The 144179-nt window shown below is 44.5% G+C and overlaps 6 protein-coding genes and 3 pseudogenes across 6 annotated transcripts; 8 read left to right on the forward strand and 1 right to left on the reverse strand.

Annotated features, from left to right (window-relative positions):
- Positions 1 to 10896: 10896 nt before the first annotated feature.
- On the reverse strand, positions 10897 to 11877 carry LOC146341395 (olfactory receptor 10A7-like). Its single transcript, XM_084807419.1, has one exon. The coding sequence runs from the start codon at positions 11875 to 11877 to the stop codon at positions 10897 to 10899; it is 981 nt and encodes a 326-aa protein (XP_084663545.1).
- A 759-nt stretch (positions 11878 to 12636) lies between these two features.
- LOC146341396 (olfactory receptor 10A4-like) lies at positions 12637 to 44159 on the forward strand (annotated as a pseudogene).
- Positions 44160 to 51509: 7350 nt separating this feature from the next.
- LOC146341397 (olfactory receptor 2AP1-like) lies at positions 51510 to 52511 on the forward strand. Its single transcript, XM_084807421.1, has one exon. The coding sequence runs from the start codon at positions 51510 to 51512 to the stop codon at positions 52509 to 52511; it is 1002 nt and encodes a 333-aa protein (XP_084663547.1).
- An 8482-nt stretch (positions 52512 to 60993) lies between these two features.
- On the forward strand, positions 60994 to 61929 carry LOC146341398 (olfactory receptor 2AP1-like). The gene has a single exon (XM_084807422.1). The coding sequence runs from the start codon at positions 60994 to 60996 to the stop codon at positions 61927 to 61929; it is 936 nt and encodes a 311-aa protein (XP_084663548.1).
- Positions 61930 to 68374: 6445 nt separating this feature from the next.
- Positions 68375 to 69346, forward strand: LOC146341399 (olfactory receptor 10A7-like). The gene has a single exon (XM_084808339.1). The coding sequence runs from the start codon at positions 68402 to 68404 to the stop codon at positions 69344 to 69346; it is 945 nt and encodes a 314-aa protein (XP_084664465.1). The 5' UTR covers positions 68375 to 68401.
- Positions 69347 to 74613: 5267 nt separating this feature from the next.
- LOC146341400 (olfactory receptor 10A4-like) lies at positions 74614 to 75627 on the forward strand. The gene has a single exon (XM_084807423.1). It carries the CDS (start codon positions 74614 to 74616, stop codon positions 75625 to 75627), a length of 1014 nt encoding a protein of 337 aa, XP_084663549.1.
- Positions 75628 to 86536: 10909 nt separating this feature from the next.
- LOC146341401 (olfactory receptor 6B1-like) lies at positions 86537 to 87461 on the forward strand (annotated as a pseudogene).
- Positions 87462 to 93472: 6011 nt separating this feature from the next.
- Positions 93473 to 94471, forward strand: LOC146341402 (olfactory receptor 6Z7-like). Its single transcript, XM_084807424.1, has one exon. It carries the CDS (start codon positions 93500 to 93502, stop codon positions 94469 to 94471), a length of 972 nt encoding a protein of 323 aa, XP_084663550.1. The 5' UTR covers positions 93473 to 93499.
- A 5430-nt stretch (positions 94472 to 99901) lies between these two features.
- LOC146341403 (olfactory receptor 14C36-like) lies at positions 99902 to 100857 on the forward strand (annotated as a pseudogene).
- Positions 100858 to 144179: the final 43322 nt, after the last annotated feature.

Consider the following 144179-nt stretch of genomic DNA (forward strand, 5'->3'; position numbering starts at 1 on the left):
TTTCTAAGAGAACTGTTACGAAGTTTATAGACTATCTATGTCACTAGGAGAACACAAAACATGTTTTAACTGAGCAATGAAACAATGAATAATGATTAGTATTCTGACCTGTGTCTGGAATTTCTAACTGGGGTCTCCTTAAAATTATTGGAGCTTGAGCAGGAGTCCATTTGCAGCATTTTCGGAAGCAAAAGTGGGGATAGGGGAGAATCACAACTTACCAGATGTGCTGTTCCCAAATCAATATACAAACTGGAACATGGTCATCCTTCGGTATCCACACTTCTCAGAATTTAGTGATGCAGTTCTCTAAACAAATAACATGTATGTTAGGCAAATGCATGCATTTTATTTATTAATTAAAAGAAGTCACGAATGGATACAGAAAGGGCATGAAATGAATGTAAGATTGGAAGAATGAGAAACTGAGAGAAACCAGAACTGATAGCTTCATCCATCCGTAAGCAAAAGATCCTGTTTGAAATGCATCTGATAGTGTTTTGTACTTTTATGAACTGAGGAGTTAATCAACAGCACTTGTTGACTGTGATTGTTGCGAGTTCAGAATGCAAATTCCTAAAACTCACACGCACATGCACACACCAATCTTTATCTCTTTCTTGGATTCTGTATTCTCCATAAGATGGCTCAGCCCTCTGAGTTCTTGAGCTTCCTGTATAATGTATGAAATATGAAATATGTCATGCATGACATTATTATACCTGTTCTGTTATTTATCCTGCAAACCATCAAGGAACATGTCCCCAGATATTACATGCTAGATTTGTAAACTTTCCTGATGTTTAATAGAATGTCTCAGGAGAAAACCTCCAGCAGATGTTGGAATATCAATATGAACTTTTCTCTCTACATAATCTTATGGACCAAAAAAATGGTGGATGAAATCAAGGCATTGTGATCAGTCCATGGAAATCCTTGGTCTAACATTTTGGTGTGTCTAATCCTCAACCTTTCTTTTCTTTTCTTTAAAGAAATTTTTGACATATGTCCTTCTCTTAACCAGTGGTTTTTCTTTGAAAATATGGGTCAGGGCCACATTTGCTTTGCAGAATGTTCACCGGCCCTCCTCAGAAAATTTAATTTGGGTGGCCTCACTTGGAGACATTAGGCTACCAGAAACAGGCCTTTTCTGTGGCTGTGCCTCAGCTATGGAACTCCCTCCAAACAATGATCTTCCAAGTGCTTTCTTTACTATCTGTGACTTGCCAGTGAGGTCTGTGCTTTTTGGGTGTTAGATTTAGGGCACAATCCTATGGGTTGCACCTCAGGTACATATAAGCCCCAAACTCGGAGGTTCATGAGTATCCTATGCAGAGAGGGAGGCATCTTGCATCCCCTGCACTGCATTTTAGCTAGATGGGTGATTTTGCTTGCTAGAGGAGGCTTCAGGGAGGGGGAGAAAGGGGGACTGGGGCAGCAATAGGAATAAAATGTAAGCCAGGCACCCTGGCCTCCTCCCCTCCCCACCCCCAGGAACACCTCCCCCCCATGTCCACACTCCATTCACCAAGTGCAGAGAAGCAGCCTGAGCGGTTCTCACCACACTGGCTATGAGCAGGAGGTGGAGAGGACTGGGGCCCCCTGGCTCCACACTTGGAGCCCTTTCTTCGATTGCAGAGCTGGGAAACCAAAAAAACCCTACATCCGCCAGATGCTGTCTAGGGAACATGGGGTTGCTCCCTTAATGTATATGATTGGATTCACACCAAGACACTTCTGTTGAGTTCTCTATGAAACCAACATGAACCTAAATTCCACGGATTTCATTCAGGCATAAGTGCAACTAATTTAGTCTGGATCCAACCCCAAATCATGCTGAGAGCAAATCCATTGAAATAAATGGGACAAGTCATGACTTTACTTCCACTGATTTCAATGGGTCCACTTGAAATAAGTTTAAATCTGGTTCCAGCCAAAGTATTTTGTTTTAATAGAGTGCTAATTTTGGTTTATTAATTGGGTTTTGTACAGTTGGAATTATTTATCTGCTGTTTAACTTCTTTTATTTGTATGTAATGGCAGGCTCCATCTTTGAGTGTCATTTATGGCAAAATGGCAGCATAAACGTTATTCCTTTCAGGGAGTGCTTTATTCCAAAAGTAGGGATGCTGGAGAAATTCAAGATGGATTAAAATGAGCTCGAATTTCAAAGAATCTGACCTGCAGAAACTACTGTGGAATGCCCCCCTTAGGCCATGCAACGTCCATTGATTTTCAGATTTATTTATTTTTTTACTTTCCCAAAATTTAGGCATATAAATCCATACAAAAATATGCTGAGGAAATGTTGAATGGAATGGAGGACAATACACTAAATGTTACATACTAAGGTAAATTGTGTAGATACATATGTACATATTTACATAATGGTTTATGTATTTTTCTGCATGACAACAACAACAAAAAATTGCATCTGTCTGTGGGTGGATGACAGAACGAAAGGTGCCTGACCATCCATGAAACACAGATGGGACAGTTTTTACACAGTCCGTACATCTCCATTCAAAAGACTTAGTCACACTTTGAGTACCATCCAGCTTCAGCTACTGGGTGCAGTATAGAATTCTATACTGGGTGCAGTATAGAAATGCACAGTATAGAGTCCACCTGTGTGCAATTGAAGTGACACATGATCACAGATTAGATACACCTGTTTCTAGTAGGGATGTCAGAGAATTTCTCCAAGAATCTCCGAGAGGCCGAATGCCAACGCATTCGGCCCCCCGAAATTGGTTGGGAAATTCTCCGCCCTGCCCGCCCCCCCCCCCCCCGGGATGGGACTTATCTTGCGCGAATGTCCCTCGCGGCGGTGCGTCCCAGCAGCGGTTCGGCGGCGGCCGGTCTTCTGACCGGCTGCCGCCGCCACCATTTCCAAGTAAAGTAAAAAAAAAGAAAAAGTGATAGGCTACGTAAATCTTTACGTAGCCTATCGCGGCTGACTTTGAAAAAAAAAAAAGCGTGTACACAAATGGTGGACAACACTTGTGGCTGTAAAGCGCTGTTTTTTACCTAAATAAAGCCATAAAGGGTTGCAATTAGGTTAAACTCAGGGCTCTACGGCCGCAAGTGGCATCCACTACACCATTTGAGGCTGTATTTCTCCCAGCAATATGGTACTGGGAGATTGCCACCAGAGGCATATTTAGTTGTAACATAAAAGAGGACCTTTTTGGTGGACGCTCCCAGGCTGTGGCACTCTTTCCCAAGGGAGCCTAGCCTTGCTCTTTCTCTGCTTCCTTCTGAAGCAGGCAAGGGCCATTTTATTCAAGATGGCCTTTGCCTTGAAAGTGCATCTATTGGTTGGGTGCTGTTTTTTATTCTGTAATTATTATATTTCTATTGTATTTAAATGTGTTTTATTGGTTTGATCTATTTGAAATAGTTTTGTAAGCTGCCTTGCCATTTTTGGTAGAAAGGTGGGACATAAATAAAATAAATACATAAATGCCAAGGTGGTGTAATATTTAGAGTCCCAAACTAAGAGCAAGGTGGCTTGAATTAAATCCTTGCTCACTATGAATCAGAGTGGAGGATTTGGATCTGAGGCCTTTCAATCTAACCTACCTCACAGGATTCTTATGTAAATGAAATGGCGGGGGGAACATATCTATAACCTGGCCTGATATCAGGTTTGAGGGGACTGCACATCACCATGCTGGTAGGCTCCCCTTCAAAAGACATCCTGGTGGCCCACTGGGAGGCTTAGAAGGGGGTGAGCAATGGTGGGTAGAGATGTACACGAGTTTCATTTCTGTTCACAACCATGAACACAAGCATGAGAACCTGACTGCTGAAAATGTTCAGAAATTACCAAATATGTGCTCATGCTCAATTTTCACAACTTTCCCCATTTGATTTGCGCACATTTCCAAACGTGTGACCATTCCTAAATCAGCCTCGCTCTAGTCTATGGGAGAAATTGGAACAACTTTGGAAATTTGCACAAATGTGGGTATTTTTGTGCAACGTTCACATTTGATGGCTGTTTATTCTGCATAATTTTCCCATTCACACAAAATACACAGCGATTGCAAATGCGAATTAAATTGGGTGCAATAAGAGAGGTAAGCTGGTGTTTGGGGAATCTCGACGAGCGCGAACTGCATTTGTTCACCCATCCCTAGGTACAGGCAACATATCACCACCAGCTTTATGGGAATAGTCCTGTATTTCTGCAATTCTAAGAGTCAACATGGTGTAATGGTTACAGCATCAGACAAGGACTAGAGAAACCGAGGTTCAAATCTCTGCTCCGCCAGAAAGCTCACTGGTCTATCTTGGGCCAATCACCCATGCTTTCAGCCTAACCTACCTCACATGCTTGCCATGAGATTAAAAGGTGCTGGGGGGTGGGGGAGGCATGTATACTGCCTTAAACTCCTTAGAGGAAAGGCTAGATCTAAACATAATAAATATATAACCCTGGGCCCTTCAAAACAGCCTGAGAGTTGGAATGACTGTGGTAATTAATCACTTTGATTGGATGCAAAGTTTATCATCAATATCACATGTTTCTACTTGAGTTGTACGTAGGTACTAGAATCCTACCTATTCTGAAGTATAAGTCATAGCCATACCTGGGTTGAATAAATGTAAGTATGATTGTTTGAACCAATGAAAAAAATGTTAACTTCATGTAAACATGTAAATTGCAGCAGGATGCCTAGAACACAAATCTCTTTGCCCCTGAGGAAAGTCTGAGGAGGTGTTTCCTGTGTGTGGATGTGTGTGTGTGCACCAATTCTGAGGGAGAATAGAAGAGCTGAGAGAGGAAAGAGAGTGGGGTACTACGGGGAGAGTCAATGAAAATTACCAATTAGAAAATCACAGAGGAGGAAAGAACAGCACAGCATTACAGACTGAGAGTTAGGGATGCCCGTTGCCAGGAACTCTGGCTCCTTTGGGGCTTGTCGGACTTCCACAGCATACCTGATTGGCTTGCTTTCGTGAGCCGAGCTGTGTGGTTTCCCTGAATTCTAGGGACTTTGTCTCAGCCATAATTTTGTGGTCTCAGCCATAATTTTGTAAATAAAGATTTGAGCAAACTGCACAAATTTGCATACCTCGTGCAAATCACGACCATACATTGTGAGATTTGCTCAAATTATGCAATTTATGGGCATAGTTTGCACAAATGTCTTTTTATGCAAAAAATAATATTATATGGAATTTCTTCTGGATGGCCTGACTCATTGCATAGTGAGTTGGGCTGGCTGGTGGAAGATGGAATGGAGTTTGGGGGTCTCGCTGATGAAAGCTCATTGAGCTCCACTCCCCAAACCAGATAAAGAATAAGCTGCAGCTGAACCCTGACAAGATCTAGGGACGTTTTTTGTGGGAGACAGGAGGAATTTGGGGGATGTTGACCTGGTGTTGAATGGGGTATGGCTACCCTTGAAAGACCAGGTCCTCAGCCTCGGGGTCATTTTAGACTCCCAGCTGTCCATGGAGGCTCAGGTGTCAGCTGTGAGCCAGACAGCTCTGTACCAACTCCATCTGATACAGCAGCTGCACCCCTACTTTCCCGACCATCTGCTCCCATTGGTAGTACATAGGGATGTCAGAGAATTCCGCCATGGATTCCAGTGAGGCCGGATTGTTTGGAATCCCCCCCCCCGGAATCTGTAGCGGAACGGCCTCCTGCCCCCACCACCCCATGGAATCCCCACGGGACGGTGCTTACCTGGGGCGGGTGTGGCAGCGGCTCCGGTGGCAGCGGCTCCGGGGGCAGCTCCAGCTGGTCTCCCAGTTGGCCGCTGCCAAGCTGCTGAGGCTGTAAATGGTGGCTATCATAGTGGCCGCCATTTACGTCCTTGCAGGCAGCCGTGATAGGCTATGTAAGTATTTATGTAGCCTATCATGGCAAAGAGCAGGGATGCAAATGGCGGCCACTATGCCATTTGTGCCCCTGCTCTTTGCCATGATAGGCTACGTAAGTATTTACGTAGGCTATCACAGTAAAACTAGCCACGCAAATGGCATAGCAGCCACCAGTTGCATCCCTGCTCTTTGCCGTGATAGGCTACGTAAGACTTTTAGGGATGTACGAAAGTCACTCACCTTTTGACGAAATGTGATTCGAGGTGGGGGGGGAGGTGCTCCGTCCCTCCCCCTGAAATTCTGGCCGGGGGGGAGGTGCTTCATCCCTCTCCCCCCGAATCCTGGCTGACCGGGTCTGCAAACAGCGACGGCCATAGCCGCCGCCATTTGCGTCCCTACAATCAGCCGTGATAGGCTACGTAAATGTTTACGTAGCCTATCACGGCTGAGTAAAACAAAAAACAAAAAATGCATGTACGTAAATGGCGGCGCCCATGGGCGCCGCCATTTGCATTCCTTATTTTGGCATGTCTAGTCTACATAACTAGACTAGACTTATTTTGGGACGTCTAGACTACGTAGACGCTATGCTGTTTGCGTTCCCCTTATTTTCGCCGTAGTCTATGTAAATGTTTACGTTGACTAGACGTGCCAAAATAAGGAACGCAAATGGCGGCGCCCATGGGCACCGCCATTTACATACACATGTTTTTTGTTTTCTGTTTTACTCAGCCATGATAGGCTATGTAAACATTTACGTAGCCTATCACGGTATTTTTTTAAAAATCTAGCCGTGATAGGCTATGTAAATCTTTACGTAGCCTATCACGTTTGTTTGTTTGTTTGTTTGTTTTACTGGAAATGGTGGCGGCGGCAGATGGTCAGAAGACCAGCCGCTGCCGCCGCTGCCGCCGCTGCCGAACCACTGCCGAACCGTCGCCGGAGCCTCCGCCGCCAGGAAGATTCGCCCAAGGTAAGTCCCATCCGGGGCGGGGGGCAGACCGTTTCGCCACCAATTTCAGGGGGCCGAATGCGCTGGCAATTGGCCTCCCTGAGATTTGTGGTGAAATTCTCTGACATCCTAGTAAGAATTTACGTAGCCTATCATGGCCTGCAAGGACACAAATGGCAGCTGCTATGACGGCCGCCATTTGAAGCCAGAAGCTGCGGCCAGAACTCCAGCTGCGGCCGGCCCTGGCTGATGGCTCCACGGCACAGAGCCACCGCGGAGTGGAGCCGGCCAGGGAGGATTTCAGGGGGAGGGACGGAGCACCTCCCCGCCACCGTGGATGCCCCGGCATGGAATAAGGTAAGTGTCTCGTACATCCCTAGTAGTACATGCCCTGGTCTCCTCTCGTATAGACTACTGTAATACGCTCCACGTGGGGTCACCCTTGAAGACGGTTTGGAAGCTGCAGCTGGTGTAGAACTAGGGGTGCACGAAAGCCACTTACCTGGTCTCGCAGCTTGCTTTGCGGTGGGGGGGAGGCGCTTCGCTGCTCCCCCCGAAGTTCAGGATGGGGGGGAGGCTTCCCACCTCGCCTGGCCGAAATTCAGGCCAGGGGGGAGGCTTTCCGCCTCGCCCGGCCGAAATTCAGGCCGGGGAGGAGGCGCCTCGCCTCACCCGGCCGCAAAATAAAAAGTTAAAAAAAAAAAAACCGCCCCCGTGATAGGCTACGTGACAATTTACGTAGCCTATCATGGCTAGATCTGCAAAGTCAGCCATAATAGGCTACATAAATCGTCACGTAGCCTATCACGGGTGATTTTTTTTTAAAAAAAGCGCGTACGGCTAATGGCGGCCCCCATAGGGAGCCACCATTCACGTTCCTTATTTGGTCGCTGTAGTCTACGTAAATCTTTACATAGACTACGGTGAAAATAAGGGCAATGCAAATAGCGTTGCCCTTATTTTCGCCGTAGTCTACGTAATCTTTACGTAGACTACAGCGACCAAATAAGGAACGCGAATGGCGGCTCCCTATGGGGGCCGCCATTAGCCGTACGGGCTTTTTGTTTTTTTTAAGTCACCCGTGATAGGCTACGTGACGATTTACGTAGCCTATCACGGCTGACTTTGGAAATCTAGCTGTGATAGGCTACGTTAATCGTCACGTAGCCTATCACGGGGGCGTTTTTTTTTTTTTTTAACTTTTATTGGAATGGCGGCGGCGGCAGCCAGTCGAAAGACCGGCTACCGCCCCCGCCCCTGACGAAGACCTGCCGAACCGCCGCCGGGACCCGCCGCCGGGAGGGACATTCGGGAAAGGTAAGTCCCATCCCGGGGGGGGGGGTGCGGGGGTCAGGGGTGTATGGAGAATTTCTCCCTGAAACTACTTTGGGGGGCCGAATACATTGGCACTCGGCCCCCCGAAGTTTCGGGGAGAAATTCTCCCCCATCCCTATGTAGAACACGGCGGCTCACCTGATTAAAGGCAGCTGCCAGGGTGATCACATCACTCTGGTGCTGAAGGAGTTACACTGGCTACCAGTTGCTTTCTGGGACAAATTCAAGAAGTTAGTTTTGACCTTCAAAACCCTATATGGTTCCGTCCCAGTCTATCTTAAGGAGCACCTCCAGCAACACCAGACAGGCCTTTTAACAAGATCAGCCTCAGATGGCCTTCTCTCTTTCCCATCAGCCAGGACAGTTAGGCTGGTGAGGATGAGGGAGAGGGCCTTCTCTGTGGTGGCCCCACTCTGTGGAACACCCTCCCAAGGGAACTCTGCCATGCCCCCTCTTTAATGAGCTCCCGCCACACATTAAAAACATGGTTGTTCAGGCAAGCATTTGGGGTGGGTTAGGGTATTTTTAGAAATATGATTTTTTAGAGTAGAATTGTATTGTTTTAAAACTGTATTGCTGTACATTGCCCAGAGTGGCCAGGCGATCAGCCAGATGGGCGATTAAGAAATTCAATAAATAAATAAAATAAATAAATAAACTTCCTCTGACATCCCTACTGAGAGAAAACGAGGCTAGGCCTGCAGCTGCAAACAGGACTGAGATGAGAGACCCTAATTGCTCACTTCAAGATAACTGATTAACTGGACTCCATCACATCATATTTTTGTTTTGTTTAGAGACATACCTTAGTTATCTGACTTGTTCCCATTGCTTCCTTCCCTTTTTTCTCCTCCTCATACATTTTTGTTAGCCTATACGTTTGATGTCCTTTCAATTTTTTATTCAATTCTCAAGTTTTATAGTAGTATTTTTGGTGTGTATATAAAAGAACAGAACAGAACAGAACGAAAGAAAGAAAGAAAGAAAGAAAGAAAGAAAGAAAGAAAGGGAAAGTACAACTACACTACTTGTATTTATAATGGGTTTCTTTTTTTGGCGGGGGGGGGGGACTAGTAGCTTTTCCAGGGAGAACAATCTTATGAAAGCCTTACTAAACACACTAGGACATCTTTATGTGCAGAGCAGTGATAGTACAACTATGAGCAGTTTTTTTAAAATTTAAAAGTAAGATGTCTACTCAAGATCCAACAAAAAAACCCTTAATTTCTATTGTCTTTCAATGTACAATGTATTACTTGTGCATAGTGCCTGCATAAAATTCAGCTGTACAGTGTACATACATTGTGCCTATCTACATATTACATGTCAACAACTGCATCTGTGTACTAAGCTCATGGCATCTGGCCCCATCACTTCCTGGCATATACAAGGGGAAGAAATGGAAGCAGTGACAGATTTTACTTTCTTGGGCTCCAAGATCACTGCAGGCGGTGACTGTAGCCATGAAATTAAAAGACGCTCCTTGGGAGGAAAGCTATGGCAAACCTAGACAGCATAGTAAGAAGCAGAGACATCACCTTGCCGACAAATGTTCGTATAATCAAAGCTATGGTTTTGCCAGTAGTAATATATAGCTGCGAGAGCTGGACTATAAGGAAGGCTGAGCGCCAAAGAATTGATGCTTTCGAACTGTGGTGCAGGAGAAGCCCCTTATGCGTTCCCTGGACTGCAAGGAGGTCAAATCAGTCCATCCTAAAGGAAATCAACCCTGAGTGCTCATTGGAAGGACAGATACTGAAGGTGAAGCTCAAATATTTTGGCCACCTAATGCAAAGAGAAAACTCCCTGGAAAAGACCCTGATGCTGGGAAAGATTGAAGGCAAAAGGAGAAGGGGATGGCAGAAGATGAGATGGCTAGATAGCATCACCGATGCAATGAATATGAACTTGAGCACACTCCAGGAGAGAGCGGAGGACAGGAAGGCCTGGTGTGCTATGGTCCATGGGGTCACGAAGAGTCGGACACGACTTAATGACTGAACAACAACAACAACACAGAAACTATCTATGTATACATGCACACAGATAGCATGTGGACTGAATGTTACATGTGAGCCCCACTGATATAATCTAAATTTTATGCTCTTCCATCTAGAGAAGGGGTAGGAATCTTTGAGGGTCCGCGGTCCATTTTCCACATGTCAAGAATGCACGTGGGCCTGCCGAAACTGCAAAACTCACTACCACCATGCTACTGAATTGCCACCAAACTTCATTGGCATGGTGACAACAATATCAGGACACATCTTCCTTTTTTAAAAAAGCTCATGAGGAGCACACCTTGTTTTACTGCAAAGTCCCACTTCCAGAAGACTTGTGAGAGAGTGATTTTGCATTGAAGCAAGGCAATGCACACCCTATCTGCCTTCTTTCAAAATGAAGATGCCTATTTGGTGTTGCTGCTGACACACCACTGGCAATTTCAGGCAGCAAAAAGGATGGGAGTCTGCATTCAGCTCCAAGCCCAGGTGTTGCTCACCCTTGATCGAGAGGGAGATAGCAGTTGGAGCTGCAGATGGACTCTGAGCATCCCAGATGGGAAAGATTCCAGCCCACTGAAGCAACTCCTCCGTTGCTCAGCACGGTTCTGTCTGGTCTCTGGCAGTATAGGTCTTCACTTGTGACTGAACTTGATCAAAGTGCTTATGTCGAGATGAAATAGAAATATTGTACATGCTTTTTCATGTAAAAATAATCACAAAAAAAGAGGATCTGATCACCTCCTTCCTGGTCTTGATTCCTTCCTTCTACTTAACTTTAACACTAAGAAAATTAACTAGCATATTCTGAAATATTCTGAAAATTGGTATTCTGTTTTTCAACTTACTCAAGGCCCTCTTCACCTCCTTGTTTCTCAGGCTGTATATGAGGGGATTAACTAAAGGTGGAAGGATTGTGTATAAAAGAGAAAACACTTTGTTCATTGAGGAGGACTGTGGTAACAGATAAACTGACATTAAAGAGCCATAATATGTAGAAACAACAATGAGATGAGAAGAGCAGGTGGAGAAGGCCTTTTGTCTTCCAGCTGTGGATGGGATGCTTAGGATGGCCTTTATAATATATATATAGGATGTGAAGGTAAGGAGAAATGGAGGCATGGTGTAAATAAATAACAATACTAAATTAACTTTTCCCACCTCATCTGTGTCACTGCAGGAGAGTTTTTGAAGTGGGACAGAATCACAGAAGAAATGATCAATTTTGTTAGGACCACAGTATGTTAGCTGCAGCATTTCTACTGTTATTATGGAAATGCCTATGAAGCCATTGGTCCAGGACACGGCTGCTAACTGGATACATTTCCTGGTGCTCATCATTGTTGCATAATGCAGTGGCTTACATATTGCTAAATACCTGTCATAGGACATCGCAGACAGCAAATAACATTCTGCACCTAAACAGTAGCCAAAGAAAAATAATTGCAAGCAGCTGCTGAATGACATGATCATTCCATCCATCAAAAGAGTAGTCAACAATATGGGCAATAGGGTTGAGCTGTAGCAGATTTCCAAGCAAGACAGGTTAACAAGGAAGAAGTACATGGGTGTGTGAAGATGGTGATCCATGGCCACAACCACCACAATAAGAAGATTTCCTGCCATTGTTGCAATGTAGATTACAAGGAATCCAAGAAAAAGAGGGATCTGCAGATTCTTTAGATTTCGGAATCCGAGGAGGATGAACTGAGTGACATGAGTTTGATTTTCTCTGTCTTGCTCTTCCATTCAGTTGGTTTCCTCTTTCTCATGACTTCATTAATAAAGATGATCAAAGAGCTACAGGTGAATAAAAGAACCAATAATATTAATAAATTGTGAACATTGGGAAACCAAATACAGTTAGAATCAAAGTAATTTGTTGCATATTCCATATCCGGAGAATTTTGCCACATTTTCACAGCATATCCATTACAAATCTATTATTTGATTGATGATTGCTCAGGGGGGCAGTGCAGTCCACACTGTCAAGAATTTGTTGATGACTACAAATCAGCAGTTGTATTTTTGCATCAAAAGAAATATTATCACCTAAGGTCATCACATGAAGCTGCTATAAAAGGCATTACTGTGGTGAATGGTTAAAAAATTGATGACCCTAGCCATGTCTTGAACAAAGTTAAATGATCAATGCATCTAAGCTCCACCATTGCTGCCACTTGCTTGCTTGATAGGCAGAGAGCCAGTGAGCAATTAGGCAATGGCATGTATTCCTCCTTCTCCCAACCACCTTTGTCTGGATCAGATGCAAAGTCTGGGATTATAATTCAGCTATCTGAAAAAAAGGTATTCAGTCTCTGGGGTATTGTTTTCAACATTTGTGAATGTTTTTCCTCGATTCAGTTAATGGCTTCAATCAGAGATGTTCTTCTCCATATGCAAGTTGAATGACAATCAGGGAATGATAAGCTTCCCCTTTCTACTTTCTACTGCCAATCACTGCTTACATCAAGGGTAGATACATCCGGGTTCCAGGTGAGTGCCGCAATGTCAGCAGGGGTCCACAGACAAGACCCCTCTGTGATTGCTACTTCTCTTTACCATTACGACCCCATTATTCATCTGCCTCCCATTCTGGGCCTGACAATGCAGTTGGTGAGAAGGAAGAGAGAGTGTGTGTGTACATGTGCGTGTGTGCACGCGTGTGTATGGAAACATGCTCAGGAAGTGCCACACTGTCACATTTGACTTCAAAAGAGGAAAGTCTCTAAAATGGGGGAACTGGTGAAATGGAAGTTCCAAAGGCAGAGTCAAGATGATTAAATCCCTTCAAACTGCTTGGAGATTACTCAAAGCTACAGTAATAGAAGCCCAGCTAAAATGTATACCACAGGTTAGGAAAGGTAGGACCAAGTCCAAGAGGTCACCAGCACAGTTAACAAGCAGTGTTAAGGGAGCTGGAGCTATTAGAAAAAGAGAGAGCTTCCATCAAAAAATGGAAGTCTTGCCAGCTGAGGAAAATGAAGTGCAGCACAAGCTTGCACAAAGGTGATGCAAGAAGACAATACGAGATGCAAAAAAGCATTTTGAAGAGCCTGTCGCTAACAACTTCAAGGCCAATGATAAAGAATTCTTTAAGTATATCAGAAGCCGAAAACCAGCTAGGGAGGCAGTTTGAACACTGGATGACAATGGAGTTAGAGGAGTACTGAAGGAGGACAAGGAGCTTGCAGAGAAGCTGAATTTATTTATTTATTTATTTATTGCATTTATACCCCGCCTTTCTCCCTCTCGCAAGGAACTCAAGGCGGCTTACATTATCCTCCTCCTCACCGTTGTATCCTCACAACAACAACCCTGCGAGGTAGGTTGGGCTGAGAGTCTGTGACTGGCCCAGAGTCACCCAGTGAGCTTCCATGGCCAAGTGGGGACTAGAACCCGGATCTCCCGGCTCCCAGTCCGTCACTCTCACCACTACACTACACTGGCTCTCAGAATTCTTTTCATCCATCTTCACTGCAGAAGATATAGGACAGATACCTTTGCCTGAACTGACGTTTTCAGGAAGGGAGTCTGATGAACTGAGGCAAATAGTAGTGACAAAAGATGAAGTTTTAAACCTTATTCATAAATTGAAGGCAAAGAAATCACTGGTCCCAGATGGAATCCATCCTAGACTTCTGAAAGAATCAAATATGAAATTGCTGATCTTCTATCCAAACTATGGAACATGATGTCCCTAAGATCAGCCTCTATACCAGAGGACTGGAAGATGGAAGAATGTAACACCGATATTCAAAAAGGATCCAGGAAGGGTGGAGGGGGTGATCTCGGAAATCACAGGCCAGTTAGCTTAATGTCAGTTCTGGGTAAACTGTTTGAAGGCATTATTAAAGATAATAACAGTAAGCATAAAGAAGGACAAGCCCTGCTGAAAAAGAATCAAGATGGGTTCCACAAATGTTAGTCCTGTCTCACTAAAATTTTAGAGTTCTTTGAGACTGTCAATAAACATGTAGACAGGGTAATCCAGTAGACACTGTTTACTTGGACTTCCAAAAGGCTTTTGACAAAGCCCGCACCAAAGACTCCTGAGCAAACTTAGCAATGGAATAAGAGGACAGGTCCTCTTATGGATCAGTAACTGGTTAAAGAACAGAAAGCAGAAAGTTGGGATAAATGGTAAACTCTCCTAATGAAGGGAAGTAAATAGTGGAGTCCCACAGGGATCTGTATTAGGACCAGTGCTTTTCAACCTGTTTAGAAATGATTGTGAATTAGGAGTGAACAGTGAACTGGCCAAGTTTGCAGAGGACACCAGATTATTTAGGGTGGGAAAAACAAAAAGGGATTGTGAAGAGCTCTAAAAGGATCTCTCTAAACTGGGAGAATGGGCATCTAAATGGCAAATGAGGTTCAACGTAAGCAAGTGTAAGGTGATTCACGTTAATGAAAAAAAAAAAACCCAACCCAACTTCAAGTATAACCTGATGGGATCTGAGCTAGTGATGACCGACCAGGAAGGACATCTTGAGGTTGTGGTGGACAGCTCAATCAAGATGTCAACCCAGTGTGCGGCTGCTGTAAAAAAAGAAAACTGCATGTTAGGCATAATTAGGAAAGGCATTGAAAATAAAATTGCCAATATGATACTGCCCAAATACAAATCTCTGGTGCGACCACACTTGGAATACTGTGTACAGTTCTGGTCGCCACACCTAAAAAAAGATATAGTATTGCTGGAAAAGGTGCAGAAGAGGGCAACTAAAATGATCAAGGCACTGGAACATCTCCCCTATGAGAGAAGGTTACAACAGCTGGGATTGTTTGGAAAAAAGGAGAGGAGGGTAAGACATGATAGAGGTGTACAAAATTATCCATGGTGTGGAGAATTTGAATAGGTAGACATTTCTCTCTCTCTCCCTCAAAATGCTAGAACCTGGAGGCATCCTATGAAGCTGATTGGTGGGACATTCAGGACAGATAAAAGTTCTTCACACAGTGCATAGTTAAACTATGGAAGTAGCTACCACAGGATGTAATGATGGCCACCAGTTTGGATAGCTTCAAATGGAGGTTGGACAAATTCCTGGAGGAACAGGCTGTCAATGGCTACTAGTCCTGATGGCTATGTGCTACCTCCAGTACCAGAGGCAGTGAGCCTATGAAAAGCCATTTCTGGGGAACATGAGTGGGAGGGTGTTGTTGTGCTCATGCTGGGCTTTGGGTTCCAGGTCAACAGCTGGTTGGCCACTGTGTGAACAGAAAGCTGGACTAGATGGACACTTGGTCTGATCCAGCATGGCTCTTCTCATGTTCAGTGTTCTTTGGAGTAGATGCCTCTGCCTACTTGCCCACTGGCTGTCACCCTGTCAAGCAAGCAAGTAGTAGCAAGGACAATAAAGAGGATGATAGTGACAATAATAAAGATGATCAAAGAGCTACAGGTGCATAAGACAACCAGTAATATCAATAAATTGTAAATGTTGGGAAACCAAAAACAGTTAGAATTGAATTAATACGTTGCCTATTCCATACCCAGGGTATTTCACCACATTTTCACAGCATATCCATTACAAATCTATAATTCTATTGATGACTGCTCAGGGGGTCGGGGGCGGCCACACCTTCAAGAATATGTGGATAGGTAACAATAAGCATTGTATATTTCATGACATCAAGAGAAGCATTATCACCTGCTAATGTTTTCACAAGCTCCTGTGAAAGGCATCAGTGTGGTGGATGGTTAATGAAAACTGACTCCCCTAGCCATGTCTCGAACAAAGTGAAATGATCAAAGCATCTAAGCTACAGCGTTGCTACTACTTGCTTGCTTGATAGGCAGAGAGCCAGTGAGCAATTAGGCAGAGGCATCTATTCCTCCTTCTCACCACCACTGTTGCCTGGGAGAGATGCAAGATCAGGGGTTATAATTCAGCTGTCTGGAAAAAAAAATCTAGTCTCTGGGGTATTGTTTTGAATAATTTGTGAACCATTTGACTTGATGCAGTTAATGGATTCAATCAGAGATCTTCTTAGGAATATAGGAATCTGCCTTATACTGAGTGAGACCATTGGTCCATCTAGCCCAGTATTGTCAACACTGAGTGGCAATGGCTCTCGAGGTGTTCAGGCAGGATTCTTTCTTTTCCTTACTGGGAGAAGGCAGGGATAAAACCTGGGACCTTCTGAATGTAAAGCATGTGCTCTGTCACACTGAGGTATGTCTAGGGAATGACAAGCTTCACTCCTGACATCAAGGGTGGGCACAGCTGGTCTCCTGCTGAGGGCCCAAATGCTAGGGAGGGCCCACTGACAAGAGCCATCTGGGGTGGCTCCTTCTCTTCACCACTGTGACTTCCTCATTCCCCTGCCTCTCACTCTGGACCAGGTGGTGAGAAGGAAGAGTAGGCCACTGCCTACTTGCCCATTGGCTCTCTGCCTGTCAAGCAAGGAAGTAGTAGCCATGATGATGATAAAGAGGATGGCGGTGACAAAGGTGCTGAACAGGTAGACTAACTGAGTGTGTGGCCCATTGACAGTGCCTTGGCCAAGGGCCCTCAAAAACCTGGAGCTGGTATTGCTGCCATTGTACATGTGATCCCTGGCATCATCTCTGGCAGTATGAAGGAACTGTCAAAGAGGCATAGAATGAGCCCAGCACCCAAAAGTTAGCTGATCAAAAGTTAACTTTCATTCTGCCTATGGACAATGCAGCCATCCTGTTTTTATAACCCTATCATGGTTTATTTGCTGCCTGAAAATGATCTACCAGACCCAGAGGTTTAGGATGCTCAAGACATGGGGAGGGGTAGAGCAAGATAACCTGCACTAATTCATTCATGTTGGACACAGATATGCCATGGAGTGGTCCTGTAAAGTAACAATTTATTTCTAAGAGAACAGGCAGCATAGACTTTCTATGACACCGAAGAGCACATGGGACATGTCTTAACTGGACAATGAAATGATGAATACAGATTAGCATTATGATCTCTGTGAGGAATTTCTTTTGAAGGGGTCCCCTTAAAATAAGTGAAGCTTGAGCAGGAGTCCATTTGCAGCATTTTCAGAAGCAGAAGTAGGGATCAGGGAGAATAACAGCTTACCAGATGTGCTCTTCCCAGATCAGTACGAACTGGGACAGAGTTATCCTTCAGTATTCACCCTTCTCAGAATTTAGCAATGTAGTTCTTTGAACAACAACAACAACAAAGCATATACAAAAACAGGTACACCAGACAAAGGTGTGCACAAAAATACATATAACCATGAAAAATAAATATACCACATGTAATATAAGAAGAATTGCCTTAAAATATGAATATATTAGGTAAAACTGTGTACCATAAAATATGTATATTAGGAGAAACACACATGTACATGCATGCATTTTTTAAATTTATTTTCAAAGAAGTCACAGATGATGGATACAGAAAGAGCATGGAATGAACCTAAGATTGGAAGAATGAGGAAGTGAGAGAAACCAGAATTGATAGATTCATCCATCCATAAGCAGACGATCCTGTTCAAATGCATCTGATAGTGTTTTGTACCTTTATGAGACGGGGAGCTAGTCGACTGCACGCACGTGTGTTGACTCTGATTACTGCCAGTTCAGAATGCAAATTCCCCCCAAATTACTTCTTTACCTCTTTCATAGATTCTGTGTTCTCCATAAAATGGCTCAGCCCTCTGTTTTCTTGAGCTCTCTGTATAATATTTGAAATATGTCATGCTTGTTATTTATCTTGCAAACAATCAAAGGAACATGTCCCTAGACATTACTAGATGTGAGAATCATAAATCTCCCTGAGGTTTAATAGGATGTCTCTGGAGAAAACCTCCAGCAGATGTCAGAATATCAATATGAACTTTTTTCTCTACATGATCCTAGGACCGATGTTCCATAAAATTGGATGATGAAATCAAGGCATGGTAAAAATAGCCTCAAGAGAGCAGGACTGCTAGACTGAAGAGGACTGTAGTTTAAAAAGTAATGGATATAAAGTATCTACTAATGAACCTATGATGAAGATCAGGAGAAGGTTCATAAGTGTTAGCATACACTCCTGGTTAGTATCCCAGAAAAAGATATTAGGAAAAAAAGAACCTAATTAATTTCCAAATGGAATTGGTTAAATTTATGAAGGACTTTCATTTTTAATTTTGTTCCTTCCTAATATTTTTTTTCTTATGCTAGGGCATAAGAAGTTGCTATAATTGGCCCAGATGTAAGTTTAGAAGCACTATATCACCTGGATGGCTTCTCCTCATCCCTTCATGTTTGCTTGTACTTCTCAGATGTCTCTACATTCAATGTCTGGATATCAGCAGGGGCAGGGAGCTGTGTGACCATAGTGGGTCTGTCTCTGAGGTCATATGGGTTCTCAGTCCTGCCCCCTGACATCCACTCATTGAATATAGACATCTGAGAAGAGGAAGCCAACAAGCACAGGAGCAGTTCTCTATGCATGTAGGTTCTACAGGAGCTGGAACCCAGAAGGCACAGGATTCCTTTATCCAAGACTGTCCACTGTAAGGTCCGTAACAGAGCATTCTCAGAGGCTGACTTATTATCCCACTGATCTATGAAAAATGCCCTTTCAGATATCAGATATGTGCCCACTTGTTATTTTGTGTAGGGACTGACCTGTTTGTGTCCTACATGGAATTCAGAATGACATTGCTGACAGATAATGGCATATATCACTTTTGAAGATAAACAAGTGAATGAACCTTTGTTTGCTGTGGGTGATGTTATTTGGTCCAGTAATAGTGTTGTCTGAGAAAATATGTGGAAAGAGTTGGCATTTGGGTTCTTTGCATAATAATTCTTATACTTTAAAGAGACACAAAAAAGAAAAAAATCCCAAGGTGTAGCCAGGTATTGAACAGACAGTGGTGGTTTAGAGGAGAAAAGTTGTTCAAAGAACATTTGCTGGTTAAACATTTAGATTACTTAATCATAGAGCCATATGGTGGCTATCAGTTGGTTACCAGGGAAAGACAGAGCCTTCTCTGTAGTGGCCCCCCATCTGGAATGCCCTTCCCAGGAAGGTCATTTTATATGCTGTATTACATTTGTATACACTGCATTACATTTCATTGTATTCATCGAGATAGCAGGTTAAGACCTTCCTCTTCATGCAGACATTTAATGTGTTGCTTTATTAATTTTACTGCTGTGTCCTTTTTAGAATGTTTTTAAAAATCTAATAATATTAAATATTGTACTTTGACAATGTTATTGTCATATTATTATATTTATTTATTTATGTTTGGTTAGGCAGTAAAAATCTATTAATAATCATAACACGGGCAACATCTTCTCATGTAAAGCACTTTGGTGGGGGTGGGGTGGAATGCTCTGTGTCCAGACCTTTGGGGCATGGATCTATTCCATTTGTAGAATGTTCAGAACTGACTAGAAGGCAATCATGACCAGTTTCCCCATCACCATGATCAAGGAAGCATTATGCAACTCCTCCTATAGATTACCCCCCAAATTAGGATGTGTGGATCAACAAAATGTGAGCTTGCAAATTTCTCAGAATTCCATCTCAAAACTTGTTCCAACTCGACTCCATATCAGATTTTGAGCTTTGTTGTTGTTGTGTTTTTACATAAAAATCCATGTGCATTTTCATGCATATTTTTCCAAATGTACATTTCAATTATGCACATCCTTAAATTACAATAATTGTTCTCCCATTTATTAAAGTGTTTTCGTGCAGATTTTTCAAAAGTATACATTTTTGCATGTGGATTTTTCAAACATTTGCATGCTGTCAAATACATCTTTGCTGGTCCACGAATCACACTGAAAGCATAGAAATGTACAGATTTTGACCACAGACTGAGTCCAAGTCCATGTTTGGTCCAGAAGGTGCCAACTGGGTAAATCCTGATCAAAAATGAATTTCTCATACATCCCTACCCAAAATAGGCCAGGCAGAAGTAACTAAACCATAGAACTGAAGCAAGGGGTATCTTCTGGCTGTCTCGTCTCCCACCCATGTCCACTGTGGGGTTCTGAGTTGGCCTCATCAGAATATGGAAAGGTACTGAGCAAGTACTCAGACTAAATCAGATTCCCAGGGCTAATGCTTTCTCCATTACAAATGCATTCACTGGCTTTTCATCACCTGAAAACAATCAGCATGAGTATGGAAATATCTCTAATGTATGCATTCACTGGCAATATGACATTATCTATGACAATACCTCTAATGTATGTATTCACTGGCTTTTCATCACCTGAAAAAAAAAACAAAACAGCATGACTATGACAATATTTCTAATGTATGCATATCTTTTTTAAATAGGACTTAATTATTCTCATTTACATGATGTTGGGAAACAAAACAAAGACTACAACATTCATCCTTCTGTGATTTGGGGAATGGAATCACTTCCCTTCCTGACATTTCTACCAATTTACATTGTGACCATAAGTGGAAACATCCTCACTGTTGCACTAGTTGTCTTTGATCAGCATCTTCATACCCTCCTGTACTTCTGCCTAGGGAACATTTCCTTCTTGGAGGCTTGTTACAGGTCTAATATATTCCCTAGGATGCTTTCAGCTATTCTGGCTGGGGACAGAACAATTTCATTCAGCAGCTGCTTCACACAATGACCTCTTTGGTTCCTTGGAAGCTGCAGAATGTTGTTTGCTCTGTGTGATGTTGTATGACAGATAGCTAGCCATTTGTAAACCATTGCACTATGCAATAATCATGAAAACCTAGACTTGCATCCAGTTAGCAGCTGCAGCTTGGATCAATGGGAGACACACACACATGTTGATGTTACAGTTAACATTTTGTGGTCCCAATGAAATGGATCATTGTTTTGTGACTACTTCCCACTTCTTAAACTCTCTTGCAGAGACACTAGTTTGATGAAAATTATGAGTTTTGTTGTTGCTGCCATATTCGCATTCCCTTCTCCTGACTCTTGTCATTATATTATATATCATTGCTGCTATCATAAAAATCCCTTCTATCCCCGAAAGGCAAAAGGCCTTTTCCATCTGCTCATCTCACTTGGCTGTAGTTTCCACCTTCTATGGGTCTCTAATGATTGTGTATATGTTACCAAAGACTGAAGTCAAGAAAGAGATGCAAAATAATAGTAATAATAATAATAATAATAATAATAATAATAATAATCCTTTTTATGCATAACTTTGCCCCCTCTAGCCAACCCCTTTATATACAGCCTGAGAAATAAGGAGGTCAAAGAGGCCCTGAGAAATAATATTCTTAGGCTTATGCCATACAAATCAAGTCCTGTAAAGATTGTTAATGTCATTAATATGTAGTAAAATTGACATGTGTGGTTGTTTTTTACAGCATTTTCACTTGAGCTGCTAGTTATAAAATATTGACTGGTGATATGCAGGAATACTGAATAGATTTCATTTCATATGTTTTTGTTTAAATCCTCCTTTTGGGGAGGGGGGCACATTTAGCCCCCAAATAGTCTCAACATACTTTGCCTTGACATTTTATTCATAATTAAATCCAACACTACTGTGCCCCATTACTTAAGTTGAGTCACCAGAAAAAAAACTTTTTTGCCATTACACACCTCAACATTCTACCTACAGTAATTAAAGAGGACGTCTGTCTGCCAGCACATTGCCCCATGAGCATGAGGCCTAGAAACCTGAAACTTGGCATGCATAATAAGACAACCCTGAAGGTGTGCATCTCATGGTTATTTGTTCTTTTTTCCAAAAATATATATTAATTAATCTAAATTAATTTAAATATATCCATGTTTGAAGTCTGCATTAGCATCTTCAGTCACTAGGTGGCAAACTTCCCTAACAAGCCCATAGCTTTGCAGATTATACAATTTGGAGGTAACAGAGTTCTATGGCTGCCTCTCCTCTTCCTGTGAAGCAGCTTCCCTGCAGGGGGCTATATGGATGTACCATGGCTAGAGGTGCCAGGAGGCATAGCTGGCTTCACTCAGACAGAGAGCAAGCGCAATATGCCAAATTCTAACAACCGCACAAATTTGCTTCAAAGCTTCACAGTATCACATGGGCTATTCCAGCCCATTCATCAGTTGATTATACAAATGACACACATCGAGCTAATATCTAAAGTTCCATCCACGATCTATGTAGTGAAGTCTACAATTGTGCCAAGTTTCAAATCAATCTGATAAACACTGTGACGGGTATAGCAAGAGTAAATTGACACATTAACCCCTTTTACTAGGTACTCCTAAAACCGGCTACCACTGAATGACAGTGGGTGTCTTAACTCTGGTTTGCCTCTATGTACCCTGCACTGGCCCCACCCCAGGAAGATCCATTCCAGTCAGATGAGGCATGGGACAACCTAGAAGTTGACATGGTGGATTTCAACCAGCAAGACAGCAGCAACTATACCACATCCATTTCACCATGCTGGGTACAAATTAGTCTTCCCCAAAACAACCAGAATTTTTGCATCTGAGTTGGCAGGTCACTCTGCTCTGTGTGCTTCTTATTAAGATCAAACTCCTGGGAAACTCTTATCTTCATAGCCAAAGTCTATTTCCCCTTGATGATGGAAGTTCTATTAATAATGTTGGATTTTAATAACTCATGTGTAACTTTGCCATTCTAGTAATTAGGCTGGGGGTGAGGATAAATTAAAACCACAACATAAATATTGGTGATTTCCTCTGCATAAATAGAATGTCCAGTGATGTCCTACACATTGCAAAACATGCTATCAGAGATCATCAGACAGGTCAACCTTAGGCACAGGTAAGTCGTATCATGGGGCTTCAAAATAAAACGGAAGCAAATTAGGAGACCAGAAAAATCTTTGATGTTTGTATTTTGTTCCCCAAAAAGAAATAAATAAATACACAAAATAGTTACTTGTTGAGACATCTCATTGGGCAGATAATTAATTATATCTCTGTCCTTCTTTATAATACTGTTCTTTTTAAAGAAATATTTATAAAAGATGTGCCTTAAAATGTAGATACTTGTTCACCAATGATGAGAGATGTTTGGCTGTTTAAGGTACATTAGTATCAGGAAAGACATACATTCTAAGTGTGGTGGAAGTGTTTTTGACCTGAAAATAAATGCTTCAGGGCCAAAACAAACATTACTTTGTTTCTAGTTGTTATGCTTCCCCCCGCTCATTTCTAGAGTAGGTTCAGGGCCCAATGTGGATGTGAAGAGTCCCCTTGAATACTAGGGTCCTAATCTGGATCCCCCCGCCCCAAGTAAAAATGACATTAAAATGAATAAAAGTATCTGCTAGACACACATTTAAGTAATGTCTGTTTTGGTCCTCACAACAACAAAGAATGCGTGTGTGTGTGTGCATGAGAGAGAGAGAGAGAGAGAGAGTGAGTGATTCTTGGTTCACCTTGAAGTTGGGTCAGGGGGGAACTCTCATCAATGTTGTAGCCAAAATTCACCACACACTATCAATGCTTCAACAGGTGGCTCCCATTATTTTAACTGAGCAAAATGATGTGCCACAACCCAGTTTAATGGGCCACCACTTTATTTTATTTTTTATCCCCAAGCCCATATCAGAGTAATGCTGCATCACCATATTCTAGGGTGTTCCTCAGTTGTTGCTGTTTTTTAAATGTTGTTCTCACCAGTGTACAATCATTTTGCCTCCTTAAACTTATGACTTTCATTTATTATAATAGCATTATATTATTATTATTATTATTATTATTATTATTATTATTATTATTATTATTATTATTATTATTAACTTCTATACTGCCCCTAGCCAAAGCTCTCTGGGCGGTTGCTTCTTAAAGTACTTAAAGGTGTTGCCTCTCTTCCTTCCTCCCCTTCCCCCCTGCTTGTTGAAGACATCATAGTTCTTGGGGGGGGGGGTTTGTGTGTGTCTGTTATTCTTTTACATTGCCCACTGGTTTCCCCTTGCATCATTTCAGGAAATACAAGGCTTGTAGGCCAGAGGCACCACATACTAATTTGGGACTCTGGCACTCTCTCCATTCATTCATCCCACTGCAATGAGAAACCAGGTCCAATAGTCCTCCCTACATACACACATGATGGGGAAAGTGGGACTGCAACAGCTTAGCATGTCAGAACCAGAGAGAAACAATGAGCAAGCAAATGATCTATTTAAACAAGTCGCCTTAGCACTGGCCTTCCAATATACCTTCTCTAACCACTGTGGAGCCCTACCTCTGCATCACCAGAGTTGGGGAAGTGGTTAGTTATCTTATCCATACCCACATTATCTCCATAACAAACACTTTACTTTGGCCATGGATGAAATTAATATAATATTACCATATATTTGTAAGCTCTAATTTACATTTATCTTGACTGTATTCCATAATATTTCAAGTTCAGACACTTTTCATATTCATCATGTTCAAACACCAGACAAAGATTACAGAATTCATCCTCCTGGGATTTGAAGAGTTCTATGAATTGCAGATGCTTCTTTTCCTGACTTTTCTAGTGGCTTACGTTGTGGCCATCACTGGAAACAGTCTCATTGTTGCACTAGCTGTCTTTGATCAGCATCTTCATACCCCCCTGTACTTCTTCCTGGGGAACCTTTCCTTCTTGGAGGTAGGAGTGCACGAAAGCCACTTACCTGGTCTCGTAGCTTGCTTCACGGTGGGGGGGAGGTGCTTCGCTGCTCCCCCTGAAGTTCAGGCCGGGGGGGGGGAGGCTTCCCTCCTCGCCCGGCCAAAATTCAGGCTGGGGGGGAGGCTTCCCGCCTCGCCCGGCCGAAATTCAGGCCGGGGAGGAGGCGCCTCGCCTTGCCCGGCCGCAAAATAAAAAGTTTAAAAAAAAAAACGCCCCCGTGATAGGCTACGTGACGATTAACGTAGACTATCACGGCTAGATCTGCAAAGTCAGCCATGATAGGCTACGTTAATCGTCACATAGCCTATCATGGGTGACTTAAAAAAAAAAAGTGCGTACGCAAATGGCGGCCCCCATAGGGAGCCGCCATTCGCGTTCCTTATTTGGTCGCTGTAGTCTACGTAAAGATTTACATAGACTATGGCAAAAATAAGGGCAACGCAAATAGCGTAGCCCCATGGGGGCCGCCATTAGCCGTACGCGCTTTTTTTTTTTTTAAGTCACCCGTGATAGGCTACGTGACGATTTACGTAGCCTATTATGGCTGACTTTGCAAATCTAGCCGTGATAGGCTACGTTAATCATCCTGTAGCCTATCACGGGGGCGTTTTTTTTTTTTTTACTTTTATTGGAATGGCGGCAGCGGCAGCCGGTCGAAAGACTGGCTGCCGCCTCTGCCCCTGTCGAAGACCTGACAAACCGCCGCCGGGACCCGCCGCCGGGAGGGACATTCGCGAAAGGTAAGTCCCGTCCCGGGGGGGGGGGTGGGGGGGGTGCGGAGAATTTCTCCCCGAAACTACTTTGGGGGCCGAACATGTTGGCACTCGGCCCCCCGAAGTTTCGGGGATAAATTCTCCCCCATCCCTACTTGGAGGCCTGCTACAGCTCCAATATATTTCCAAGGATTCTTTCAGCTCTCCTGACTAGTGACAGAAGGATTTCTTTCAGCAGCTGTCTCACACAATGTTTATCTCACTCTATGTTTCCTTGCGAGCTGCAGAATGTTGTTTGCTCTGTGTGATGTCTTATGACAGGTATCTAGCAATCTGTAAACCACTGCATTATTTAACAATCATGAAAACCTGGACTTGTATCCAATTAGCATCTGTTTCTTGGATCAATGGATTTGTAGCTTTGATTATATTCCATGCTTTCATGTTACAATTAACGTTTTGTGGCCTCAGTGAAATAGATGAATACTTTTGTGACTATTTCCCACTCCTAAAGCATTCTTGCAGTGATACCCGCTTGGTGGATATTACGAGTTTTATTGTGGCCTTCATATTCACAGTAGGGATGTACGAACGTCAGTTACCGTTTTGCGGAATCGTTCGCGAAGGGCGGGGAAGTGCTCCATCCCTCCCCCTGGAATCCTCGACGGGGGGGAGGTGCTCCATCCCTCCCCCCAGAAATCCTTACTGGCCGGCTCTGCTCCACAGGGATTCTGCAGAGCCACTGGCCGGATCCGCCAGCAGCCGGACATCTGGCCACTGGCTAGCAGGGACGCAAATGGCAGCGGCTGTAGCTGCCGCTGTTTGCGTCCCTGTATTCAGTCGTGATAGGCTGCATAAAGACTTACGTAGCCTATGACGTCTGGGTTAAAAAAAAACAAAACGCATACGCAAATGGTGGCGGCTATGGCCGCCGCCATTTTCATTCCTTATTTTTGGCCGTCTTAGTCTATGTAAATATTTACATAGACTGAGACGGCAAAAATAAGGGGGAACGCAAATAGCGTAGCAAGCGTCCAGCCAGGCAGCCGTGATAGGCTACGTAAGAATTTACATAGCCTATCACGGCTAACCCCCCACTCCCCCAAAAAAACAGTGTACGCAAATGGCAGTGGCTACGGCGGCTGCCATTTGCATTCCCTATTTTTCACCGATTTATCTTATGTAAATATTAGGGTTGGCGGAGAATTTCTCCCTGAAACTTCGGGGGGCCGAGCGCCAATGTGTTCGGCCCCCCGAACAAGTTTCGTGGAGAAATTCTCCGCACCCCCCCGCACCCCGCACCCCCCCCCGGGACGGGACTTACCTTTGCCGAATGTCCCTCCCAGCGGCGGCTCCAGCCGGCGGTTCGGCGGGTCTTCGTCCGGGGTGGGAGTGGCAGCCGGTCTTTCGACCGGCTGCCGCCGCCGCATCCATTCCTTCGACCGGCTGCCGCCGCCGCATCCATTCCAATAAAAGAAAAAAAAAAGGCCCCCGTGATAGGCTACGTGACGATTAACGTAGCCTATCATGGCTAGATTTGCAAAGTCAGCTGTGATAGGCTACGTAAATCGTCACATAGCCTATCATGGGGGCGTTTTCGTTTTTTTTTAAACTTTTTAGTTCGCGGCCGGGCGAGGCGAGGTGCCTCCTCCCCAGCCTGAATTTCAGCCGGGCGAGGCGGGAAGCCTCCCCCCCCAGCCTGAACTTCGCGGGGGGAGCAGCGAAGCGCCTCCCCCCCACCGCGAAAAGCTTCGAGGACAGGTAAGTGGGTTTCGTGCACCCCTAGTAAATATTTACGTAAGATAAAATGGCAAAAAAGGGGAACACAAATAGCGTAGGGGAACGCAAATAGCCTAGGCAACTAGCCTAAGTAAATAAAAAATATTTACGTAGGCTAGAATGGCAAAAAATAAAGGAACGCAAATAGCGCCCACTGCGCTATTTACATCCCCTTCTTTTTCGCCGTTTTATCCTATGTAAATATTTACATAAGATAAATCGGCGAAAAATAGGGAACGTAAATGGCGGCCTCTATGGCTGCTGCCATTTGCGTACACTGGGGTTTGGGGGGGGTTAGCCATGATAGTCTACGTAAATTCTTACGTAAGCCTATCACGGCTGCAAGGACGGCAATGGCGGTGGCAGCAGCCTGACCGTGGCCTGCCAGGAGACCAGCCACCGCCGCTGCCGAATCCGCTGCATCTGCCCCAGGTAAATGCCCTCCTGGGGGGATTCCGTGGGGGGGCGGGGGGGCAGGAGGCCATTCCGCGACAGATTCCGGGGGGCCGGATTCTTTAGAATCCTTTAGAATTTAGATTCTTTAGAATCTGCCCCCACTGGAATCCGTGGCGGAATTCTCTGCCATCCCTAGAAGACTTCCACATGAAGAACAGTTCTTGGGAATTCTGTCAAGGAAGTGTCCTGTTCTCCACATGGAAACTGAAATATATAGTAATGTGAGAGAATTGCAGAGAACCGCTCTGCTCAGCGGCTGCTCCCTGGAGCCGCCAGCCAGGGCCATCTGCAGCTGGAGTTCCGGCCATGGCCAGCTGCTGCAGCTGCAAATGGCGGCCACTGTAGAGGCCGCCATTTGCGTCCTACCAGGCTGCCGTGATAGGCTATGTAGGTATTTACGTAGCCTATCACAGCAAAGATCAGGGGCGCAAACGGCGGCCGCTATGCCATTTGCGCCCCTGCTCTTTGCCATGATAGGCTACGTAAATACTTACGTAGCCTATCACGGCAGCCTCGCAGGATGTAAATGGCAGCCGCTACACAATGTGTAAGGTTAGCCACAGTAACTGTTTTGTCACACCTTCTGGGGTTTCACTTATGACATCACAGCTGGGAATGTTACCTTGTTTAATAGTTTAATATGTTTTTAGGTGTTTAAATTATTTATGGTTTTATACTGTTTACATTGATTTTATCTGTATGCTGCCCTGAGATCTTAATGATATAGGGCGGGATAGAAATGTGATAGATAGATAGATAGATAGATAGATAGATAGATAGATAGATAGATAGATAGATAGATGTCACATGCTGTCAGCAACACTGGGGCACAAAGCAGTATTTGCATGTTCACACCATAGGAGAAAAGACAGAAGTATGGGTAAACAAGAGCCAACATTTATTAATTTATTCACAACAAGATATGCCCTCACCTGGCGCCAGCTTGTGTGGCTAAAAGGGGGGGGCATTGCGGGCGGGTGGGGTGACATGACGCAGGGGCCTTTGATTGGTGCACCCCAGTGGCACCACCATGCAAGGAGGGGCAGGCTGAGTTGCCTTAAACTCAGCCCCCTTCTCAAACTCAGCTCTCTGGCTCAACGCAGCTAGAGAGAACTACAGCCCTCCTTTCTCCTCGGTTCATGAAGAGGGACTTTGGCCTGCTGGAGAACGGCTTCGTCCTCGTTCCAGCCGCCTGGACCCAGCGTGCTTCTGCGCGCCAAAATCTTTGCTTGGTGATATTGTTCGCCTCCCTACCTCCTTCGCCGGCTCCTTTCCTCTCACCCGCCCGTCCGTTCGCTCTCCTTGTGTACTCGCTTTCCTGCCCGCTCGCCCGCCCGCCTGCTCGCTCGCTCACCCTGCCCGCACGTCCGCCCGCTTGCCTGACGGGCCCGCCAGCTGCCGGGCCGGCTCACGGCCCACCTGCCGGCCGGCCTGTCTACCCGGCCGCTGGCCTTGCCGGCCTCTTCCTCCTCGCCTTGCCGGCCTCCCTGAGGTGTTGCTCCCAGCGGGTGGCGTCAGCGGGCGGGTGAGCGCGGCGCCAGTGTTTGCTGGTGGCAGCGCTCCAAGCGACGGTCTGACTGCCCCCCCCACTGGTCAGCCGAGCCTGCCTGTTGGAGGGGCGCCTGGCTGCTGAGCCGAGTCGGGGCGTGTATATCACAGCCCGATTGGTCGGCTCCCATGGGCTTGGGATGTCTCCCCCTCCCACCCACACACAAACAAACAAACAAATAAAATAGGAGGAGCTGCGGCTCAGTGGTAGAGCACATGCTTGGCATGCGGAAGGCCCCAGGTTTAATCCCCAGCGTCTCCAGGTAGGGCTACGAAAGAATCCTGCCTGAAACTTTGAAGATCTGCTGCTGCCAGTCAGTGTCAACAATTCTGTGCTAGATGGACCCAGGGTCTGACTCAGTATAAGGCAGCTTCCTATGTTTGTATGAAAAGAAAGCTTTAATTAAATAAATAATAATATTAATATTAATAATAATAATAATTAAATTACAATTATTAAATATTTAATTAATAAAATTGCGTAACAGCGGCGACTGCCTGTTTGGTGCCTCCCGTGACAGGGTGCCCTCGGCTGTGGGCGCCCACGCTCAAACGCAGCTCCATCACCTTTGGCCCCTGGCTGCGCCTCTTGAAAATCTGATTTTCTACCTAAACGGTAGTGCAGCGCTCCCATCTTCATCCCCAGGCCTCTCTGTCTCGGTCTGGATCTCATACCCACAGATCTTAAGACTGTGGGGTGGCTGCCTATTGTCTGGGGTGCCCAGTGGCTTTATTAACTCTTTGATGGTGTCGAGAGCTCCTTAGAGGGCTCTCTCAGTCTAATCCAGTAGCCAAGTCCAGGCACAGACAAAGGGATTCTTTTCAAAGATTTATTCTTCCTTTGCAACTTAACAACTCTACAGGTATCAACTAGATCTGAGCAGCAGCATCCCTATGCCCTAAGTTGGATCAGTTGGTCCCGGTTTGAAAAGCAATTACTGGCAGACCCCTGAATATAAGGACTAGGGAGAATCCCTCCCCCTTTTCCCTTGGATCCTCGGGGCGCAGCCGTTGAGTGCGCGCCTTCGCTAAGTCTGCTATCTGTGCTCGGTCACTCCCTTGACTGCTAACTAAACCTAGGAATGTGGGGGGGAGGAAAATCCGTCAGCTGTTGGTCTTGGGAAAGAGGAGCGCGCTCCTCTCCCAGGAGTGACTGCTCTTCCTCAGCATTAGAACTACTCTGGGATTCTATGGGCTCAGTGTCCACCCTGACAGATAGCTTGCTTAATTCACCTCCTGCATCATGCCTCCTAAGAAGGGCCAGGGTGGTAAGAAAGGGAATGGGAGGGCCCCGCCCCCCCCTCCCCAAAGTCCGCTGCCAAGGCCCGATTCTGACTCTGATGTGGACGCAGACCCGGTACTGGCATCAATTTTTTCTCGTTTGGAAGCTGCTGGGCGTTCCTCGGGGATCCCTCCTCCTCCCCTGGCCAGGCACAAAAAATCCTCAGTGGTCCAGCACAAGCGAACATGACAGAAGACCCAACGCTCGTTGCTCCTTTCTATTTCAGATCGCCTGGACGCTATTGAGGCATCCACCTCCTCTTCATCGGCTCTTCCAGAAGGCTCACCGCCTTCAGCGGAGCTCCTCCCTTCTGCTGCCTCATCTTTCCTGGGCGCACAAGCAACAACCTTGGTTTTTTCCAGCTGGGGATCAGAGTGTGCCCACGATTGGTACAGCTTGTCTCTGGGTTCAGGGCACCCGGACGCCATTGAGGCCTCCATCTCACCTTCGCAGGTTCACCATGGCAGCACCCCACCACTGTAGGCAGTCCACCTTCCTGCGGCATCTCCGTCAGCAGTGATCCAAGCAACATCCTCCTCCTTGGGGTTTTGCCCAGGCAACACAGCACACCTGAAGGCGGTCCGCCCTCATGAGGCATCTCCATCAGGAGCAATGCAAGTGGTATCGCCTCCCTTGCTCCCGGGGACCCAGACACGGCTGCCCTGAATATGGGTGAGATGACTGCACCTCACCCCAGTTGTTCAGTCGGGTGACCCTTAGGGCTGTGGGGTTGCTGCCTTAGCTTACCTACCTGGGGGCGGCTGTCCCTCCCAATGTCATCTCCCTATATGACGCTCGGGCCTCCTGCAGCTCCGTCAGTCACACCCCAGTAACCCCAGCTGCTTAATGCATCATCTTACAGGGTTTTTTCCTGGATTAAGTAGGATCCCTCGCCTGCCCCCGCCCGTTTTGGACATCCACGTAAGGGGCATATCAGATCCCTACGCTAATCTGGCGAGTTGTATTGTCACCAGGGCTACTCCTTCACATAATGTCTTTCGCCTGAGGAGGTGTGCAAATGGCTTGTTTAGGCCTCTTGCAGGAGGGCCGCCATTGCCCTTCTCTGCGTAAGGACCTGTTTGACCAGGACCTTTCACTCCAATTTTGACTCCTTCCCAGCTGGGGTCGGCAACAGATCTGGCAGTGGCCACATTCACCAGGTGGTCTCCCGCACTGGCCCTCAGCCTATGGCGGGTCCACTGCTTCAGCGCTGCTATCTGTGCTGGGAGTAAAGCCCCAATGGGTACATGCTCCCAGGACACGTGCAGTTTTCATCGTGAATGCTCCCTTGTAGCAGTCAGAACTAGGGGTGCATGAATGTCCCTTACCTGTCCTCGAAGCTTTTCGCGGTGGGGGGGAGGCGCTTCGCTGCTCCCCCCGCAAAGTTCAGGCCGGGGGGGGAGGCTTCCCACCTCACCCAGCCGAAATTCAGGCCGGGGGGGAGGCTTCCCGCCTTGCCCGGCCAAAATTCAGGCCGGGGGGGAGGCTTCCCGCCTTGCCCGGCCAAAATTCAGGCCGGGGAGGAGGCGCCTCGCCTCGCCCGGCCGCAAACTAAAAAGTAAAAACAAAACAAAACAAACGCCCCCGTGATAGGCTACGTGACAATTGACATAGCCTATCACGGCTGACTTTGCAAATCTAGCCGTGATAGGCTACGTTAATCGTCACGTAGCCTATCACGGGGGCGTTTTTTTTTTTTCTTTTCTTGGAATGGCGGCGGTGGCAGCCGGTCGAAAGACCAGCTGCCGCTCCCGCCCCGGACGAAGACCCGCCAAACCACTGGCTGGACCCGCCGCCGGGAGGGACATTCACCAAAGGTAAGTCCCGTCCCAGGGGGGGGGTTGCGGGGGGCAGGGGGGGCGGAGAATTTCTCCCCAAAACTTGTTCGGGGGGCTGAACACGTTGGTGCTCGGCCCCCCGAAGTTTCGGGGAGAAATTCTCCACCATCCCTAGTCAGCACTCATGCACCTCTTGTCCAATGCTCGGGGAGGGTAGGGTCCCCTTGGTAAAGCCGAAGCAATAGGAAGCTCTGGATGGCCAATGCCTAGTAAGGTTGGCGCTGATACTCCGGCTTTAAGACACTACCCAACTGGGGGAACGCGTCTTAACTTGGAACACGGTTTATGCTAGGTTCTAAGGTCCCCTAGTATTTTTTTCTTTAGGTCAACATAGACCATCCCTACCTCGTAAGCAACATTTCTCCTCGCTAGGTATCGACAGGTTCAGGAAAGGTTAAAAATGCAGTACTGGCAGAAGGGGTTTAGCCCCCCCTTTTTTCCACACCCCGTTAGCTATTCTAGGGATCTCCATTCTCGAAATGGTGCCCAGGAAATCCTCTAGGGAGTTTATCCTGATTTGTAACCTCTCTTTCCTGAGGGGCAGTCAATTATCACGAGATCCCTGATCATCTCTGCTCAGTGTGTCACACCTCTTCGATGAGGCAGCTGTCTTTGTCTGGGATCCCAGCCACGGGTCCCTGATGGGCATGTGCTACATGGAGTCCAAAGATGGTGGTCATTGTTCTGACCTAACGCAAGTATTGCTTCCCCTTTTCTGTTACTTCAGTGCCCCTTAGCTCACAAAGGCTGAGGGCCTGTCTCCCACAGCAACATTCGGTGAAGCCAATCCGATACCCTTAGGTGTTATTCTCACCTCCCTCAGGACAATTTTCAGGTCCGTTAGGCACAGCTCCAAGTAGTTATACATCAGGCATGGCTACAACTTAGTAGGGCTTTAATGGCACCTCCTTTCGGAAGCGTGAGCCTCTCCTCAAAGCCGGACTGCGGACTCAAATGGTTCCGCCCCTACCCCAAGGGGTTTCAGATTTTTAGGGCAGGTCCAATCGTGCAGTGGGTAAAGGCCTGTAGAGTGGAGGCTGCCGCCCCCGCCAAGCACATTGAGGGATAACCTTATAGCCAAGTCAGTAACCCCCCCCTTCCTTATGACCACGTTATTCATTCTCCGTCCTCCCAAAATTGGAGGGTCATGTCATGTGTCAGTGTGTTCGCGCTCCAGAGTCAGTATTACAACATCTGGTTCTGGGTCCACCATGTGCCGGGTTAGGCAAACCCAATTGTCGATGCTTTGTCATGAAATTAGGTCAACATCTTCTGGGACTTAGCCCCGTGGGTGCTCCATTCCCAGATCCCATCCTTGCAGTACTATGGGAGATGGGATACTGAAGCCAGGCATGCCAGCCTGCATTCCATGGCTCTCCATACAGGAGCCGCCTGCGACAGAGCAGGGTGTGTGTGCTGGGCATTAGGCAAAACCTCAGCGATAGGATTCATGGCCCTTATCTATAGATCATTGGCCACAATTTCACGCCTCCGTAAGGAACAACAGACTATTTGGGACCATAAGTCACAAGCTGGCCATTTGGCCTTCCAGCCCACAAAGGTGGGTTTCACTGACTCCATGTCAGAATTTAGGTTTCGGCGTGCAAGATAGTGTTGGGCACAGATGTTTGCCTGCATTAGTAAATTAACCACCCTCTCTCTCCGGATACCCCTTTCGGGCTCCGGGGGTAATGGCCCTCCATTGGAGCTTTCCAATAAGACGTTTCCCTGTTTCACGTAGCAGCCCTAACAGAATGCAGGGTTGGTCTGGGCTCACAAGGCCGACTTGTCCCAGAGGGCCTTGATTTGCTGCAAGGTACAGGTCTGGCCCAAAGTAATCCATTTACATATTTGGTGATCAAATTGATCGGCATGGCAAGGGCACGGCAGTGGCCCACGGCCAAACGCAAGTCAACGGATTATGCTCTGGTGGCACCTTATGGGTTTTATGGCATGCCACGGGTCTGAGGAGGGGCCTCCGTTTTTATCACTTCAATGGTTTGCTGTTGACTTAAGGGCAATTGTGTAGTTTCCCTTAATGTGCTTATTCCTTAGTCCAGCAGACTCGTACGCCGGTACGGGTGCTCTTACATGGGAACGTTTTGATGTCTGGAGCTGCATGAAGAGCTCATATGTCTTCTTCAGGATTCAGCTTCTGTCATCCTGTCACATTAAGATCCAATGGCTCCATAAGATGTGGCATACGGTGGGAGTCCCCTCCTCACTCTGTCCCACCAAGTTTGTCAGTCTTCCTCCGCAGGTCCAGGTGCTGCACATTGGAGGGAATGACTTCGGCTGTAAGCCAGGTGAGGCCTTGGTTGAGATACAGGTGGTCTGGCATACCTGGCCGGAAGTAGCCTATTGCAGCCCTCACTGCTCCCATGGATCAATGGGAAGGAATGGAATGACGTTGCAAAGGCAGGGCATGTTGGAAAGTGCACAGAGAAATGGCTTATTGCCAGGTGAATGAGGTGATGGATGCACCACCCGCCAGGGAATTCTGTGGACATGGAGGGAGCGTTACAGGTAGGACGGTGTCTGCCTGTCTCATTTAGTGAATAACATATGTCTGTCTGATCTGCAAAGGGGCCTGCGGGAAGTTCTTCTGCGCAGGTGGGGGGAGTGTCACAAGTTCTAGGCTTGTGTCTCCTGTGGCGGCTAGGATGGGCAAAACAGGAAAGTAGGGATAGTGTGCATGCAGAGGCACCTTATGGTGACAGGTGACGCCTGAGGGCCCCCCGAACGGGTTGTGCGGCTCGGCGGGGGGATAAGGGTTGCCTGGGAGACCAACCCTACTCACTCACCCAGGTGTTTCGCAGCACCGGGTTGGGGGTGACACCGGAAGGTCTACCTCCCCCAGAAGGGGCAGTCCGGAGGGATGGCGAGATCACCGCCACCCCTCAGGCTGGGTATGTTTTCGCCCAAGAAGTGCCAGCTAGCCGCTGACACAGTTAGATGCCCGTCCTAGTTACCCCCTTTGCAGCTATTTCAATAAATGTGGCCCAATTTTCAACCCAAGCTTGTTGTCTGCGTCTTCTTTAACCCATCTCCGCTCGCAATGCCTCTAACAGGTGTTGGGTTTGTTAACTAGCTGCCTGGCAATTCCACTTACCTGCAGATAGTGCAAGTTAACCCAGCTCCTGAGTTCAGGTTCCTTTCCCAGTTGCCACATATTTCCAGGTGCAGAGGGAGGTCTGCATCACTGTCCCCACAACCCCACAGCACTATGTACAGGTCAGTCTCAGAGGGAAACCAAGGGAAGTATCAAAGGGAAACCAAGTCAAGAACGAGTCCCTGGGAGTCCTTCTAAAGGTGTCTCCAAGGACTCACCAAACCCATGCTTATGATGACTTACCTGGCACAACCAAACTGACGTGTGTTAACTATGACCCCCTCCCCAATGTCTGGTATCCCCTCCAAACACATGCCAAAGTTTTGTTCCAGTTTTGTGCCACAAACCCTGAGCTGTGTGCCACCGCCCATAAGTGTGCAATACTACATCAAATGCCAAAATGCTCAACTGCAGATGACATTGTAGCATAGACAAACCCCACCAAGCTTGGCTAACCTTTTTCCCATAAATAACCAGAAATCCTTACAGTGTGACCCTAGGAAGAGTGGGCAAGTACCAATGAAGATTAAAGAGTGATATGTGAGGTCACAGTGGGCTTACTAGCCACCCTTTGCTCCATCCCCATGCAAACATAACCCATATATCACACAGAGAGTACCCCATTCATACAAATGCTGCCTCCAGTCAGGGGCAGGTGGAGTATGAATGTGCTGGACAGCAAGAGTGATATCTGGTAAGTTACCTAGTGAACTACCTGCAATATGCTCCCATTGTTTAACTCCAGCCTTGACACCTGTCTTTAAGACAGTAATTAACATGCAAGGTCATCTTTTGTTAAAAGAATAAGAGACAGTAAGTAGGGCATTTGTTTCTGGCAAGCACAGCCATCATCTCCAAGAACCCTCTTTTATTATACGGGATGGAAGGCCAACTCAGTCTTTATCCTGTAGCAAATAGCACCATCTTTCTCCAGTGCCTTTGAGCAGTGTCTGACTGATCAGAGTTGTGATGTCACTGCCTTTCTCTGAAATATATAAGAAGCCTCAGGTTGGGGCAGTCCCAAGTCTCCCTCTTCCCAGGGGTGTGGGGCCATGCTGCTGAAATCACTAGGTGTCTCACCCCTCCAGGGGTATGGTGCAACACTTAGGGATGTCAGAGAATTCCGCAACGGATCTCGGTGAGGCCGAATGCCAGTGCATTCGGCCCCTTGAAATCCATCGCAGAAAAAAGCCCCTGCCCCCCCCCCATGAAAGGCACACGGGACGAAGTCCCCGCTGTCCCCACCCCACGAAAGGCGCATGAAATGGAGCACTTACCTGCTCCCATCTGCGCTGCTTTGCGAATGGCGGCCGTCCTGCGGCCACCATTCGCTTCTTCCTCTTCATAGCCGTGATAGGCTACGTAAATACTTACGTAGCCTATCACAGCTAATGCAGGGACACCATTTGCGTCCCTGTGGAGGCTGTGATAGGCTACGTAAGTATTTACATAGCCTATCACGACGGGGGGGGGAACCCAGCGAACGCAAATGGCGGCGGTTACTGCCATTTGAGTACCCTGGGTTTTTTTTCCCCCTGCCGTGATAGGCTATGTAAATATTTCCATAGCCTATCACTGCTCAATACAGGGACGCAATGGCGGCGGCTACGACAGCCGCTATTTGCATCCCTGCAGGGCTGCCCACTGGCTGGATCTCTGGCTGTGGGCGGCCAGAGCCAGCCGGCGGCTCCGCAACTTGGCAGCGGAGCGGAGCTGGCCAGGCAGGATTCTGGGGGGAGGGACGGAGCGCCTCCCCCCTGTCGAGGATTCTGGGGGGAGGGATGGAGCACCTCCCCCCCCCACGGATTGCCTGGCGCAGAGCCAGGTTGGTGTTTCTTACATCCCTAGCAACACTGCTTCTGAAATTACTCAAAATCTCCCCTCCCAGAGGAAAGGCTCATGCTGAAATTGCTGAAATCACTAAGCTCCTTGCTTGCCAGAGCAAGGTGCTAACAGTGGGTTACCCCTAGTCAAGGCTTTCTGCTTTCCTTCCTCTTCACCTGAGACCAGGAATTGCAGTGCACACTTGTTCCTGTTTGCAGGAAAGGGCTTCGGCCCAAGGAAAGGTATATTGCTTGTAGAGGTTCTTAGTTCAAATTGTAGCCTCCACCACCACCCCTGCCCCTGTGTGTGTGTGTGTGTTGTAACCATTCAGATGTTAAAACCTTTCTCCATATCTTTTTAGGGAACTTTTACAGTTTTATCATTTAAAACTTTTTGTGGTCTCTTTTCTTGTTGGATTATCCATTCCATGTCTAAAGGCCAAACCCCACACTGCCTAAAGGTATTTACAAGAGACCCAGAGGGTTTAAAGGCTAAAGGTATTTACAAGAGACCCAGAGGGTTTAAAGGCTGTTTGGTGAAGGCACCAAGGGAAAATAAAACATTCTGTCTGGTAGCAGCAGAAAGGTAATTGAAACGGAAGGGCAAACAGGAGTGGGGAACTCTATTTGGTCTCCCTTCTGCCAGGGTGCAGCCTGTCCCCTGATAAACTCCTGGGAATCATTCTTGTTCTCTTAGATAACCACACAGCTGGGAACTAGAAAAGACCATCATGCTTAAGTAGTCTAACCATATGTAAAATATAACACCAGTTTAATTTCTCAATGTGTTTTGGTATGTTTAGTTTCCCAGTCAAATGACAGATGGATGAGTTCAATAAATTGTCCTATGAAGATAAATATCTGTTTCTCTTGTGTAAGTAGACTTTTACTGGGAATCAAAAGCCAATGCATGACACCCCCACCCACCCATGTTCTCACATTCGATACCTTAATTCTACTTTTTATAAGAAACTATTTCCCAAGGTGATGATCACACCGCTCTTTCTGCCTCTTAATGACAAAAGTCCCTGAAGACTCATATCAGTATGCTTACAATCTACTTGCTCTTGAGGATGGAAGTTCTAGTAATACTGTAGGGTTTAAATAACTTATATGTAACTCTGCAGTTCTGGTAATTGGTGGTGGTGGGAGGGGGAGGAGTAAGTTCTGCACAGAAGGCCTAATGAGATACTTCCATCTTAATGAAGTGCACAGGAAAACATGCTAACACCGGATGTCAGAATAGGTACATATTTTAGGCATATATAAGGAATGTTATTGACTAGTAAAATAAAACTGATGGAGATGATGAGAAGGAAATGGTCTTACACTCCCCCCCTTGTCTCACTAATAATAATAATAATAATAACAACAACAACAACAACAACAACAATCATATGAAATGGAGCCATGACACGTGTTCCTACTGAATAACCTTACTAAAAAGGTAACTTTTTATTGTTTCCCTTCCTTGCTTTATACTAGTTGTCTACCTGGTCAGTTTCCATCTTGGAAGCAGTATTATGTTATAAAATAAGGAGTAATCATTAAAATGAAGCAAATTACTGTCCTGTGAAATTACATTTCTGTGTTAGATGTTCATCAGTTTGAAATAGTTTATTGAGTTTTGAGGGTGTCTAGAGATGAAGGATGAGACAGACATTTTATGTGTAACAAGTGTGCAACAAAATGTTGCAGTATAGAGTATTAATGTTCAAGATTATCACCTAGGGTAAACAACACAGTGCCTGGGAGCACCAGTGTGTCCCCAGACACCTTCATTGGTGCCCACCAAGACATCATACTCCTCCCAATTAATATTTTAAAATATTTGGCAACCATTTTATGGTTGTACCCAGGACAGTTTCTCAAATTTCCAAATGTGTCCATGGGCCTTACCCCTGTTCAAGCCAATCCATTCTACCACCACCACCCAATAACAGTCAGTCAGCATTCTCTGACTATTGATCAAGATCAATCTTCACTGGACTGTTTTGGGGTTTTCCTGTTTTAAGTGTGTTTATTTATTTTTTTTTAATACTCCTGAAAAAGTTAGGGTTACCCCAAGCCTGCTGATACCTCCCTCTTATGTGTGGGTGGTACCATTTCAGCTACATAAGGACCAGTACTTGGAAAATGGAGATTGCTTTGGTATGTATGATGAAAGTAGCTCAAACACACATCTAAGTATCCTAGGCAGTTTTCTCAAACAGTTTTTTTTCTGTGTCTGAATTCAAATGACTTCTAACCATTTACAGCACAATCCTATGCATACTCAGAAGAAGTAAGTCCCATTGAGTCCAATGAGGCTTACTCCCAGGTAGGTGGGTATAGGATTTTAGTGTTAAGATGTTACATCTGATTCACCCATAGAATATCAACCTTGCTGCACAAAGTACTGATAAAGCCTTGTTTATACTTTGAATATACAATTGCAGTGTTAATGTTTTTATATTTTATAGAAGCCACCTTGAACTGTTAATATAAAAGCAGGGTACTATGGACATTAAAATTAAACTAAATGAAATTTTGGTTGAGTGTGTTTTAAAAATATGAGCTTGAACAGAAATCATAATTATTAAAATAATAGAAGATGAAGAACATTATCTTGAGAGAAGGACAGAAGAGTTATATCTGCTTGATCTAACAGATAGGGGAGTGAGTGTGTATGTGACTGCATTCTGTTGATACAGAACATTGCAATCCTAAACACAGTTACTAGGGATTAAGCTCCATTGAGACTATGGCAAATAGCCGTGGCAGAAAAATTGACATACCAATTGAAACAAACCAAAGGCAAAGTCAAAACATCTGACTTTTATAAAATAGGGCAGGATTTTATTTCATATAGTGATCAGGGACAAACACAGCAGTATTTTTCTAAGCCTTTCCTCGGACTATGGAAAGGAGACAAAGGGCACAATCCTATGGGGACAGACGGCTGCCTCCAAACCTGGAAGCAACCACCTATCCAATGCAGGGCAGGAGAAGCGCAGAAGGGGTCATCCCCTTTGTGCTTCTCCTGCCCTGCATTTGAGGCTAGACAGCCAATTTCAGCTGTCTAGCCATGGGAAGGTGGAGCTGGGGAGGAGGCTTCCAGACAACACATAGGATGTGTCATACCGGCATTTCCACCTTCCCTGCCCCAGAATGCCCCATTTTGGCCGCCCCGCTCTCCTCTTCTGAGTGTGGAGCATAAGGCCCATTCTGCGCTGCCTACGAGGCAGCATGGGGGGGGGGAGTCAGTTCTCCAGGAACTGACCTTGGAGCACGGGCTCCATGGTCGGTTTCCGGAAGCCCACATATCCTATGGCTATCTAGCCAATGACTAGCAGATGGAGGATTGCTCCCTAACTATAATTTGATATAGTGAAGAAAATCTTCAAGAAGCCTATGGATTCCACCTATATCTTGGTCTGTAAAGGAAAGGGGGAAAATATACATATATGTTAAATGTACCACCCTCTGTCAATAATTAGATTTAAATTCAATTTATTTCCTTTTATCTATTCTTTCCTTTCCTTTCTTTTTTTCTTTTTGTTGGTTTGTTCAATCTTGATCTGGGAAAACTAGTAAAATCTTAAAAAAAAAAATCCATTGAGCACAATGGAACTAACTTCAGAGTAAACATATTTAGCACGTGCAATGTTAAATAAGACTATGGCTATAAGAGCTAACCTATCTATGATTAAACCGGGTGAAGATCCAAAAAAAAAAAGATCTGTAAGTACTGATGGTTGTAAAAACCTAGATTAATATCTCTAAAAAAGATGAGGGGGCAAAGAAACTCATTATTTCCAAGGGAAATAGTGATTAAGAGATCAGTCCTATGTCCGCTAGACAGCGTCTGGGGGAGATAGGATTTTTCAGTTTCCCAGCTCCAAAACTGGGAATTTTTCAGTTTCCCAGCTCCAAAACTGGGAATTTTTCAGTTTCCCAGCTCCAAAACTGGGAATTTTTCAGTTTCCCAGCTCCAAAACTGGGAATTTTTCAGTTTCCCAGCTCTGAGCTCACAGAGAGTGCTACAAGCTCATGGCTGGGAAACCGTGCTCCCGCCCCCTCAGAGCTCCCATGGAGAGAACTGTGCCACCACGTCCATGCTTGTAACATGGAGCATAGAGGGGTCAAAACAGGGCATTTCTGGGGGTGGGGATGGGAGGCCTCCAGCCCCGTTCCTGCTCCCTCCCTGAAGCTGCACATAGATGTGAAAAAGTCTCCTCCATGATGCTTCCACTCTGCATTGGATAGGTGATCGCCTCCAACTTCAGGGGAGGTAGGTTGGAGTTGCCCATCTGTCTCTATAGGATTGCTCCCTAAATGTATGTAATATATTTTCTTGTTTTTAATGCAGTACTTCAGCGGAGGTTGGAAGCACCTGTCTGTGCCCTAAACTTATGATTTTTTTTCTTATTTTTAATGCAGTACTTCACTTGTGGCCAGGAAAATCCCCTCCCTTTTCATCCCCCTCCCCCTTGTCTGGGATGGTAATATTTGCCATAAATGCAGATTTTTAAAAATTCAATATCCAAACCACTATGTACGCTGCTTTTTTTGTGTTTTTTTGAGGTTAGCCATGATAGGCTATGTAAATTCTTACGTAGCCTATCATGGCTGCAAGGATGGCAATGGCAGCGGCAGCAGCCCTGCCGCGGCTGACCAGGAGACCAGCCTCCAGAGCCACCGCCGCTGCTGGAACCGCCGCCGGAACCGCCGCCACCACCGAATCCGCTGCATCCGCCCCAGGTAAGTGCCGTCCCGGCGGGATTCTGTGGGGGGGTGGGGGGGCAGGAGGCCATTCCGCCAAGGTTTCCGGGGGGCCGGATTCTCCGTGGCGGAATTCTCCACCATCCCTAATATATATATTCTTTGCTTTACAGTGAACATTGGTAGAGAGAGTAGTAGTTAAAAAAAATGTGATAGAGTAGTGGTTAAAAAGTATGAACTGGGGAATTTTGAGTTTGAATCTTGGTTCAGCCATGTGTTCATTGCATTCTATTTATAATTTACTTATTTACAATATTTATATGTTGTTCGACATCCAATAAAATTCCCAAGTGGTGAACAGAAAAAAGAGGAAAAAAGAATCAAAATACAGAATTAAGCCTTTAAAATCAAATTATGCCAATAAGACTCTAGCTGGCTAGTCAGGGAAGGCTTGGATATATAGGATGGATGGATAGATAGATAGATAGATAGATAGATGATAGATGATAGATAGATAGATAGATAGATAGATAGATAGATAGATTCAGCCTTACATGTTTATTGGAAGGTTTACTGAAATAATGTATATGAAGTAGTTCAAAAATCTAAATTGCTCTATGAATGATGATGATGGTGATGACCACATTATCAGTGGTCTTGTGAAATCTATTTGTGGTTTCTTCAAAATTCCATATATGTTCTATTCAAGAAGGACCCACCAAATTGAAATTTTACATCTGAGATGTGCTGACCTCTTCCTAAGACATTTTTTGCAAATGTTTATCAAAATATCCCATTTTCCACTTGTTGAAACATATTGGAAGCTTCATCTGAGCAAGAACTTCCAAACCCACTCACTCCAAAGTGTAGCTAGGTGAATGCAAAACAGAAATGTCATCAGGTAGGGTGCTTTCTGTGATGTATGTATTATCATGCTTGTATAATCACAGGACCAGACATTTCTGGAAAGCCATCATATTGTGAACTCCTATCCACTTAGGAAAGTTTTGTGCAAATCTCCTCCTCACACAGTTTAAGCTGAAAAACACCTTCAGAGTATATCACAATGGGAAAGGAAGAATGAAGAAATTTGTTAACCACTTAAACAAGTGACCCATGACTAGGGAATGTGGGAGGGTAGTCTTAGGACAGCAGCAGTTTAACACTAATGAGTATACATATTTTCTCAGTGACAAGCAAGTTAATGTTGGCCAAATAATCAAAAGAGTTGAATCCAGAATCATTGTGGCTATTAACTATTTATTTCATATAGTTATGAAATATAACTATATATTTATATATTAACTATATATTAACTATATATTAACTATTTACATTGTTAATGTATGTTATGCTATTTCAGAATTGAACTGCTTCCATATATATGTGATGCTGGGAAACCAGACAGAGGTTACAGAATGTATTCTCCTGGGATTCAGAGAATTCTTTGAAGTACAGTCATTTCTCTTCTGGGCGTTTCTAATTATTTACTTTGTGACAATGACTGGAAACATCCTAATTGTTGTGCTTGTTGTCCTTGATTGGCACCTTCATACCCCCATGTACTTCTTCCTAGGGAACCTTTCCTTCTTGGAGACGTGCTAGAGCTCTAATATATTTCCAAAGATGCTTTCAGCTCTTTTGACTGGGGACAGAAGGATTTATTTCCATTGCTGCTTCTTTCAATGGTATGTCTTTGGATCCTCGGAAGCTACAGAGTGCTGTTTACTCTGTGTGATGTCATATGATAGGTATCTAGCAATTTGTAAACCATTGCATTATGGAATAATCATGAAAACCTGGACTTGCATCCACTTAGCAGCTGCATCTTGGATCAATGGATTTGCTGTATTTTTATATTACCCAGTTTGATGTTACAGATACTTTTTTGTGGCCCCAATGAAATAAATCATTACGTTTGTGACTATTACCCTCTCCTAAAACTTTCCTGCAGTGACATCAGCTTGCTGGAAATTTTAGGTTACATGGTAACGATCATATTCACTTTTCCTCATTTTCTTCTCACCCTGACATCTTATGTATACATAATTGCTACCATCTTGAAAATTCCCTTGACCACTGGGAGGCAAAAGGCCATTTCCACATGCTCCTCTCACTTGGTTGTGGTTTCCATTTTCTATGGCTCTCTAATGATTGTATATATGTTACCGGAGACTGGAGGACAGTGTGACTAGGGGTGGATGAAAGTCACTTACCTGTCATCGAAGCTTGTTCGTGGTGGGGGGGAGGTGCTTCGTTGCTCCCCCGCGAAGTTCAGGCCGGGGGGGGAGGCTTCCCGCCTCGCCTGGCCGAAATTCAGGCCGGGGGGGGAGGCTTCCCGCCTCACCCGGCCGAAATTCAGGCCGGGGAGGAGGCTTCCCGCCTCGCCCGGCCGCGAACTCCAAAGTTACAAAAAAAAACCAACGCCCCCGTGATAGGCTACGTGACGAATGACGATTAACGTAGCCTATCACGGCTAGATCTGCAAAGTCAGCCGTGATAGGCTACGTTAATCGTCACGTAGCCTATCACGGGTGACTTAAAAAAAAAAAAAAGCGCGTATGCTAATGGCGGCCCCCATAGGGAGCCGCCATTCGCGTTCCTTATTTGGTCGCTGTAGTCTACGTAAATCTTTATGTAGACTACGGCGAAAATAAGGGCAACGCTATTTGCATTGCCCTTATTTTTGCCGTAGTCTACGTAAACATTTACGTAGACTACAGCGACCAAATAAGGAATGGGAATGGCGGCTCCCTATGGGGGCCGCCATTATCCGTACATGCTTTTTTTTTTTTAAAGTCACCCGTGATAGGCTACGTGACGATTTACGTAGCCTATCACGGCTGACTTTTCAGATCTAGCCGTGATAGGCTACGTTAATCGTCACGTAGCCTATCACGGGGGCGTTTTTGTTTTTTTTTCTTTTCTTGGAATGGCAGCGGCTAAAACACCGGCTGCCGCTCCCGCCCCGCACGAACACCCGCCGAACCACCGGCTGGACCCGCCGCCGGGAGGGACATTCGGCAAAGGTAAGTCCCATCCTGGGGGGGGGGGTGCGGGGGGTGGGGGGTGTCGAGAATTTCTCCCCGAAACTTGTTCGGGGGGCTGAACACGATGGTGCACGGTCCCCCGAAGTTTCGGGGACAAATTCTCAGCCATCCCTAAGTGTGACATGGACAAATATTCATCTTTATTGTACACAGTGCTCCCTCCTTTAACCAACCTTTTTATATACAGCCTGAGAAATAAAGAGGTCAAAAATGCCCTGAGAAATAATATTGCTAGCCTTCTGAAGCACAAACAAACCCCATACAACTAATTAATATGGTTAATAAGTTCTGTTAATGGGGTTCCATCTTAACTAGCACAGCATCTACAAATAATAATAATAATAATAATAATAATAATAATAATAATAATAATAATAATAGCAGCAGCAGCAGCAGCAACAACAACCAGTAAAAAGAATTCAGTATAGAGGATTGGAATATTTTGCTACAGAATAAGAAAGTCTTAAGAGAGCCAATGAACTACTGTTTTATATCCCACTGCTTTGTTGTTCAGTCGTTCAGTCATGTCCGACTCTTCGTGACCCCATGGACCATAGCACGCCAGGCCTTCCTGTCCTGCGCTCTCTCCCGGAGCGTGCTCAAGTTCATATTCATTGCATCCGTGATGCTATCTAGCCATCTCATCCTCTGCCGACCCCTTCTCCTTTTGCCTTCAGTCTTTCCCAGCATCAGGGTCTTTTCCAGGGAGTTTTCTCTTCGCATTAGGTGGCCAAAATATTGGAGCTTCAGCTTCAGTATCTGTCCTTCCAATGAGCACTCAGGGTTGATTTCCTTTAGGATGGACTGATTTGACCTCCTTGCAGTCCAGGGGACTCGTAAGAGTCTTCTCCAGCACCACAGTTCGAAAGCATCAATTCTTCGGCGCTCAGCCTTCCTTATAGTCCAGCTCTCACAGCCATACATTACTACTGGGAAAACCATAGCTTTGATTAGACGGACCTTTGTCGGCAAGGTGATGTCTCTGCTTCTTACTATGCTGTCTCGGTGTGCCATAGCTTTCCTCCCAAGGAGCAAGCGTCTTTTAATTTCATGGCTACAGTCACCGTCTGCGGTGATCTTGGAGCCCAAGAAAGTAAAATCTGTCACTGCTTCCATTTCTTCCCCTTCTATATGCCAGGAAGTGATGGGGCCAGATGCCATGATCTTCGTTTTTTTAATGTTGAGTTTCAAACCAGCTTTTGCACTCTCCTCTTTCACCCTCAACAAGAGGCTCTTAAGATCCTCTTCGCTTTCTGCCATTAGGGTGGTATCGTCTGCATATCGGAGGTTGTTGATAATTCTCCCAATCTTAATTCCGACCTCTGATTCATCCAACCCGGCATTTCTCATGATGTACTCTGCATATAAGTTAAATAAGCAGGGTGACAATATGCAGCCTTGTCGTACTCCTTTCCCAATTTTGAACAAATCGGTTGTTCCATGTCTGGTTCTTACTGTTGCTTCTTGACCCTCGTACAGGTTTCTCAGGAGACAGGTAAGGTGGTCTGGTACTCCCATCACTTTAAGAATTTGCCAGAGTTTGTTGTGATCCACACAATCAAAGGCTTTAGCGTAGTCAATGAAGCAGAAATAGACGTTTTTCTGGAATTCTCTTGCTTTCTCCATGATGCAGCGAATGTTGGCGATTTGATCTCTAGTTCCTCTGCCTCTTCGAAACCCAGCTTGTACTTCCGGTAGTTCTCGGTTCGCATACTGCTGAAGCCTAGCTTGTAGGATTTTGAGCATCACCTTGCTGGCATGTGAAATGAGTGCAATGGTGCGGTAGTTTGAACACTCTTTGGCATTGCCCTTCTTTGGAATTGGAATGTAAACTGACCTTTTCCAGTCTTGTGGCCACTGTTGAGTGTTCCAGATTTGTTGGCATATTGAATGCAGCACTTTAACAGCATCATCTTTTAGGATTTTAAATAGCTCAGCTGGAATACTGTCATCTCTGCTAGCTTTGTTGTTACTAATGCTTCCTAAGGCCCACTTGACTTCACTCTCTAGGATGTCTGGCTTAAGTTCAGTGACCGCACTATCATGGCTATCAGGGACATTCAGATCTTTCCTGTATAGTTCTTCTGTGTATTCTTGCCATCTCTTCTTAATCTCATCTGCTTCTGTTAGGTCCCTGCCTTCTTTGTCCTTGATCATGCCCGTCTTTGCACAAAACGTTCCCTTGAGATCTCCAATTTTCTTGAAGAGATCTCTAGTCTTTCCCATTCTGTTGTTTTCCTCGATTTCTTTGCATTGTTCATTTAAGAAGGCCTTCTTGTCTCTCCTTGCTATTCTCTGGAACTCTGCATTCAGTTGGGTATATCTTCCCCTTTCTCCCTTGCTTTTCGCTTCCCTTCTTCTAATCCCACTGTTAGTCTGTGGAAATTAAGGGGGTGCACAGAGTACTCACAGATAGTTGGCCATTCAAGTTCTGATGAGACACAGACCAGCTTAGCTTCAGCACCTTGCTGTGTCAGAAACATTCTGGCCATGTTGTGGGACTGTGAGTAATCCAGTCTGAGTATAAGACATGGACTGTACATGTGGAGGATTTCAGTGGGCTTAATAGGGCCCTGCCCCTCCACACCCCTTATCCCACCTATAAACATGCACACGAATAATCAATAGCAGATGAGGGCCATTGCCATGAATGTCAAGTTACTCATGCTGTAGTACACAAATAATGTATACGGCCGCAGATGGAGAGCTGGGTGTGAATTGGTTTTCAAGCTCTTTCTATGTGTATGGCCAGGTACTCACATAGGTAGTTGGGGTGTAGATAATGGAAAGTAGGGCTGTGCTGGAATCCTGCAGAAGCAGGTACTGTCCCTGTACTCACACTGGAGCTATGTTTACAGTAATTATTTGTGCACACCCTAAGAAATTATTCCCAGAATCCATCCTTGTCTTTAAACAGTGAAGGAATGTCTTTTTTGTCAAGCTGTTCAATGTGGAATTGGTAATGGTTATGTATTTGGTTCACGTTAATCTCTAAAACCCATTAAAGTGACATGTTATAAGTGTATAGATACCTTCTGTAAGAAACTGGAACAGTTTGTTAAATAAATTGCAGTGTATCACCATGTGTGTGTTTTTTTCCCTTATCTTTTGATACATGAAGCATCTCTAACTAATCCCATCTCACTTCCTGCTTATGCCTTCATCCTAAAACATAAGATGAACCATGCTAGATCAGACCAGAAGCCTACCATGTCCAGCACTGTATTCCCACAGTGGCCAATCAGATGCCTCTGGGAAGCCCACAAGTGGGACATGAATGCAATAGCACCCCCCCCTCATTTTCCCCAGCAACTAGCATACAGGGTCATACTACCTCTGACAGTGGAGGTAATATACTGTATGGCCATCATGAGCAGGTGACATTGATAGCCTTATATCCTCCATGAATTTGCCTAGTCCCCCTTTAAAGACATCCAAGTTGGGCACCATCACCACACCTTGTGGTAGTGAATTCCATAGTTTAACTATGCCCTGTGTGAAGAAGTACTTCTTTTTATCTGTCCTGAACCACCCACCATTCAGCTTCACTGGATGACCCTGGTGTTGTTGTGCCAAAAATCATTTCCACATTTCTCCCACAACTTCAGCGGAGTTGGCAGAATGTCACTTGGTACACCATCTGAGCTGAAGCAACTACCTCTTCCCAAACCTAAGATTCCTACAGTTTTTTAACCCAGTAGGTGTGGCAGCCACAAAAATAAACCATTGTTGTTCATTTTCAGAGCTCAGCAATAAAGTTGGTGTAACTAAGCAGACATCTAATTGGGTTTACCAAGTGATTCCCTGGAATGTTGGAGTGAGAAGATGTGTTAGGCCTCTCAAAGGACTGAGGAATGTCATATGCTCTGTGGGCTTGGAAAGATGCATGATGTTGTTACATTTCATTTGTTGTACTGAACTCCTCTTACTCCCTATCGAATACATTATCGTTTGTTTTTTTTAAATATATTCTATCCCTGGTGGCTAAACAGTTCACCTTTGTTTATCTCTTATTAAAACCAACATCCTGGAAAGCTCACATTTTCATACTTCTAGCCAATCTATCCTTTGAAGATGACAGCAGTTCTCTGAATACTGAATAGTGTATGATTTAAAGGTGTTTCTAACTTGGCTGTTCCGATAATTAGGCAGTAGAATTGAACTTCTGGTGCTTTATTATGCTTAAATACAAAGCCAGAACAGAGAATTTCATATTAATAAAATGTACAGTGCAAAACCATCCTACACAAGGCATCATAATTCACAATTGACACACGTTCTTAGCCATTCATGTCCTAGTACTGAGAGACACAATACACTGAATCAGATGAGGCGAAGAAAATGATCTGAGAATTGTTTCATCTGTCATCATAAAATATCTCAACAGTGAATATCAGCAATTGAACGGTAACTATTTATTTCTATATAAACTTTCTTTGTCAATACTGTCTGCCTTGTCAGTTCCTCAGAAAAAACGAATTGAAACAAAAAGACTAGCCTATAAAATAAAGACTCCTCACAAAATAAACATCCAGAGCTCTAGACATGTTAGTCTGTTACAGGAAAAACAAACAGCTTGTGGCACCTTGATGACTAGCATTTAATATGGCAGAAGCTTTCATGGGCTACAGTCTGTTTCTTCAATGCATTTGAAAAAAAAATTTCATGGCTAAACTCCAGTGAAATAAGTGAGCATGTTTGAAGTGTATTTGTGATATTTGCTTGTATCTGGAGGAACAGAAACACTTACCTTCCTGTGTACAGTTATTAATGAAATATAATTTGGAATGTCAATTATGCTGAGTGTTGAACTTGAGTCACGTGTGTTTAAGAAAGATGAGTTTAAAATGTAATGACAGTAACTAGACAAATTGCAGACATTAAAAAATTATCATAAGAAAAAATAAAGACATTAATAATTTATCGTAAGAAAAGATGTTAACAGATTGCGGTCTTCTTCGGGCACTATTTACTATATTGTTCCTAGTATGCCACACCAGAGAAGAAATTCATCTCAAGTCTTATTAAAGATATGTCAAATACAACGACCAAGCCAGAATCATGTTTCAGAATCACCATTGGAGGAAACTTCTCAGAATCCCTCTCATAGTGCTGTACTGGGATGATGCCCTTGCTCGTCTATGAAGCTCAATGGGTTCCCTTGGACAAGTCATTCTCACAGTCTAATCTGTCTCCCAGGGTTGTTGTGAGGATAAAGTGGGAGAATGCAGAGCCTAGCCCTTTGAGCTTTCTCAGAGCTAGCCTAGCCCTTTAAGACCTAAGTTTGCCATGTCCATTATCCTATCAAGTGGTAAGGAGAACTTTTTCACAAATACACATGTGTAAGAAAAAGTGGTAGAATGGATGGTAAAACAGCTGTCTGCAGCCAACTTTCAGTTATTGTGTTTTGGATGAAGGATGGAGTGAAAATGTGATTGACTAATAAATTAATCCAACAGATTAATAGAGCATAATTTGTTCTAGTATCATGACCTTCCATGTAATGGGTATAACCTATCATGATTAAACTTAGGAAAAACAATCCAGATCAGTGTTCTTCATTTAAAGATGTACAAACCAGCATTAATATCCATTGGAAAGATGTAGGAGAAAAAATAAAGTCACATTCATTTCCAATTTTAATTGGTTAAATTTATGAAGGATAATTTCTAATTTTTAATCTGGTACCTCAGTTAGAACCATGAAGATTTTCCCTTCATCCTAATATCTTGTGTTACATCCCCCTCCCTCCTTCCCCTGGGCACCAGAAGTTGCCGCATTTGGCCAAAACTCAATGGATGGATTCCAAAGCAAGCAGAAATTCTAGTTTCTGTGCATAAACATGTTATATATTCCAATGTCTTGGTAATGAACACATGCTATAAATGCATTATGTCTGAGGTAATTGTGATAATGATTAAACATTAATCAGTTCATAGAAGGAGAAAAAAAACATTCATGCATCTGGCTGGGTTTAGAATAGTACTGGTTCAGGGGAAATACAGCTGATTTCATATCTGCTGTTGAAGGTTTCAGATTAATTTAAAGATGTGCACTCTGTCAGTTAAACCATTGTGCTAGGAAGAGTCTTAGCGGATCCAGTGCTTTCTTCCATGAGGCTATTGTGGCTATAAAACCATTAAGACACTACTCACTACAAGGGCACTCCACCCAATTCGAAGTACACTGTGAAATTCACAATAGATTAACCTACCCCATTAACTCAAAATATTTCATCAGGATAAGCCAATGAAATACCAAAGCAAAATGTTTTCTGTCTATCCTCTTTCCCTCCCTGTTACTTGTTATGGCATTCTGTGTCTGCACCTGTAACACCAAAATAAGGAAAGTAGGTGGGTAGTCAGATTATACCATATTCTTCAGACAAATGCTTTCTCCATCCCAGAAACGTACATAGCCAGAGAAGGGTCAACCCATGACAATAGATTTAAATTTTGTATCTCTGTTTTCAGTAGGACTTGCCTCATTTACATCATGTTGGGAAACCAGACAAACATTGCAGAATTCATTCTCCGGGGATTTCAGGAATTCTACGAAGTGCAGACACTTCTTTTCCTAAACTTTCTAGTGATTTACATTGTGGCCATTGCTGGAAATATCCTCATCGTTGCACTGATAGTCTTTGATCAGCACCTTCACACCCCCATGTACTTCTTCCTGGGGAACCTGTCATTCTTAGAAGCTTGCTATAGCTCCAATATATTTCCAAGAATGCTTTCTGCTCTCTTGACTGGAAACAGAACAATTTCTTTCAGCAGATGTTTTATACAATGGTATCTCTGTAGTTCCTTGGCAGCTACAGAATGCTGTTTACTTTGTGTGATGTCTTATGACAGGTACCTAGCAATCTATAAACCACTTCATTATTTAACAATCATGAATTCTCAGACTTGTATCCAATTAGCAGCTGCATCTTGGATCAATGGATTTGCTGTATTTTCAATATTACTCACTTTGATGTTACAAAAATTATTTTTTTGTGGACCCAATGAAATAAATCATTATTTTTGTGACTATTTCCCACTTCTAAAAATCTCCTGCAGTGACACCAGATTGTTGGAAATTATGAGTTTCATTGTGGCTGCCATAATTACACTCCCTGCTTTTCTCCTAACTCTTATATCTTATGTCTATATTATAGCTGCCATCTTGAAAATCCCTTCCACCACTGGCAAGCAAAAGGCCTTTTCTACCTGTTCCTCTCACTTGGTTGTGGTTTCCATTTTTTATGGTTCACTAATGATTGTGTATATGTTACCAACTACTGAAACGAAAAGAGACATGCAAAGATTTTCCTCTCTCTTATATATAGCTTTGCCCCCTCTGGCCAATCCATTCATATACAGCCTGAGAAATAAGGAGGTGAAACGGGCCCTGAGAAATAATATTGGCAGGCTTGTGCCATATCAAGCAAGATGTCGTAATGCAAATAAATGTGGTTGCTTGCTATATAACAAAACAGTTGGTATTACATGACAGAGTGTTGTGTGAATGGAAGGCAGCATTGCAGAACTGATCTTTCCCTCCCCCTCCCACAGGTCCCTGTACCCCTGGAAAGCTTCTCCAGAGGGCTGGGACACCTACTGAACATAGTTAGCTGTGTCTCTCCCAAAATCAGGCAGAGGAATAGTTCACCACTCACACAAGGTTCCTGATTAAGCGTGCTTATTTCCTTCCATTGCAGCTCTATAAGAGCCTTCTGGGAGAGTATGGGGGTGCAGGGGGAGGAAGGAAAGATTAGTTGTGCAACACTACCTTACTAATGCAACAATAAACACTGCCCTCGGTTTTGTTATATAGCAACCACATTAATTAGCTTTATGGTCACCTTGAGAGGACTTACCCTTAAAGGTGGCCTAAAAATAGTTTGGGATAATAATACATACATACATACATGCCACTGGCAAAAGCAAAACTAAATTGAGCACTGAGATATATTAGCCCGATAGAGTCCAAGAATCAGAGAATACTAATGGTCAACAAAAATATTCGCCTAATGCAGTCTGACTGGGGATGCAGAATCCACACATACGATTTCAGCATTGTAGTACAGGACCTGTTTCTCCCTCATCCTCCACTCACATGACTACGTGAGCGTGGAACTCACCAAAGGGCCATTACACGGAATGGAAAGTCAAGTTGCTAATTCTTTCGAGCTGAGGTATGGTTTGGTGAGGATATCATTTCATTTAAAAAATAATAATAACCAACATTTGCAACTTAATTCATATTCTGGATAGGAAAAACATGAGATTTGTTTAAAAAATAAAATAATGTAAGATTCATCTATTCGTGGCTTTCAGTGCTTAGCTTTTAAAAGTCGGGGCTTGAATCAGTGGGGGTGTTCAGGTGATCACAAGGATAAAAAAAGCCATCGTGGCTTCACCCTGCCCCCACGTGTATGCACACCATTTGTATAATTACCCACAATGCAGTGCAGGTTGCCATGTTGACTGAACCCAGCATGGTATGTGGCAGGGGTGGCTTCTTACCAATGCCACAACCCCTACTCCAAGCCATTGGTTGTGGTATGGTTAAGAAGGCACACCTGCCGCGTAGCACACCAGTTTTAGACAATGCAGCAACCTGCTCTGCATTGTGGGTAATTGTGCAAATTGTGGTGTGCACATGGCACATGTGGGGTGGGGGGAGAGGCCACAATGGCTTTTTTTACCCTCATGATCATCCAAATGCAATCATTGTTTATTCAACCGTGTTTGTGGTGCTGCATTAGGGTGGCCACTTCTGTCTTTTCTGACAAGCTCCTCATATTTAACAGCTATATGGCATGCAGGTATAAGATGATCATCTCCATGCAGGGAACAGATGTACCTATTGCATTCCACGGGCGCAGATGGGTGAAAATTTTGTTTTATTTCATGTTTTATAAGAAATTATCAAAATTTACAAATTTCTTCGTATTTGGGATAGAAAGAACATGAAATTTATTTATTTATTCATTCATTCATTCATTCATTCATTCATTCATTTATATGAATGCAGGAGAACATGAAAAATATCACCAGGCTGCTCATGTCCATTTCTTTCCTGTCCATGGAGTAGGGGGGTGAGCAAGAAAACTAAGTTCTCCAAATTCCATCTCAAAACTCATTCTGTCTCATGTTTGCATCAGATTGTGAGCTCCCCCCGCCCACTTCATATGAAAATCTGTGTATTTTCCTGCGCATTTTCCCCAACGTATGCATAAATTGTGTGCAACTTTGAAATGCGCACATTTTGTTATCCCATTGATTAAAGTTTATTTTTCTGTGCAGTTTTCAAATGTACACATGCGGACGGATGGATTTTTTTTTTGCAGTCTACAAATCATATTGGAAGCTCAGAAATGTATAGACTTGGACCACAGCTTTCATCCAAATCAATGTTCAGTCCAGAAGGTGCAAACTGGGCAAATCCTGATTTTTTTTTTTTAAATATATATCTAAAATGAATTTCTCATACTTCTCAACCATGGTGTTATTTATTTATTTATTTATTCATTCATTCATTCATTCATTCATTCATTTACAATATTGATATACCACTGCACATCAAAGATTTCAGAATGATGAACAACAAGATAAAAGAATAAAACCCCATAATGAAAACAATGAAAACATTTTAAAAGAACAGATTCTGAACTTAATAAACCATAACTGGTCACTCAAGGAATGCCTCTCGAAATAACAATGTCTTCAGGAGGTGCCAAACCAGCATAACACAATATTGGCACCTGCCTGACCTCCAAAGGCAGGGAGTTCCACAGGAAGGGGGCCACCACACTGAAGGCTCTTTTCCTTGTGGACTCCAGGCCATAGGTCCATGTGGAACCACCAGGGACATGCCCTCTGATGACTTCAGTGACTGGGCAGGTTGGTAAAGGAGGAGGTGCTCTCTCAGGTGTCCTGGTCCCATGTTGTTTAGGGCTTTGTACACTAGTACAAAGAGATACATAACATGTACAGTTCAGATTTATGTTACTATAAAATGAGTGTTATAGATATAGGGCAGGATCCAGACTAAGTTGGCCATGGTTTAGGCCCAATGAAATAAATGGGTCAAGTTAGCCATTAGAAACTTCAGTCGCATTCATTTCAGTGGGACTAAAGGTGACTAACATAATCTGGATCCAACCCATGGGAAACAATAGCCCTTTCAAGTTCAAAGAGGACTGAATGAACATGCATAGGGTCTCAAGCAGCATCATGGCAATAGGTTCACCCCCCTCTCTATTCATGTTCATTACAAGGAATGTAGGGATGCCCTGAACTCCCTACATCAAGGGTGCAGAACCTCAGGGCTGTGGGCCAAATCCAGCCTGCCTGGGATCCCAAACCAGCCAGATAGCCTTGCTCCATTTTGCCCAACCACCCTTGTTTGATGGATTTCTGGCTTTTTGCAGTCTCTCCCCCACCTCCGCCCATTCTAAAATAGTTGAAATGCCTCTCTTTAGTTAATACCAGTAAGAGGTTTAAGTTAAACCATGCTGGTGTTCTTTGGTACTTTGGCTCTGCTCCCTTTGCCTTTGGTCCCACCCACCCTTGGAAAGTGGCCCCTGAGAGGTTCTTTAGAATAGGATTTAGCCCTCAGGCTGAACAGTTTGAACACCGCTGCTATACATGTGATAATGAACCTACATACAGAGGAGAAGCCTCCCACCATAATGCCTCCTGCTCCCTATTCACAACATGCATGGGGCTCCTTCACACAGAGCTTTTATCCTGTGATTGAGATTGCTCCTTCATGGAAGTTTTCAGGCTCTTTGCATGACACCATCACCCTGCTGTGACCCTCCAGGGTGTCCACTGCACTAAATGCCCTTCCTTCCATTTTTAAATAGATTGCAGATAATGAGCTATCAAATTACCCTGTCGTGTTCCACTTCAGTTTCCTCTGTGAAAAGAGTTAAAGGGGCAAGAAGAGAAGCGTGATCAATGAAAGATAATGGAAGACTCAGATATGGGGAGAAGGGGCGGGGCTGGGGGAAGCACATGTAAAGGGAGTTGGTTGTGATCCTGCATTTAAAATGGAAGCAGAAAGCCCCATTTTAAATGCAGGATTTTAGGCTAGTGTAGAAATGCCCATGGAGTCCTGTTCAAATGTCTAAAAGGGGCTAAACTGCTTTAAGCATGTGCCAAGAACCTGTCTACCATAACTGATTGGCCACACCCAGTCAAGCTATGGGTGGTCCCTAAGAAGAATTTGTTTTGTTTTATGTTATTTTCAGAGAGCCATGTTCGCTGAGAAGATGTCATTGGCGTATCAGAATACAATGTGAGATGACTGCTGGGTTTCTGATAAATGCACATTTTGACCTTTTGATCCGTTGTAGTGAACTCTTATCTTAGACCACTAATCCAATGGAAATGTATCAGCTTCATAAATCATTCCCAGAAATAATTCTTGGTCCTTCAGATAAGCATAGAATTATGAACTAGGAGGGACTGCCATGATTACATGCTGATAACAGTCTGATTACATGAAAAATTTGCAATAAACCATATATGTATGTATATGATTACACACACACACGCACTCACACACACATACACAGTCACAGTGTGATTATACTATTCATCCTGTTCTTAGCTAAGTCAGAGAAAGACAGAAAAGCTCAATAAAGGTCCCTCTACAGACAAAGTTCTGATTATCTCCTAGTAAAGCATAGTAGGAGTTAACCAGCAATGTGCAATAACCACTCTCCCTATTCAGTCGTGAGCCACTTTGGGGGATTTAGGGATGTCAGAGAATTCCACCACAGATCTCGGTGAGGCCAAATGACAGTGCATTCGGCCCCCCAAAATCCATGGCGGAACGAAGCCCCCGCCCCCCCAACCCATGAAAGGCACGCAAAACGGAGCACTTACCTGCTGCCGTCCATGCTGGCTTGCGAATGACGGCCACCCTACAGCCACCATTCACTTCCTGATCATAGCCATGATAGGCTATGTAAATACTTACGTAGCCTATCACGGCTAATGCAGGGACACCTTTTGCATCCCCGCGGAGGCTACGATAGGCTACATAAGTATTTAGTAGGCTAAAACGGAGGGGGGGAAAGGAATGCAAATGGCGCTCACTACGCTATTTGCGTTCCCTTTTTTTCGCCGTAATAGCCTACGTAAATATTTACGCAGGCTAAAACGGCTCAAAATAGGGAATGCAAATGGTGACCGCCACAGCCGCCGCCATTTGCGTACGCTGTTTTTTTTTTGTTTTTTTGGCGTGCCGTGATAGGCTATGTAAATAGTTACATAGCCTATCATGGCAGCTTCGCAGGATGCAAATGGCGGCCGCTATGGCAGCCACCATTTGCGCCTACAGCACCCCGTCTGCGGCCAGAACTCTGGCTGCAGATGGCTCTGGCTATTTGCGTTGTCCTTATTTTCGCCGTAGTCTACGTAAATCTTTATGTATACTACAGGGACAAAATAAGGAACACGAATGGCGGCTTCCTATTAGGGGTGAACGAAAGTCACTTACCTTTTCTCGCAGCTTTTTCGCTATTTTTTTAATAGCGTTGCCCTTATTTTCGCCGTAGTCTACGTAAACATTGACGTAGACTACAGCAACTAAATAAGGAACGCGAATGGCGGCTCCCTATGGGGGCCGCCATTATCCGTACACACTTTTTTTTTTTTTTTTAAAGTCACCCGTGATAGGCTACGTGACGATTCACGTAGCCTATCACGGCTGACTTTGCAAATCTTGCCGTGATAGGCTACGTGAATCGTCACGTAGCCTATCAGGGGACGGTTTTTTTTTTTTTCTTTCATTGCAATGGCGGGGGCGGCAGCTGGTCGAAAGACCGGCTGCCGCTCCCGCCCCGCTCGAACACCGGACGAACCGCCAGCCAGACCCGCCGCCGGGAGAGACATTCAGGGAAGGTAAGTCCCATCCGGGGGGGGGGGCGGGGGGGCGGAGGATTTCTCCCCGAAACTTGTTCGGGGGGCCGAACACGTTGGCGCTCGGCCCCCCGAAGTTTTGGGGAGAAATTCTCCGCCATCCCTACTTCCTATGGGGGCCTCCATTAGCCGTACGCATTTTTTTTTTTTTAAGTCACCTGTGATAGGCTACATGACGATTAACATAGCCTATCATGGCTGACTTTGCAAATCTAGCCGTGATAGGCTACGTTAATCGTTACGTAGCCTATCACGGGGGCATTTGTTTTTTTTTACTTTGCTTGTAATGGCGGCGGCGGCAGCCGGTCAAAAGACTGGCTGCTGCCCCCACCCCTGACAAAGACCTGCCGAACCGCCGCTGGGACCCGCTGCCGGGAGGGACATTCATGAAAGTTAAGTCCCATCCCGGGGGGGGCGGGGGGCGGGGGGGATGGAGAAGTTCTCCCCGAAAACCTTCGGAGGACCGAATGCGTTGGCGCTCAGCCCCCCAAAGTTTCGGGGAGAAATTCTCCCCCATCCCTAGCTGCCACGGAGTGGAGCCGGACAGTTTAGGATTTTGGGGGGAGGTGCGGAGCGCCTTCCCCCACCGCGAATCACCCCGTCGAAAAGGTAAGTTGCTTTCGTACATCCCTAGGATCTTTCTCCTAAATTATGCCAGATACTCCTAAAATAGGCTAGGGCTGGACCCCAGAGGAGCTTCCTTCTTCGCTCTGTCTGCCTCCATGCACCCAGCCTGGCCAGCTCCCTACTGATTAGGTGATGAATGGGACAACTCCAGAAGCCATGTGTCTGATTGATGACTCCATGTAGAGTTGGGAGCAATCACCCCACCCTTCCACCTCATCTCCCATTTCCCCCTCACCCAATCACCCATGCTGGATTTAAATTAGTCTTCAGCCAAAGCACAAAAATACGTTTGCATCCCAGATGACAGCTCCCTCTGCTGTGTCTGCCAAGCTTCTTATTAAGATCAAACCCCCAGGAGACTCATATTTATGTAGTCATAAACTATTTCCCCATAATGATGGAAGTTCTATTAACAGTGTTGTTTATTAATAACATATGTGTACCTTTGCTATTCTAGTAATTAGGGGGAAACAAATATTGTTGATTACATCTGCATAAAAACAAAGTCCAGTGAGATGGTGCCACCTTAAAATAGTGCATAGTGAGCAAAATATGCTCTAAGACCATTCAACCTTCTTAGGCATAGGTAAGTCATTTTATAGAACTGTAAAGTAAAATTGAAGGAGATGAGAAGAAGAAAAATGGTCTTCAAACTGTTTTTCTTCCCTCCCTCAAAACAAGTAAAAAAAAAATAGACACATGCTATTTTTTTTTAACTGAGACATCTCATTACAAAATGTCACTGTGCTTCTTTCTAAACTTTGTCTACCTTTTCCATTTCTTCTTATCTTTTTAAATAAGGGACTAGATTTTAGAAGATGGGATGCACCCTAAAATGCTGGTATTCATACATTGTTCTGTGAGGATGTGGGATGCTTGGCTCTTTGGGATACCTCAGAGTGAGGGAAGACATAAATTTTCTAAGTATGGTGCAAGTGGTTTTGACACACATTTTTTGCCCTGAAAACAAATAATTAAGAAAGCACCAAAAATGTGTGTCAGAACTAAGAATGTGATTAAAGTTCTTGGTGGATAACTTTTGCCTTTAAATTGGGGTAAGCACAGGGCAAATGGGTGGTGGTGGAACTCTTATCATTTGTGGGAGGGAGTCTTCAATAACATTGGTTTTTCCTGGTGGCTGTTGACTGGTGGCCATCTGGGGATGGATCGAGCAGTCTATCTGTGACCTGCATCTTTTTTGCATGTGTTTATTCTTAAGTCCGGCCCATTCTATTTCTGCAGTAACTGGCAATTTAATCAATTGGAGGGTGTATGTCAGGAGTAGGTGGGGCCAAAGCCAGCAGGGGGCAGGGCCTGAGGTAAAAGTAGATGTGTCACCCCTTTTCTCTTTCTCTTTCTGTCATCTCTCTCTCTCTCTCTCTCTCTCTCTCTCTCTCTCTCTCTCTCCCTTTCTACCCAGTGGGCTGCCAGTGGAAGATACAGATAGCTCTTGCCAGAGGTCTAAACTGATCACACACAGTGGGTTTTTGAAATTAGGCTAAAATCCACATGCAAATGATGCAATTAGGCTGAGGACCTAACTGGCAAGCTGGCCACCACGGCCTTAAACTGTATGCATATCATATAGAGCCAGTGTGGTGTAGTGGCTAGAGTGCTGGACTGGGACTCGGGAGATCCGGGTTCTAGTCCCCACTCTGCCACGGAAGCTCACTGGGTGACATTGGGCCAGTCACAAACTCTCAACCCAACCTACCTCACAGGGTTGTTGTTGTGAGGATAAAATGTTGGATGGGGAGGATTATGTACACCGCCTTGAGTTCCTTGGAGGAAAAAAGGTGGGATATAAATGTAAATAATAATAATAATAATAATAATAATAATATCTGAGTTGCTCCTCTTGATTTCTCCCCCTTCTCCTCTCCTTGTTAAATAAACCTTATTGCTTGTTGTTGTCTGTTCTATTAAGTTGCCCATTGGTCAAGGAATGTGGGGCTAGTGGACTGGAGGCACCATGTATTCGGTTTGGAGGACCGAATGCGTTGGCACTCAGCCCCCCAAAGTTTCGGGGAGAAATTCTCCCCCATCCCTACATCCCATCTCCCCCCCACTCAAATAAGGTACTGCTGTTGGGGAAAGTGAAGCCACATAGTCAACAATGCAGTATGTCAATGCCAGCCAGAGGGAAAGAATGAACACGCAAACAAAACATTTAAATAATGTGACTTAGAGCTGGCCATATATGCTTTGCCTGGCCACTCTGGAGCTATATGGCTGTGTGACCAGAGCTGGAAGAAGTGGTTGGGTCATTGTCTTATGCATGCCAAGTTCTCTCCATAACAAGGACCATAACAGGGAGGGGGTTAAGTATCACCATATATTTATACATTAAAAGCTATGCTTATTTTCTCTCCATACCATTTCAGGAGCAGACTATTTCCATATAGATCATGTTCAGAAACCAGACAATGGTGACAGAATTTATCCTCCTAGGATTTGGAGAGTTGTTCTATGAATTGCAGATGCTTCTTTTCCTGACTTTTCTAGTGGCTTACATTGTGACCATCACTGGAAACAGTCTCATTGTTGCACTAGTTGTCTTTGATCAGCAACTTCATACCCCCATGTACTTCTTCCTGGGAAACCTCTCTTTCTTGGAGGCTTGCTACAGCTCCAACATATTCCCAAGGATGCTTTCAGCTCTCCTGACTGGGGACAGAATGATTTTGTTCAGCAGCTGCTTTACACAATTGTATCTCTTTGGTTCCATGGTATCTACTGAATGCTGTTTACTCTGTGCAATGTCGTATGATAGATACCTAGCAATCTGTAAACCATTGCATTATGCAACAATCATGAAAACTTGGACTTGTGTCCAGCTAGCAGCTGTGTCTTGGATCAGTGGATTTGTAGCCTTGATGATATTACTCACTTTGATGTTGCAGCAGCTAAAATTTTGTGGCTCCAATGAAATCGATCATTATTTTTGTGAATACTTCCCACTTCTAAAACTTTCATGCACTGATGTCAGCATGGTGCAAATTATGAGTTTCATTGTGGCTGCCATATTCACATTCCCTACTTTTCTTCTAACTCTTACATCCTATACATATATTATAGCTGCCATCATGAAAATACCTTCCACCACTGGGAGGCAAAAGGCCTTTTCGACCTGCTCCTCTCACTTGGTTGTAGTTTCCATTTTCTATGGGTCTTTAATGATTGTGTATATGTTACCAAGGGCTAAAGCGAAGAGAGATAGGCAAAAAATTTCATCTCTCTTGTACACAGTGTTGCCCCCTCTGGTCAACCCTTTTATATACAGTCTGAGAAATAAGGAGGTCAAACATGCCCTTAGAAATAATATCCGCAGGACTTTTTTGCTGACAAAGCAAATCAGATGAAGTTATGTATAATCGCCCCCAAAATATTGTATTGGTCTGATGGTCATAGTAATTGCATTTCATTTAGGGATGTGCAAATCAGCAAAAATCAAGCTCTCCAAAGTTCTCCAAATTTAATCTTGAATCTCATTCCTTTTGATTCCATATCAGACCACAAACTTTGTTTTTAATTCCCCTTTTTTGCATGGAAATCTGCAAATTTTCATGCATATCATTCCATCCGTTGTGCACATCTTTGAAATGTATGCATTCTTCTCCCATTGATTAAAGTGTATTTGTGCACATTTTAAAAAGTACATATTTTTCATGCACATTTTCCAAATGTATGCATGCTGTCGGAAACATTTTTTTTTTGATCTGCGAATCAAATTCGCAATCTTGGAAATGTACAGACTTTGAATGCAGGTTGTGTCCAGTTCATGTTCAGTCCAAAATGTGAAAACTGGGGACATCCTATAAAGAATGAACTGGAAGAAGTTTCTCATAGATCCCTAATTTCATTTCATTAATAGGGGTGGTCATTGTGATATGAATTTTTGCAACCTTGTTAAATTAAGTTGGTGAGATGAAAGACACACACACAGAGAAAGAGACACAGAACCAGCAACAAATTAAAAAGAAGAATGTATTGGAATAGGTCATTACATCCAGTCTTAATTTGGATTAATATCTTAACAGAACAATCCATGTATATCTACTTAGAAATACTTTGGACTGAGTTCATTGGGCCTTACTTCCAATTAATTGAGCACAGGATTGCAGGCTAACAGCACAAACCTATGCATGTTTACTCAGAAATAAATCCCATTATGTTGAAGTCTGCAGCCTTAGAGACTCAGATAATTGTAAAGAGCTGATCGTTATGATAGAGGGAGAATGATTTTTCTCTCTCTCACCCTACTTTCTCCACACCACCACCAATGTTAAACATCTTTATCACATATTCTTTAAAACACACACAATTATTTTCATTTTGCTTGTAGCTAAGGTGCTCCTGACCTTTAATCATTTTAGGGAGCAATCCTATGCAAGTTTAGACAGAAAAAGGTCCTACAGCTTCCAGCATTCCTGAGCCAGTATGGCTGGCTGGGGAATGCTGGGAGCTGTAGGATTTTTTTCAGTCTAAGCTTGCATAGGATTGTGCCCTTAGTTGTCCTTTTCTGTAATATTTTCAATCTTGTGACATTCTGTTTGAGCTGGAACATACAGAAATATACCCAGTTATGTAAAATTTTGACTAGTAAAATTAAGGATTTTACTTGCCATTTCAACAAGCTCTAGGAAGTGGTTATTTGTTTATTTAGTAATGTATATGCCTCCTTTCCAATCTGTTTGTGGCCTGCAATTAAAAAGAAAGAATACAAAATATTTACAACATGAGCCAGTGTTGTGAATAGTTTGGAGTGCCAAACTATCTCTCAGAAGAAATGGAATTAAATCCTAACTCAGCCATGAAGCTCACTGCATGACCTTGGGACAGTGGCCATATCTCTGCCTAACCAACCTCACAGCGTTCTTGGGAGGATAAAGTTGGGTGGGGAGAGAACCACATATGCCACCTGGAGCTTCTTGGAGGAAAAGTGGACCAGAATTGCAATAAATAAATAAATAAATAAATAAAGTCTGATAGTTATTTAGCTGTTTATATATCTCCATTAATATCTCACTTTATTTCCATTAATATCTCACAGAGCATATTGGGCCATCAAGGCAGCTCGTACAATTTAATAATAACGTAATGGTAAAGTACATCAAAGGGTCATCTCCTTTACAAAAAGACCTAATGCTTCCAGATAGGGATGTACGAAAGTCACTTACCTGTGACGAAATTTGATTCACGGTGGGGGGGAGGCGCCCCGTCCCTCCCCCTGAAATTCTGGCCAGGGGGGAGGCACCCCCTCCCTCCCCCCTGAAATTCTGGCCGGGGGGGGAGGCGCCCCATCCCTCCTGCCACGAATCCTGTCCTGCCGGGACTGCAAATGGCGGCGGCCGTAGCCACCGCCATTTGCATCCCTGCAGTCAGCCATGATAGGCTACATAAATGTTTACGTAGCCTATCACGGCTGAGTGAAAACAAAAAACAAAAAAATGCATGTATGCAAATGGCGGTGCCCATGGGTGCCGCCATTTGCGTTCCTTATTTTGGCACGTCTAGTCTATGTAAACATTTACGTAGACTACGGCGAAAATAAGGGGAACGCAAATAGCGTAGTGTCTACGCTATTTGCGTTCCCCTTATTTTCGCCATAGTCTATGTAAATGTTTACATAGACTAGACGTGCCAAAATAAGGAACGCAAATGGCGGCGCCCATGGGCGCCACCATTTCCGTATGCACGGGGGTTTTTTTGTTTTTTTTTCACTCAGCCATGATAGGCTACGTAAATCTTTACGTAGCCTATCACGTTTTTTTTTTAACTTGGAAATGGCGGTGGCGGTGGCCGGTCGGAAGACTGGCCGCTGCCACCGCAGCCGAACCGCCGCCAAACCACCGCCGGAGCCTCCGCCGCCACCAGGGAGATTTGCCCAAGGTAAGTCCCATCCCGGGGGGGTGGGGTGGGGGGGCAGACCGTTTTGCCACCAATTTCGGGGGGCTGAATATGCTGGCATTCGGCCTCCCCGAGACTTGTGGCGAAATTCTCTGACATCCCTACTTCCAGATGATAAAATTAAAAGTACAAGGTACTAAATCTGGATTAAGAACTACATGGATCCCTCTGCAAAGTTTCTACTTTATCTACTCTACTATCTATCCTACCCTGACTGACTCTTCCATTTGCAAGAAGAGATTCCCTTTCCTTTTACAAGAAATCTCCACCTTGTCAAATAACTAGATTCACATCACATGCATTTACAGAAATAGATTTGGTCTCATAGATATGTATTAATCAACACATTCAACTCTGTAATTTCCCTCTACTTTGCAAGAGTTTTCTACTCTTTTCTACTTTGCAAGAGTCACCAAAGTTGAGAAAACAGCAACCTCCTCTTTCAGTGTAGGGAAGATTTATTTTGAGGGTGTAAAAGTACAGCAACTCATGGTTCAGGGCTCAAGGCAGAATGAATAGAGGATGTGAGCTTACAGAAATTATGAACCACAGTCAAATGTCCACATGCTCGCATGGTACATCCCTCTCATATAACCATACCACCTTCAGGATACATATGGGGGTTCCTTGTTTGAATTAATCTCCTCTTTACAAACCTCCTTCTAAACAGCAAGTACATATTCAGAAGTGCTATGCTGTAGAGCCGTCCCTGGACTGCTTTCAGACAAAATTGTTTGGATTGAGCACTAGCTTTCAGATGTTAGAGGCTCTATAGCCCTTTTTGGGGTGTTCTGTTCACCTAAACAGGGTGAGAGGGATTGCACCTGTTGGACCCACCTTGCTGTCACCATGTTCTACTGCCAAATGTCTGCACATTCAGTGGGCTATCTGCAAAGGGGCACCTACATTATACAGCTGTGTGCATAGTTGCCCATTTGCTGACAATCTGTTGACTGGAAGTTAGGGATGGGCTAGCTTGGCATTAGGGCTAGTGTGTCATGGTGACATTGGGGATGGAGCAGGTGTGTGCAGCCCAGCTCCACCCCCACCAACTTGGGGAGATAACATCTAAAAATGCTACTCTTATCCAGTTTAGTTAGAATAAAATTCATTCCATTATTTCAGCCAATACAGATGGTGTACTTGGGAATCAACCATCTCTCTGTTTCACCTGTTGGTGCATCCCAGTTGGTTAATGCCAATTAGGCAAGATTAAATGGCTACTATGCTAGTCAGGGTTAGTAATGCTTCATTCATGGAGGACAGAGTACTAGAAACCTTAAATCTGTGCTTGTGCAGCTCTATGCTAAATGTGGATTCCTTAACCAACTTCCTGGAGAAAGGTTCTTTAGTAGGAGGTTCTTTAATAGTAGGTTCTTTAGCTTCAGACACACTGGGATATTTTCAGGTTCTTAGATCCTTGCTAGTCTGAATATTAGGCTAGGTACAGAAATATTCTGCTTGTGGCCTTGATTGATGATCACCACTTGAGCTCCATGCCATGGTTTCAGCATGGCACTAGCAACGATCAATTTACCATTATTTTTGTGTCTGAGGTTAATATCCTATAAGAATTAAGCTTTATGTTACTAATAGATTAGGTTCTTCTATCAAGTTAAATAAACAAAAAAATAGAGTTCTTATCTTATTTAGCTAATTTTTCAAATTATTGTCCTGTGTTTTAATGTGAGTTTGAGTAGCTCAGGGTCATTACCATTCACACAATTAGTAATTGCATTATTATTATTATTATTATTATTATTATTATTATTTAAAAGTAAATAGCAAGCATGGACACCCAACTTGGATCAGGACCCTGGGGTGGTGCATGCCATGGTACTGGTCTGGATCAGGCCCTCTACAGTGCACCTTCTATTTGCATTGAAGGAATGCTCCCATTTGTGTGAATGGCAGCTTTCCTTCCAATGCAAATAGGAGGCTCAGGGAACTATAGTGGGCAGCAAACAGTTAAAAAATAACACCCCAAAACAACCACTTCCTCCCAGGGCATGTAAATTTGCTTTAAGAAACAAACAACAACAATGAAAACCATTCCTACATTTGCTAATTGTGTGAATGGTTTCACATGTAGCTTGGCCCTCAGATGAGCTGGAACAGAAGGTATAATGGATGAATTACTTACACAATAAATAAACTACCTTTACCAGAAAGGCCAATTCATAGAAGCATCAAGGGAGGCGTTCTCCTTTGATTCTGAGCAGGAGTCACTGCGATAATTTATTCCCTACAGAATGCCACTTCTGAAATACCCAAACTGCTTAATTGCAAAAAAAAAGAAGGGGAAAAAAAGGTGCATCTTGATGAAGTGACAAAGAATGAAACATTCATTCTGAACCATATAGAGAGCCTTCTGGGCCTCATATCATAAGGTAAGCAACTTACTATTTCACTAATCTCTCTAAAAAGATCCAATCTGATCAATTCAAACATTGAAGATCTAAATTAAATCAGATTCCTGTTTGTGAACCTCAAGAATCATGCAGTGCCTATAGATCTATGGCAGAGGGGTGGGGTGAGGTGGAATAATCACCTGTCTTGAATTCAGAAATTTTAAAGTCTAACGTTTTGTTGGTGTATAAAGCCCTAAATAACTTGGGATGAAGATATTTGAGAGAGTGCCTTCTCTCTTACCAGCTTGCCCAATCACTGATGTCTTCAGATGAGGTACCCCTGCTTGGTCCACATGGATCCGCAGCCCATCTAGATTCCACTAAGAGTTCAAGCTGGCTTTAGTGTACTGGCTCTCCCACTAAAGACCTTTTTTAAAAACATATTTGAAGAAACCTTTCCTGTTCGGCTGTAGTCTTATTAGTTGTATTGGAATTAAATATTTTATTCTGTATTTTGATTCTTTTCTCCCTCCTTTGTACTTTTATCTATTTTTTAATATTCTTCTTCACCATCCAGAAATCTTGTTAAATGTAGAGTGATATATAAATTCCCTAAACAAATAAATAAAGAATTTGATGGAATATTCGATTAATATAAGTTTGACAAGGCCCCATGCGTTTTGTAGGAGCACCTGCTTGTGCTGCTGAACATCAGCAGTGCTGAGCATTGCTGAGTCTAGGTGGATGTGGACTTGACCCACATCTTTGATGGGAGAACACTGGGATCCCAAGGTAAGAACAGGATACATGTGTGAGGAAAAGCTATGTATTTTGTATATACTTTGGCACAATACAGTTGCCCACAGGTGCAGTATCAATACATATAAGGATTGTCATAGGATTCAACCGAGAACTCTGTCTGCACAGTCCCACCTTGATGTGCAGGAGTATATGCAATGAGCATGCTGAGCCATTATGGTGATTCAGAGGTCAGCATCTTTATCCCCATCTATTCCATGGAAATTACTGGATTGCCATCATTTTACCAGATTACATCTCAAACAAAGTTGTTCTAAGTAGTAGGGAATTCCCATTTTCATATCCACCTAGACATTTTTTTAATGACTCATTTATAAAATACTGTTTATGTTGCCCCTATTTGCATAAGCATTGCTCTGTCATCAGTTTGTCTGGCAAATGGACTCACTTCTTGACAATGAAAGAACCTGCTGTCTGGTTGCAATATTTTTAACAGAGCAGAGCACTGAACTAGTTTCTAAATATCTAGGAGTAGCAGAATTGAACTTCAGTCGGCAGGGAAGACGGCCAGCTGAGCAGACTTATTTAACTTCATATTTGGTTGCATTGTGGCAGAGGATAGCCAGTTTGCAGAACCCACTTTGAAACTTTCAAAATTATTAAACATGAAGAGGACTTACTAAATTCTATAATTGATTCAAAAATTGTGTGTTCTCTTTTTTCTTTCTTTTTTTCCAGTAGATATTGCAAGATCCATTTGGTCTCCACCGAATGCATCCTGTAAACCATGGAGCAGACTGAATGAGGAAAACAGATGAATATCACAGAATTTATCCTCTTGGGGTTTGGAAAATCCAGCCAATGGCAAAATATCATCTTCTTTGTTCTCCTAGTGATCTATATTGTAGCCATGGCTGGGAATGTTCTCATTGTAATTCTAATTGTAGTTGATCAGCATCTCCATACACCCATGTATTTCTTCCTGGGAAACTTGTCATGTCTAGAGACTTGCTATATCTCAAATATTGTACCCAAAATGATGGAGGGTTTGTTGACTAATGAAATGGCAATTTCATTCAGTGGCTGTTTTGTACAGTTCTTTTTCTTTGCATATTTAATGGGAACTGAATGTTATCTCCTCTCAGTAATGTCATATGATCGGTATTTAGCGATATGCAAACCATTGCACTATGCAACAAGCATGAATGCACAAAGGTGCATCCAACTGGCAGCTTCCTCATGGATAAATGGTCTTACAGCCAGTTTAATCCTGTTGATTTTCATGCTACAGTTAACATACTGTGGCCCCAATGAAATCAATCATTATTTCTGTGATTCTGTTCCACTTATAAGGCTTTCTTGTAGTGACACCAGCCACGTGGAGCTTACGAGTTTGATCCTGGCATTTGTATTTACCCTGCCACCTTTTCTCTTGACCTTGACATCCTATATATACATAATAAGTACTATCTTGGGGATTCCTTCTACTACTGGGAGGAAAAAGGCCTTTTCCACTTGTTCCTCTCACCTTATTGTGGTTTCTACTTTCTACGGAGCTATCATGATTGTGTATATGTTACCAAAAAGTGAAGCACTAAGTGATCTCAACAAAGTTTTGTCTCTATTGTATACAGTCCTGCCTCCTGTTGCAAATCCTGTTATATACAGCTTGAGAAATAAGGAGGTGAAGGATGCCATAGTGAAAGTATTTAGAAGGTTTCTCATTTTCCCAAGAAGTCAGAGAGACTTGTTGACATGATTGAGGGGTGGTGAAGCAACATCAGAATCAGAATTACAGCAGTGACTAGTTCCTAGGGCTATACTGTTTGTTTGTTTGTTTGTTTGTTTATAATGGGGCATATCAAAATGGTGCGCAATTAGTCTTTGCTGAACTACTGACTATGATACACATGGCGAGTCAAAAATGGATGTGCTTGTTTGGCACACACTTATTATATAGTCAACATGTGTTTTTAAAAACAACAACACACAATATAATGTAAACATGGAAACACATTTTAATTAATGGGTTGTTCTTTTTTTAGAAAGTAAACCTTCTAAATTTGGAATAAATACAACTTTGTTATTTGTATATCGTGATACTTAACTCTTTGAAGGATGTAGAATTTTGGTTGCTGGATGTTATTGTAATTCAAAAATGTTTTGCACAGAACTAGTAACAAGCATCTATGTCTCTGTCAAAAATCCTTTCTTTGGTTTGGAAATCTAGAACTTTAAGGCTGGATTGGATTAGTTCATAATTGATCAATCTCCCTGATCGTGTATATATTACCATTTACTTTGCCTTGCTTTTCTGTGGAAATCAGACTATTACCCTGCTCTATGCTTTTATTGCTCATCTCATTTAGTCTACCTTGTGTTCCACTCCTCTTGAATTCTGGTTTTCTTTAGAGACCTTCTAAAACTGATTCTGGAATATGAACATGCACAGTCTGCCACAGCTTTCAGTTCCTTCAGTTAATTTGCATCCCACCCACCTTTTCTCTGTTCCCCAAACACACTGCTGCACACTGATAAAAACAATCATGATGATGCAGGTGTGAATACGATCACATCAAGATGGGATGCTCAATGCTCAGAAAATCAGGAGTTTTTCTCTTTATGTGCATATGCAAATTGGCAATGTAGAGGGAGAGACAATCCATTAATAAACCGAAGGATATGAAAGCTGTGGCAACTGTGCACGGAAAGTACTTTGGACAAAATCTGTGCAGGGGATAGGGATGGGACTATAGATAATTCCTAATACATTGGACCAGTTAGTTCAGAACTCCAAAATCTATGGAGATATTCACATAAGATTTTTAGGGGCATCCCCAGTTTCATTCTGTGGCTCCCAGGCTACCCAAACACCATTTTTACAAGTGATACATAAGAAAGATAATGAGGAAGAGAGGTATAGCTTCTATGTCTATACATGTATAGATATGAGAGATATAGGAACGTTAGAGGAACTCTGTCTCTGTAGAGGAAAGATGTGGAGGTAAGTCATCCAATGCTCATCCTATCAGTGAGTATGAGTGGATAAAAGGAGTTTATTTGAGGAAAGAATGGGATGAGACAGGCAGAAAGGCAGATGAGTACAGTAAAAGACAACAGAAGGCTGTGGATGAAGAAAGAAGGGGTCATATGTGTTAGTTCCACAGCTGAATTAGGAAAGCATGTTGTTGTTCAGTCGTTCAGTCATGTCCGACTCTTCATGACCCCATGGACCATAGCACATCAGGCCTTCCTGTCCTGCGCTCTCTCCCAGAGCGTGCTCAAGTTCATATTCATTGCATCGGTGATGCTATCTAGCCATCTCATCCTCTACCATCTCCTTCTCCTTTTGCCTTCAGTCTTTCCCAGCATCAGGGTCATTTCCAGAGAGTTTTCTCTTCGCTTTAGGTGGCCAAAATATTTGAGCTTCAGCTTCAGTATCTGTCCTTCCAATGAGCACTCAGGGTTGATTTCCTTTAGGATGGACTGATTTGACCTCCTTGCAGTCCAGGGGACTCGTAAGAGTCTTCTCCAGCACCACAGTTCGAAAGCATCAATTCTTCAGTGCTCAGCCTTCCTTATAGCCCAGCTCTCACAGCCATACATTACTACTGGGAAAAACATAGCTTTGATTAGATGGACCTTTGTTGGCAAGGTGATGTCTCTGCTTCTTACTATGCTGTCTAGGTTTTCCATAGCTTTCCTCCCAAGGAGCAAGTGTCTTTTAATTTCATGGCTACAGTCACCGTCTGCGGTGATCTTGGAAATAAAATAAATAAATTTATTTTATTTCCAAGAAAATAAAAAAAAATAAAATAAAAATAAATAAAATAAAAATAAAAATAAAAGGAAAGCATACAGATTTTTAAAAATTTAAAACTATTACTTTAGAATTGAAAAACACAATATTCCTTATCACCTTGCATTGTGTAGCATAGCCATTGATGTTAATCATCTAAGGATGCTATCCTATGTTCACTTGCTTGATAATATGCCTCTTTGAAGTCTGTGTGACTTACTTATGATTAAAGACATAGGGTGTGTTACGTTGGAATTATAAATATAATCTGTAACTGTAAGTATGGGAAATTAATCCAACAAAAACTATGGGGAATTACATAAATGGAGGAGTTTCCCCCAATGAAAGGAAGCTCCTCTGCATCCAGCCTGTTAATTATCCTGATGGAAGTTAAGAAAAAAAGAAAAAGAAAAAAGAAGTGATGGTCATGCTAATCCATGATGGTGATTATCATGCCATAGCGTACAAAATCTAGGGAGCTTTCCCAAAATGTAGACATGAAGTAATATTGTTGTGAAATGTTCACGTTTCTGTGGTACATTGCCTCTAAACTGCACAATGCTCATACATTGGCACCTTCCAACTCCATGATGCTATGATTCTACCACTGCATCATATTTGCATATTACACTGCTAAATAAAATAATATATTTCTGTGCTGCCATTCCTTTACTCAATTTCTTTCTCCATATTAGCAGACACTTGGAGTCGCCACCCACAATCCAATGTCCCCCTTTATGTGTGCATGCAGGTTTCCATACAGAACTTCCAATGCCTTTGCCATGCTGTTTGTTGTTTGTTTGTGAGGGTTATTTAATAACACACACACCCCGTTATTTGATCAGCATGGCACTAGCAATGATGAATTTGCCATTATTTTTGTATCTTAGGTTATTATCCCATCAGAATTCAGCTTTGTTACTGATATATTAGGTTCTTCTATCCAGTTAAATAAACAAATGAATACAGTTTTTATCTTATTTTACTCATTTCTCAAATTATTGCCCTGCGTTTTAATGGTTGTAGCAAGTGAGTCTGAGTAGCTCAGGGTCATTAGACATCTCACCATTCACAACTGCATCAACATCAACATCATCATCATATTCATTATTTAAAAGCTAATAGCAGGCATGGGCACCCAATCTGGATCAGGACCCTGGGGTGGTGCCTGCCATGGTACTAGTCTGGATCAGGCCCTCTGCATTTTCTATTTGCATTTGAAGGAATGCTCCCATTTGTGTGAATGGCAGCTTTCCTTCCAATCTAAATAGGAGGCAGGGGAACTGTAGTGGGAGGCAAAGAGTTAAAAAGCAACAAGCACTTCCTCCCAGGGCATGTAAATTTACTTTAAGAAACACACAACAACAATGAAAAGCATTCCTACATTTGCTAATTATGTGAATGGTTTCACATGTAGTTTGGCCCTCAGATGAGCTGGGACAGGAGGATGTAATGGATGAATTATTTATTTTCACAATAAATAAACTATCTTTACCGGAAAGGCCAATTAACAGAAGCCTCAAGGGAGGTGTTCTCCTTTGATTCTGAACAGGAGCAGTAGGGCATTGCCTCTGGGGTAATTCATGCCCTACAAAACATCTGGGACAGAGTGCCACTTCTGGAATACCCAAACTGCTTAATTGCAAAAAGGTGCATCTTGATGAAGTGACAGAGTGTGGCACATTCACGCTGAACCATGAAGAGTCTTCCTGGTCTCATATCGTATGGTAAGCAACTGACTATTTCACTAATCTTTCTAAAGAGATCCAATTTGAACACTGAAGTTCTAAATTAAGACAGATTCCTATTTGTGAACCACAAAAATCATGCAGTACCTATAGATTTATGGTGGAGAAGTGGGGGGAGGTGGAATACTCACCTGTCTTGAATTCAGAAATTTTAAAGTCTAAGGTTTTGTTGTTGGTGTATAAAGCCCTAAATGACTTGGGCTGAGGTTATCTGAGAGAGTGCCTTCTCCCTAACCAGTCTGCCCATTCACTGATTCCATCAGATGAGGTGTGCCTGCTCTGTCCACATGGATCTGCAGTCCATTTGGATCCCACTCAGAGTTCCATCTGGCTTTAGTGTACTGGCTCTCTCACTGAAGACCTTTTTAAAAAATAAAAAAATAAAAAGGCTTTCCTGTTTGGCTGAAGTCTTATTAGTTTTATTGGCATTAAATATTTTATTCTGTATTTTTATTCTTTTGTCCTTTTTATTCTTCACCATCCAGAAATCTTGTTGAATGTAGAGTGGTATATAAATTCTTTAAAACAAATAAAGAATTTGATGGAGTATTCAATTAATTAATATAAGACTGACAAGGCCTCATGCGTGTTGTAGGAGCACCTGACCCTCCTCGTGATCATCAGCACTGCTGAGCACTGCTGAGTCTAGGTGGATGTGTGGACTTGACCCACGTCTTTGATGGAAGAACACTGGGATCCCAAGGTGAGAACAAGATATATGTGCGGAAAAAGCTAATGTATATACCTTTGGCACAATGCAGTTGCTCACAGGTGCAGCATCAATATATATAAGGATTTGTCATAGGGTTCAACAGAGCACTCGATCTGCACAGTCCCACCTTGATGTGCAGGAGTATATGCAATGAGCATGCTGAGCCATTATGGTGATTCAGAGGTCAGCATTTTTATCCCCATCTATTCTGTGCAAATTACTGGATTGCCATCATTTTACCAGATTACATCTCAAACACAGTTGTTCTAAGTAGTAGGAAATTCACATTTTCCTATGAACCTAGACATTTTTAATGACTCATTTATAAAATATGGTTTATGTTACCCCTATTTGCATAAGCATTGCTCTGTCATCAATTTGTGTTGTAAACAGCGTCACTCAAGAATGAGAGAACCTGCTGTCTGGCTGCAAATATTTTTAAAAGAGCACTGAACTGGTTACGACTTAGAAATATCTAGGAGCAGCTGATGTCATCTCTGGACTTGAGTGGGCAGGGAAGATGGTCAGCTGAGCAGACTTATTTAACTTCATATTTGTTTGCATTGTGGCAGAGAATAGCCAATTTGCAGAACCCACTTTGAAACTTTCAAAATTACCAGACCTGTCATGAAGAAGACTTACCAAATTTTATAATCTATGTAACCATCATGTTCTCTCTTTTTTCTTCTCTTTTTCTTTTCAAGCAGGTATTACAAGATCCGTTTGGTCTCCACTGAATGCATCCTGTAAACCATGGAACAGACTGAATGAGGATGAATATCACAGAATTTATCCTCTTGGGGTTTGGAAAATCCACTCAATGGCAAAATATCATCTTCTTTGTTTTCCTAGTGATCTATATTGTTGCCGTGGCTGCAAATGTTCTCATTGTAATTTTAATTGTAGTTGATCAGCATCTCCATACACCCATGTATTTCTTCCTGGGAAACTTGTCATGTCTAGAGACTTGCTATATCTCAAATATTGTACCCAAAATGATGGAGGGTTTGTTGACTAATGAAATGGCAATTTCATTCAGTGGCTGTTTTGCACAATTCTTTTTCTTTGGCTATTTAATGGCAACTGAATGTTATCTCCTCTCAGTAATGTCATATGATCGGTATTTAGCGATATGCAAACCATTGCACTATGCAACAAGCATGAATGCACAAAGGTGCATCCAACTGGCAGCTTCCTCATGGATAAATGGGCTTACAGCCAGTTTAATCCTGATGATTTTCATGCTACAGTTAACATACTGTGGCCCCAATGAAATCAATCATTATTTCTGTGATACTGCTCCACTTATAAAACTTTCTTGTAGTGACACCAGCCTCGTGGAGCTTACGAGTTTGATCCTGGCATTTGTATTTACCCTGCCACCTTTTCTCCTGACCTTGACATCCTATATATACATAATAAGTACTATCTTGGGGATTCCTTCTACTACTGGGAGGAAAAAGGCCTTTTCCACTTGTTCCTCTCACCTCATCGTGGTTTCTACCTTCTACGGAGCTATCATGATTGTGTATATGTTACCCAAAAGTGAAGCCCTAAGTGATCTCAACAAAGTTTTGTCTCTATTGTATACAGTCCTGCCTCCTGTTGCAAATCCTGTTATATACAGCTTGAGAAATAAGGAGGTGAAGGATGCCATAGTGAAAGTATTTAGAAGATTTCTCATTTTCCCAAGAAGTCAGAGAGACTTGTTGAATGTTGACATGATTGTTAAACGAGGGGTGGTGAAGCAACATCAGAATCAGAATTACAGCAGTGACTAGTTCCTAGGGCTATTCTACTATGTATGTATGTATGTATGTATGTATGTATGTATTCATTCATTCATTCATACATATATTTTTAATGCAGCATATCAAAATATTGTGCAATTTGACCTTGCTGAACTAGTGACTAAAATACACATGGCTAAACAAAAATGGTTGTGCTTGTTTGCCACACACTTATATAGTCAACAGAGTTGTGTCTTTAAAAAAAATAAAGGCAGCAACACACGATATAGTCTTAACATGGAAATACATTTTAATTATTCATGTTTTTTTTTAAAAAAAAAAACCCTGCTATATTTAGAATAAATGCACTTGTGTTATTTAGATATCTAGATACTCAACTATTGGAATAGGATGCAGAATTTTGGTTTCTGGACATTATTGTAATTCAAAAATATTTTGCATGGAACTAACAAGCATCTATGTCTTATCAAAAATCCTTTCTTTGCTTTGGAATCCTATAACATTCTAAAATTAATTCTGGAATATGAGCACGCACAGTATGCCTCAGCTTTCAGTTCCTTCAATTAATTTGCATCCCACCAGCTCTCCCTTTGTTCCCCAATGACACTGCTGCACACTGATAAAAAGAATCTCGATGCAGGTGTGTATACAATCACATCAAGATGGGATTCTCAATGCTCAGAAGATCAGGAGGAGGAGGAGTTTTTCTATTAATGTGCATACGCAAATTGGCAATGTACAGGAAGAGAGAATCCATGAATTAACTGAAGGATATGAAGCTGTAGCAACTGTGCATGGATGGTACTTTACACAAAATCCGTGAAGACCCTGGGGATGGAACAATTGATAATTCCTAATACATTGGACCAGTTAATTCAGAACTCCAAAATCTATGGAGATATTCACATAAGATTTTTAGGAGCATCCCTTCTGTGTCTCCCAGGCTACCCAAACACCATTTTTACAAGTGATACATAAGAAAGATAATGAGGAAGAGAGGTATAGCTTCTATGTATATGAGATAGATATGATATCTATCTCATATGTATAGATATGAGAGATATAGAAAAGTTAGAAGAACTCTCTGTAGATGAAAGATGTGGAGATAAGTCATCCAGTGCTCATCCTATCAGTGAGTATGAGTGGATAAAAGGAGTTTATTTGAGGAAAGAATGGGATGAGACAGACAGAATGGCAGATGAGTACAGTGAAAGACAGTAGAAGGCTGTGGATGGAGAAAGAAGGGTTCATATGTATCATTTCCACAGCTGAATAAGAAAACATATAGATTTTTTTAAAATGAAAACTATTACTTTAGAATTGAAAAACATGATATTCCGTATCACTTTGTGTTGTGCAGCATAGCCACTGATGTTAACCATCTAAGGATGCTATCCTATGTTCACTTGCTTGAGAATTTGTCTCTTTGAAGTCAGTGTGACTTCCTTAAGATTAAAAATGTAGGGTCAGTTTGTATGGTACTCGTTGTGTTATTATTTTTGAATTATGAGTTTAATCTGTAACAGTAAGTATGGGAAATTAATCCAACGGAAACTATGGGGAATTACAGTAATGGAGGAGTTTCCCCCAATGAAAGGAAGCTCCACTGAATCCAACCTGTTAATTATCCTGATGGAAGTTAAGAAAGAAGAAAAAGAAGTGATGGTCATGCTAATCCATGATGGTTATTTTCATGTCATAGACTATAAAATCTAGGGAGTTTTCCCAAAATGTAGACATGAAGTAATATTGTTATAAAATGTTCATGTTTCTGTGGTACATTGTTTCTAAACCACTGCACAAATATCATACAATGGCCCCTTCCAACTCCATGATGCTATGATTCTATGACTGCATCATATTTACACATCACACTGCTAAATAAAATAACATATTGCTATGCTGTCATTCTTTTACACAATTTCTTTCTCCATATTAGCAGACACTTGGAGTTGTCACCCACAATCCAATGTCCCCCTTTATGTGTGCATGCAGTTTCCATACACATCTTCCAATGCCTTTGCATTGTTGTTTGTCGTTTGCTTGTGAGGGTCCCCCCCCCCATTATTTGATCAGCATGGCACTAGCAATGATCAATTTGCCATTATTTTTGTGTCTTAGGTTATTATCCCATCAGAATTAAGCTTTTTTTAGGTTCTTCTATCAAGTTAAATAAACAAAATAATACATCTTATCTCACTCATTTTTCAAAGTATTGTCCTGTGTTTTAATAGTTGTTGAAAGTGAGTTTCACTAGCTCAGGGTCATTAGACATGTCACCATTCACACAATTAGCATCTGCATCACCATCATCTTCATCATCTTCATTATTCAGAAGTACATGGCAGGTATGGGCACCCAATCTGGATCAAGACCCTGGGGTGGTGCCTGCCATGGTACTGGTTTGGATCAAACCCTCTGCACCTTCTATTTGCACTTGAAGGAATGCTCCCATTTATGTGAATGGCAGCTTTCCATCCAATGCAAATAGGAGGTACAGGGAACTGTAGTGGGAGGCAAAGAGTTAAAAAAACAACAACCACTTCCTGCCAGGGCATGTAAATTTACTTTAAGAAACACACAGCAACAACGAGAAGCATTCCTTCATTTGCTAATTGTATGAATGGTTTCACATGTAGCTTGGCCCTCCCATGACCTGGAACAGGAGGATGTAATGGATGAATTATTTATTTTCACAATAAATAAACTTCCTTTACGGAAAGGCCAATTAACAGAAGCCTCAAGGGAGGTGTTCTCCTTTGATTCTGAACAGGAGCAGTAGGGCATTGCCTCTGGGGTAATTCATGTCCTACAAAACATCTGGGACAAAGTGCCACTTCTGGAATACCCAAACTGCTTAATTGCAAAAAGGTGCATCTTGATGAAGTGACAGAGTGTGGCACATTCACTCTGAACCATGAAGGGTCTTCCTGGTCTCATATCATAAGGTAAGCAACTTATTATTTCACTAATCTTTCTAAAAAGATCCAATTTGATCAATTTGAACACTGAAGATCTAAATTAAGATGGATTCTTATTTATGAACTGCAAGCATCGTGCAGTGCCTACACATTGATGGTGGAGAAGTGGGATGGGGTGGGGTGGAATAATCACCTGTCTTGAATTCAGGGATGTTAAAGTCTAAGGTTTTGTTGTTGGTGTGTAAAGCCCTTAATAACTTGGGACGAGGATATTTGAGAGAGTGCCTTCTCCCTAACCAGCCTGCCCAGTCACTGATGTCGTCATATGAGGTGCTCCTGCTTGGTCCACATGGATCCACAGTCCATTTTGAAGGGTTGAGCCTTTAGTGTACATACCGCTTTCCCAATGAAGACCTTTTATTTATTTATTTAAAGAATACTTTCCTGATTGGCTGGAGTCTTATTAGTTTTATTGGCATGAAATATTTTATTCTATATTTTTCTTCTTTTCTCCTTCGTTTCTCTTTTTTATTCTTCACCATCCAGAAATCGTGTTGAATGTAGAGTGAGTGATATATAAATTCTTTAGAACAAATGAATAAAGAATTTGATAGAGTATTCCATTAATTAATATAAGACTGACAAGGCCTCATGGGTGTTATAGGAGCACCTGATCCTCCTGCTGATCTTCAGCACTGCACTGCTGAGCATTGCTGAGTCTAGGTGGATGTGGACTTGACCCACATCTTTGACAGGAGACCACTGGGATCCCAAGGTAAGAACAGGATATATATCTGTGAGAAAAAGCTAATGTATGTACCTTTGGCCCAATGCAGTTGCCCACAGGTGCAGCATCAATACATATAAGGATTGTCATAGGGTTCAACAGAGAACTCTGTCTGCACAGTCCCACCTTGATGTGCAGGAGTATATGCAATGAGCATGCTGAGCCATTATGGTGATTCAGAGGTCAGCATCTTTATCCCCATCTATTCCGTGCAAATTACTGGATTGCCATCATTTTACAAGAGTATATCTCAAAGCAACAGATATACGTAGTAGGAAATTCACTTTTGCATATCCACGTAGACATTTTTTTTGAATGACTCATTCATAAAATACTGTTTATGTTACCCCTATTTGTATAAACATATGCCCTACCCGGCGCCAGCTTGTCTGGCTGAAAGGGGGGGGCCATTGCGGGCGGGTGGGGTGATAAGACGTATGGGCCTCTGATTGGTGCACCCCAGTCGCACCACCAGTCAGGGAGGAGCGGGCCGAGTTGTCTTAAACTCGACCCCCCTCCCTATCTCAGCTCTTTGGCGCGACACAGCTATTGAGAACTGAAGACTCGCCTGGATTTGACGAGGGATTCTCGCCTGCTGGAGACCGGCTTCGTCGTCGTCTTTCCAGCCACCTGGACTCAGTGTGCTTCTGCGCGCCAAAGCTTCTCTTCACGCGCGGCTATCGAGTTGCCGACACTCGCGGCGGGTCTCGTGCGCTCCAGCGCCGCTCCCTCTGGGATGGCGCCTGCTGGCCGTCAGGAGAGCCAACGTTACTGGTGATATCATTTCCACCCCCCCTTCCCTCCCTCCCTGCCGGCTCCTTTCCTCGAGCACCCACCGCAGCCCCGGTTTGGCCGGCGGCGCGGCGGCTGCGCTCGAGCACGTGATCACTCTTCTTCGCGTGCCCGGGTGAGGTGACTTACTCCTTCCCGGGGTCCAGGTGGGGCAGCGTGCGTGCACCCGCCTGCCCCCTCGGCCTTTGTTCACCACCCCCAATCACCTCGGTCTCCCGCCCACCCCCCCGTTCCTTTGCCTGCCTGCCCGCCCGCCCGCTCGATCGCCCCATCGTTCCTTTGCCTGCCCGCCCGCTCGCCCGCCCACCCGCTCGCCTGCTCGCTCGCTCACCCGCCCGCATGGTTTCTCAATTGCCCGCCCCTTTTTTGTTGGCCGACTGGCCAGCTGGCTGGCCGGCTCCTGGCCTGTCTGCCGGCCGGCGTATTGGTCTGCCGGGCTCGCCTTCCGCCGGCCTCCGCTGGCCGCGGCCTTTTGCTTACCTCGCTGGGCCTCTGGGGCTGGTAGCGGCGAGTTGGGGCTGGTGGCAGCGAGTAGCGGCAGTGGCACGCGTTGAGTGCAGCTCCCGCGTTTGCCAGCTCCGGCTGTCCCGGCAGCTGCGTGCCTGCCTCCCACCCCCCAGCTTGACAGTTTAGGCTGCCTGGTGGGGAGGGGAGTCTGACGGCAGGGCCAGGGACTGGGTGTTTCCCCCCCAGTGCCTTGCTATTCTCCTGTTGGCATCTCCCCTCCCAATAAATAAATAAATAAATAAATAAATTTAATTACTTAAACTATTGAAGCAGCCGCGGCTGCTTCTTTGGCACCTCCTGAGCTAGGGCACCCTCAGCTGAGGGTGCCCGGGCTCAAGCGCGTTTCCTTCAAAAAAAAAAAAAAAAAACCACTTTGCTGCACCTCTTATGGTTTAATCTCTCGGTCTGGAACGCGTATCCGCTGATTGTGAAGATTGTGTGATAGCTGCCTGTTGCCCGGCATGCCCACTTGCTTACTTCAGTCGGTAGCAGCTAAGCTTAACTTACCTTTTGCATCATGCCTCCCAAGAAGGGCCAAGGTGGTAAGAAAGGTAAAGGGAGGGCCCCTCCCCCCTCCCCAAAAGACCGCTGCCAAGGCCTGATTCTGAGTCTGATGAGGACTCAGACCCGGTATTGTCATTAATTCTTTCTCGTTTGGAAGCTGTTGAGCGTTCCTCGGGGATACCTCTCCCTCCCCCAGCCAGGCCCCAAAAACTCTCAGCGGTCCAACCTAAGCGAAAGCGGCAGCAGACCCAACGCTCATTGCTTCTTTCTATTTCAGCTCATCTAGACGCTATTGAGGCATCCACCTCGTCTTCCTCGGCTCTTCCAGAAGGCGCACCACCTTCAGGGGAGCTCCTCCCTTCTGTGGCCTCATCTTCCCTGGGCGCACAAGCAGCAACGTCGGTTTTTCCAGCTAGGGATCAGAACACACCTACGATTGATACAGGTGAGAGTGCTTTGGCACCTCAATTCGCATGGCCGGGCATGGGACAAATCACCCCATGGGGTTGGTTGCCGTGGTTTACTCTTCAGGGTGGCCCAGTTCCCCCTCTCTCACTTCCTTCAGTTACTTCAGCCTCCCCAGTTAGTACTCCCCAGCCCGTTGCCGCGGCCTCAACTCTCAGCTCAACTGCTCTGGTGGCTAGCCCACCTAATTCAGTGGGGCCTGGCGCTTCATTCCCCTTAGCAGGAGATGCCACCACGTCGGCTCCACCACTGCTCCAGCCTCATCCAATTAATGTTGCCTCCGCCAGTGTTTGGCAGGGGCCCGCCGGTTCTTTTCAGAACCCCCTGGCTTCCCTATCTCCTCCTCTCCTAGCCCCACAGTTGTCCGCGATTGACACATGTGCCAACCTGAGTAGAGGATCTATGCCCACTGGTGCTACTTCCTCCCCTATTGGTTTTCACTTAACCATTGCCACCAAAGAAAAAATTCTGCGGGGTGAATTTACTGATGTCTTTGCCCTGCTCTTTCGTGAGCCCAAACCCAGTGATAAAGATAGGTCCCAAGACTGAGATCCTGAGCGGAGCAAAGCCCGCAAAGTGCCTCGCACATGGGCGAACTGGTTGCCAGGTTTTTTAATTTATGCTGGCATCCTCCAACAGAGATTCCCTGAGAGGGCTTGGGTTCTCACCAAATACCTTGACATAATATACAGGGCTTAGACCGAATATGAAGGGAGTGCATGGCTGGCCTACAATGAAGCCTTTCGTAGGAGGGCCGCCATTGATCCCTCCATGAGCTGGGATCTGAAGGACCAGGACCTTTGGCTCCAATTCATGACCCCTTCTAGGCCAGGCTTCGGCGACAGGTCCGGCAGCAGCCACATCCTGGCCAAGCTGTCACCCGCAATAGCCGTTAGGCCTATTGCAGGTCCAGGGGTTCAACACCGCTGGCTGTGCTGGGAGTTCAGCTCCAAAGGTTCCTGTTCCCGAAACCCATGCCGTTTCCGGCATGAGTGCTCTCTTTGTGGCGGTCAACACTCCTGCTCCTTCCTGCCCGAGAGCCAGAGGTTGGAGAGGTTCCCCAAGGGATGGCCGTGGTGGCAGAAAACATGGCGGTGGGCACCCTCCCCCTCACAAAGGGCCCCAGCCCAGTTAAGATTCTTCCGCTCCTTCAACTTCTAAGGCGTTACCCAAATCGTCGGGCAGCGATCTACTTGGAACGCGGCTTTACACTGGGTTTCAGGATCCCCTTTATGGGTCTGCGAAAGCCGTATTTGACCGGTAACCACCGGTCTGTTCTTAGCATGCGGCGCTTAGTGCAAGACAACATTAACAAAGAAGTTCAGTCAGGTCGGGTCATCGGCCCCTTTCCCTAGCCCCCCCTATCCAACCTGTGGATTTCCCCTTTGGGAATTATCCCCAAGAAATCGCCTGGTGAGTTCAGGTTCATTCATGACCTCTCTTTCCCCAAAGGTCAGTCTGTTAACAATGAAATCCCAGATTCCCTAAGCTCCGTGCGTTACACTTCCTTCGACACTGCGGTAGCCATGATAAGAGCCCTGGGCCGCGGGACATTGATGGGCAAATGTGATATCAAATCCATTTTTCGCATTTTGCCTATCAATCCTCTGGACTTTGATTTGCTGGGATTTTCCTTCCAGGACAAATTTTACATCGACCACGCCCTCCCTATGGGATGCTCCATTTCTTGCACCATGTTTGAAACATTTAGTACCTTTCTGGAATGGGCCATACGGGACAAGACGGGCTGCGGCGATGTGGTTCATTATTTGGATGACTTCTTGTTTGCTGGACCCGGGGATGGCAGTCAATGCTCTGACCTGATTAAAGCATTCATATCCCTGTCCTCAGATTTAGGTGTCCCTTTGGCACACGAGAAGACAGAGGGCCCAGCTGTTACTTTGACATTCTTCGGGATCGAGCTCGATACCCTCGCACAGTGTTCTCGTCTCCCTCTTGATAAATTGCTAGTACTTAGGAATAAGATCCAATCCATCTTGCACCTTCGTAAAGTCTCCCTTAGAGCCCTCCAAGAGATCGTTGGCCATTTGAACTTCGCTTGTAGGGTAGTGGCCCCCGGCCACGCATTCCTGGGATGGCTCAGCTGGGCAATGCAGGGTCTTCGACTACCGCATCATCGCACCAGAGTCACCTCCGCTATGCGCATGGACCTGTGAGTATGGCTTAAATTTTTGAGAGACTTTAACGGCATCTCCTTTTGGAGGCGTGAGTTACTTCTACGAGCCGACATGCAGATCCATTCAGATGCGGCTGGGACCTTTGGCTTTGGGCTAATTTGGCGAAACCGGTGGTGCCAGGGCCAGTGGCCAGAGAGCTGGGCTGCCGGTAGTATCTGTCGTGACCTCACCTTTCTGGAATTCTTCCCCATTTACGTGGCTGTACATATTTGGGCAGAATTGATGGCCAACTCTGTCGCTCTCTTTTGGTGTGACAATTTGGCGGTAGTGCACGTCATTAATACTTTATCCTCCAGAAACCAAAGGGTTATGGAGTTAGTTAGAGCATTTACCCTCCAATGCCTACGCCATAACATATGGTTCCGTGCCCGCCACGTGCCGGGTCTGAGGAACCCTGTAGCCGATGCTTTGTCACGAAACCAGATTGACCGGTTCCGTGCATTGGCTCCGTGGACACATCCGCTGCCAGACCCCATGCCAGACGAACTGTGGGAGATTGGCGCTCTCAAGTCGAACATGCTATCCTGAATTCTATAGCCCCCAGCACTAGAGCTACCTACGAGAAAGCAGGTAGGGAATTTAGCACCTTCAGTTGTGGACTGCAGTTGCAGGATGTGTGGCCCTTACCTGTGAACCACTTGTTACAATTCTGTGTACATCTGCATAATAAGGGACTATCTGCTAGGACCATTTCAGGGAAGCTCGCCTCTTTGGCCTTCTGGGCCAAAGTGCGAGGGGTGAAGGACTCCACCTCAGATTTCCGAATCAGGAAGGCTGTGCAAGGCTGGGCACGGATGTCTCCCGCCCCGCCAGACTCCAGACATCCTTTGTTGCCAGTTATTCTTATAGGGCTTCGGGCATTGTGGCCCTCCATTTGCTCTTCTTCATACGAAGCCTCCCTCTTTCATGCTGCAGCCTTAACAGCCTTTTTTGGGGCCCTTAGGATTTCAGAACTGGTCTGGGCATCCAAATCCGACACCACCGGGGGGGCCTTGAGGTATTCCGATATCCTGATCCATTCTAACCTGATTCACTTCCATATTCAACGTTCAAAAACCGATCAGTCAGGCAAGGGAACATTGGTGACCCTTAACCAGGCCCAGGCTGACGAGTTATGCCCTGTCAGGGCCTTGCAGGCTTTCTTTGAGCATCGCGGGGCAAAGGAGGGTCCCCTATTTTGCCATGCTGACGGTTCACCACTGACAAAGTTCCAATTTTGGGCAGTCACCAAGTTAGCCTTGACCACACTGGGTCTGGGGCATTATCGTTTTGGGACTCACTCATTCCGTATTGGGGCGGCCTCTACGGCAGCTGCCATAGGCTTTTCTTCCAAGCAAGTGAAGGCGGTAGGGAGATGGTGCTCCAGGGCCTTCCGCTCTTACATTCGCAAGTTGCCTGATGCTTCATGATGGTTCTCTTCGCCTTCCCCAAAGTTTTATTTAGATGGGATTCGACCGACGCCAGTACAGGTGCTCATTTGTGGGCACAGTATGGTTTTTTGGGCTGCCCGCAGAGCTTCTACATCGGCCTTCGGATCCCGGCTGCAGTTTCCCCAACAGGTGGCAATACAATGGCTTGGCCAGCGGGGTATGCGTTGGGACAGTCTTCTTCCCACACTCTTTCAACGAGGTTTGGTCAGTTTCCCTCCACAGGTCCTGGTGCTGCACCTAGGAGGGAACGACCTGGGCTACAAGCCTGGAAAGGTCTTGATTGAGCAGGCATTGGCTGATCTGCTGACGATCCGACATCGTTGGCCGGGGGTGACCATATTATGGTCCTCAATGCTCCCGAGAATCATGTGGAGGGAACCACCAAGGAATCCATTGGACTAGGAGGGAGCTTTACAGGCAAGACGGAGTCCACCTGTCAGACATAGGCAACGACTTATTTTTGGCCGATCTGCAAAGGGGCCTGTGGGAAGTTCTTCTGCGCAGGTGGGGGGAGTTTCACAAGCAATAGGCTTGTGACTCCTGTGGCGGCTAGGACGGGCAAAACAGGAAAGGGAGTAGGGATGGTGTGCACGCAGAGGCACCTTATGGTGACAGGTGACATCTGAGGCCCCCCGAACGGGTTGTGCGGCTCAGCGGGGGGATGAGGGTTGCCTGGGAGACCAACCCCACTCACTCACCCACCCAGGTGTTGTGCGGCACCAGGTTGGGGGTGACACCGGAAGGTCTACCTCCCCCAGAAGGGGCAGTCCGGAGGGATGGCGAGATCACCGCCACCCCTCAGGCTGGGTGTGTTTTCGCCCTAGAAGTGTCAGCTAGACGCTGACACAGTTAGATGCCCGTCCTAGTTACCCCTTTGCAAATATTTCAATAAATGTGGCCCAATTTTCAATCCAAGCTTGTTGTCTGCGTCTTCTTTGACCCATCTCCGCTCGCAATGCTCTGACATCATTTTGTGTTGCAAATGGAGTCACTGAACAATGAGAGAACCTACTGTCTGGTTGCAATGTTTTTAACAAAGCACTGAATTGGCTTCTTAGAAACATCTTGGAGAAGTAGATATTATCTCCAGACTTCAGTAGGCAGGGAACATGGTCATTTGAGCAAACTTATTTAACTTTGTATCTGGTTGCATTGTGGCAGAGGATAGCCAGTTTGCAGAACGCACTTTGAAACTTTCTAGATTACCAGACCTATTATGAAGAGGGCTTTCTAAATTTTATAATGTATTCAACCATCATGTTCTCTCTTTTTTCTTCTCTTTTTCTTTTCAAGCAGGTATTGCATTTGGTCTCCACTGAATGCATCCTGTAAACCATGGAACAGACTGAATGAGGAAAACAGATGAATATCACAGAATTTATCCTCTTGGGGTTTGGAAAATCCACTCAATGGCAAAATATCATCTTCTTTGTTTTCCTAGTGATCTATATTGTCACCATGGCTGGGAATGTTCTCATTGTAATTTTAATTGTAGTCAATCAGCATCTTCATACACCCATGTATTTCTTCCTGGGAAACTTGTCGTGTCTAGAGACTTGCTATATCTCAAATATTGTACCCAAAATGATGGAGGGTTTGTTGACTAATGAAATGGCAGTTTCATTCAGTGGCTGTTTTGCACAGTTCTTTTTCTTTGGCTATTTAATGGCAACTGAATGTTATCTCCTCTCAGTAATGTCATATGATCGGTATTTAGCGATATGCAAACCACTGCACTATGCAACTAGCATGAATGCACAAAGGTGCATCCAACTTGCAGCTTCCTCATGGATAAATGGGCTTACAGCCAGTTTAATCCTCATGATTTTCATGCTACAGTTAACATACTGTGGCCCCAATGAAATCAATCATTATTTCTGTGATACTGCTCCACTTATAAAACTTTCTTGTAGTGACATCAGCCTCGTGGAGCTTACGAGTTTGATCCTGGCATTTGTATTTACCCTGCCACCTTTTCTCCTGACCTTGACATCCTATATATACATAATAAGTACTATCTTGGGGATTCCTTCTACTACTGGGAAGAAAAAGGCCTTTTCCACTTGTTCCTCTCACCTCATCGTGGTTTCTACCTTCTGCGGAGCCCTCATGATTGTGTATATGTTACCCAAAAGTGAAGCCCTAAGTGATCTCAACAAAGTTTTGTCTCTGTTTGTATACAGTCCTGCCCCCTGTTGCAAATCCTGTGATTTACAGCTTGAGAAATAAGGAAGTGAAGGATGCCATAAGGAAAGTATAAGATTTCTTCTTTTCCCAAAATGTCAGAGAGATTTGTTGACATGATTGACAAAAGAGGGCTGGTGAAGCAACATCAGAATCAGAATTAGAGCAGAGACTAGTTCCTAGGGCTATTCTACCATTTATTTATTTATTTAATTTTAGTGGGGCATATCAAAATAGTGTACAATCTGACCTTGCTGAACTAGTGACTATGAAGCACATGGCTAATCAAAAATGGATGTGCTTGTTTGACACACACTTAGTCAACATACCTACATTTTGTTTAAAACAACAGCAACACACAATATGATGTAAACATGGAAACACATTTTAATTACTATTTTTTCTTTAAATAAAACTATATTTAGAATTAATACACCTTTGTTATTTGTATATTTTGATATTTAACTCTTTGAATGGGATATCGAACCTTGGTTACTGGACATTATTCTAATTCAAAATTATTTTGCATTGACCTAACAAGCATCTATGTCTTCATCAAATGACCTTACTTTTCTTCAGAATCCTATAACTTTAAGGCTGGATTGGTTTTTGCCATCATTCATTCACTCTCCTTGTGTAGGAGAGATTATCCTGATCATGTATATGTTACCATTTACTTTGCCTGGGTTTCCCTTGGAAATCAGACCATTTCCCTGCTCCATTCCTTTATTGTTCATCTGGTTTATTCTGCCCTGTGTTCCACTCCTCTTGAATTCTGGTTTTCTTTAGAGACTTTCTAAAACTTTTTCTGGAATATGAGCATGCCACAGCTTTCAGTTCCTTCAACTGATTTGCATCTCACCAGCTCTCCTTCTGTTCCCCAATGACACTGCTGCACACTGATAAAAAGAATCTTGATACAGGTGTGTATACAATCACATCAAGATGGGATTCTCAGTGCTCAGAAGATCAGGAAGAGGATGACTAGGAGTTATTCTCTTAATATGCATATGCAAATTGGCAATGTAGCGGGAGAGACAATCCATGAATTAACTGAAGGATATGAAAGCCGTAGCAACTGTGCATGGACAGTACTTTGAACAAAATCTGTGCAGGGGACAGGGATGGAACTATAGATAATTCCTAATACATTGGACCAGTTAATTCAGAACTCCAAAATCTATGGAGATATTCACAAAAGATTTTTGGGAGCATCCCTAGTTTCATTCTGTGGCTCCCAGGCTACCCAAACACCATTTTTACAAGTGATACAAAAGAAAGATAATGAGGAAGAGAAGTATAGCTTCTATGTCTATACATCCATAGATAGGAGAGATATTGGAAAGTTAGAGGAACTCTGTCTCTGTAGAGGAAAGATGGGGAGATAAGTCATCCAATGCTCATCCTATCAGTGAGTATGAGTGGATAAAAGGAGTTTATTTGAGGAAAGAATGGGATGAGACAGGCAGAAAGGCAGATGAGTACAGTGAAAGACCATAGAAGGCTGTGGATGGAGAAAGAAGGGGTCATATGTGTCAATTCCATGGCTGAATAAGGAAAGCATATAGATTAAAAAAAAATGAAAACTATTACTTTAGAATTGAAAAACGCGATATTCCGTATCACTTTGTTTTGGGCAGCATAGCCACTGATGTTAACCATCTAAGGATGCTATCCTATGTTCACTTGCTTGAGAATTTATCTCTTTGAGGTCAGTGTGACTTATTTAAGATTGAAGACCTAGTGTCAGTTAGTATGGTACTCTTCGTGTTACATTGGAATTATAAGTATAATCCGTAACTGTAAGTATGGGAAATCAATTAAACGGAAACTATGGGGAATTACATAAATGGAGGATTTTCCTCCTTTAGAGGAAGCAGCTTCCTCCAATAAAAGAAAGCTCCTCTGCATCAGACCTGTTAATTATACTAATGGAAGATGAAAGAAAGAAAGAAAGAATCAATGGTCATGCTAATCCATGAAGGTTATTTTCATGTCATAGACTATAAAATCTAGGGACTTTTCCCAAAATGTAGACATGAAGTAATATTGTTGTGAAATGTTCATGTTTCTGTGGTACATTGTCCCTCAATGGCACAAGGCTCATACATTGGCACCTTCCAACTCCATGATGCTATGATTCTACGACTGCATCATATTTACATATCACACTGCTGAATAAAATAATATATTTCTATGCTGCCATTCCTTTACACAATTTCCTTCTCCATATCAGCAGACACTTGGAGTCGTCACCCACAATCCAATGTCCCCCTTTATGTGTGCATGCAGGTTTCCATACAGAACTTCCAATGCCTTTGCCATGCTGTTTGTTTGTTGTTTCCTTATGAGGGTTTATTTTTTCCAGTTATTTGATCAGCATGGCAGGAGCAATGATCAATTTGCCATTATTTTTGTGTCTTAGGTTATTTTCCCATCAAAATTAAGCTTTTATTAGGTTCTTCTATCAAGTTAAATAAACAAAATAATACATCTTATCTCACTCATTTTTCAAAGTATTGTCCTGTGTTTTAATGGTTGTTGCAAGTGAGTTTGAGTAGCTCAGGGTCATTAGACATGGCACCATTCACACAATCAGCAACTTCATTGTTGTTGTTCTTGTTGTTGTTGTTATCGTTATTATTTAAAAGTAAATAGCAAGCATGGACACCCAACTTGGATCAGGACCCTGGGGTGGTGCATGCCATGGTACTGGTCTGGATCAGGCCCTCTACAGTGCACCTTCTATTTGCATTGAAGGAATGCTCCCATTTGTGTGAATGGCAGCTTTCCTTCCAATGCAGATAGGAGGCACAGGGAACTGTAGCGGGAGGGAAACAGTTAAAAAAACCCAACCACTTCCTTCCAGGGCATGTAAAATTTACTTTAAGAAACACACAACAACAAAGAAAAGCATTCCTACATTTGCTAATTGTGTGAATGGTTTCACATGTAGCTTGTCCCTCAGGTGAGCTGGGACAGGAGGATGTAATGGATGAATTGTTTACACAATAAATAAATTACCTTTACCAGAAAGGCCAATTAACAGAAGCATCAAGGAAGGTGTTCTCCTTTGATTCTGAACAGAAGCAGTAGGGCATTGCCTCTGGGGTAATTCATGCCCTACAAAACATCTTGGAAAGAGTGCCATTTGTGGAATACCCAAACTACTTAATTGCAAAAAGGAGCATCTTGATGAAGTGACAAAGTGTGGTACATTCACTTTGAACCATGAAGAGTCTTCCTGGTCTCATATCATACGGTAAGCAACTGACTATTTCACTAATCTTTCTAAAGAGATCCAATTTGAACACTGAAGTTCTAAATTAAGACAGATTCCTATTTGTGAACCAAAAGAATCTTGCAGTGCCTATAGATTTATGATGGAGAACTGGGGTGGGTTGGAATAATCACCTGCCTTGAATTCAGCAATTTTAAAATCTAAGGTTTTGTTGTTGCTGTATAAACCTCTAAACGACTTGGGCTGAGGATAAATAAATAAATACAGAATTTGATGGAGTATTCAATTAATTAATATAAGATTAATGAGGAGGACCCATGTGTGTTGTAGGAGCGCCTGATACTCTTGCTGAACATCAGCACTGCTGAGCATTGCTGAGTCTAGGTGGATGTGGACTTGACCCACGTCTTCGACGGGAGAACACTGGGATCCCAAGCTAAGAACAGGGTATATGTGTTAGAAAATGCTAATGCATATGCATTTGGCACAATGAGTTGCCCACAGGTGCAGCATCAATATATATAAGGATTGTCATAGGGTTCAACAGAGCACTCAAGCTGCACAGTCCCACCTTGATGTGCAGGAGTATATCAAAGGGCATGCTGAGCCGTTATGGTGATTCAGAGGTCAGCATCCATGTCCCCATCTATTCTGTGCAAGTTACTGTATTGCCATCATTTTAAAATATTACATCTCAAAAGCAATCAAAGTAGTAGGAAATTCACATTTTCCTATCCACCTAGACATTTTTTTTTTGATGTCTCATTCATAAAATGCTGTTTAGGTTACCCTTATTTGCATAAGCATTGCTCTGTCATCAGTTTGTCTGGCAAATGGACTCACTTGACAACGAAAGAACCTGCTGTCTGGTTGCAATATTATTAACAGAGCACTGAACTGGTTTCTAAGAAATATCTAGGAGTAGCCAATGTCATCTCTGGAATTCAGTGGGCAGGGAAGATGGTCAGCTGAGCTTATTTAACTTCATATTTGGTTGCGTTGTGGCAGAGAACAGCCAATTTGCAGAACTCACTTTGAAATTTTCAAAATTACTAAACATGATAAGGACTTCCTAAATTTTATAATCTGTTCAAAAATGCAGTGCCTATGTATCTATGGGATCTGTTCTGAATTCTGAGAGTGCCTTGGACTGCAAGAAGATCAAACCAGTCCATACTCCAGGAAATAAAGCCAGACTGCTCACTTGAGGGAATGATATTAAAGGCAAAACTGAAGTACTTTGGCCACATCACGAAAAGACAGGATACCCTGGAGAAGATGCTGATGCTAGGGAAAGTGGAAGGCAAAAGGAAGAGGGGCCGACCAAAGGGCAAGGTGGATGGATGATATTCTGGAGGTGACGGGCTCGACCTTGGGGGAGCTGGAGGTGGCAATGACTGACAGGAAGCTCTGGCATGGGCTGCTCCATGAAGTCACGAAGAGTCGGAAGTGACTGACTGAATAAACAACAACAACAACATAGATCTATGGCAGAGGGGTGGGGTGAGGTGGAATAATCACCTGTCTTGAATTCAGAAATTTTAAAGTCTAAGGTTTTGTTGTTGGTGTATAAAGCCCTAAATAACTTGGGCTGAGGATATTTGAGAAACTGCCTTCTCGCTAACCAGCCTGCCCAGTCACTGATGCCATCAGATGAGGTGCTCCTGCTTGGTCCACATAGATCCGCAGTCCATTTGGATTCCACTCAGAGTTCAATCTGGCTTACTGGCTCTCCCACTTAAGACCTTTTTTTAAAAAAAATAAAAAAGGCTTTCCTGATTGGCTGAAGTCTTATTAGTTTTATTGGCATTAAATATTTTATTCTGTATTTTGATTCTTTTTCTCCCTCTTTTGTTCTTTTATCCTTTTTTAAATTATTATTCACCATCCAGAAATCTTGTGAAATGTAGAGTGATATATACATTCCCTAAAGCAAATAAATACAGAATTTGATGGAGTATTCAATTAATTAATATAAGATTGATGAGGAGGACCCATGTGTGTTGTAGGAGCACCTGATACTCTTGCTGAACATCAGCACTGCTGAGCATTGCTGAGTCTAGGTGGATGTGGACTTGACCCACGTCTTCGATGGGAGAACACTGGGATCCCAAGCTAAGAACAGGGTATATGTGTTAGAAAATGCTAATGCATATGCATTTGGCACAATGAGTTGCCCACAGGTGCAGCATCAATATATATAAGGATTGTCATAGGGTTCAACAGAGCACTCAAGCTGCACAGTCCCACCTTGATGTGCAGGAGTATATCAAAGGGCATGCTGAGCCGTTATGGTGATTCAGAGGTCAGCATCCATGTCCCCATCTATTCTGTGCAAGTTACTGTATTGCCATCATTTTAAAATATTACATCTCAAAAGCAATCAAAGTAGTAGGAAATTCCCATTTTCATATCCACCTAAACATTTTTTTAATGACTCATTTATAAAATACTGTTTATGTTACCCCTATTTGCATAAGCATTGCTCTGTCGTCATTTTGTCTGGCAAATGGACTCACTTGACAATGAAAGAACCTGCTGTCTGGTTGCAATATTTTTAACAGGGCACTGAACTAGTTTCTAAGAAGCAGATGTCGTCTCTGGACTTCAGTGGGCAGGGAAGACTGCCAGCTGAGCAGACTTATTTAATTTCATATTTGGTTGCATTGTGGCAGAGAATGGCCAATTTGCAGAACCCACTTTGAAACTTCCAAACTGCTAAACATGAAGAGGACTTGCTAAATTTTATGATCGATTCAAAAATTGTGTTCTCTCTTTTTTCTTTCTTTTTTTCAAGCAGATATTGCAAGATCCATTTGGTCTCCACCGAATGCATCCTGTAAACCATGGAACAGACTGAATGAGGAAAACAGATGAATATCACAGAATTTATCCTCTTGGGGTTTGGAAAATCCACTCAATGGCAAAATATCATCTTCTTTGTTCTCCTAGTGATCTATATTGTAGCCATGGCTGAGAATGGTCTCATTGTAATTTTAATTGTAGTCAATCAGCATCTTCATACACCCATGTATTTCTTCCTGGGAAACTTGTCGTGTCTAGAGACTTGCTATATCTCAAATATTGTACCCAAAATGATGGAGGGTTTGTTGACTAATGAAATGGCAATTTCATTCAGTGGCTGTTTTGCACAATTCTTTTTCTTTGGCTATTTAATGGCAACTGAATGTTATCTCCTCTCGGTAATGTCGTATGATCGGTATTTAGCGATATGCAAACCATTGCACTATGCAACTAGCATGAATGCACAAAGGTGCATCCAACTTGCAGCTTCCTCATGGATAAATGGACTTATAGCAACTTTAATCCTGATGATTTTCATGCTACAGTTAACATACTGTGGCCCCAATGAAATCAATCATTATTTCTGTGATTCTGTTCCACTTATAAAACTTTCTTGTAGTGACACCAGCCTCGTGGAGCTTACGAGTTTGATCCTGGCATTTGTATTTACCCTGCCACCTTTTCTCCTGACCTTGACATCCTATATATACATAATAAGTACTATCTTGGGGATTCCTTCTACTACTGGGAGGAAAAAGGCCTTTTCCACTTGTTCCTCTCACCTCATCGTGGTTTCCACCTTCTACGGAGCTATCATGATTGTGTATATGTTACCAAAAACTGAAGCCCTAAGTGATCTGAACAAAGTTTTGTCTCTGTTGTATACAGTCCTGCCCCCTGTTGCAAATCCTGTGATTTACAGCTTGAGAAATAAGGAGGTGAAGGATGCCATAGTGGAAGTATTTAGAAGATTTCTCATTTTCCCAAGAAGTCAGAGAGACTTGTTGACAAGTCAGAGAGGCTTGTTGAAAGAGGGGTAGTGACGCAAAATTAGAATCAGAATTAGAGTAGAGAATAGTTCCTGTGGCTATTCTATCATTTATTTATTTATTTAATTAATTTTAATGGGGCATATCAAAATAGTGTGCAATTTGACCTTGCTAAACTAGTGACTATGATGCACATGGCTAATCAAAAATGGATGTGCTTGTATGACACACACTTATTACATAGGTGACATAGTTGAAGATCTGTGTGTTTTTTAATAAAAACAACAACAGCACAATACAATATAAACATGGAAACAGATTTTAATGATTAATTACTTTTTAAAACTTTGATATTTAGAATAAATACATTTTCATTATTTGAATATTGTGATACTTAATTCTTTGAATCGGATGTAGAACTTTGGCTGTTGGACATCTTTCCAATTCAAAATGGTTTTGCATTGACCTAACAAGCATCTATGTCTTCGTCAAATGTCCTTTCTTTGCTTCAGAAATCTATAAGTTTAAGGCTGGAGTGGATTACTTCATCATTTGGCCAATCTCCTTGTGTAGGAGACATTATCCTGACCATGCATATGTTACCATTACTTTGCCTGGGTTTCCCCTGAAACTCAGACCATTTCCCTGCTTCATTCCTTTATCGTTCATCTGGTTTCATCTGTCCTGTGTTCTGCTCCTCTTGAATTCTGGTTTTCTTTAGAGACTTTCCAAAATTGATTCTGGAATATGAGCATGCACAGTCTGCCACAGCTTTCAGTTCCTCAATTAATTTGCATCCCACCGCCCCCACTCTCTGTTCCCCAATACACTCCTGCACACTGATAAAAAGAATCTTGATGTTATGTATAAAATCACGTCAAGATGGGATGCTAAATGCTCAGAGGAGGAGGAGGAGGAGGAGTTTTTCTATTACTGTGCACATGCAAATTGGTAATGTAGAGGGAGAGATAAAGCATGAATAAACTGAAGGACACCAAAGCTGTAGCAACTGTGCATGGACAGTACTTTGTACAAAATTTGTGCAGGGGACAGGGATGGAACAGTAGATAATTCGTAATACATTAGACCAGTTAATTCAGAACTCCAAAATCTATGGAGATATTCACATAAGATTTTAAGAAGCATCCCTAGTTTTATCCTGTGGCTACCAGGCTACCCAAACAATGAGTTTACATGTGATAAATATAAGGAGGAAGAGAAGTATAGTGTGTATGTCTATGAGAGATATAGGAAAGTTAGAGGAAGTCTTTGTAGGGGAAAGATGTGGAGATGAGTCGTCCAATGCTCATCCTATCAGTGTGAGTGAATAATGGAGTTTATCTGAGGGAAGAACGGGATAAATTTTACAGACAGAAAGACAGATGAGTATAGTAAAAAGGCATTAGAAGGCTGTGGCTGCTGAAGAAAAAAGGGGTCATATGTGTTAGTTCCACAGCTGAATAAGGAAAGCATATAGATAACCTCCCCCCAAAAACTATTGCTTCAGTCAGAACTGGAAAAAAAATTCACAGTATTCCTTATTACTTTACATTGTGTAGCACAGTCATTTACATTAACCATCTAAGGATGCTATCCTATGTTCACTTGCTTTAGAATATGCCTTTTTGAAATCAGTGTGACTTACTTAAGAGTAAAGACATAAGGTCAACTTGTATTGTGCACTATGTGTTATTTTGGAATTCACGTACAATCTATAACTGTAAGTATGGGAAATTAATCCAGTGGAAACTATGGGGAATTAAATAAATGGAGGAGTTCTCCTCTTTGGAGGAAGCGACTTCCTCAATGAAAGGAAACTCCTCCACATTCAACCTACTAATTATACAGATAGAAGTTGAGACATTTATTTGTTTGTTTGTTTGTTTCTATACTGCCCAATAGCTGAAGCTCTCTGGGTGGTTCACACACACACACACACACACACACACACACACACTGATGGTCATGCTAATCCATGATTGTAATTATTGTGCAATAGAATACAAATTGCGAGCAGAGACAGCGTAATGAAGAGACAGACAACAAAAGCTTTGATTGAAATTGGTCCACATTTATTGAAATATTTGCATAGGGGAAACCTAGGGTGGGCACTGAATGTGCCAGCGGCTAGCTGACACTTTTCATGGGCGAAAACATGCCCAGCCTGAGGGGTGGCGTGTCAGCATTGCCACCCCTCCGGACTGCCCCTTATGGGGGAGGTAGATCTTCCCTTGTCACCCCCTCCTGGGCCGCCAAGCTCCTGGGTGAGTGAGATGATTCAGTCTCCCATGCAACCCTCCCCCCCCCCGCTGAGCTGCAAAATCCATTTGGGAGGCCTCAGGCATCACCTGCCGCCATATGGTGCACCTGAATGCTCACCATCCCTAAGCTCTTTCTTCTTTGCCCGTCCTAGCTGCCAACTGAAATGTGACCTAGACTGAGAATTAGACCAGAGGCAGATTTACTTAAAGGACACAGCCAACCCCATTAACAGTGTGAAGTAGGCAAAAAGACACACGGTCCCAACCAATCGGACTGTGAGCCAAAAATTCCTACTTGGCTCCCAGAAGGGTATCCAGCTGGCGCCCACACTGCTTAAGGGAGGGAGGGAGGGAGCCACGTGAGCGAGAGACAGCTTGGGAGGTGTGCGGAGCATAAAAAGTCTTTTCCGGCCCCTCCCTTTTGGAGTGGCACTACGGGGGATGCCCAATGGCAACCCATGACGTCTCCTCACCCCACCCGTCCACAATGTGGGGGTAGGGCATATCTAGGGAGTTTTCCCAAAATATAGACATGAACTAATATTGTTGTGAAATGTTCATGTTTCTGCGGTACATTGTCTCTAAACTGCACAATGCTCATACATTGCCCCTTCCAGCTCCATGATACTATGATTCTACCACAGCATCATATTTACATATTACACTGATAAATAGAATAATATATTGTTATGATACCATTCCTTTAAACAATTTCTTTCTCCATATTAGCAGAAACATGGAGTTGCCACTCACAATCCAATGTCCCCCTTTATGTGTGCATGTACTGAAGGTTTCCATACACAACTTCCTACTTCAGTTGCCATGAAAAAAACAAATGGAACATAGCTCTGGGAAGGAGCTATGCTGTTTGTGGTTTGCTTGTGGAGTTTTTTTTTTTTTTAATGGATCATAATGACTATATACTGATATACATATTATTAGTGCTCCAAGAACACAGTAAACATTGAGAACTTTACCTTCACAAGTGGGACCGGCAATAAAATGTTGCAGTGTGGGGTGCAAAGGAAACACAGTTCTACAGACACACTAAGAACACATCAAGAATCTCAAATAAGACAGGCTTGATTCATAAAGCGTTCCTGAATTAAGTTAAAATAGGGAAGGGTCCGAATTTTCATTGGTTCATTTTTCATAAGAATTTAGGAAAAATTTAGGGATGTACAAAAGTCTTACCTGTTCGATGGGGTGATTCGCGGTGGGGGGGAGGCGCTCCACCCCCCCCCTGAAATCCTAACCAGGCCAGCTCCGCTCCGCGGCAACTCTGAGGAGTCGCCGGCCGGGTGTATTCGCAGGCACTGTGTGGAGCCTGCAGACGCAAATGGCAGCGGCTATGATGGCCGCCATTTGCGTTCCTCTTTTTTGGCCATGATAGGCTATGTAAATGTTTACGTAGCCTCTCACAGCAAAAAAAAAACCAGGGGCACAAATGGTTTAGTGGCCACATTTGTGCCCCTGTCTTTCGCCTTGATAGCCTACGTAAATATTGCGTTTACATAAATATTACGAAAATATTGTATCCCCTTTTTTTTGCCGTGATAGGCTACATAAGTATTTACATAGCCTATCATGGCAAAAATAGGGAAGCAAATGGTGGCCGCAGATGTGGCCGCCATTCTCAAAGCAGCGCGAACAGCACCAGGTAAGTGCTTCATTTCGCGCACCTTTCTCAGGGTGGTGGGGTGGGGTGCTTCGTTCCACCACAGATTTCAGGGGGCTGAATGCACTGGCATTCAGCCTCACCAAGATCCATGGTGGAATTCTCTGACATCCCTAGAAAATTTACAGATTCCTTCATATTCAGGTACTGAAAGAATTTAAGATGTTTTTTTTTAAAAAAAAATGAATGTAGGAGAACCTGAAACTGATAGATCTGTTCATTTGAGTATTTAGCTTTTAAACATCTGGGCTTGAATAACTACATATTCAACCATGTTAATTTTGACTCCAGGTTGCCATCTTTTCTTTCTTTCTTTCTTTTTCTTTCTTTCTTTCTTTTTTATGACATGCTCCTCATCTTTAACTTCTACATGGCAGGCCTGTACATCGTGGTGTTATCCATGCGGGAAATGGCTGTACCTATTGAATTTGTCCAATATAGATAAACTGAAAAAAACATTTCATTACATTTTTTAAAAATAAAACATTCACCAACATTCACAAATTTCTTCATATTTAGGATAGAGAGAGCTTGAGATTTAACAATTCACATGCAGGAGAAAGCGGAACTGACAGATTTGTCTATTTCTAGTTAAAAAGTTCATATTTGCTGGTAACTGGCTTTCCTATGGGAAACACATCACAAGAGCCCTGTTAAGGACTCTGATGTTTCACCATCATGTGATTTACTATATATTACTTAAAGTCAAGGTGGGGCTATTCCAGATTCAATGCCTGCCTAAGGAACTTCCACTCTGGCTTGAAAGTGGGCATTTAATTTATGCATTATTTTATATGAGCATTGATGCATTTTTGCAAGTTTTTGTCTGTACATTACACCTCTGGACTTATCATTGTGTGGACATCTCCATTCACCTGAAACGTAAAATCATATCACAATAGGGAGGAGAGGGGGATGTAAATGGTCTCTGTCTCTCTGCCGCCAACGTCATCTTTATTTTTATCACTTTTATTAATTTAGCACTATTTAAAGGAAATGCAAAAGCATTTTATATTTGTGGAAAAAAGTTTAAGTAAGTTGTATAGGTTTATTTCACAACATAAACCAATCTGATCTGAGCAGGAGAGGATCTGAAGTAGGATATAGTTTATTTAGAAAGCATGGATAGGGCAAGCAACCTGTCTGTCTGTCTGTCTGTCTGTCTGTCTGTCTGTCTGTCTGTCTCATTACTCTAGTGGTCAGGGATCCAGTAAGGCCAGTATGGTTAAACTTGGATAGGCTAGTCCAACAATAATAGATGATCACTGAGAATGAAGGATTGATTTATTCATTTATCACACTTTTAGACTGTCCAATATCCAAAGTTATCTGGTGGTATACACTACATTAAAAGCATAAAATATAAAGAATGACACTTGTAGATGTTTCCATGTAAATATAACTGTAGATTATTAAAAAACATTTCAGCTTGCTGTAAAGACCTTCTGTTACTACCTAGTTTTCCTTGTTTTCTTTTTCATGATCATCCATATTTGGTGTTCTTTCTTTGTTTGGTTGTTTTTAACAAAGGACAGAAAGAAAATGTTTAATCAAATGTCTGTGGGTGAGTTTCTATTTCTGGAATTTTCTACCATGCAGGAGCTGCAGCTGCTACATTTTGCCACATTCCTTCTCATTTACCTTGCAACCCTGATAGGAGGAAATCTCCTCATCATTACAACCATGTCCCTTGATTGCCACCTTCATTCCCCTATGTACTTCTTCCTCACAAACCTTTCCTTTCTTGACATCTCCTACATCTCTGTCACCATTCCCAAATCCATGGTGAATGCCTTGATCAACTCCAGACAAATCTCTTTCTCAGGATGTGATGCCCAGGTCTACTTGGTCATCACTTTTACAGATGCAGAATTGTTCTTACTCACGGCAATGGCTTATGACCGCTATGCTGCCATCTGCTACCCTTTGCATTACAGGGTGAACATGAACTGGAGCATGTGTGTGGTGAAATGGCAGCTGGTTGCTGGATTGGTAGCATGCTCTATTCCACTGTGCATACCACTAATACCTTCAGGCTATCCTTTTGTCAATCCAATAAAATTGATCAGTTTTTCTGTGATGTCCCACAGCTGCTGAAGATTTCCTGTTCAGATACACGTGCCAATGATATCTCAATGTTTGTCCTGGGTTATTCATTAGCATCTATATGCTTGTCTATAATATTTGTTTCATATGTTTATATCTTTTCCACCGTGCTAAAAATACCTTCTATCCATGGAAGATACAAAGCTTTCTCAACCTGCCTTCTACACCTGGTCATTGTCTGTCTATTTATGGGCACTGGAGCCTTTACATATACAAGGCCAAGATCAGCATCCTCAGTTGGTCAAGACATTGCAGCTGCTATCCTCTGTTCTGTGGTGCCTCCATTGATAAATCCAATCATTTATAGACTAAGGAACAAACAACTAAAAAGGGCCTTGAAAAAATTAATGAAAGAGTTAAAATTCCCCACAACAAAATTTATTATTTTATAGTGTTCTACCTGTGTGTCCCAGCCCTCGTTTAATCTTCCACAACCCTTGCTCAATGGAACTATCCACTTCATCTAGCATCTAAAGAACTAGGAGGAGGAGACTTGTGTAATTGTGTGTGTGGGGGTGATCATTTGTAACATGAATAAAGTTTCATGTTACTAGGGGGGCCCGTCAGACCTGTTTGACTGGGGGATTTATATATAATACAAATAAGAACTATAGAGGCAAATGCATTTACTTGTGGGTACTTCAGGTTTTATTCACAGAATGGCCAACAATAGTTAGTTTACCCAGTAAACTCCATGAGCAAGAATTCTTAGATCTGAAAAGATTAAAATCCACGTTGTACAGAAAGGAAAGGATCAATCACAAAAATATGGATACACATAATGTGGGGAAAATATTGTGCATCAAGCAACACACACACACACACACACACACACACACTTTTTGAAATAGATAATAATACTTCCTGTATTTTTTTCTTGGGTTGGATCCCAATTTAGTGATATTTAGAGTATATTTACGTAGGCTAAAACAGCGAATCAAAAAGGAACACAAATTGCGCCCACTACGCAATTTGCGTTCCCCTCTATTTTTGCCGTAATAGTCTACGTAAATATTCATGTAGACTAAGACGGCCAAAAATAAGGAACGCAAATGGTGGCTACCGTAGCCGCCGCCATTTGTGTATGCCTTTTTTTTTTTTAACCCAGACGTGATAGGCTACGTAAGTCTTTATGTAGCCTATCACGTCTATGGGGGGGGGGGAGGAAAAGACCAGACTGCAAATGGCAGCGGTGGCAGCCTGTCAGAAGACCAACCGCCGCTGCTGCCTGCAGCTGCCGCTGGAGCCACCACCATCCGGAACATCCACCCCAGGTAAGTCTCGTCCCAGGGGGGATCCGTGGGGGGTGGCAGGGGGGTGGCAGGCCGTTCCGCCATGGATTTCAGGGGGCAGAATGCCAGTGCATTTGGCCTCACTGAAATCTGTGGCAGAATTCTCCGCCATCCCTAGTTTATTCTAAGCTTGAGTAACACTGAATCCGACCTCATGTGTGTATGTGTGTGGTTTGGAGAAGGTATTTAGATTATAGACAATTAATCCAAATCAGTTTCTTTGATGACCATCAGCAATCTACTTCCTTGAAGACCTCTGCTCCCAAAATGGAGCACATTCTAATTAGTGAAGATGGAAAGGGTGCTGTTCTAGGGTTCACATCTTTCTTAACCACACATGGGAGCATTATGCACTCCACAGAACCCTCCTCCCCTGAATTCCCTGTATTGGTGCACCACGGATGTGCCTGCTATGTCACAACACGGCTGGCAATTCACAGCAAAACAAGGCTCTCCCTTTTTGGCACTAGGCAAAGACCTTCTTATTCTCTCAGGCCTTTTAATCCTTTGTATGTTTCTACGACTATGTTGTCTTTTATGATGCTTTACATCCTATCTATCTATCTATCTATCTATCTATCTATCTGTGATGCCTCATTTAGCCTCCACTGCTTTTAATTGATGGCTTTATTATGCTGCCATTGATTTGATAGATATGGATTTTGGCTTTTAGATGTATTTTTACTGTGCATTGACCTGAGAGCTTTTACCTAAATACATACATACAATCATGTTAGGAATATAGTCTGTGTAATGGGAACCTGGAAAAGAGCATACTGCTGGGTGTAACAATATGAAGCATGGGAAAGCCTGAATGTTGTCATAATGGAAGTGCAATAGTAGGAACCACAGAGAGGGGGAAGGATTGTGCTTGACCTTTTTTTTTTATCATGGTGGGTGCAATTTGTATCATGAATGAATACATTTAATGAATGGAATTTAAAGCATTTTTATTAGACTGGAAATCTTATAACTAGACATATGTGTCTATATGATTGCCTTGCAGAACTTGGTGCCTGGCAAGCAATCCAGCATCCTCAGAATCTAGCATTTCATTTTCATCTGAACTAAAAGCAAGCTTCAGCCTTACTTTTGGCTGAATCATGCTAATGAAGTTTATCATCTTCCTGTGGAGTAAATGGAGTTGAATATTACATTATACCACACTTTAGGGGCCTTTTTGCCATGAGACCATGTTGGGAAAATGGGGAAGGAATGCCCTTACACTTGTCACTTGTGGAGATGGGACATGTGAACATGCGTATGGACACTAGGGATGTCTGTTGCTTGGAAATCCGGCACTTCAGAGGCTCTATGAACTTCCTCTGTGGCCTACCTGACTCAGCTTGCATTTGTGAGCTGAGCCATAAGTTTTCCCCAAATGCTGGGGACTTTTTGCATATTTGGGGATGTATGTATGTGGGGGGGGGGGTCAGACCACAATTTGGGCAAATAGGGATTTGCGCAAATTGTGGCTGAAATGTGCTCAAATTGAAGGTGTATTTGTGCAGATTAAAGACACAGAAAATCTGCTAACTGGCCCAATTCGCTGCAGCCCAAGTCAGGCCAATCAGCAGAAAATGGACCAAAAGTCTGGGGAGCCGAACCAATGAAAGCTCATTGAGCTCCACCCCCCAAACAGATTGCTCCAACAGCCCTAATGAACACATGTAGCATCTGCACACCAGCCAATACAGTGGGTGAGCTTGGCACTATAAAAGGCTCCTCTGCTCAGTATTGGTCCTCCTTCTATTCCGCTCAGCATCTACCCACTTTATAAGACTCAGCATAGGTGTTACTGGTACATTCAGAGCCAGGAATTTGTGGACTTCATTAGCTAAGGAATACAGGGTTTTTCACCTACTTGGCACTGATCCGAGAAGGGCATTGTAGGGGTTTAGAAAGGGTGGCACAGGTTGGTCAAAATGGCAGGGCAGTGCCAGGAAGAGAACAGCAGGCCACCCATTGGTGGGCATCTACAGCCACCTTTATGGCGAAAGGGGATTCCCTAGACTCATCCTTGAGGGCTGTGGGATCCAAGGACCAAGACAGGAACTCCTTGAAGGCCTAAGTGGAGCACACACATGAAATAATGGGGTTTGAGGGCTGATGGACTGGGAGGGCCTCCCTCAACCAAAAGGTGGCTGGCTGGATGTTAGTATATATTCTACTTGCACCTGGGACAGGGTAGGGAGAAGGCTGTCAAGCAAACCTTGCATGATTAATTCCCACAAGTTCATTTGTCCTGTTGTAGATATTCATTTGGCAAATTAAATAAAGTTGTGGTCCTCCTTCACCCAATACCTATGTCTAAGGATGTACGAAAGTCACTTACCTTTCCGCGGATTATGTTGATGGTGGGGGGGAGGCGTTCCGTCCCTCCCCCCGGAATCCTCGACAGGGGGGGAGGAGATCCGGTCCTCCCCCCCGGAATCCTCCACGGCCGGCTGTGCTCCACGGCAGCTCTGCGGAGCAGCCAGCCAGGCCCAGCCCAGCCCAGAGCCGTCCACAGCCGGATTTCCAGCCGCGGAGGGCTCTGGGAAAAAAACAAAACAAAAGATCTTTACGTAGGCTAAAACATAAATCTTTACGTAGGCTAAAATGGTGAATCAGAAAGGGACGCAAATAGCGCCTGCTATGCTATTTGCGTTCCCCTTTATTTTCGCCATCATAGTCTACGTAAATATTTACTTAGATTAAGATGGCCAAAAATAAGGAATGCAAATGGCGGCAGCGTACGTGGGGTTTTTTTTTTAACCCAGCCATGATAGGCTACGTAAATCTTTACGTAGCCTATCACGTCATTTTTTGTTTTTAACCCAGCCATGATAGGCTACGTAAATCTTTACATAGCCTATCACGTCGTTTTTTGTGGGTTTTTTTTTTACAAGACAAATGGTGGTGGCGGCAGCCGGTCGGAAGACCAGCCGCTGCCGCTGCCGGAGCCACCGCCGGAGCCGCCGCCGGAGCCGCTGCCACCCGGAAGATCTGCCCCAGGTAAGTCTCGTCCCAGGGGGGATCCGCAGGGAGGGCAGGGGGGGGCAGGCCATTCCGCCACAGATTTCAGGGGGCCGAATGCACTGGCATTCGGCCTCACCGAGATCCGTGGCGGAATTCTCTGACATCCTTACCTATGTCTCACCTCTTTCTTCCAGCCAGGTGATAAATCCACATATGCATGACCGAGATGAGAACAACTAAACGTTCAGGCTTAATGAAGATATTGAGTATTAATAATGCTTAAAGCTGCTATATAGCTTTCAAGATGATACAATAATAAGTAGAACCTGAGTAACAAAGTGGGACTGTCTAAAACAAATGAACAGCACCCACATTTACACTCCTTGCAACCAAACCCATCATGTGTCATAGTAACCAAATGGAAGGGATGAGAACTTGTGCACTATTTAAGAATTATTAGATTTAAGAATCACATGCAACTATTTTGACATTGAACTATTATTATGTGATTAGTGTTGGGAAAGAAATGAATGTATATGCAAAATAGTTGCCAATCCCTAAATGGGGCTGAACACCAAGGAAAGGAAAGGGTCCTCCTGTGCAAGCACCGAGTCATTGCTGACTCCTAGAGGGATGCCGCTTGCGCTGGCGTTTTCATGGCAGACTATAGTGGGGTGGTTTGCCATTGCCTTCCCCAGTCGTGACTACCTTTCCCCCAGCAAGCTGGGTACTCATTTTACCGACCTCGGAAGGATGGAAGGCCGAGTTGACCTGAGCCGGCTACACGAGACCCAGCTTCCGCTGGGATCGAACTCAGGTCGTGGGGAGAGTTTCAGTTGCAATACTGCTGCCTACCACTCTGCGCCACACAAGGCTCTGAACACCAAACTGATGTGAATGAATAACAGACCAGCTACTCGTCATAACAGACACAAGAGGGTGGCAGAGGACAACATATAGCAATGGCTAAGTCTGCTACAGCAGTCAGAAGTGTGCAGCAGAGAGTGAAAAATGGCATGAATGCTTTATAATGGACACCAGGGTGCAGATATTGCTGGGAAAATATGTTACCATTTCATCCAGACATATAGAATTGTAGTTGAAATATAAGTGAAATGTTGAGCCTGTCTAAGGGTTTCTTTACAGGTTCAATCCCCTAAGCATGTTGAGGGAAGTCAAAAGGAGTTTAGGAAAAGGTAGCAAAATTCGATGGCTGAAAATAATTCAAAAAGTAGAAAACTGAAAGGGGAGGCACTCTATGCACAAAACATCAACAAGGAAAAAATGCAAAGTGCCTCTGGGTATGGACTATAATAATAATGTATTTATTGTGCAGATCTCTAAAATACTTATGGACTACACAAATTGTTTATTGTTTATTGAGCATAACAAACAATTTTTATAGCCCACGGGTATTTTAGAGATCTTCACAATAAATGTGAGAGCCAGTGTGGTGTAGCGGCTAGAGTGCTGGACTGGGAGTCAGGAGATCCAGGTCCTAGCTCCCACTCGGCCATGGAAGCTCACTGGGTGACTTTGGGCCAGTCACAGACTCTCAGCCCAACCTACCTCACAGGGTTGTTGTTGTGAGGATAAAATGGAGGAGGAGGATTATGTACGCCACCTTGAGTTCCTCGGAGGAAAAAAGGCAGAATATAAATGTAATAAATGCAAATAAATAAAAAAAATAATTTATTTATGTATTATTGATAATACTAAATTATTACAGTCCATACTCAGAGGTGCTTCGGATTTTTTTTTTCCTTTTCGATTTTTTTTTTGGGGGGGGGAAATAATTCAACACATCCCTAGGTTATCACTGGATAATGCCTAAAATGAGATTCAAAAGAAAAAATGTTGATGTTTCTCATCAGTGAAGCATCGAGGTAAAAATTGCAAGGGATTTCAAAAAGAGTTTTTAAAGGCTAGCATATATGGGGGGGGGTATCCCTAATAAAAATGTCATCCTCAATCATCTTATCACATCCCCCTCATCAGGGCAGGATTCCAACAATGGTTAAGACTGTTCTGGCCTAGTGATCATCAGTTTTTCAGTCTCGGTTGGGACCCAGCTTGAATCCCATTCACCAAGAGGAGACCCATGGTTGTGTTTGTTTTTACAACTCTACCCCGCCCCCTTCTTCTTCCTATCTGACTTTTTTTGCTGCTGGTGCCGATTCTGCTGAAGTGGCCGACATAAGGATGGAAAAATCTGTCAATTTCAATTTCTCTCAGATTCACATGGTTCCCAGTTGTAAATTCAGTAACCTTGAAGTTTGTGAATTTCTCCAGTCTTAAGTTTGGTTCATCTTGAACTTTGATAATTTATCCATTAAAAAAAAAAAAAAAATTGGTTAGTCACTGACTGTAATATTCTTTTTAAAGTTTGCATGAAACTTTATAAGCATTGTTTGGCTCTTTTCTCCTAACACATGCATTTTGTATGGATTTTTGTGTGTGTGTGCCTAATACACACTTTTGTTTTACAAGCAGTTATCCTAATATAATGCATATTTAAACATCTTTCCTTTGATATACACATTTTACATGCAGTTTTGATTGAACTCCATTCTGAATTGGTAAAAGTACAAATTTCGAAGGATAACTGGGTTTTGATTTGCATTATGATTAAAAATGTGGTATTAGGTAAGTTTGCATTAAAATATATACTGTAGATTCCCCCCCACACCCTATGCACTGCAGCAATTTCAGAATTCCCCACCAATGTGCATGTTTTTTGTGTTTTTTTACCATTTGCACTCATATTTTGTTCCCAGAAAGTAGCAATAAAAATGCTTTTCTTTTTTTTTTACTGAAAAAGAGGATACAATTTTATTGAGTTCTATCCTGCATCTTCAGCCCACAATTTAAGATAAAAGCAATAGAATCCAAGAGGAGATGATGATACAATGGAAACAATAAAAAAGCAATATTTACATATTGTGTGTAGGTTTGCTCTGTATGGTGGGTAGAAATGTGGTGTGAAGGCAATACTTCTCCCTTATTGATTGTCCCCTGCATCTGGTACTCAAAGGCATACTGATTCCATTTAGTTATCATGATGAACAAAATCAAGAAGTGGGACTGGGAACAAAATATTGCAATGTGGAGTGATTCTGTTCAGGGTTTAAGCCAGCTGACCAAGGAAACTCCATTCTACACCTGCACACACATACACACACACACACACACAAACACACCACCACCACCACCACCAGACACTCAACATTCTATGGCCAGTCCTCATCGGGCTGTTTTGGGGTTGTTGCTTTACCCCTTTAGGATGTTTTCCCCTAAAAATATTTTTTGTACTTGGGCCCAGCCCAGATGAAGTGGGTAGCTCCCTCTTGTGTGTTCATGTGTGTGCCATTTTCCCTACATAAGTACTAGTACTCATCCCCAATCATTACTGACAGAGGGAATGATAGACCCATCCTCCTTGAATTTACCTACAACATGCAGAGAGAGCATGCCACACTCAATTTGTCCCACTCCCAACTGTATTCCCATGAACAAGATACTTCATAGATCTAAACTTCAGCAATTCTCACCATCTCAGATGCTTTGAAAAAGAAATCCCCTAAGGATTTTCATTGAAGGAGATGTGCTAGCTAAAAATTAAAATATGCCAATTGTTCATGCCAATAGGAACACTGAAGGAAAGAGCCAATGTATACCCATTTTTTAAAGATCCATAACACACACCCATACATTCAAACACACGCGCGCACGCACACACACACACACACACACACACACCATTCTTGCCGATTGCATGTGGTGAGCAGTTCTAGGAGGATGATATCCAGCACATAATCCTTCTGCTACTGTACAACCTCAAACATTTGGGTATGATGTCAGAGACTCAGTGAGGGGAGGATTTTTTGTATGATGACTCTGGGTTGTGGGGAAGAAGCAACCATCATGGTGAGGAATTAAGGTGGGCATGAGAAACCTTCAGCATCCACACTTAATGGCACATCCATAAGACATCACTTAACCACATTACTGTTGCATGAAATTATTCCAGATAAGGCTAGGCCAAGCTTTTGCTAGTGGGAACTTTCAGCTCGAAATGGGAGTAAGATATGGGGAAGTTGCCACAAACCTACTCTCAGCTCATTTTTATTCACCACCACCCTGTTCATGGTGGTGGCAGCATTTCTCTCATGTGTAGTGGCAGTGATGCTACTCCGCTGTGTGGCTGGCAGCTTCCATCTTATTCTCACAGCATGAGATAGTATTGTTCCCACAGGACTTGTAGAGGAAAAAAAAAAAGTGTCTGCAGGTTGCCATCACCACCACTACTGGTAAGATCTTGATGTGTCCCCCCCCCTTTTCACATCCCCCTGAAATGGCAAAATGCTACCCCAATTTTGCTCCATTAAAGGGGATGTGAGTTTGGGAGGGGCATATCAGTTCAGCACCACTTCCAATAGTTCTTTCAAATCCCAAAGCACGGGTAAGCAACTTTGGAGGGTCCAAGAGCCAATTTCTGATCCCAGAACCCACTGGGGGCCACACACCCCTCATCCCACCAGGGGCTGCCACTTCCGCCCTGCCACTGACATTGCCACCACATTTCTGCCAAATTTTGGTGGCAATGCAGCGGTGAGAAAAAAAAAAGAAAAAGAGTATCCTTGCTTTAAGCCAAGGTGTACGGGGAGCACACACATTGTTTTAATGCAAAGTCATGCTGCCAAAGCCCAGGGGGGCGGAGGACTTGCTTTAAAATGAAAATGCTGCTTTTTGTCACTGCTGCTGCAAGCCACCAAAATTAGGTGGCAATTCAGCAGCATGGTGGCAGACTTTGAAGGGGGCAGGGGCTGCAAAAAAGGATGGGGGCACATGCAGACTGCTTCATTCATTCATTCATTCATTCATTCATTACATTTCTATACTGCCCAATAGCCAAGGCTCCCTGGGCAGTTCACAACAATTAAAATCATAAAATACAAGATGATAAAACATAATGTGAAACTTTAAAGTGGAAAAGTAGCTTGCAAAACCAACGCAAAACCCAACAGCAGTTACAGCCCAAGGCAAGCTTGCGTCAAAAGGTATGTTTTTAGGAGGCTTTGAAAGATGACACATTTTATGCCTCCCAAATTGCACAGGGAAGGGTTTTCCAGAGGGTGGGTGCCACTACAGAGAAGGCCCACCACCAGGGTTCATCATGGCCACAATCCTTCCATTTTGGAATGACTAGCAAGGCCTCCTCTGAAGATCTTACATGTCCCCTGGGTATATATAAGGGAAGACAGACTGCTAGATATCCTGGCCCAAGTTGTTTAGGGCTTTGTGTGACAATAGCATAACTTTGTACGTGGCTCGGTAGCTAATAGGCAGCCAGTGCAATTCTTTTAACACAGGTGTTATGTGAGCATAGCTAGGTGTCCTAGTAAGCACCCTAGCTGCTGCATTCTGCACTAGCTGCAGCTTCCAAACCATGCCTGAAGGTCGTCTCACATAGAGCACATTCCAGTAGTCTAACTGGCAGGCTACCAGTGCATGAATAGCCATAGTTAGGCTATCCCTATCCAGGAATGGGTATAGTTGGTGTACCAACTGAAGTTGGTAATGGGCACTCTGGGCCACTGAGGCCACCTGGGCCTCCAGGGACAAAGATGGACCCAGGAGCCAAAGTATGGACCTGCTCCTTCAGGGGGAGTGCAACCCCATCCAGAACAGGCAAACACCCCAATTTCTGGACTTGGGAACTGCCAAGTCATAGGGTCTCTGTCTTATCAGGATTCAGCTTCATGCATGCCATGTGTTGTCCAGCCCTATTCTACCCCCTATCCCCTTAAATGGGTTTATTAACAACTGTTCAATTATTCATATCCTTAGACATTTTCTTCTAACTATACCAGTTCAGATATTTTCCCACTTTTTGTACAGACTACGCATATACTAACTACACATATACATTTGGTTCTTGTGATCATCACCTACACCATCATAAACTAGGGATGAATGAGAAATTCATTTCAGTTCATTTTTGATCAGGACTTATCCAGTTTGCACCTTCCAGACCATCAAACGCAGACTCAGATGCAATCTGTAGCCAAAGTCCGTACCTTTTTGAACTCACAATGCGATTTTTTGCAGACCAAAACCAATGTGTTTGACTGTATGCATACATTTCAAAAATGTACACAAATACATTTTAGTCAATGGGAGAAGAAATGCATGCATCTAAAAGATTTGTACAATTGATACACACATTTGGAAAAATACACATGGATTTTCATGCAAAAAGAAATCAAAGCTCTCCATCTGATATAAATTCAAGTCAGAATGAGCTTCAAGATGGAATTCAGAGCTGGCAAGCTCACGTTTTGCTGATCCACACACCCCTATCACAAGCATCCATTAATGTCATTGTTGTTTCATTTAAAATATATGGCTGGGATGCAAAAGTGGAGTGCCTAGTTGAGCTATTACACATGTTTTTCTCCAGCTGCCCACTTCTAACAGCAGCCTTATATACCACTAGAGATGCTGTGAGAGTCTGACAGGGAGGTGGAGTCCAGCAGACCCCCACCCCAACAGACACACACACAGCCTCCTGGAACCCTTTTCAGCGGCTACGCTTATCGGACCCCACTTGCCAAGGCACTGTGCAGTCCATGAGCACCCAGCAGCTGCCTGACCCCTCAGGGAGCTGCCATCTTGTGAAAAAAAAATGGAACCTCAGTTTTTCCATAAATGTAATGTTACATAAATAGCCATAAACAGGCCATTTACACAACATTACAGGTGAGGAATGCTTCATTTATACCTGCAATGTTGCATGAATGTCCCCTTTACAGCTGCCATTTATGTTATATTTACAGACAAACCCAAGCTGCCTTTTTTTTTTCCAAAATGGCAGTTCCTGAGGGAACAGGTGGCTGCTGGGCACTCTTGACCTGCACAGAAGCTTGGCCAGTGGGTCCAAGAAGTGCAGAGGCTCAGTAAGCAGGGTCCAGGAGGCCAAGCGGTGGTGGGGAAGTCTGCCAAACTCCACCCCCTTCTCGGACTCTCATAACATCCTTAGTTTCACTTAGATCTAGGGATGTCAGAGAATTCCACCACGGATCTCGGTGAGGCCGAATGCCATTGAATTCGGCCCCCCGAAATCTGTGGCGGAACGAAGGGCCCCCCCCCACAAAAGGCGTGCGAAACAGAGCCCTTACCTGCTGCCATCTGCACTGACTTGCGAACGGCGGCCGCGTCTGCGGCTGCCATTCGCTTCCTCATCATAGCTGTGATAGGCTATGTAAATAATTATGTAGCCTATCACGGCTAACACAGGGACACCATTTGCATCCCTGCGGAGGCCATGATAGGCTATGTAAGTATTTACATAGCCTATCATGGCAAGCAAAAAAAATAAATAACAGTGGACGCAAATGGCGGCGGCTACAGCGGCCGCCATTTGCATTCCCTTTTTTTCACCGTTTTAGCCTACATAAATATTTACGTAGGCTACTATGGCAAAAAAAAAAAAAAAAGAACGCAAATGTCATAGTGGGCACTATTTGCATTCCTTTTTTTCCCCGCCGTAATAGCCTACGTAAATATTTACGTAGGCTAAAACGGCGGGGGGTGGGGGAAGGAACGCAAATGGCACCCACTATGCCATTTGCGTTCCCCTTTTTTCTGCCGTAATAGCCTATGTAAATATTTACGTAGGCTAAAACAGAGGGGGGGGAAGGAACGCAAATGGCGCCCACTATGCCATTTGCCTTCCCCTTTTTTCTGCCATAATAGCCTACGTAAATATTTACGTAGGCTAAAACGGCAAAAAAAAGGGAATGCAAATGGCAGCCACCATAGTCACTGCCATTTGCGTCCACTGTTGTTGTTGTTTTTTGCTTGCTGTGATAGGCTACGTAAATATTTACGACGCCTATCATGGCAAAATATAAGGACGCAAGTGGCGGCGGCTATGGCAGATGCCATTTGCGTCCCTGCAGGCTGCCCAGTGGCTAGATGTCCGGCCGCGGGCAGCACTGGCTGGCGGCTCCGCCGAATCTCTGCAGAGCGAAGCTGACTGGACAGAATTTCGGGGGGAGGGACGGAGTGCCTCCCCCCCACTGAGAATGTCACCCTTTGAAAAGGTAAGTGACTTTCGTACATCCCTACTTAGATCTCACTGAAATCAATGGGACAAGTCAGTCATGACTTAAGCCAGGCTGGATCTAACCCATTGGTCTGCTGTGGTCCAACCCACAGTTCAGATACAGCCTGCTGCTGTGATGTTGCACATTTATTCAACATAGTTTGAAGTTGGAAGATCTTTAGCCCCTTTCACAAGTTGATTGTGCAAAGGGGCAAAATGGGACTGTGGGACTGTGCCTACAACCCTGCCCCCAATCACATCATGAATCCTCCCAGGCTCCACCCTGCAGCCTGTTAGCATGGATGACTGAGATAGGAAAGTCTATATGCAGAGATCTCTAGGCATATAGCCTTTCCTGGGTCCTGGAACCCTGATTGCACAAGGTTCTGGGATCTGTGGGAGGCTATACACACAGAGTGGGGTTTTTGGGGGATGGGGGTTCTCTGCCTTAGATGTCCATGGTAATGTGAGGACTGCAGAGGTGGAGCTGGGAGAAGCCAAGCACTGTTGGGGTGGGGCTAGATGTACAGCCCCTTTCTACATGTTTTGCCCCATCATGTGAGGAAGAAATAAAGGGAGCTAGTAAGGTGCTACTGTTGTGCAAATTAGGGACGGGTATTCAAATGTTTAAATCTCAAGTTGCTTCTGCTCCAAATATGAAGAATATTGGTAAATTCTAATAAAAATGAACTGAAATGACATGCTTACCCATTTCTAGTGGAAATATAGGCCTTTACAGCAAGGCCAGCCAACAAGTGGCCTACATTCCTGGCTGGTACTAGATGACCAACCAGATGTCATGCCTTCCCCTAATGCCGAGGTCTCAGAGGAAGAGTCTGGTGCAGAGACAGAAGAACCTGGTTTAGGGCCTAGTCAAGTTTTGGACTGCCAGTGTGCTGGAAATTCATCTCTGCCTGGTTTCACAGTAGATTGCAGTGAGGGGCAGCTTCTCTTCCTCAATAGTCAGATTTAGCCTGGGAAAATGTGGCCAAGTAGTCACCCCAGCCTGAGGAACAGTCTTTAATAAGAGGCCAAGAGGTAGCCTTAGCTAAGGAAGGGGCATACCTGAGTGTCACATTCTTTCGTGGTCCCCCTTCACAATCAATACACTCCAGGATACCAGGTTTCAGGCTCACTACTTTATTAGTTAACAATCAGCTTCCAAATGCACATTCTAGGAAACTCTCAGACTACAATGGAAACAGTGACTGCATGCAATTATGAACATCAAGAACATCAATAGAAGAGCCCAAGTGGAAGTTAGAGAAGTTGCCAGCAGTTTGAACAAGAACTTCTCAGCCAGACTAGCTTAGGAGGGATTCCCCTCCCTTACAGTGGCACCCTCCTATGTAGGCTTTCATGCATAGCCAACCTGGTGGAGCGTCTCAGCTCCGCCTCTAACTTTTCCCGCTTCACTCTGTGATGGACCCTAGCATCCCTCAAGTCACACCGCTCACTCTCCTCCTCCCCCAAAACCTGGGTTCTTGGGGGGGGGGGTCAGACTGAGCCATCTGTGTGCCAAGGTCTTGGGGAGAAGGCCTTGCCATATCTAAGCTCACTAGGGAGGGAGTCTGCCCCTTTTCTGGTGGTTCCCATTCTGAATCTGAGCTGTTAGATATCTCCACATGCTCAGAATTCATTCCTGACACCAAGGTCGTCTCTCAGGCAATGTCACTGGCTGAAAAGGCAAAAGGAAAAACAACTAGTCAGGAGGAGTTTTCAACTCCAGGCTAAGTTTTCCCATAGGATTCGATTAACAAGTGAAGAAGTGTAGTCACCACACCCAACATAAATGCTGGTTCACAGGCAAACAAGGTTTGTGGGTACAGCATTGCTGATCCTAGACACTCACTTGCTTGGACTACTCCTGAACCCTGAACTATTGCATACCTTGAGACTTGTGTATTGGGGCCCTGTCTTGGATTAACCACTGGATGTTAAGAGCCTGCTTCTGGCTCCTGTTTGGAATTATCTGACTTTATTTGAACTTCAGCTCACAAAGGACTTTGATCCATGCACTCTGTGAGGTGCCTGCATTTGTGTCCTGTTGCAGAAAAGGAATTTGTTGTTTGTTTCACATGTGTGTGGTTGCTGATGTTGCGGGGGAGCCTGACACCACAATCTAATCAAGACATGAGGAACAAGGATTTCTCTCAGTGTCCGCCCTCACTCCTAAAGAAAATGAAATTGTTATACCTGAGGGAAATACCACACACTGCCATGTTACATCTTTCCTTGGGTTTTATTTTGTATGTAATGCCATAGCCCAGTCTGAGTGCATGTGACCTCTAACTGGGAAGCCCTAACATCTAGTTACTGTCCACTTCATTCTAAAGCCTGACCACCCATGGAGGGGACTGGTTATGTGGTAAAATATACTCCTGACCCTCAACAAATTATGCAGACATTTGGGTGACAATACTTGACAGAAAAGTCCATGCCCTACTATATGTCCCTTGAACTGTAAATTGGAAAACTGTAAATTGTAACTGTTGAACTGTAAATTGCTGTAAATTGGAAACGCTCCTTGGCTTAATCACAAGATGAACAACAGTATTGGGCCTTGGGCATTTGTTCTGTATGTTAAAAATCCTTCAGCATAAACATTGTCCCTCTCTGCCTTCGCTGCCTGCCTGTCACACAACCCTTGCTACACCGCAGGGACTCCCAAGAATAGTTCACCTCCAAAGTTTGCGGCCAGATGGCTTTGTTCTCTCATTAACAAGGCCTCCAAGTTATGTCAAGTTATAATTAGGCCTTTTGTGTTTGCCTGTAGCCCTTAGAGAAACTGCCATAACTTCCCCGCCCTGGGGGAGAAAGCAGAGAGATGTTCATCCCTATAATTACCTCAGCTAAACTTTTTAATTATCTCTGCTGCTAACTACTGCATCTGAAGCAACTTGTTAGCCAGGCTGCAATCTAATTGCAGAATGTTGCCCAGAGAAACAAGAGCAAAAGTGTGTTTTAAAACAAACAAACAAACAAACAAGCAGGGCTTTGCTTTCAGGAAAAAAAAGAAGCCAGTATCATTCTCTGGTTAAGGAAAGGGCCTAGGAGTTAAGTACTAAATGAGATCTGGAAACAGATTTGGCACTTCAAGAATAAACAGAAAGCTGTTAATTCTAGTGCAGCCATTCCCATTCATCACTAAGATGTGCAAGAAAATAAAATAGACCTATTGAATTTAGTCGAGTTATTCCTGAATTACATCATATATACTCTGTATTTGCCAGCCACAATGACTATTTACTGTCATCTGCCTGGAAAATTGTATCCCTATGTCCATACAGCCCTTGGAGAAATGTTTGGGATGCCTTTGTAAAATTGTATTGTGCTCAAACACTTAAAGTTGAGGGGTTGTCGTTTTCAAATTTCAACACCCTCTTCTGGAACTCCCAAATCTCTGAATAGGTTGGGGGATGTGAGTGTTATAGAACAGTTAGAAATCAAACACATTCATCAGCAACCTCTTCTGTCTGGTTTATCAATGGCAGTGGTGATGGTGGTGGTGGTGGTGGAATGAAGGCAATGCACTGGAATTAGGGATGTATGAACCCCCTACTTGGCTCAGCGCTGGGCAATCCGCAGTAGGGGGGAGGTGCTCCGTCCCTCCCCCCGGAATCCTGCATGGCCGGCTCTGGCCGCCCGGAGCCAGACATCTGGCCACTGGGCAGCCCTGCAGGGACGCAAATGGTAGCTGTTGTAGCCGCCGCCATTTGCGTCCCAGTATTGAGCCGTGATAGGCTATGTAAGTATTTACGTAGCCTATCACGGCAGGGGGTAAAACCCCAGTGTACGCAAATGGCAGTAGCTGCCGCCATTTGCGTACGCTGGGTTTCCCCCCCCCCCGCCGTGATAGGCTACGTAAATGCTTACGTAGCCTATCACGGCAGGGGGGAAAAAAACCAGTGTATGCAAATGGCGGGTTTTTTCCCCTGCCATGATAGGCTACGTAAGTATTTACATACCCTATCACGGAGGATAGCGAATGGCAACCTATCACGGAGGAAGCGAATGGCAGCCAGGACGGCCACCATTCGCAAAGCAGCGCGGACGGCAGCAGGTAAGTGCTCCATTTCGCACGCCTTTCATGGGGTGGGGGCAGCGGGGACTTCGTCCCGTGCACTTGTCGTAGGTTGGGGGCGTGGGGGCTTCGTTCTGTGATGGATTTCGGGGGGCCGAATGCACTGGCATGCTGCCTCACCGAGATAGGTCGTGGAATTCTCTGACATCCCTAACTGGAATGCAAGGCCATTTATATGCAGGTATATTAGATGAGTGTACACATACCAGGGCACTGTCTTCCTTCCACTCCCCACTCATAAACCAAACATAGTAAAAGATAGTGATGACTGTGTTTGATTTCTAACTGATCTATAATAAGTACCACTAGATCAGCTGCAAGATTGGCAGTGTAACCCTATTTATATCTACTTGGAACTAAGTGCCATTGAGCTCAATGGGACTGAAAGTATCTATACGATTGCAGTGTAAATGTTCTATTAGATATATATTTAAAAGATAAGGAATCCATTATGCTCAGTTTGCTATTATATCTTCTTCAAAATACAGTGCAGGAACATAACTAGGGATGTCAGAGAAATTCGCCGTGGATTCAAACGTGATCGGATTTTTTGGAATCCAGCCTCCGGAATCCGTGGCACAATGGCCCCACTTACCTCCACTCCAGGAGGATTCCCTATGGAACGGCGCTTGGCTTTAGGTTTAACCGGACCCATTCACCTCCGCACCGATCGCCATGTTGCTTAAAAAAATGGTGATTGGCAGGGTGTGCCCATAGACTTATACACAAAATAGAACTGTGAATCTTGCGTAAAAGTCTTTAAAAAATGGTGATCGGCAGGATGTGCCCATAGACGTATATGCAAAATAGAGCAGTACATCTTGCATGTGGAAGTCTTTAAAAAATGGTGATCGGCAGGATATGCTCATAGACTTATATGCAAAATAGAGCTGTGCATTTGGCATATAAGTCTTTAAAAATGGCGATCAGCAGGATGTTCCCATAGACTTATATGCAAGATTCATGGCAAGATTTGGACTCAAACCAAATATAGTAGAAGATAGTGATGACTGTGTTTGATTTCTAAGTGATCTATAATAAGTACCACTAGATCAGCTGCAAGATTGACAGTGTAACCCTATTTATATCTACTTGGAACTAAGTGCCATTGAGCTCAATGGGACTGAAAGTATCTATACGATGACAGTGTAAATGTTCTATTAGATATATCTTTAAAAAATAAGGAATCCATTATGCTCAGTTTGCTATTATATTATATCTTCTTCAAAATACAGTGCAGGAAAATAACTAGGGATGTCAGAGAAATTCGCTGCGGATTCAATGAGGTCATATTTTTTGGAATCCAGCCTCCGGAATCCGTGGCACAACGGCCTCACTTACCTCCACTCCAGGAAGATTCCCCATGGAACAGCGCTTGGCTTTAGGCTTAACCGGACCCATTTGCCTCTGCACAGATCGCCATATTGCTTAAAAAAATGGCGATTGGCAGGATGTGCCCATAGACTTATACACAAAATAGAGCCGTGAATCTTGCGTAGAAATCTTTAAAAAATGGCGATCAGCAGGATGTGCCCATAGACTTATACACAAAATAAAGCCATGAATCTTATGTATAAGTCTATGGGAACATCCTGCTGTTCGCCATTTTTTAAAGACTTATATGCAAGATGCATGGCTCTATTTTGCATATAAGTCTATGGGCGCATCCTGTCGATCACCATTTTTTTCAGCAACATGGCGATCGGCACAGAGGCGAACGGGTCCAGGAAAGTGGCCTTCAAGCCGGGCAGCTCCAGGGAATCCTTGTGGAGCAGAGCCCCTCTGGAGGATTCTGGAGGGGGGGGGAATGGATTGCCTCCCCCCCAGGCAGATTCCCCACCAGAATGGATGGTGAGGAATCCATACATCCCTAATATAACATAGAATAGGCCCCTTCAGCAATGTATAATAGGGGAACAAGTCATATAATGTATGCATGCCTATTAATGGGCAGAAGGGGGAGTGATATTGTGTCTGCTGTCTTCCTCCTCCCCCCATATTCTAGTATTCATGAGACAGTTTAGCCCCTTACAGACATTCAGACTGGATACATTGAAAGCATCTGTGGTGTGTGTGTATGGATCAACTTTATGCAGGCACTGACCTCCGTAGATTTACTTAAACATGTTAAGAGATCCTCTGTGTCCACACTTGCACATGTGTAGGGATTTTTCCATGAAGTCGGACACTCTGAACAGAACCTATGTGGGTATACGCATATGCTTGTGGTCTCTGTCTGTGCAATCTATGTTTTGCTAGGGTAGAAATCATACATACAATGCTCACACACATATACTTGTTCTCACTTTGGCTCTCTTCAGAAGAATTGACAAAGACTTGTTTGTTAGGGGCATGGCCAATGGGTGTGTGAACCTCCTCCCAATTCTGTGCCTCAATTGTCATTTGAATAATGCTATACTGCCCTGATTTCATTATGTAAACTGTTGGAGGGTGTGAGTGGAAAATCAGTCTCAGCATTACAGTGGAACTTTTTAAAGAAGTGCTGCATTTAGGGTGACAGATGTGCAGGTATGACCTGGCCAGCACAAGAACAGAGTGTATATGTCCAATGCTGAAACTGCTATATAATATGGATAACCATATTTTTAATTCAATGATTAAAAAAAAGAATTTAAAAAATGCTGATTTAAAAGTGCAGGCTATATCACGTTGGCCCAAGCTCCCCAAAGCCAGGAAACTGGAAGGTAAGGCCGTTGCCTTAACTGACGTGCTCCATGATCAGTGATACTTTTGTGCAATGCAACAAATTGTGTTTCCTTACAACTTACCCCCCATGCACCCACACTTTTCCTTGGACTTTTAGGCCCAAATACGATGGGGAGGATGGAGTGCCGGGGACCAGCTCAGACGCCCCACATTGTATTGCCTTGTATTGCTTTATGAAGCATCATGAAGGGTGACTGGAGATGGGGAGGTAAACATACACACAGAGGGTTGGGGAGACAAACACATACAGGGAGTTGGGGATGCACACACAGGGTCAGTGGGTGGGGAGACATAGACATAAAAAGAATAAGCACATAACAAGAGCCATCTTGGATCAGACCAAGGTCCATCTCATCCAGCATTCTGTTCACCCCAGCTGCCTGCAGGTAGGGGTGGACGAAAGTCACTTACCTGTCCTCGAAGATTTCCCGCGGTGGGGGGGAGGCACTTCGTTGCTCCCCCCGCGAAGTTCAGGCTGGGGGGGGAGGCTTCCCGCCTCGCCCGGCCGCGAACTAAACAGTTAAAAAAAAAAACGCCCCCGTGATAGGCTACGTGACGATTAACGTGGTGTATCATGGCTAGATCTGCAAAGTCAGCCATGATAGGCTACGTAAATAGCCACGTAGCCTATCACGGGTGACTTAAAAAAAAAAAAAAGCATGTACGCAAAAGGCGGCCCCCATAGGGAGCCGCCATTCGCGTTCCTTATTTGGTCACTGTAGTCTACGTAAATGTTTACGCAGACTATGGCGAAAATAAGGGCAACGCAAATAGCGTTGCCTTTATTTTCGCCGTAGTCTACGTAAACATTTACGTAGACTACAGCGATCAAATAAGGAACGCGAATGGCGGCTCCCTATGGGGGCCGCCATTATCCGTACGCTCTTTTTTTTTTTTTTTTAAGTCACCCGTGATAGGCTAAGTGACGATTTACGTAGCCTATCATGGCTGACTTTGCAAATCTAGCCGTGATAGGCTACGTTAATCGTCACGTAGCCTATCACGGGGGCGTTTTTTTTTTCTTTTATTGCAATGGCGGCGGCGGCAGCTGGTCGAAAGATCGGCTGCTGCCCCTGCCCCGGACGAAGACCCGATGAACTGCCGGCTGGACCTGCCGCCGGGAGGGACATTTGGCAAAGGTAAGTCCCGTCCCGGGGGGGATGTGGGGGGCGGGGGGTGGAGAATTTCTCCCCGAAACTTGTTCGGGGGGCTGAACACGTTGGCGCTCGGCCCCCCGAAGTTTCGGGGAGAAATTCTCCGCCATCCCTACCTGCAGGAAGCCTACAAGCAGGACATGAGTGCACCAGCACCTTCCCATCCATGTTCCCTAGCAACTGCTGTACATAGGGATACTGTCAGTGATACTGGAGGTAGCAAATAGACTATGGACCTGTGGCCCAATTGGAGTCCTCCAGAAGAAGAGCCTTCAACATGGTGGGCCCCTTTCTTTGGAATTCCAGGCCTTGATTATTTTAGTTGCTCTTTTTTGCACTTTTTCCAACTTTACAATATCTTTTTTTTTAAGTGCGGAGATGAGAACTGTACATCATATTTCAAGTGTGGTTGCACCACAGATTTGTATAAGGGCAGTATGATTTGGGCAGTTTTATTTTTGATTCCTGCCCTAATTATGCCTAATATGGAATTTGCCTTTCAACTTTTTCATCAAGCTGTCCACCACAATCTTTTTTCTTCGTCAGTCACTGTTAGCTCAGATCCCATCAGCATATACATGCAGTTGGATTTTTTTTTTTCCCCCAACGTGCATCACTTTACCCTTACTTGTTTACAACATTTATATGCCACTCCACATCTAGACAGATTCTGGAGTGGTGTACATTAAAAGATAAAATTATTAAAAAGATAAAAGAAATAAAACATATCAAAAAGTCTATCTATCTATCATCCATCCATCCATCCATCCATCCATCCATCTATAGAGATAGAGATAGAGATAGAGATAGAGATAGAGATAGAGATAGAGATAGAGATAGAGATACAGAGAGAGAACCAATAAAAACTGTGGCTGGTCAGTTAAGGAAGTCTTCCTGGAATAAAGCTATTTCCACTTGCTTAGATAGAACTGAATTTGCCATTTTGATGCCCATTCTCCCAGTTTTGACAGATGCTTTTGGAGCTCTCTACCATCCCTTTCATTTAACCACCCTAAATAATGTAGTGTCATCAGCAACCTTGGGCACCTCACTTTTCACTCCTAATTCCAGATTTTTCATGGACAAGTTGAAAAACATTGGTCCCAATACACATCCTCTGTTGGACCTCACTGTTAACATCTACTGTTTCAGAGAATTCTCCGTTTATTCCTACTCTTCTGCTTTGTGTTCTTTTACCAGTTACTGATCCATAAGAGGACCTCTCCCCTTATTCCATGACTGCAAAATTTACTCAGGAGTCTTTGATGAGAGACTTTGTCAAAAGCCTTTTAGAACTCCAAGTAAACACTCTCTACTGGATCACCCCTGTCCACATGTTTACTGATATGCATGTACACACACCCTGGGTGGTGGAGAGAGATACAGACTCACAAGGGGGTACAGACTCACACACACACGGTTTGGTTGTCAGGGGAGGGTGATTTGGGCTGTCTGGGGGGGAGGGGTGATCCAATTGTTGCAGTGGGGAGGGGAAAATCTGGGAGATGGTTTGAGAAGAGACAAGTTGAAAAGGCTTCCTCTCTTTCCTGGTCACCCTGAGCATATTGCCACTTCAGCACCATGAACAGTGCTGAAAGGGTGAGCGGACAGCCAGGAAGGCTGAAGCAGTGATGGGACTGCTGTTGTGGTGGGAGATCAGGGAAAGGAGGAGGCCGCACAAGGTCTTCTCTCCTCCCACCCCCAAGTACCCCAAGCAGTCTGCAGTTTCCCGCTTCAACACAGCCATGAGGAGTGAAGACAGGGTTGCCTTGGAGTGGGAGAGACAGGGGAAGACAAGAGGCTTTGTTCATGGCTTCATCCCTTCCAGGGTCACCCAGAACAAATCACTGTTTCAGCACCTCCATAAGCAGTGCTGAAGGGGGGCGGGCAGGGAAGGGAGGAGACCAAGAATGGGAAGAGGCCTTCCTAGTGGAGCCACACCTTCGAGATCTAACACCTCCTGTTCCTGCTGCTGCTTTCAGCAATGTTTCTACTTTCTTCCCTCCCCCTTCAATATCACACTTCATTTTTGAGTCAGGAGGTAGACAAAGAGAAGCATCTGGGGCTGCTCATAGTTATGGGCATCCCATAGTCTCTCATTACAGGTTAAAAAGGTTTTAAAAATACAAATTTTAAATTAATTCCAGGCTGATGTAGGGTTGAGTGTTGTTTCCCTCAAACAAGCCATGCCACCTGGGTTGGGATGACAAGACAAGCTGTGCCCATATGGGTAATTAGGGAAATGGTGCCCTTCACCCCCTGGGACATGCTGGGGATTAAAAAAATCCACTGTGATTTAGCCATGGTGGCTTGTTTGATCATGTGATCTAGCAGAGTTGTTCCAAGGGGAGTTATGCGGGTGGGGGAGAATGGCGGCCACTAGCCTGCTTGTGTGTGTGTGTGTGTGTGTGTGTGTGTGAGAGAGAGAGAGAGAGAGAGAGAGAGAGAGAGAGAGAGAAGGGTTCATTTCTGCCCTGTTTGCCCATCTGCACAGGGCTAATATGTACTGATGAATAAGCATCTCACATAGGAAGTAGTCACACGACTATTTCACCATTTAGTAAATGAACAATATTTCATCTGAATCACTCAGGGAAGAAGGAAGGTACAGTAAGGAAAGAATGTGTGAAGAGAAATAGGAAATTCTTCTGTTTTTCCAGCAAGCTTGGTTAGGCAGAGAAGTGGGTTGGACTTAGAATCATATCATAGAATAGTAGGGTTGGAAGGGGCTTATAAGACCATCAAGTCCAACCCCCTGCTCAGTGCAGGGATCCAAGTCAGAGCATCCCTGACAGCTGGCTGTCCAGCCTCATCTTGAATTGCCTCCAGTGTGGGAGAGCCCACTACCTCCCTAGGTAACTGGTTCCATTGTCGTATTGCTCTAATAGTCAGGAAGTTTTTCCTGATGTTCACCTAGAATCTGGCTTCCTGTAACTTGAGCCCATTATTCCATGTCCTGCACTCTGGGATGATCAAGAAGAGATCCTGGCCTTCCTCTCTGTGACAACCTTTCAAGTACTTGAACAGCACTATCCTATCTCCCCTCAGTCTTCTCTTCTCTTTGTTTTCTTTTCATGCTTCTTCCCCCTCTTGGGGCTGGTGGCAGTACTCTGTATATGCTCAGAGGCATTCAGCCCCAGGGGCCCGAACTTTTGCTAAGACAAGGTGGCAACCCCAATGCACTCTGAGATGATCGAGAAGAGACTTAAAACCATTACTGTCAATCTTGTACTAAGCTAAGAAAGAAAGTCCCTGACAAAATGGCATCCCGCTTCTCTGCCCCACAAGTGTTGCTGCCCTTTGATAGTCTTTGCTTCTGCCAGCTCTGAGTCACAAACTATAATTTGGCTTAATTACAGGGTGGACTCCTCTATTGTAACAGCTTATCAGGCATGTTTTGTTTGTTTTTAAAGCAGATTTTTACCTTAGTGAAAGGAGTTTGGGGAATTAGCTTTGTGGCCCTTCTAGTCCTGTCCTACAACATGGAACTCTAAACATGTCCCCATAATTATTCCTTTGCAAATAAATTAATAATCTGAAACATGAGACTTTCAATGACATAAAAAATATGTAATGCTAAACATGTTTGCCTCAGTCTCAGAATGGTCTAACAAGTATTCAATGAAAGATCAGAACAACAAATTGCTGAGGCTGTGGGGAGGAATGGAAAGTTGCCATCAGTGAAAGGTAGACCTGAAAGGAAGGGGTAAACTTGGGGAGGAGTTAACCCACTAGTGTTGGGTCCAACCTCCACTGACCAAGATCAGTGGGGGTTTTTTTTTTGGGGGGGGGGTTGTTGTAAGAATATTTCCTAATGTGCAGGTATGGAGGTGTGAATCTGTGAATAACATACACACCTCTGATGGCTCTGCCCGGCATGGGGTAAAAAGCAGCAACTCTGAGGAGAGAAGCTCCCTTTCTTTCTCTTTGCCTTCCCAGTGGACTGAAAAGTGAATGCAAAGCCTTTTGCACTGTCCCTGTCTTGGGGAAGGGGAAGTATTTTGAGCCTTCCCAGTTCTCTCCTTGGTTCTTTTAATTTCCTTGCCTCAAGTAGGGATGGGCAGGCACCCCCCCCCCCGGGTTCTCTGGGCGCCCATCAAGGCCCTGCTCCCACTCTCATGAGCCCACTCTCATGCACCTGGACCTGCACTCAAACTCCCTGCTGTTTGCCAAGCTGCCCACACTCACCTGGGTGGCCTCATCAAGCACTGCAATCAACACTTAAGAAAATAAAATGAAATGGTGATTGCAAAAATGTGCATATTTGCATAGGGGCGAATATGCACATTTTTGCAACTGTATATATTTGTGGATACACAAATATGTGCATTTTCACGGCATGCTGATTGTGGAGCTCAACAAGGCTGCCCAGGTGAGTGAGGGGGGCTCAGCAAGTGCAAGCAGGGGGTGAGTGGGGGCAGGAGCTCAGGAAACGTGGCTTGGGGGTGCAGGAGGGGGCGGTTCTGCTGTATTCCCAGATGGAATCAAGTGCCCATACCATCCCTAGCCTTAAGGAACTAGCTGAAAACACCTGTGTCAGGGTTCTCCTTATGACGTGGACCCCCTGAGCAGCTCCTTAAGGATCTCTTGCCTCCTTAAGAGTCCCACCTTCTTTCTTTTACCTTCCACTTTCCAATAGCATGGGGTTTAGGGTGTAGACATGGGGTCATTGACATTCTAGACACAGGGTTTAACCACAACAGTTAACTAGTAAATTAGAGCAAGCAAATCACAACTAAAGGTATTTACACAATTGAGTGGAGTGATAACAAAAGGGTATTATGAGGAAATAAATGTTGCAAAACACAAGTTCCTTTACCCTAGCTGTACTTAGACTTTTCCAGGCTGCTTCTTCCTGCTCCCTCTTCAAGCTATGGCCTCCCTGATTCTGCTTTTACTACTCTGAGCTTTCTCACCCTCTCTTTTTATACCCCCCCCAAAAAACCACCCTGAAATCACTGCTTCAAACCTGAAGAAATAAAACTGAAACTTAACCAGGGAAATGAAACTGCTCCTTTCAGGGATATCCCCTCCCAACAAAAAAACCCAGGCCTCTAGGCCTGACTCCCCCCACCCCACTTGCCTCCGTACTCTACAAATCTTCACAACCTGATATAATGTCTGATCAGACGTGAATCACATTTTATTCAATTGTAATTACTCAGCACAGGAGAGAGGGGTGGGGAACTGGACATTACTTGGCCTTTTGTTTTAAATCTCTGCTTATCCACTGCAGCAGACCTGTGGATAAGTTTAATGATTTCTTCTTTAAAAAAGAAGAAAGCTTGTTAATGTAATTCCTGACCAACATGCCCATTGACTCAGTGAGTACCAAGTTAGGGAAGGCTGTTTTAAATTGTTTAAACATTTAGATGTTTGTTTTTTCTCCACCCCCCTTCCTTTTGTTGTTAAATAAATCCTATTTCTTTCTTTATAAGTTGCTCACTGCTTGCTTGTTTTTGCCACCTGCTTTCAGGGAACAGGGGTCCTGCTGGACTGTAGACACAACATGCTAGTTTGGGATCAGCGTCTTTCTTCCTCATCCACTACTGTTTGTATGAACCCAGGGCCCCATCTACATGGAGATGCTTTCCAACACCATTCAGTGTAAAACTGCATTTTCATCCATTTGGATTTTCTCCTCCAGTGGCATACACAGCCAGTTAAAGCTTATACATGAGAAAAAGGATGCTTTCTCATGGCAGACTGAATGAGAAGCTGCTGCAGGCATATGGGGATGAAGTCTCCCCGATTTTGGGAACAAACCCCTGGCTCTGCTTGCAAGTGTCGGGGGTGCAGCACAAAAGTGTCGGGCCCATAAAGGCTAGGGATGGACGAAAGGGACTTACCTGGTCCCGCAGCTTGCTTCGCGGTGGGGGAGAGGCGCTTCGCTTCTCCCCCCAAAGTTCAGGTAAGGGGGGGAGGCGCCCTGCCTCGCCCGGCCGAAATTCAGGCCGGGGAGGAGCACCCCGTCTCCCCGGCTGCGAAAAAAAAGTAAAGTAAAAAAACAACAACACACACCCATGATAGGCTACGTAACGATTTACGTAGCCTATCACTGCTAGATTTCCAAAGTCAGCCGTGATAGGCAATGTAAATCATCACATAGCCTATCACGGGTGACTTTGAAAAAAAAAAAAAGCGTGTACGCAAATGGCACCGCCCATGGGGCGCCGCAATTTGCGTTCCTTAGTTTGGCACATCTAGTCTACGTAAAGGTTTACGTAGACTACAGTGAAAAAAAGGGCAACGCTATTTGCGTTGCCCTTATTTTCACCGTAGTCTATGTAAATCTTTATGTAGACTAGACATGCCAAACTAAGGAACGCAAATGGCGGCACCCCATGGGCGCTGCCATTTGCGTACGTGCTTTTTTTTTTTAAAGTCACCCGTGATAGGCTATGTGACGATTTACGTGGCCTATCACGGCTGACTTTGGAAATCTAGCCGTAATAGGCTACGTTAATCATTACATAGCCTATCATGGGTGTGTGGTTTTTTTTTTACTTTACTTTTTTTTTTTGCAATGGCACCGGTGGCAGCCAGTCAGGAGACCGGCCGCCACCCCCGCCCCTGCCGAACTGCCGCCGAACCGCCGCCAGGACCCACCGCCGAGAGGGACATTCGGCCATGGTAAGTCCCATCCCGGGGGGCCAGCGGAGAATTTCCCCACCAATTTTGGGGGGCCGAATGTGTTGGCATTCGGCCTCCCAGAGATTCGTGGAGAAATTCTCCGCCATCCCTAATAAAGGCTAGATTTCTCAGCAACAGACATCCCTATATTGCACTCAAGTTATCGTGTGATCCAGTCATAGGGTTGGAAGGGGCCCACAAGACGATGGAGTCCAATCCCCTGCTCAGTGCAGGATGACTGATTCCCAGGCAGGCTCCCATCCAAGTACTAACCAGAGCTGACCCTGCTTAGCTTCCGAGATCAGATGAGATTAGGAGCATCCAGCCCTTTGTCTGTTTCTGGATTTCATATACGCATCAGATTGTCCACTGTATCAACAGAATGCTGGATTAGATAGGTCTTTGGTCCATCATGGCTCTTCTTATGTTGCTATACATGTTGTGCAGTGTTTGTGTGTGTGTGTGGGGGGAGGGCACTGCTGTTGATGGCTGAGAAACAGCAGGTAGTAGTTATTCTTTTCCGCCTCAACCATAAGCTTAGGAAGCCTTTTGAGCAAGTGCTCCCACCAGTCACATGGGCAGGGGTGCACTCTCATAAGAGTACCTGCAATAATGAGCAATAAAGACTTTACATGCAACACAGAGGCTCTCCATGCAAATAGGTCAGTGCATGTGCATATCTCTTTATACCAGAATTGCAATTCCTAGAACAGAGACTCCACAAAAGGAGCCTGAAGCAATCTGTTCCATATCCTGCCACTCAAAAATGCATTTAAAATGGTGTTGAGGATCTTTTACACATCCTATGCTTAAAGAGGACCTGCAAAACTTGCTACTCATCAAGCCTGTATGCTGCCCATCAGCCGTGTATGGTAGGGCACCAGCGGTTCATTAAACATCCCATTGCTGTTGTTGTTGTTGTTGTTGTTGTTTTTCCTGCATCCTAGGACTGCCACAATGTCAGGGAGTGTCAGAAACCCTTTCAAACCAACATAGAATACTGGTAGACTGCACTTGGTTTGGTGGATCATGGTGCAGGCCTGAAATAAGCTAATTAAATATTGTGACACCAGCTGGTCGTGTGCATTAGTGAACCGGTGAACCAACCATACATGCAGGCATGAACTGGGCCTATTTATTTATTTATTTATTCATTCATTCATTCATTCATTCATCCATGTGTAGAGATATCCAGTAGAGATTGCTCTCTGCTTGGGAGAAGAATGTGTTCATTTCAAAGATGTGCACAATTGATGCATACATCTGGAACAATATGCATGGATTTAAACAACAACAACAACAACACAAAGCTCACAAAATGATAGAGACTCAAATTGCAACGAAATTTGAGATGGAATTCAGAGAACTTCAGCAAACTTTAATTTTGCAGATTTGCACATCCCTAATCTAGCATAAATCTGAGTCCAACCCATCATAAAACTAAGACATTAAAACACAATCAAAAACACCACAATAAAACAAATTAACAGCACCAAACCAATGGGAAATTTTTTTTTCCAGCAACAGACCACTTTATATGCCAAAGACCTGCCTGAACAAAAATGTATTTGCCTGCCAGATGAAGAACAGCGTCCTTTGGCTGTTCTCAAGGAGTCCCCATAGCTTGGGAGCATCCACAGAGAAGGCTCTCTGTTGTATCCCCATCAAACATTCCTTGGATGGAGGTCTGACTGAGAGAAGGGCCTCCCTTGAGGGTGGTAAAACCTGGGCAGGCTCCTATGGGAAAATGCAGTCTTTCTTGCCGAACTGCCCCCTGCAGGTCAGCAGTCTCTTTATTATGTCTGATGTGGAGGATCTGAATTGGAATTGTAAACCAATCCCCATCATCCTAGCACTGTCCTGTTATGAAGTAGCTCAGTTACTACATTCTCAGTTGCAGAATGAACAGCACAGATGCCATCTTGGTGCAAGGCCCCAGCCTTAGTGAGGCAGAAGAATAAGAGCATATGAACATTAGAAGAGCCATGCTGGATCAGACCAAGGGTCCATCTACTCCAGCATTCTGTTCACACAGTGGCCAACCAGCTGTCGACCAGGAACCCACAAATAGGGCATGAGCACAACAGCACCCTCCCACCCATGTTCCCCAGCAACTGGTGTACATAGGCTCACTGCCTTTGATTCTGGGGGTAGTACATAGCCATCAAGACTAGTAGCCATTTATAGCCTTTTTAACCCCCTTGTAAAGCCATCCAGATTGGTGGCCATCACTGCAACCTGTGGTAGCAAATTCCGTGGTTTAATACATGCTGTGTGAAGAAGTACTTCACACTGAGTCCTGAATCTCCCACCACTCAGCTTTTATTTATTTTTTATTTATTATTAAATTTATTAATCGCCCTTCTGGCTGGTCACCCAGCCACTCTCGGCGATGTACAGCGTACAATAAAACAGTTTAAAACAATAAAATTATACAGTAAAAACATTTTCTAAAATATCCTAACCCACCCCAAATGCCTGCCTGAACAACCACATTTTTAATGCACAACGGAAGCTCATTAAAGAGGGGGCATGGCGGAGTCCCCTAGGGAGGGAGTTCCACAGAGTGGGGGCCACCACAGAAAAGGCCCTCTCCCTCATCCCCACCAGTCTAGCTGTCCTGGCTGATGGGACAGAGAGAAGGCCATCCGAGGCTGATCTTGTTAAGTGGCATGTGTGGTGTTGCTGGAGGTGCTCCTTAAGATAGGCTGGGCTGGAACCATATAGGGTTTTAAAGGTCAAAACCAACACCTTGAATTTGGCCCAGAAAACAACTGGTAGCCAGTGCAGCTCCTTCAGCACTGGAGTGATGTGATCTCGCCGGTGGCTGCCTTTAATCAGGCGAGCTGTCACATTCTGTACTAGCTGCAGCTTCTGAACTGTCCTCAAGGGTAACCCCATGTAGAGCGCATTACAGTAGTCTAAACTAGAGGAGACCAGGGCATGTACTACTGACGGGAGCAGATGGTCGGGAAGGAAGGGGCACAGCCACTGTATCAGATGGAGTTGATACAGTGCTTTCTGGCTCACAGCTGACACCTGAGCCTCCATGGACAGCTGGGAGTCCAAAATGACCCCCAGGCTGCAGACCTGGTCTTTCAAGGGTAGCCGTACCCCATTCAACACCAGGTCAACATCCCCCAACCTCCTCTTGTCTCCCACCAAAAATACCTCAGCCTTGTCAGGGTTCAGCTTCTGCTTATTCCTCCCCATCCAGCCACTCACCGTCTCCAGACATTTGGAAAGGGATTCTACAGCCAACCTTGGTGAAGATTTGAATGAGAGGTAGAGCTGCATGTCATCCGCATACTGATGACACCGCACCCCAAACCTCCTGATGATAGCCCCCAGCGGCTTCACAGAGATGTTAAATAGCATTGGGGAGAGGATGGAACCCTGTGGCACCCCACAAGTGAGTGGCCACGGGTCCGAAACCTCCTCTCCCAGTGCTACCCTCTGGTACCTGCTGGAGAGAAAGGACCGGAACCACCGCAATACGGTGTCTCCAATGCCCAACCCCTCCAGGCGGTCCAGGAGGATACCGTGGTCAACGGTATCAAAAGCCGCTGAGAGGTCGAGGAGAACAAGGAAGGAGCATTCGCCCCTGTCCAGAGCTTCATGGGATGATCCCACTGCTCTCTAGTATTATGAGAGAGGGAGAAAAATGTCTCCCTATCCACATTCTGCTCATCATGCATAATTCTGTAGACCTCTATCATGTCTCCCCTTACCCTCCTTTTTTTCCAAGCTAAACAATCCCAGAATACAGACTGAGGGTGGAATCCTATCCAGATAGGTGGCTGCCTCTGAACTTGGAGGCAACCACCTTTCCATAGCAGGAAAGGCGTCCGCCTCCTATCCTGCATTTTCGTATAGACAGCCAATTGCAGCTGTCTAGCCGCAGGAGAATGGAGCAGGGGAGGAGGCTGCTATACGACTCATAGAGTGTGTCGTACAGGCAGTTCTGTCCTCCCAGCCCCGGAACACCCTGGCCATGCCCCTTTTTGGCCTCTCCACACTCCTCTTGTGAGCAAGGAGGATGGGACTGTTCCACGCTGCCTTGGAGGCAGCACGGAAGTGGGGGGAGGTCGGTTCCCAGATAACACAATATCCTATTGCCATCTAGCCTCTGTCTAGCAGAGACATTACTCACTAAGGGACCACTCTCAGCAGAAGGTAAAACTGAGCAAGGTATGTGCATCTTGTACAAAGAGCAACATATCTCTGGGATTTAGTTAATAACTTGCATTGTTGTTAGAGATGTCAGACAAATCCTCTGCGGATTCAAATGAGGCTGGATTCTTTGGAATCTGGCCTCAAGAATCCACAGTGGATCGGGACCACTTACTCTGCTCCAGGAGAACTGGAGGCAGAATGGCACTCGGCTGCTTTTTGCCATCCAGAGCCGTTCTCCCCCTCTATGTCCCTGCCGATTGCCATGTCTTTAAAAAAAAAAAAAAAAGGCGTTTGGGAGGATGTGCCCATAGACTTATACGCAAATACAGTCATGAATCTTGCGTATAAGCCTATGTGTCCATAGGCTTATATGAAAGATTCATGGCTCTATTTTGCATATAAGTCTATGGGCACATCCTCCCAATGGCCTTTTTTTTTTTTTAAAGACGTGGCAATTGGCTGGGACAGGGTGGAAGCGAACAGCTCTGGCTGGCATGAGGGAAGGTAATCGGCCCCCAAGCCAGTCCCCTCCCCCCAGAATCTGAGCAGAGTGAAACTGCTCTGGAGGATTCTGGGGGCGGGGGGAGGAATGGATCACCTCCTGCCCTCACGGATTCCTCACCGGAACAGACAGTGGGGAATCCGTACACCCCTAATTGTTGTAAACACATTTTCTTAACATTTTTATTCAGCAAGCCAGATGGGAGGTGCAATGCTCACAAGTCCCCATCTGCAGGAAAGGGCTTCCACCCAGGAAATGGTACATTACTCTTGGAGATCCTTTTTATCAATACTAGCTCCTATTCCTGTTTATGTGCAAGTCTTGGGTAGACTCGTGCCAGTGGTTTTGCAAGCTACAGTGAGTGATTTTCAGAATAGCAGGAGCCCAACCCCCATCCTTGTAGAATAGCCCCCTCTCTGATCTGACCTTTGCACCCTGCTCAAAACCCCTCATCTCAGCCTTGCACCCTCCTTCTCTGCCAATTCTATGAGTGTCAGGGACTCTTCTGACCCAGCCCCCTATTCTTCTCTCTTTCACCCCAACTGACTCCTCCCCTGGCAAACCAAGTGGTTTGTGCATGTCTGCAGCCTCCTTTTTAGGCCTGGAGCCCAGCTTCTCCAAGATGGCAGCTATGTTCCCTATCAAAGCACAATCCTCAGAGAAGGCTAGAGTGTTCATGATTGGTGTAATGTTTGTTTCTGTATTCTCGTTACAAATGCAGTGCTCGGCTAATATCCCCAAAATCGGTTTGTGCATTTAAAACATCCATGTGCAACTCAAGGAAAATGCCAAGTGGCATTTGTACAAAGTCCTAAACAACTTGGGACCAGGATACCTGAGAGAGCCCCTTCTCCCTTACCAACCTGCCTGATCACTGAGGTCATTGGAGGGCATGTTGCTGGTTGTTCCACATGGACCTATGGCCTGACTAGAGTTCACCCAGAGAAGTGCCTTCAGTGTGGTGCCCCCCTTCCTATGGAACTCCTTGACTCTGGAGGTCAGGCAGGTGCCAACACTGTGGGTTTTTTTTCAGCACCTTCTAAAAATGCTTCTTTTCCAGGAAGCCTTCCTTGGTTAACCAACCTTGGTTTTATTGGCACTCTGTTTTTAAAGAACAATTGTAATATCATGTTTCATTCTTTTTAACTTTTGTTCATTTTATTTCTTATTGTTCACCACTCCAGAATGTGTTTAGATTTGATTGGGCATTGCCTTCTTAAGCATAGATTCTCTATTTGCCAATGTTAAATGGTCCCTTAAAGCGAATGTGAGTCTCATGAAAATGTGCAGAAGCTTGGACACATGTCTAGGTGAGAGCAGATTCTGCAACAATCCACACAGTGACCATTTACCAGGTGGTAAGTTAACATTGTGTGAAACCACTGGGTAAGCCAGTTTTCTGCATGGGCTCACCAAGTGGTAAGGACTGTCTTATCACAGCCCTTAAGCATGTTAAGATTGTACATACCACTTGGTGGGACAATAAAGTTGATTGGGTCACTAAGCAATTATATGCACATTGTATTAACTTACCACTTTGTAAGTGCTCATCTTTATTCACCCATTGTTAGACCAATCATTCACTATGTAAAACTTAGGGTTGGCGGAGAATTTCTCCCCGAAACTTCGGGGGGCCGAGCACCAACGTGTTCGGCCCCCCGAACAAGTTTCGGGGAGAAATTCTCCGCCCCCCCGCCCCCCGCACCCCCTGGGACGGGACTTACCTTTGGCGAATGTCCCTCCCGGCGGTGGGTCTGGCCGGCGGTTCGGCGGGTCTTTGTCCGGGGCGGGAGCGGCAGCCGGTCTTTCGACCGGCTGCCACCGCCGCCATTCCAATAAAAGAAAAAAAAACGCCCCCGTGATAGGCTACGTGACGATTAACGTAGCCTATCATGGCTAGATTTGCAAAGTCAGCCATGATAGGCTACGTAAATCGTCACGTAGCCTATCACGGGTGACTTAAAAAAAAAAAAGCACGTATGGCTAATGGTGGCCCCCATAGGGAGCCGCCATTCGCGTTCCTTATTTGGTCGCTGTAGTCTACGTAAATCTTTGCGTAGACTACGGCGAAAATAAGGGCAACACTATTTGCGTTGCCCTTATTTTTGCCGTAGTCTATGTAAAGATTTACGTAGACTACAGCGACCAAATAAGGAACGCGAATGGCGGCTCCCTATGGGGGCCGCCATTTGCATACGCGCTTTTTTTTTTTAAGTCACCCGTGATAGGCTACGTGACGATTTACGTAGCCTATCACGGGTGACTTTGCAGATCTAGCCCTGATAGGCTACGTTAATCGTCACGTAGCCTATCACGGTGGCGTGTTGTTTTTTTAAAAACTTTTTAGTTCGCGGCCGGGCGAGGCGAGGCGCCTCCTCCCCGGCCTGAATTTTGGCCGGGTGAGGCGGGAAGCCTCCCCCCCAGCCTGAATTTTGGCCGGGTGAGGCAGGAAGCCTCCCCCCCCGGCCTGAACTTCGCGGGGGGAGCAGCGAAGCGCCTCCCCCCCACCACGAAAAGCTTCGAGGACAGGTAAGGGACTTTCGTGCACCCCTAGTAAAACTGCAAACCAGATAGCTGAGTTGAAGTTTCTTAACTCATTGTAGAAATGATTAAAAGTCCCCTTTTTTAACAATGGATGAAACCGCACTTGGGACACTGTGTTTCTGAACCCCAAATGGTGGTTCAGCATACAGCTTCCAAGACCTTTATGTATATGCTGTTTACACAGCTTGCATGATCCTGTCCCTGAAAGAGCTCTTATTATACAGTGTTCCATATACAGATGTAATTATTCTCCTCTCTTGATCACCTATCGTTTGCTGCCATCTACTGGGCATTTTTGAAGAAAAAATAATGTGAATTATTTGGATGCTATCATTGAGAATAAGAAGTAGGGATGGACGTAAGTCACTTACCTTTCGCAGAATATGTTGATGGTTGGGGGGATGCATTCCGTCCCTCCCCCCGGAATCCTCGCCGGGGGGGGAGGCGCTCCATTCCTCCCCCCCCCGGAATCCTCTGCAACTGGCTGTGCTCTGCGGCAGCTCTGCAGAGCAGCCGACCAGGCCCAGCCAGGCCAGGGCTGTCTGCAGCTGGATTTCTGGCCACGGAGGGCTCTGGGTAAAAAACCCCAAACAAACCCGCGTACGCAAATGGAGGCAGCTACGGCCACCGCCATTTGCGTTCCTTATTTTTGCCCTCTTAATCTACGTAAATATTTACATAGACTATGACGGCTAAAATAAAGGGGAACGCAAATAGCGTAGCAGGCGCTATTTGCGTCCCTTTTTGATTCACCGTTTTAGCCTACGTAAATCTTTATATAGGCTAAAACAGTGACTCAAAAAGGGACGCAAATAGCGCCCACTACGCTATTTGCATTCCCCTTATTTTCACCGTCATAGTCTACATAAATATTTACGTAGATTAAGATGGCAAAAATGAGGAAAGCATATGGCGGCGGCCGTAGCCGCCGCCATTTGTGTACGTGGTGTTTTTTTTTTAAAAACCCACCCAAACATGATAGGCTAGATAAAGATTTACGTAGGCTATCACATCGTGTTTTTTTAAAAAACCTAACCATGATAGGCTATGTAAATCTTTACGTAGCCTATCACGTCTTTATTTTAATTTTTTTTTTTTTTATAAGACTGCAAATGGCGGCGGCAGCAGCCAGTCAGAAGACCAGCCGCCGCTGGAGCCGCTGCCAGAGCCGCTGCCACCCGGAAGATCCACCACAGGTAAGTCTCGTCCCGGGGAGGATCCGCCGGGAGGTGGGGGGTGGCAGGCCGTTCTGCCATGGAGGTCGGGGGCATTCGGCCTCACCGAGACCTGTGGCAGAATTCTTTGACATCCCTAATAAGAACTAGGTGTACTGATGTTACATGGATTGTTCATAATCATTGCACACTAATGTACCAGTTTTCTGAGTCTTGTTAAAAAAAAGAAAATGGATACACAGATTGGTTAATTAAGAATTTGGACAGATATTAAATTTACTTTTTGTTTTACTTTTTCAAATAAGAAACTCAATGGGAGATATGTAGTCATAGGCAGCATCAGAGTGGGGTGAGGGGGGAAAAGAAAAAAGAATTTTCTGGACCCCTGTGGTTACTTGAAAGAAAGGCTTCCCCCCTCTTTTTTTTGTAATTCAGTTACACAAATTATAACTGAAACATAAACGGGAAATTAAAATAAGATGCAATTCTGTTCATGCTTTGTTGTTCATTCGTTCAGTCGCTTCTAGGGGTGTACAAAACCCCACTTACTTGGCTCCACCGGGTTTCGCTGGGGGGGGGGTGGCGCTCAGCACCTCCCCCCGGAATCCTGGCTGGCCGGCTCCACTCCACGGGGATTCCACGGAGCCACCGGCTGGCTCCTCCAGCAGCTGGACATCCGGCCGCTGGCTAGCAGGGATGCAAATGGTGGCGGCCGTAGCCGCCGCCGTTTGCGTCCCTGTATTCAGCCGTGATAGGCCACGTAAAGACTTACGTAGCCTATCATGTCTGGGTTAAAAAAAAACGCGTACGCAAATGGTGGCGGCTACGGCCACTGCCATTTGCATTCCTTATTTTTGGCCATCTTAGCCTACGTAAATATTTACATAGACTAAGACAGCGAAAATAAGGGGGAACGCAAATAGCGTAGCAGATGCTATTTGCGTTCCCCTTTATTTTCACCATCTTAGTCTACATAAATATTTACGTAGACTAAGATGGCCAAAAATAAGGAACGCAAATGGCAGTGGCCGTAGCCACCGCCTTTTGCATCCGCAGTTTGTTCTTTTTTTAAACCCAGATGTGATAGGCTACATAAGTCTTTATGTAGCCTAGCACGAAAGGGGGGCGGGAACAGACTGCAAATGGTGGCGGTGGCAGCAGCCGCTTGGAAGACCAGCCGCTGCCAAAGCCGCCACTGGAGCCGCTGCCATCTGGAACAGCCGCCCCAGGTAAGTCTTGTCCTGGGGGGGGATCCGTGGGGGGCGGAGGGGTGGCAGGCCATTCCGCCACGGAGTTCGGGGGGCTGAATGAACTGGCATTCGGCCTCACCGAGATCCGTGACAGAATTCTCTGACATCCCTAGTCGCTTCCGACTCTTCATGACTTCATTGACCAGCCCACGCCAGAGCTTCCTGTCAGCCATCACCACCCCCAGCTCCCCCAAGGTCGCTTGACATCTCCCCAATAACCACATCCAATTTCCCTGGCTCATAGATCTTACATTCCAGGTTCCTATGGTGTGTTGATCTGTAGAACATCGGATTCGTCATTCACCACCAGCACCATCAGCCACTAGCCATCGTTTCAGCTTTGAGCTAGCTGCGTCATCACATCTGGGGCTAGTTGAATTTATTCTCTGTTCCTCCCCAGTAGCATTTTGACCATCTTTCATAGGGATGGCAGAGAATTCCACCATGGATTCCAGTGAGGCTGGATTCTTTAGAATCTGGCCCCGCGGAATCTGTGGCGGAACGGCCTCCTGTCCCCTGCCCCCCCCCGTGGAATCCCCCAGGACAGCACTTACCTGGGGTGGATGTGGTGGCTCTGGTGGCGGCGGCAGCTCCGGCAGTGGCGGGTGGCAGCGGAGGCTGGTCTCCTGGCATAGTGGGCGCTATTTGCGGTTCCCTTTTTTTCGCCGTAATTGCCTATGTAAATATTTACGTAGGATAAAATGGTGAAAAATGGGGAATGCAAGTGGCGGCTGCCGTAGCCGCCGCCATTTGCATACGCTGAGGTTTTTTTTGGGGGGGTAGCCATGATAGGCTACGTAAATTCTTACGTAGCCTATGACTGCTGCCTGGCTGGACGCAAATGGTGGCTGCTACGGCGGCCGCCATTTGGATCTGCAGCAGCCCATCTGCGGCTGGAAATCTGGCTGCGGATGGCGCTGGCCAGCTGCTCCGTGGCCTGGCTGCAGAGCCGGCCATTGAGGATTCCAGGGGGGAGTACCGGATCGCCTTCCCCCCATTGAGGATTCCGGGGGAGGGATGGAGCGCCTCTCCCCCACCGCGAAAGATTCCGCAAAAAGGTAAGTTCCTGGGAGTCCCATCTTCCAAGGGTATACCAGCATATCTCTGGTTGTACTGCTTAGGGATGTACGAAAGTCACTTACATTTTGCGGATTATGTTGATGGGGGGGAGGCACTCTGTCCCTCCCCCCAGAATCCTGAACGGTGGGGAGGCGCTCTGTTCCTCCCCCCTGGAATCCTGGCCGGCCGGCTGTGCTCCGCAGGGATTCTGCGGAGCCACCGGCCAGCTCCGTCAGCAGCCGGACATCCGGCCGCTGGCTAGCAGGGATGCAAATGGCGGCAGCCATAGCCACCACCGTTTGCGTCCCTGCAGTCAGCCGTGATAGGCTACGTAAATGTTTATGTAGCCTATCACATCTGACTTAAAAAAAAAAACACGCACTTTTTTTTTTAAATCAGATGTGATAGGCTACGTAAACATTTACGTAGCCTATCACAGTTTTTTTTAAAAAAAACCTAGCCATGATAGGCTACGTAAGTCTTTACGTAGCCTATCACGTCTTTTTTTTTAACTGGAAATGGTGGCAGCGGCAGCTGGTCAGAAGACTGGCCGCCACTGCCGCCGCACCGCCACTGGAGCCGCCGCCGGAGCCGCCACCACCAGGAAGATCCACCCCAGGTAAGTGTCGTCCTGGGGGGGGCGGGGGGGTAGACCGTTCCGCCACCGATTTCAGGGGGCCAAATTCGCTGGCATTCGGCCTCCCCGAGATCCGTGGCAGAATTCTCTGACATCCCTAGTACTGATCCATTTAGTTTTCAAGGCAAGAATACTGGGTGGATTGACGTTACCTTCCCCAGGGATCGTATTTAGTCTGACCTCTCTGCCATGACCTTCCCATCTTGGGTGTCCCTTCACTGTTTAGCTCATGGCATCATTTAGGTGCTCAAGCTCCAGCATCATGACAAGGTAATGATCTCCTTTGCTAGAGCTGTTCATGCTTACTCAAGTTAAATCCATCAAGATCAGTAGAAATTCAGACGGAATATACTCCGGATTCCAGACATCCATATGAAATATAGCCTTATTTTTTCATAAATTCAACATGTGGGACAAAGCACGTCTCCCCAGAAATACAGTTTGCCCACTGTGTGCCTGCCCCAATAATTGTTTGTTTAGTTGTTTGTTTTGTTTTGTTTTCCTGGTGCTGTCACTACAGGTGGTTCAACCTGTGGCAGACCCCCACAGCATAGATAGGGGTTTACTGGTTCCATCAGTATCCACTGTGGTTCCAAAAGGCTACCCTCATCATGTAGTTTTTCTCATACAACAAAAACACAGCACACTTCCACGCTGCTGTGGTATAATGAAGAAACTGTCTGTGTGTATCCATGTTGAATAGCAATGTAGGGATTGTCTAAAATCCATTCCGTCTGTGTTTCATGGATTGACCATTTATTCCATTGTCCCCCCAGTGACGGAATTGGATTTTTTCTGCATTTGTGCAAATTTGTGCATGCAAAAATGCACAAATTCCACCCAAGTATGCATTTTCACCCTTTAGCCTATGGGGGAAATGTGCATTTTTGGCCAGCTTCAAAAAAAAAATGCATATTTTTTTCTATGATGAAATTTGAGCAACCTTAAGGAAAGTAAGAAAAATAGTCTGCAAGTCCAGGGAATACACATGACAGGGGAGAAGACGGTCCACTGCGGAATCTGCAAGTCAGATTCATGAAAATCCGAACTCATTTGGTTCCGTTGCGGATTTCTCTGGCATCCGTAATGGTGAGATCAGTATTTCTCAATATAGCAGAATGGGGGGAGGAGTGTCAGATTAAAAGGGGGCAACAATAAGATAATAGGATGGAGACTCAAGAACTGGGAAAGGCAGAGAGGATCTTGTTACTTGCTGGTGTTTGGGAGTTTCCAGAGTGGCTGAAAACTTTTGGGGAAGAAGGAAAAAACAACAATAACCCAGAACCAAAGCAAAACATCAAACAACCACACCTCAACAACAGCTGCAGCTAATAGTGCAATCCTATGCATGTTTAGACAGGAAAAAAAAAACCCTACAACACCCAGCATTCCCTAGCCAGGATGGCTGGCCAGGGCATGCTGGGCATTGCAGGAGTTTTCTCTGTATAAACATACATATGATTGTATCCTAAAAATTTGAGAGAGGAGGAAAAAAAAATTAGGGACTGCTGAATGGTGTTCAGTTTTATTATGTGTTGTATCTAACTTTTCTTGATCATTCTTGTTGTTTGCCCTTATTCTGTTTTTATAAATGGTGTTTTTTTAAAAAAAATGTTATGTGCTTTGGGAGTCCTATAGCTTGAAAATTGACAAATATAGGGATGGCAGAGAATTCCGCCACGGATCTCAGAGCGCCTGAAATTCGGTGATTTGGAGCCCCTGAAATCTCTGGAGGAACAGCCTGCCACCCCCCCGCCACCCCACGGATCCCCCCCAGGACGAGACTTACCTGGGGCGGATCTTCCGGGGAGCGGCGGCTCCGGTGACGGCGGCTGGTCTTCTGACCGGCTGTCGCTGCTGCCATTTGCAGACTTGTTTTTTTGTTTTTTTTTTAAGACATGATAGGCTACATAAAGATTTATGTAGCCTATCGTGGCTGGGTAAAACAAAAACAAAAAACCCACATACGCAAATGTATTTAAAAATTTACGTAGGCTAAAACGGCGAATCAAAATGGGACACAAATATCGCCCGCTAGACTATTTGCGTTCCCCTTTATTTTCGCCATCATAGTCTACATAAATATTTATGTAGACTAAGACGGCGAAAAATAAGGAAAGCAAATGGTGGCGGCCGTAGCCGCCGCCATTTGCGTACGCAGTTTTTTGGTTTTTTGTTTTACCCAGAGTTCTCCGCGACCGGAAATCAACCTGCGGACGGCTCTGGCCTGGGCCTGGCTGGCTGCTCCACGGAGCCGCCATGGACCACAGCTGGCCATCGAGGATTCCGGGGGGGAGGAATGGAGCGCCTCCCCCCCGTCGAGGATTCCGGGGGGAGGGACGGAACGCCTCCCCCCACCATCAACATAATCCGTGAAAGGTAAGTGACTTTCATACATCCCTAGACATATAAGCTATTCAAATAAAATAAATACACCTTTCTGTGTCATTTCTAGGGATGTACGAAAGTCACTTACCTTCCCATTAAATTGATTCACGGTTGGGGGGAGGGGCTCCATCCCTCCCCCCAAAATTCTGGCTGGGGGGGAGGTGCTCCATCCCTCCCCCCTGAAATTCTGGTCGTGGGGGAGGCGGTCCATCCCTCCCCCCCGAATCCTGCCTGGCCGGGTGCGCAAATGGCCGTTTGCATCCCTGCGGTCAGCCTTGATAGGCTACGTAAATGTTTACATAGCCTATCACGGCTAGGGATGTCGGAGAATTTCTCCATGAATTTCCGGGGGGCCGAATGCCAATGCATTCGGCCCCCCAAAATTGGTGGAGAAACGGTCCGCCACCCCCCGGGAAACCTTCGGTTAATGTCCCTCACGGCGGCGGGTCCCGGTAGCGTTTCGGTGGAGTTTTGGCGGTGGCGGCGGCAGCCGGTCTTCCGACCAGCTGCCTCCGCCACCATTTCTAAGGGAAAAAAAAAAACCCAACAAATGTGATAGGCTACGTAAAGATTTACGTAGCCTATCATGGCTAGATTTTCAAAAAACACTGTGATAGGCTACGTAAATCCTTACGTAGCCTATCACGGCTGACTTTGAAAAAAAAAAAAAAGCACGTACGTAAATGGTGGCACCCATGGGCGCCGCCATTTGCATTCCTTATTTGGGCATGGGTAGTCTACATAAAGATTTATGTAGACTATGGGGAAAATAAGGGCAACGCAAATAGCGTGGTTTTTTTTTTTTCAAATCGTTTTTTTTCTAGGGATGGACGAAAGGGACTTACCTCGTCCCTCAGCTTGCTTCGCGGTGGGGGGGAGGCGCTTCGGTTCTCCCCCCGAAGTTCAGGGGAGGGGGGGGAGGCGCCCTGTCTACCCGACCATGAAAAAAAAAGTAAAAAAACACACACACACAGACACACCCGTGATAGGCTACGTAACGATTGACGTAGCCTATCACTGCTAGATTTCCAAAGTCAGCCATGATAGGCTACATAAATCATCACGTAGCCTATCACGGGAGACTTTGAAAAAAAAAAGCGCGTATGCAAATGGCGGCTCCCATGGGGACTGCCATTTGCATTCCTTATTTTGGCACATCTAGTCTACATAAAGATTTACGTAGACTACAGCGAAAATAAGGGCAACGCAAATTGCGTTCCCTTATTTTCGCCTCAGTCTACGTAAATGTTTACACAGACTATACGTGCCAAAATAAGGAACGCAAATGGCGGTGCCCATGGGCCGCCTCCATTTGCGTACGCACTTTTTTTTTTTCAAAGTCACCCGTGATAGGCTACGTGATGACTTACGTAGCCTATCATGGCTGACTTTGGAAATCTAGCCATGATAGGCTACGTGAATCGTTACGTAGCCTATCATGGGTGTGTGTTGTTGTTTTTTACTTTACTTTTTTTTTTTGCAATGGCGGCGGCGGCAGCCAGTCAGGAGACTGGCCGCCGCCCCCACTGAAACGCCGCCGAAATGCCGCTGGGACCCGCCGCTGAGAGGGACATTCACCGAAGTTAAGTCCCATCCCGAGGGGGTGGCGGGGGGCCAGTGAAGAATTTCCCCAACACTTTCGGGGGCAGAATGCATCAGCACTCGGCCTCTCGAAGATTCGTGGAGTAATTCTCCGCTAACCCTATTTTTTTCATAGCGTTTTTTTTCAAAGTCAGCTGTGACTTTGTGTAAGGATTTACGTAGCCTATCATGGTGTTTTTTGAAAATCTAGCCGTGATAGGCTACGTAAATCTTTACGTAGCCCATCACGTTTTTTTTTAAACTTTACTTTTTTCTTTCGCGGCCGGAGAGGCGGGGCGCTCCCCCCCGGCCAGAATTTCGGTGGGGAGGGATGGGGCGCCTCCCCCCCAGCCAGAATTTCGGGGGGAGAAACGGAGCACCTCCCCCCCGAAAAAAGCTGCGGGACCAGGTAAGGGAGTTTCGTCCATCCCTAAATGGCTAAAGAAAAAACAAAAACAAACACCGCGCGTATGCAAATGGCGGCGCCCATGGGCGCTGCCATTTGCGTTCCTTATTTTGGCACGTGTAGTCTATGTAAACATTTACGTAGACTAGGGCAAAAATAAGGGAATGCAAATAGCGTAGACACGGTTTGTTTTTTTTATTTTTTACTCAGCCGTGATAGGCTACGTAAACATTTACGTAGCCTATCACGGTATTTTTTTTTAAAATCTAGCCGTGATAGGCTACATAAATCTTTACGTAGCCTATCACTTTTTTTTGTTTTTTGTTTTTTTTACTGGAAATGGCGGCGGCGGCAGACGGTTGGAAGACCAGCCACTGCAGCCGCCGCCGCAGCTGCCGCCGCCGAACCGCCGCTGAACCAACGCCGGAGCCACCGCCGCCAGGAGGATTCGCCCAAGGTAAGTCCCGTCCCGGGGGGGGGCAGACTGTTTCACCACTGATTTCAGGGGATCGCATGTGCTGGCATTTGGCCTCCCTGAGATTCGTGGCAAAATTCTCTGACATCCCTAGTCATTTCATTTGGCATGGGAATGCTTGCTTCTGAGCTCAACTGTTGATGCCTATACTTATGTTATATATATTAGCAGTAAATTTTCCAGGACATTGATACGGTATACATTTTTAATATGAACACTATATTGTGTCCCCGGCATGGAGCAGCATGGGGTGTGAGAGCAAAAAGAATGCGTAGACAGACATAGGTTAAAAATGACCACAACATTTTTGGGGTACAGCTCACTGGCTTTGGAGCTGCAGAGAGCAAGAAGCCAGATACTGCTCAGCCCAGCTGCTGACTGCTATCACCACATACTGGGAAAATGTTAAAATGGGTGAGATAAGACTGAATTTCTGGAACACACTGCCTCTAAAACACATTGAGAAACTTCATTCCGCTTGGGAAAAATGCAGTGGCCGTACTGGAAAGTAGGGATGTCAGAGAATTCCACCACGGGTCTCGGTAAGGCCGAATGCCAGT

The sequence above is a fragment of the Heloderma suspectum genome, chromosome 6 (assembly GCF_057233095.1).
Source record: "Heloderma suspectum isolate Gila_16-S chromosome 6, 16-S_ref, whole genome shotgun sequence".
NCBI classification, from domain to species: domain Eukaryota; kingdom Metazoa; phylum Chordata; class Lepidosauria; order Squamata; family Helodermatidae; genus Heloderma; species Heloderma suspectum.

Bases quoted from the DNA above. Each gene is read 5' to 3' on its own strand.
- LOC146341397 (XM_084807421.1), top strand. From the start codon at position 51,510: ATGTTGGGAAACCAGACAAACATTGCAGAATTCATTCTCCGGGGATTT.
- LOC146341399 (XM_084808339.1), top strand. From the start codon at position 68,402: ATGAATATCACAGAATTTATCCTCTTGGGGTTTGGAAAATCCAGCCAA.
- LOC146341395 (XM_084807419.1), bottom strand. From the start codon at position 11,877: ATGGAAGAGCAAGACAGAGAAAATCAAACTCATGTCACTCAGTTCATC.
- LOC146341398 (XM_084807422.1), top strand. From the start codon at position 60,994: ATGGTGACAGAATTTATCCTCCTAGGATTTGGAGAGTTGTTCTATGAA.
- LOC146341402 (XM_084807424.1), top strand. From the start codon at position 93,500: ATGAATATCACAGAATTTATCCTCTTGGGGTTTGGAAAATCCACTCAA.
- LOC146341400 (XM_084807423.1), top strand. From the start codon at position 74,614: ATGAGGATGAATATCACAGAATTTATCCTCTTGGGGTTTGGAAAATCC.